At 49.5% G+C, this 121,896-nt stretch overlaps 2 protein-coding genes across 6 annotated transcripts; both read left to right on the forward strand.

Moving 5' to 3' along the window:
* The first annotated feature begins 18,127 nt into the window (after window positions 1-18,127).
* On the forward strand, window positions 18,128-111,299 carry WHRN (whirlin). 5 transcript variants are annotated; one of them, XM_082627269.1, is made up of 13 exons: window positions 18,128-19,556; window positions 44,463-44,681; window positions 54,298-54,423; window positions 88,261-88,463; window positions 89,562-89,598; window positions 90,719-90,931; window positions 91,745-91,954; window positions 94,804-94,863; window positions 105,356-105,427; window positions 106,885-107,422; window positions 109,326-109,507; window positions 110,005-110,127; window positions 110,416-111,299. In XM_082627269.1, the coding sequence occupies exons 1-13, from the start codon at window positions 18,936-18,938 to the stop codon at window positions 110,596-110,598; spliced, it is 2,787 nt and encodes a 928-aa protein (XP_082483395.1). In that variant the 5' UTR covers window positions 18,128-18,935; the 3' UTR covers window positions 110,599-111,299. The 5 variants fall into 5 exon arrangements, with proteins under 5 accessions (XP_082483395.1, XP_082483391.1, XP_082483392.1 ...); XM_082627265.1 differs by lacking the exon at window positions 94,804-94,863; XM_082627266.1 differs by lacking the exon at window positions 94,804-94,863 and having other exon boundaries at window positions 109,329-109,507.
* On the forward strand, window positions 62,669-63,876 carry LOC309801554 (protein BEX3-like). The gene has a single exon (XM_082616484.1). It carries the CDS (start codon window positions 62,886-62,888, stop codon window positions 63,450-63,452), a length of 567 nt encoding a protein of 188 aa, XP_082472610.1. The 5' UTR covers window positions 62,669-62,885; the 3' UTR covers window positions 63,453-63,876.
* Window positions 111,300-121,896: the final 10,597 nt, after the last annotated feature.

The raw sequence follows: 121,896 nt of genomic DNA on the forward strand, positions 1-121,896 counted from the left end.
GTAAGTCAGAAAGAGAAAGACAAATACTGTATGCTAACACATATATATGGAATTTAAGAAAAAAAAAATGTCATGAAGAACATAGGGGTAAGACAGGAATAAAGACACAGACCTACTAGAGAATGGACTTGAGGATATGGGGAGGGGGAAGGGTAAGCTGTGACAAAGTGAAAGAGCGGCATGGACATATATACACTACCAAACGTAAGGTAGATAGCTAGTGGGAAGCAGCCGCATAGCACAGGGAGATCAGCTCGGTGCTTTGTGACCACCTGGAGGGGTGGGATAGGGAGGGTGGGAGGGAGACGCAAAAGGGAGGGGATATGGAAACATATGTATATGTATAACTGATTAAATTTGTTATAAAGCAAAAAATTAAAAAAAAAAGGTACCTCCACAGGAATTATTTTCAGATTCTGCTAATAAATAAATAGATTTGTTTTTGAAAAAAAAAAAGTAATTAATGGACTTGTGGCTTGTCCAATATTATATCCAGTGGTTCTCAGTCTTCTTGTGTGAGAAGATGCCTTTGAATACTGGAGTTTGGGGCAGGCCACTTGGTGAGGTTAAAAGACCTACTAAGATGAAGGGAGCAGAAATTACGGTACAATGGCTGCCAGAGTCAGAGAATGTTTTAGAGCATAAGGGAGGCAGTTAACATACTGTTTTCTGGAAGGAACCATCCATGCAACTATGCCCCTCACCAAGTAAACTTCTTTAGTGCTCTGACCCCTCCCCCTATATATTCTAGCCTAATACAGTAGTCAGTAGCCACATGTGGCTACTGAGAACTTGGGGCCATTCTGAATTGAGATGTGCTATCACTAAAATACACACATGATTTTGAAAATTTAGTATGAAAGAGAGAATGTAAAATATCTCAAAAATCATTTTTTCTATTGACTACATGTTAAGATAACATGTAACCTGGATGTATTGGGTTAAATAAAATATATTATTAAAATTTATCTCACCTGTTTTTGTTTTTTTATAAATTTATTTATTTTATTTATTGACTTTTGGCCACGTTGGGTCTTCTTTGCTGTGCATGAGCTTACTCTAGTTGTGGCGAGCGTGGGCTACTCTTTGCTGTGGTGCACAGGATTCTCATTGCAGTGGCTTCTCTTTTTGCGGAGCTCGGGCTCTAGGCGCGTGGGCTTCAGTAGTTGTGGCTCATGGGCTCAGTAGTTGTGGCACACGGGCTTAGTTGCTCCGTGGCATGTGAGATCTTCCCGGATCAGGGCTCGAACCCGTGTCCCCTGTATTGGCGGTCAGATTCTTAACCACTGTGCCACCAGGGAAGTCCTTACCTGTTTCTTTTAACTTCTTTTAATACGGCTACTAGAAAAGTTCTCAATAAAATTATGTATGTAGTTCACATAATATTTCCATCGCATCAACCTGCTCCAGAGACCAAGTTCCCTCATGTTCCAGAAAATATACAGCACTTCATCGGAGCTGGCTTGATGTTGCTTCTTACCTTTTAACAGGACAATGCAAGGGACATGATTCCTGAAGATAGTACGTGAATCAAGACAGATCCTGACCAAGGGAAATGGTCAGGATCTGTACCTGCTAGAATCAAGAATCAATAGCCATGAATCAACAGCATAAACCCAGAATACAAATCGTCCCAGCCTCTTTCCAGTTTGGAGATCATTCTTTACATGATGCACTTTTTTTTTCCAATTTAGGGGAATTTTATTTCAAATTTTGCCCACAGAAAGAAAGCTTAATTAATATGTTTTATATCATCCAACATTTGTAGTTCACAAAATTTAGAGGTACATGAAATGTGTCCTTGGAGTTCAGGGAGAGGCATGCCCTGCTATGCCCTGCATCTCGTAACCACTCAACATGCCATCCAGCAGGCAATATGCAATGGCATCTTTTCTTAGTTACTACAAAAATTTTTTTACATAATGATTAAAACTTTGCATTACACAGAGAGAGACAGTCCAGTGGTTGAGAAATGCTGAGTTAGTCAGATCAGGGGACAGAGCAGGCCATAGGCAGACATTCCTCTTCACCCCTAACCTCATATATAAATAGCACTCATGTTCTAAGGTTGACTGTAGTACCGTTGTTGTTCAGAGACCACCAGATTGGGAAGGGACTTCAGCAGTTGTCAGGGCTGGTCCCTGCTCTGTACAGGGGTCTCCTTAGTGTACTTCTTAATAGCAGCCATCTGTTGGAACCCCCCAATTGGAATAGAAACCTCTCTTCCACTCCAGGAACCAGGTGGTTGGAGGTTCTTTTGTTTGTTTGTTTTTAACAGCTCTGACTGTATAAACTTCATGCATATATTGAAAAAAGTGGTCAGATGTTCACTGTGCCATGACCTTAATAAGATCTAGAATTCAGAGTAAATTTCCTCCCCAAACAAGGATGAATTTCGATGCAAGCTTAGCTACTTATGTTTTTCCATGCCTCATAACCAATTTCACCATCAGTTGCCTCACCTAAAAAAAAGGAGGAGGGTGGTGAGAAAACAGAGCTTACTGAGTTGTAAAGACACGAGAGAGGAGAAAGGATTCTCTAATGCTAAGTGCTGCATGCATGCTGGTCTGTTTGTCTCAGTTCAGAGTGCTTCTTTCTTTTTTTTTTTTTTTCTTTTTTTTTTTTTTTTTTTTGTGGTATGCGGGCCTCTCACTGTTGTGGCCTCCCCCGTTGCGGAGCACAGGCTCCGGATGCGCAGGCCCAGCGGCCATGGCTCACGGGCCCAGCCGCTCCGCGGCATATGGGATCCTCCCAGACCGGGGCACGAACCCGTATCCCCTGCATCGGCAGGCGGACTCTCAACCACTGCGCCACCAGGGAGGCCCTGGAGTGCTTATTTCTTTAAAACAGGCAGGGGCTTCCTTCCAAGTGCCCAGCAAGCTCTTGCTTTCACAAAGATGCATTGGCAATTACTCGGAGCCTGTTCTCTTCTAGGCATTTACAAATTGATTTGTTCCCGTGTTTCCAGGTAGAGAAGGTAAACAGCTGAGTAATGATCCATGGGTGAAGACTGGGAGTCCAGGGGGGGGGGCTTTGTATCTGGAGGAAGAGGTGTGGAGTGAGGAGGAGATGACCCAGAGTCCCCGGGGAGAGCAGAGGCTGTGTGCATGGTGTCTACAGACTTCAAATAAACACCAAAAATGGAGAGAATGGGACAGAAAGAGCACTTGATTTGGAGTAAAACGGAGATGGGTCTACATTCTAGCTCTGTCACTTACCAGCTGCCTGACCTTGGAGAATTCACATCATCTCTTTGAGTCTCTTTCATCTATAAAATGGGAATAATAATATCTACCTTGTGGTATAAAGTAGTGCTTAAGTGTTTAGCATCTGGAGCCAGACTGCAATTTATTAGCTGTATGGCCTTTGGAAACCTGTTTTGTAAAACAGATTTATGGAGGTATGACTGTCATAAAATAAACTACATACGTTCAAAGCATACAATTTTATAAGTTTCAACATATGTAAACACATGTGAAACCATCACCACCACCAAGGAAATGAACACATCCATCACCTCCAAAAGTTTCCTCCTGCCCCTCCCACCCCTCCCAGTAACCCTCATTCCCAGAAAACCACTGATCTGCTTTCTGTCATAATAGATTGATTTGCATTTTCTTTGTTTAGTTTTGGATACTTTCTATCACTATGTCATCAAGTTCACTAAAGTTCTCTGATGTATAATATGCCATACATTTCCTCTGATGTATTTTTATCTCTGATGTTGTAGTTTTCATCTCTTAGAACTTCAGTTTGGGTATTTTGATCTTTTAAGTATCTTCCTTGTATCTACTTAACATGTCTATTCTTTCCTCTAGCTTCTAGAACATATGGAATAAAGTTATAACGATGGTTTCAATGTCCGTATCTACTAATTCTATCATCTATGTCATTACTGGGTCAGGTTTAATTGATTTTTCTCCTTGTTTTACTGCTTTTGCATACCTAGTCATTTTTTATTGGACGCCAGACATTATAAATTTTACCATGTTGTGTACTGGACATTGTTGTATTAAACAAACAAACAAATCTGAATAGAGATCATTTTAATTTAGGACACTTATAACCAGAAAAGATAAAATGTATAGCTTTTAAACTTTATACGCATTTAGCCCATCCACTTACCATTTTATCTGGCCAGGTCGCCTTATATATTTCTAAAATATATTTTTGAGCTGTTTTTATGGGATATGGTTCAGTTACTTGACAGCAGTTTCATCCCTTCAGGGCTTTATTTTATGTTTTATTTAGCATGACCAGAGCAATATTTAGTCAGTGTTAATTTTTCTCTGCTAATGAGGCAATACCGTTTTTAGTCCTTTCATTAATGCCCCATGTATTATGAGAGTTTTCCACTCTGGCTGTTTCCAGTCTTGTGTGAACTCTCAGCCATGTTCCTCTAGTTCTTTCAGGTGGTTCTTTCCTCAGTCTTGGCAATTTCCACACATACGTGCACTTGTCAGTAAACGGAAGACTTGTGAGTGACCCTCTGACAAGCACCAGAGTTCTCTCCCTGTTAAGCTCCCTTCTCTCTGGTACTCTACCTTACAAACACTAGCCACCTTGACTTTCTTGAACTCCCGGCTCTGTATCCTCAACTCAAGGAGCCTGAGTTGGGGATATCAGGCTCTACCCCATATCCCCATCAGCATTGTAGACTAGAAACTTTCTCCAGGCAGAAAGCTGGTGCGTGCATAAGACATCTCCTTTGTTTCCCATCTCTCAGAGATTACTGTCCTTCGTTGACTGATAGCCAATATCCTGAGAGCTGTTGTTTGGTTTTTCAGTTAATCAAGAAGGAAAGTAAATCTGATCCCTGTTTCTCTAGTTTGGCTAGAAGTAGAAACCAGGAAAGTTACTTAAACTCTCTAAGACTCAATTTCCTTACCTATAAAATGCAAATAAAAATAGCGCCCATGTCATAGAGCTGTTGCAAGGATTAAATGCTTTAATACGTGAGTCTAATACATGGTAATTGCTCAATAGGTAGAAGCTATCATTTTTGTTGTATTAATAATTGTTATTGGACTTCCCTGGTGGCGCAGTTGTTAAGAATCCGCCTGCCGATGCAGGGGACACGGGTTCGTGCCCCGGTCCGGGAAGATCCCACATGCCGCGGAGCGGCTGGGCCCATGAGCCATGGCCACTGAGCCTGCGCGTCCGGAGCCTGTGCTCCGCAACGGGAGAGGCTGCAATAGTGAGAGGCCCGCGTATCGCAAAAAAAAAAAAAAGAATAAAACCTCTAAGCCTACCTTTCCCTAAACCAGGTTATCAGTTCATCCAGCAGGCACGTGTGATGACAGCTCTCCATTTACTAAGGACGCCCCTGTACCAGGCAAGGGTGTTAATCATGCATGGAGCCTGAGGACAAGAGACATGTGGCCCAGCCACACCTTTCACCCCAGCCAACAGCCAGTGAACCCACAGGTATGTGAGTGAAGCCATCCTAGTTCTTCCAGCTGCCAGTCCTACATGATAGAGCCCAGCAGAGACCAGTCAAGCTGGGCCAGACCAGAAGAACTGCCCAGGTGACCCACAGAAGTATGAGCTGAATAAACGATTATTGTCTAAGGGTGGTTTGTTCTGCAGCAGAAACTAACGGACACACTTTTGGTACAAAAGTTCCAGAGTTCCTCCGGGGAACATGCTGTATCAAGCTGTAGAGCTGCTGGGTTATAGACTGGGCATGTCTTCAAGTCTACTAGAGATTGCCAAATAGTTTTCCACAGTAGTCGTGCCAATTTACACTCCCACCAGCCCTGTAGGCGGTACCTCTTGCACCATACTCTTGCCAATACTTGGTAATGTCAGATATTTTGATTTTTGCCAATCTGATGGTGTGAAATAATGTCTTGTTTTCATTTTAATCAGCAATTCCCTGCTCTCAAACGAGGTGAAACCTCTTTTCTGACGTTTGTTGGTTGAACGGGGTTTCTGCAAAAGAAATGACACCCTCGGTCAGGTTTGCATTTCTCCACCTTCACAATAGGCAGACCCCCACTCATTCCTTAAGCTGAATGAAGAAGCTTGGCTTCGACTCCACAGCACCTTCTCCAACCAACTCTCTTCACCTGCCTTCTCCTTTAAGATTCAGTTCAAAAAAAAAAAAAAAAAGATTCAGCTCAGGCACTGTCTCCTCTAGCAAGTCTTTCCTGGCTTCCAGCCCCCATGTTGGGCTAGGTGCCCGTTCTGTGCCACGGTCACCGCCTTCTCCCTGAGCACCCACCTCATTGTAGTGTAATTGTCTAAGTCCCTTCTTGAGCAGAGGTCAGGGGAACAGGAAACCACCGCCAAGCCTCCCTTACTAGGACTCGCCCTCTCAGCTCAGTGCTGGGCCCTGGGTGGCCTCCATCCTAAACAGCTTTCTGAGGAGAGCGGTCAAAAGGGCAAATTTGAATTCACATACCTTGAGACCATTTATCTTCACCTTTGTTTGCTGTCTTGAAGGTTTATAGAGGGCTTCCAAGTTCATCATCTCATTTTGATTTAACGATAATAACAATAACATTAACTGAATTAATTATTATTATGTTTGTGTGGCATTTACTGAGGACTAACCATGTGGAAGTCACTGTGCTTATCACATTACATGCATTATCTGACTGAATCCTCAAGAAGACCACACAAGGAAGGCAGGTAAGATGTGTATGTCCATTTTAGAGACACAGAAACTGAAGCTTTCAGAAGCAGGTGAGTCAGGGTTTAATCCAAGGTCAGTCTGACTCCATGGCCTGTGTTTTGCTCCTAATTGTGGAGCCATACTGCATCTATGAATCTGAGACCAAGACCCAGAGAAAGGGAAATTGTCCCTGAAAACCTTCCATGAACTTCCACTGCTCACCCCTCATCCTCCCCTCACCTCGTTTAATCTGAGGTGGGTGGGAATGATCATCCTCAGTTTACTCCCACTGTGAAAAGTGAAGCAATTCAGCCACTTGCTCCTGGTCCATGGTGAGGCAATAGTGGAGCCAGGACTCAGGATGGAATCCTGAATCTGGATCTTCAGTGCCCAGTGCCCGTCCCCCACTACACCTTTGCTGCTCAGGTGAGGGTCCAGGCACCATGGCATTGGAATCACCCGGGAGCCCGTGAGAAGCACAGAACCCCGGGTCCCATCTCATCTCATCTCATCAACTGAGTTCTGCACTGTAACAGGTGCCTGGGAGATTCCTGTGCATATCGAAGTGTGAGAAGTCCTGCCCATACCAGGCTGCTTGAATTTGAGTCTCTCCACCACCTGTCTTAGGGAAGGACCCTGAGCAAGTCATCATACCCTTTCAACTTCAGTTTCCCATCTCTAAAATGGGGAGAGTCAAATACTATAACACTTGAAGCACAGCAACTTTAAATAATTGTTATTAACCATGTGTATTAGTTTCCTATGCCTGCTGTGACAGATGACCACAAAGTGAGTGGCTGAAAAGGACAGAATGGGGGCTTCCCTGGTGGCGCAGTGGTTCAGAGTCCACCTGCCAATGTAGGGGACACGGGTTCGTGCCCCGGTCCGGGAAGATCCCACATGCCGCGGAGCGGCTGGGCCCGTGAGCCATGGCCGCTGAGCCAGTGCGTCCAGAGCCTGTGCTCCGCAACAGGAGAGGCCACAACAATGAGAGGCCCGCGTAACGCAAAAAAAAAAAAAAAAGGACAGAAATGTATTCTCTCCCAGTTTGGAGGCTAGAAACCCAATATCAAGGCCGGGAGGGTTCCTTCTGGATGCTCTGAGGGAGGACCCATTCCCTGCCTTTCTCCTAGATTCTGGTGGCTGCTGGCAACCGTGGTATTCTTGGCTGCTGTCAGCTTAACTCCAACCTCTGCTTTAGTCTTCTCCTGGCCTTCTTTCATGTCTCTGGGTGCCAAGTCTCCCTCTTTTCTCTCTCATAAGGACACTAGTTATTGGATTCAGAGCTCACCTTCAGGATGATCCCATCTCAGGGTCTTTAACTTAATTACATCTGCAAAGACCTTTGTTCCAAATAAGGTCACATTCTGAAGTTCTGGATGCGCAGGAATTTGGTGGGGTGGGAGGGACACTATCCCACCCACTACAGCCTGTTTTGTGTAGATTAATTGCAAGAATAGTCCCAGTTGTTCCCTTCCCTGTATCCATGCCCCTTGCAATGTGACTTTGCAGGTCTTCTCATTGGGAGGCAGGGTCTAAACCCCTTCCCCCCACCCCCACCCCCACCCCGCACCTTGAATCTGGACAGGCCTTGTGATTTGCTTTGCCAACAGAACGTGGTGGCAATGTGGTTCTGCACTCTCTCTCTCTCTTGCGTTGCTGAGAGAGAGCCAGGTCAAGTCAGCCAACTGGAGGATGAGCCACCACCTGGAGCAGAGAAGAGGCATCCCAGCCGAGGTCAGCACAGCCAGCCAGACTCCAGGTGATCTGCCAGCTGACTGACAGACACATATGTGACCCTAGCCAAAAGCTGCCAAGCAGACTCAGATCAGCAGAACCCCTCTGCCTAACCCCAAGTAAGAATTGATTATTGTATGCCACTGAAATTTTGTGGTTGGTTATTATGCAGCATTCTTGTGGCAATTGATAACTGTTACATTCTCTCATACAGATATAAGTAAAATAGTATAACAGCATGTTTCAATCTAGTAGTAGTCATCTCAGTAGATTGTTCAGATCTCCCTAGCATGTAAATTCCAGGAGAACAAAGACTTCTTCTGTTTTGTTTTCCACTGCATCCCTGCTTCTTAGAATAATGCATGGCACTTAGTGTGTATTCAATAAGTGTTTGTTGCATGGATGGGCCAAATCCACACTCTGCCTCTTGAAGGCTTAGACTCCCAGCCTCAGTTTTCTTGTCCATTAAACAGGGATGATACAGAAAGATGGGAGAGTTGACATGAGTGTTAAATGAAGAAAGCAACATAATGTACCGGATACAGAGTAAGCGCTCAGTAAATAGAAGTAAATATTATTTGGAATAGAGAGGTCTTAATCTTTTGGGCTCATAGACCAGAGAATTTAGAGAAACGAAACATCAATACACACACACAGAAGAAATATGTGCATAATTCCAGGGACTTCACAGATGCGCTGAAGCACAAGCCCCAAGTTAAGAACCCATAATTTAGAGGCATTTATAAATTATCAGTTATTTTTATTATTATGTCCACCGTCAGTAGCACCTCAGAAATCTTCAATAAGAAGGTGCTGCTGAATGAGTTAATATTAAAAATGGATCAGCCTTCCCTGAAATTCCTCAGCCAATGACCATCTCAGCCCACGGGCAGGCCTTCAGGCCCATCACCTGTAAGGAAAGAGCAATGACCTTGGCTTATTCTGACAAGCAAAAACAGAGGCACAGAGCCTTCTCCACGTGACCAGCAGAGGCTCCCACAGTCTCCCTGGGCCACATTCTGGGGCTTCAGTTTCCCATCCTCCTCACAGTTCAGTAAAAAAAACTCCTTTCCTCCAGCTCCCAAGTCAGAACAATGTGATTCTGAGATGTAACTGCAGTCTCCTTTTTGCTACACTGCCTTTTAATTAGGCATCAAAAAGCCCTGGAGATCATACTGCTCCCTGGTAATGGTGTGTTCCAGAAAATTACTTCCATCGGATTAAATTAAGGAAAGGTTATTCAATTGATTCAGGCATATCTCAGGGGTGTTGGGTTAGCATCACGGACTATCTCGCTGTTATTGTTATTTACAGAGCGAGGTGTCAACACACGTCCTTCTGGAAGGTTATTGATGAGACAAACTGGTTCTCGTGGAATAGTTAAGAGAGGCTGAGAAATCATAGCTGAAATTGGAACATAAGGACTTTCACCAATCAGGCGCAGAGGAAGAAGCATCTAACATTAGTTGAGAGTATACTACTGTGAACTGAATTGTGCTCCCCCACCCAAATTCACATGTTGAAGTCCTAAGCCCAGTACCTCAGAACATAACTATATTGGAGACAAGGTCGTTGAAGAAGTAAATGCGTTAAAATGAGATCTTTAGGGTAAGCCTTAATCCAGTATGATTTGTGTCCTCATAAGAAGAGGAACTTTGGACCCAGACATGCCCACACAGAGGGAAGGCCATGTGAAGACACACAGAGCAGACAACCATCTACAAGCCAAGTAGAGAGGCCACAAAAGAAACAACTCTGCCGACACCTTGATCTCAGACTTTCAGCCTCTAGAACTGTGAGAAAATAAAGTTCAATTGTTTAAGCCGCTCAGTCTATGGCACTCTGTTATGGTAGCCCTAACAAACAAATATACATCCTGTATGCCAGATGAGTGCCTGGCATATACAATTACATTGGATCCTCATTGCATTCTTTACTATCTGAACTTTATGGATGAGGAAACAGACCAGAGAGGTTATTCACTTGCTCAAGGTCTTACCAGCAGGTGAGGGGCAGAACCAGGATTTGAACCTCGCTCAGTCTGACTCTGCTGCCTGCCACACGTTGCTGCATCAGATTGACATGAGGAGAAAAGGCAGTCACTGGCCTGCATGAATTTTGAAAGTCCCTTCCAATATAAACAGTCTATGGTTTGGTACGCCGTGGAGGTGCAGACGTATTTTTAGCAAGCTCTAGTGTCTATCATACCCTTGAAAGAGTGCCACCCTCACTGAGGATTCTTTATGAAAAAGTGTATAAATCTTTGAGAGATGTTAGAGAAGGTGCCAGATGCTCCTCTAGGAAGAACTGGAATCCACACTGGCAAATTGATGTCTCTCTGTTGCTTTGAGGATGCTGTCAAAATTGCCAAGCTCAGCATTCCATGTCCATCATGATTTGCCTCTCTCCACCCCCTTCTCCAGCCAAATCTCTGGCCACATGCTTGCTGAATCCAACTATGCAGAACTTCCTTGCAGTTCCCTGAACAATTTGCGCTCTTTCCTGCCTCGGTGTCTTTGTTCATGCTGTTGCTTCTTCCTAGAGTGTCCTTCCCAGCATGTCTACCTGGTGACCCCTTACTCACCCTCCCAGTGTTACCCTTCAAATGTCCCCTCTTTCAGGAGGCCTTCTTGACTTCACCTGGAAGAATCAGGGCTTCCTCCTCTGGGCACTTGTTACACTTCGTCCATTTTCTATGTGACGGCCACACCCTAAGGTGACCCCCACAATGAGTTACACCCTTTTATAATCCCCTCCCGGTCAGTGTGGGCAGAGCCAGTGACTTGCTTCTAACCAATAGTATATGAAAAGTGATAGGGTGTCACTCCCTTGATTAGGTTACCTTTTATGACAAACATGATGGGATGGCACTCCTAAGATTACCTTACATCATAGAAGACTCCATCTTAGTAGGCTGGAGAGAGAGAGACTCCCTTGCTAGCTTTGAAGATGTCAGCTGCCATGTGTGGGCCATATGGTGAAAAACTGTGAATGGCCTCTAGAGTCAGAGAGCAGCCCCTAGCCAACAGTCAGCAAAACGGTGGGGCCTTCCATGACACTGTCATAAAAGATAAACTCTGCCATCAACTGAATGAGTTTGAAAGTGGATCCTTCCCTAATCAAGGCTTCGAATGAGAACACAGCCCTGCCGACACCTTGATTGCAGTCTTTTGAGATACTGAGCTGAGGAACCAGATAGACGATCCCCAGACTCCTGACCCGTGGAAACTATGAGATAATAAATGTGCATTGTTTAAGCTCCCAAGTTTGTTATAATTTGTTACACAGCAATAGATAACTAATACATTCTATTACAACACATAGCCAGTATTATTCTTTATATATTATTCCCAAGTAGATGGGAGCCATGAAAACAAGGACTAGAGTTCAGCTCTTTCAGCCCCACATGGTGCCTGGCACATAGTAGGCACCTGATACACGTTGGTTGAATGAATGAATGAGTATGATTTAAGGCTCCACTTGATTTTTTTAAAAATCACTATAATTCTAGGATATTAGAACTCCATTGTTTGTTACCTTCATAGAAGTTCAATAAGCATATCAAATTTCCAAGGAATAAAGAAGAATGCAGAGAGCGAGGATTCTTCTGTAACAGTTATAGATTCTTTGACACAATTTGCCAAGCAATTGCGCACATTGGGCCGTGTAAATGTAATAACAATGTCTGCTGAGTGTCTTTGAGGATGGTCAAAGTCAAAGGCAAAAATCACAAAACCTGCTGAAAGGCAGCTAGGACCATTAGCTGCTATTTGAAACCCGGAGGCAAAGAGCCATTAGGAGCCTCAAAGCAGTCAGAGGAAGAGTCATCATTCAGCCGTGGGGCCAGAGACAGAATTCTAAACCTAAATCTGCTCAGAACCCCCAGAAAACTCTTCATGCCTCCCCATCATCCTTGTCTTCCCCTCCCCTTCTCCTCTTCTGCCCTAGAAACAAACACTTAATTCTTAGAGCTAGAAAAGTCTGCCGATCCCTGCCTCCCAAGCCCCTCATTGTACAGATGGCAAGACTGAGGCACGGAGAGAAAGGACTTGGCCAACAATATACAGAGGATCGCAAGGACAGCATTCTTTTTCAGAATCCCGGAAGACTGACGTTAAAAATAAAAACACACAAAACCAAAAGTCTGCTTGAGGAGCCGTGAGGAAATGAGGCAATTAATCAGAAATTTAAAGCACCTGGCTATTAAAAACCAAAAAGTTTTACAGGATCAATACAAGCAAGGCAAGCTAAGGAGTTATTTTCGCAAAGCAATTCTTAGAGCAGACCGGACCTCCCCTGGTCCCAGGCACTGTGCTACCTGCTTTACATGCATTATCTTCACTAGCCTTCCAACTATTCCTTTTTTTTAATAGCCCTTTCTATAGCTCTTTTTTTTTTAATAAATGAAGGAACTGAGGCTCGGAGAGGTGACGCGATTCCTCTAGGGTTATATAAGCTGGAATTATTTAACCGAGTCTGTCTGCAGTACTGATCCTTTGCTGTGATGCTGAAAGAAGGCTCAGAGAAGGGGATGCCAGCTGGGGAGCCTTGTCTGGGACCCTCACACCAGGGCTCATCACGCTCCCCTCCAGCCACCCATTAGTACGTTTGATGCACACAACACGACAGCCCCCGACTGTCTGCTCCAGGAGGGCAGGAACCATGGTGGTCTTGTCCTTACTGGATCCCCAGAACAGTTGCCTGGCAGAACAGAGGAGGAGCTAAGGAAAATTTGAATGATGAGTGAATGGACAGAGTGAAGGCATGAATGGATGCCCCAGTTAACCACGTGGGTGTGTGCATGGTAAGGATGCTTTTGCTGGGGGCTTCTCTAATCTGAACCAAGCTGATGTGTGGAGTGAGTGTCCCTGTGTAACTAATATATAATCCTGTGATTAAAGAAGCCCTTCCAGACTTCGTAGCAATCGGATTACACAAGCACTCCTGATAAAGTCACTTCCACTGTTCTGCCTCTTTCCAGCCCACAGATCAGCTCCCTGCCATTTATTATTGCCATCAGAGTTTGCTGTTTCCCCAAGGCTGTGTGAGAGAAGTCAGCCGCAATCTCATCTGTCTTAAGACAAGGTACAGTGAGAACATGTAGTGGGCAAGCATGGTGGGTGGTTAACAGCACAGACTTTGGGGAAACCACTTCATAGCCTAGACACTCAGTTTCCTCATCTGTTAAGTGGGGATAATAATAATATCCATTTCACAGGATCTGTTGTGAGGATTAAAAAGAAATAACACCTGTAAAGGGCTCTTTGGAAGCATTCAGTAAATTTTCCTTTTAGCTACAAATCAGAAAGCCTGGGACAGACACCTCTAGCTGCCACTGGGACTGGGGACCAGACAATGACCTTCTCCAGCCTTGACGGTCCTATCCGTAACCAAGGGTGAGGAAGAGAACTAAGGATGCATTCAACAGTAATTACTGAGCACTTACTATGTGCTTGTCCTGGAGCTGAGCACCCGACACAGAGGTAAAGGAGCTACGGTCCTGTTCTTGAGAGCCTCCCGTGCAGTAGGAGCTTTGACCGAGACAGATGCCAAGCCTTGTGGAAGTGCTTTGTACATGCCAGGCAGGTGCCATAAGCACTTTGCATACCTGAGTTCAATCAATATTCATTATAACACTAATGGCAGTGCCACTGTCCCCGTTTTACAGGTAAGGGCACTCAGGTGCAAAAGCCCTCCGTGACTTGCCCAAGGTCACACAGGTAACAAACATCAGAGATGGGATCTGAACCTGGAGATCAGCTCTGTGCTCTAACGTCTTTCTAGCACAAACACCACATGATTCTCCATTACCATGAGACAGACTCTTTGGAGAATATACCCAGGCTAAGATAAATACCTGTATCTCCCTTCCTCTCCTGATGTTTTTGTGCTTTCTCTTTTTCTGCCCTCTCTCTTATCTCCCTGCACTTCCACCAATATTGTCTGCATGATCTCCTAGTCATAGAGGCGAACGCGTTCCTTTTCTCTGCTGATACCATCCCCACTGATACTGCAGGGAAGAGATAGGCTGCGGTACTGGAGCAGAAGTGATAACTCCAGTGGCTAACCTTCTTTCTTTAGGGATCCCAGAGCTGGGAGAGGCTCCCTAGGACACCCTACACCAGATGGCTTTGAGTGTCCTCCTCCTTTGTCCAGACTGAGAGCCCTGGGGGTCCCCCAATCCTCTTCATCTCTGTCTCTCTCAATGATATTTTTTATTAAACCCTTGCTCATTCTCTCCACCACAGAATGTCCGCTTACCAGCCAGGAGCCATTAGTGTGTGACTTGTTTTTAAACTCTGACATGCCCAGCCCAAATTGCAAGAAATGTGGTCTTCATGCCGCTCGCATAGGGTACCTTTTAGCGTCTTCAAACCAAACACTTGAGAGGCTGCACAGCACAGTGACTGAGTAAGAACTCTGGAGCCAGATGGCCTGGGTTCAAATCCCAACTCTTCCATCAGCTACCGCTGTAACCTTGGGGATAGTAATGTCCCTACATCTCGGTTTTCTGTCTGTTTTACCAGAATGATGATAATGGTTGTGGTAGTGGTGGCGGTAGTATCTCTCTTTACAGAATAAGTGGGAGACTGAGTGAGTTAAAATTTTTACAAATGTTTAAAACAGTGTCTGGCACTCAATAAACATTAGCTATATTTTTCTATATGTCCCATGGGAAATGCATCTCAAATGAAATTAATCTCTATTGTCTTCTAAGGATACGTTCCAGTAGATAAGAGGGAAGGGGAGAAGCTCCAAATGACTATGAAAGAGAAAAAGGATTTCAAAAAGTTCCATAGAAAAGAGGAGAAACTAACAACGTTAGGCGGACCTATGCGCTGCGTCGTGCTTTCACTTACTGCACAGGACATGGTATTTACAGCTGTGCTCTGGAGAGACAGGGAAGGTTTAGAAGCTTCATTTTACAGATGAGCAGGGAAGCCGTTTGCCATGGGTCTCTCAACTAGTAAAGGGACGTTCTGAGGTTGGAAAAATGGTTTTCTGCCCAATATCCAGAGTGCAATTCGATGTGTTGTCTCTTGGTTAAAGCAAGCACTTGAGAAATAAACAACCAAAAATCCAGTTCAACACAAAGCACTTCTGAGTTGAATACAATTCACTCTTCTTCCCTCTGTCTTTTCAACTGCTCCAGTCCAAGTTTCCAGGAATATCCACAGGAGAAGGGCATTGATTTGCCAGAGTTGGGTAACAATAATGGACTATATTAAAAGTGGCTTTGGTGAAGACAGCCACAGGAAGCCTGCAGCGGACACGGGAGAATTCTATTTTCCTTCTGAAGAGGGCAGCATGCAACCAAGGCCAGGTCTGCTCACGTACTCAGGGTTTTCTTCCAGGTCTTGAAGGCTGGAGGCAGTGCAGCCCTCAGAAGCGCAGGCATCTTGGGTTTCCAAGAGCTTATTTCTGAACGACAAACACATCTTCAGACATGAAATAGGATTCTTGAGGTTTGAGCACAGTTACACACTGCCTCGCATCCAAGGGTACATAGTGCAAACTGATACGAAGGAGGTCATGCAAGATGGCTGGAAGAAACCCCAATGAGTTCTTTTTCCATGTTCTTGCACTTGTCTGCCCCCCAAATTGGCCTCTATGACATTAAACCATAGCACAGTATCCCAGATGGTCTCTGATGTTTGCAGAAGAAAGTGTTTCTTTTTCTACTAAGACCTGTGTTCAGCAGTAGTTTCTGCTGCCCAAAGCAAAATACCTTCTTGCAAATATCCTCTGCACAGAAATAAAATGTTGGGAATGGGGATCTTAGCTCCTGGGATGCATTTATCAAGCCAATAATTATAATTAGAACACAAAGTAAGTGAAAGCTTAGCATGAAATACCTTTGCAGAAAACCTGAACTGCATACAATGAAGCCCTGCCTGGTGGCATTTTGAGGTTTGCCATTAGTATATTTTGGGGGTGAGGCAGATTGATTTTTTTCTTAAATACCTTTGGCTAGTTACATCAGGGCTTCAATGGCAGTTAAGAACGAGAAAGAAAGATACACATCATTAACTGCTGTAACAGAGCTGTCAGATGGATGTCCAAGACACTGGCTGTTTAAAACACCCTCTCAAATATGTTCACTGGGCATTAATTTAATCAAGCTCTGTTTTAGGGAAATGAAGAAGAGAATTGACAATCTGGGGAGAATAATATAACTTCAATTCCTAGCCTCAGTTCTGGGAATGCACTAAGCTAACAGGGTACAAAATCCCTCCGTGTTTCCCCATTGTCCAAAAAAGAAAGTCCATTCCCTTCATTCAGGTGTCACCTCTTTGATTGATAAAGTCCTTACCATTTTCTCCTCCCATAAACCTGGGCTCTCTCAGCCGTTACAACACTTATCATACTGGTTTTTACCTTAATTTATGTGGTCTTTCTCCCCTGCTAGACTAACTTCCTTGAGGTAAGAGATTTCATTTTTTTAATTGGGGTCTCCAACACTCAGCACAAGATCCAGGACAGAATAGGTGATTGGAAAATGGTGAATGCAGAGTGATCAAATAAGTAAATGAATGAATGAATGCTCCATCCTTCTGGGTCCAGCTCAAACCTACTCCTTCAGGTGACACCCCATCTCTCCCTCTCCCAGATAGAAGTCAGGTGGTTCTAGAATGGCAATTCCAGAATATTTGTAGGGAAAATATGTCTTTCTATGGAAGATAGATTAGGAGAGACAATTCAGGTTGGAGGGGATGTGTGCAAGGTAGGGGTGTGTGTGTGTGTGTGTGTGTGTGTGTGTGTGTGTGTTGGGGTCACTACTGGGCTCCTTAGAAAGTCACCTCTGAATAAAAACACAGGTTTCCCTTAGATTGTATTGGGGGGTGATGGGGATGAGAGTCTCTAAACCAGCCTTGGAGTATCTTCCCATTTGTCTTGGTATGGGAAGGCATAGAATACTTTTTTCCCAACCCACTTCATACACATTTTAAAAAAATGTTTATTTTGAGATAATTGTAGATTCACATGCAGTTGTAAGGAATAATACAGACATCCCATATACCCTTCACCCGGTTTCCCCCAGTGTTGACAAGATCACAACCCTGATCCTGACATTGATACAATCCACCCACCTTATTCCGATATCTCCAGTTTTCTATTTTATCTGCATGTGTGTGTGTTGTGTCCACCTTTTTTCCCACCTACTGGAGATCGGGCAGGGGTCCAGTCTGATCTATCCCTGCACTGGAGTTGGCTCCTGCAGACACCAGTATATGCTTGAAGAGATAGGTTTCTTGCACACAGTAGGTGTCCAACAATCGTCTACATAAACACAGGAACTTGAATGTTAGTGTGTGCAAAAAGGGACCGCGAGCTTTCAAGGTGAAAATTGAGCCTGAAGCATTTAGTATTTTAGGGTCAAAAAGTTGGTTATTCCCCGCCCCCCCCCCCCCCGAGTTGTGAATTAGCTAGCTGGCTAGTTGCACCAAAGCGATCCTGACGAACAGGCTTCGATCGCGGAAAAGCAGTTTTTGAGGTACAGCCCCCCGGCCCGCAGCTGGAGAAGTCGGGGGACTCGCATTATCCTCCCACCCCTACCCCCACTTTCACCCCTTTCTTCTCTGGGGTTGGACTGTTTCACCCCGTCTCCAGGCAACCGCCAGGCGCGAAGCCGGACGTCATTTCCTGAAGAGCCCGCGGGGGGGAGGGGGAGGGAGAGGGGGAGGGGCAAGGGGGCGTGGCCAAAGACTGGGCTGGCTAGAGCGACGGCGTCGGAACTCGCTGGAAGATCGGCCCCGGGCTGCTCAACAGTTCTCAAAGTCCCGGCTCGCGGCCGCGCGCGGCTCCGTCTGCGCGCGGGTGGTTCGGGGGGCGCAGGGGTTCCCGGGCTGCTGCCTCCCAGGGCTGCCCCGGACATGCCCCGCACCCCCTGCCGGACGCCCGTGCGGCTCCATCAGCTGCGATTCGGGGGGCTCTGGGACTAGAGCGCCCCCCACCCCAACTTATGACTTTGGGGTCCCCCAGCCCGAGAGGAACGGGCGGCCCGGCTGGGGGAGCCCCGGGCATGGTGTGACGGGGCGGTCAGCTTTGCTGGGCACCCCCCCACCCCACTGCAGCCACCCGTCGTCTCTGTGCCCTCCAGAATGTAGCTGCTCTCTCCGCGTCCCCCCGGACTCCAGCCGCAGTAGCCGCGACCTCCGGGCTCCAGCCGCCAACTCCTCGTCCCTTCGGACCCCGCCGCCGTCTCCGCCTTGCCCGGACTCCAGCCGCTGTCTCCGCGTCCTCTGGACTCCAGCCTCCGTCTCTGCGCCCCGAGGACTCCAGTTTCGCGACCCCCTCCGTCTTCGCGCGCCCGGGACTCTAGCACGGGTCTCCGCGATACCCCCAGGATTCTGGCACTGTTTCCGTGCCCACAGCCCGCCCCGCCCAAGCCCAGACTCCGGCAGCCGTCTCTGCGTCTCCCCGGATCCAGCCCCTGTCTCGGCGTCCCCCCAGCTCCCAAAGCCAGACTCCGGCTGCGATCTCCGCGCTCCCGGGGATCCAGCTGTCGCGCCAGTGCCAGCGAGTGCAGCGGCTGCCCCACCGCGCGCCCCGAGTCCGCCCGGCCCTCGGCGGGGAGATGAACGCGCAGCTGGACGGCCTGTCGGTGAGCTCGTCCTCCACCGGCTCGCTGGGCTCCGCGGCCGGGGCGGGCGGCGGCGGCGGGGGCGCGGGGCTGCGACTGCTGTCTGCCAACGTGCGCCAGCTGCACCAGGCGCTGACGGCGCTGCTGAGCGAGGCGGAGCGGGAGCAGTTCACGCACTGTCTGAACGCCTACCACGCGCGCCGCAACGTCTTCGACCTGGTGCGCACCCTGCGCGTGCTGCTGGACAGCCCGGTCAAGCGGCGTCTGCTGCCCATGCTGCGGCTGGTCATCCCGCGCTCCGACCAGCTGCTCTTCGACCAATACACTGCCGAGGGTCTCTACCTGCCCGCCACCTCCTCCTACAGGCAACCCACCTGGGGCGGCCCCGACGGCGCGGGGCCCGGGGAGGTGCGCCTAGTGAGCCTGCGGCGCGCCAAGGCCCACGAGGGCTTGGGCTTCAGCATCCGCGGGGGCTCGGAGCATGGCGTGGGCATCTATGTGTCGCTGGTGGAGCCAGGCTCTCTGGCCGAGAAGGAAGGGCTGCGAGTCGGGGACCAGATTCTGCGTGTCAACGACAAATCCCTGGCCCGGGTGACCCACTCTGAGGCCGTCAAGGTAGGGCTCTGGTTTGGGGGTGAGTACGGGGCAGAGTGGCGAAGCTCCTCATATTGGCATTAAGTCCATGCTGTGTGTCCTTAGGCAAATCGCTTGACCTTTCTGGGTCCCGTTTTTCTTAAAAGTATTTCTTTAAAACAGGAACGTATAGTTTTTTGAGCAAATAGATGCCAGGCACTTGGGATATAGTGATGGGCAAAACGGACACGGACCCTGCCTTCATGGGGCATAAAGGCTAACGCTGGGAGACAAGCATTATCAAATACTTTGGCAAATGTGTGATTACAAAGTGCGAAAGGGGCTGTGGGTTCTTATGAGCATTAAGAGAGATAAGGTCTCTGCTTGGCATATAGTTAGTTATCAGTGGGTGACCTCCCCTTCTGCTGTTGTTATTCTCATTATTCTCTAGGCTTTTGCCCCTGAAAGAAAGTTGTGTTAGCGTCAGAGTGGTCCAGGGAGGCTGGTCTGGTGACCCACAGAGTTCTGGCCTGACCCTGCTGTTTATTGAACCAGGCCATGTATCTCGGGACACGTCACTTGCCCCCTCATAACCTCTGGTTCTCACTTGGACTGTAAGCGTCTCTAACCTTGTTGGGAAGGAGGCGTCTGCCTGAATGTCAAGAATAAATCCCCCCCCCTTGAGAGTAGTTGTGCTTTTTGTGTCTGTTAATTGAGAAAAATAACCTCCTGACAGCTAGCTCTTAGGGATTTAATCATGCTGTTTAAAGGAATGTACATGTTTGCTGATCTCGTGCCCAGGGCTATTGCAGATCAACTGGAGTATGAGGTGGAGAGTGTTTGGTTTATGTGTGGATTCAGGGATCCCTTGCAGGGGTACACACACACACACCACCACCACCACCTTTGTGTGCAAGAAGTGAAGGGTTCTGGGGAAAAGGAACAGTGACACAATCTGCTTCTGCAGGGAAAATGCTTCCCAGGGGATTGGGGCTGCCTGTGACCCAGCTTCTCACCACCCCACCACTCAGTCCCTGCCTCGGGTCCCCTCTATGCAGGTGTTTTGGACTCCAGCGGAGGGCCTGCAGGCTGCTGGGGAACGCTTAGGCAGCAGAGGTCCCCAGGCTACTTCCTGTGTCTGTTAGTGACCTGTGGCCAGGTGCATCTTGAACCCACTTCCTGACTGTTCACCTGGGGCATGACCATCCCCTGACCTTGGCTTCCCTCATTTGCTTCCTGATCTGTCTGCCCCTCAGGGAGGCCCCTGAGGATTTTAGAAACTTCTACACTGCTTCTGAAAAAAGACGGATGAGTTTATATTGTTCAGGGGTGCAGCGGACAAAGCTCCTTGTGGGTTTCCGGGCATCGTCCTCTCTGTCTCCTCTCCCAAGCCAATCTCTTCCTGTTATCTGACATTCCACCTATTTATAAAGAAATAGTCCATTAGCCTTTGACTAAAAGGTCTGGAGTTCTCAGATGATCCATTTATACTTGAAAGATACTTGATCCAAATGGTCATTTATAACCATGGATTCAATTTTAGTGGCCCTTTAAAAGGACTCAGGTAGCTTAATCATCACAAGGTGATAAACTTGGGAAAGGCCTCAGGTAACGTGGACTTTCAAAACACTGAGCCTCCCTTCAGTTCCCACCCCAGACTCTGCGGCACCTCTAAGGCTGGAGCTGCTCAGTTGTGAGTTTCCGTTTGGCCCTCCCCCATCTCGTTGATGGCGCTCAGAGGCATCTTCTCCCTGAATGTCCCCCGACTACACCAAGGTGCTGCTACCCGGTGACTCAGAATAGCACCAGGCCTTCGCTCCTGTGTTTACTCCTGTTGCTTCCAGAGTCAGACCTGAACTCTCTTGGAATAGCTTTTGAAGCTCCCGAACTGCCCTTGCTGGGGGGGCGCGGGGCAGGGTGGTGTTGATAGGAGAGAACTGCCCTTGGATGGGTGAGAGCCAGTGCGATCCGGGCAGTCCTCACCCCTGTCACTTTTCCTGAGCAGGCTGAGGGAACACTTGCCTCTCAGGTGACCCTCTTCCTTCCGGCCAATGCCAGACACATAACCAGCCTGGAACACACCCCTTTGGACCCTCCAGAAGCAACAGGCAAACGAGTGCTGCTGTGTGTCACCTTAACTCCGGGGAGAAAGGGGGACGGACTTTCCATGGATGGAATTTAAAACGGAGGAGGCGGAACCTCATCTCTGAGGCCTCAGGAGGGCCTGGGCTTGCAGGATGGGCGGGAGTTTCAGGGACAGTTTAGAACACTTGCAGCTGTTGACACATTTCCACAAAGTTAAAGGTGTTAAGTCCCTTAACTGAAAGCCCAAAGAGGCCCCAGCTTCTCTATGAGGTACAAACTGCCCTTAACTGGGATTTCTGCACTTCCAGCCCCTCTTTATAAGCTACGGTGCAGGGATTTTAACTTCAGATTTTATTCAAACGGCACCAGTGTTTCTGTTTCTGTCCTTCTGTTCCAGAATATCACGTTGCATTTAGTAGGAGACGTGTTTTCTGTTTTCTTCTTCTTCAATTTTGTTTGTTTATTTCATTTGTTTATCTTTTGCTTCCTCCCACAGTTTTATTGAAGTATAGCTGGCAAGTAAAAATTGTATGTATTTAAGGTATACAATGGGATATTTGATACACCTTTATATCGCAAAATGATTACCACAGTTAAGCTAATTCAGATATCCATCACTTCACAGTTACTTTATTTTCATGATAAGAACACTTAAGATGTACTCGCTTAGCAAATTTTAAGAATACAGTTCAGAATTATTAACTGTAGTCACCGTGCTGTGCATTAGATCCTTAGAACCTACTCATCTTATAACTGGAATTTTTACCAATATCTCCCCTTTCCCCCACCCCCAAACCCTGGCAACCACTGTGCTACTCTCTACTTTCATGAGATGAACGTTTTTAGATTCCACTTATAAGTGAGATCATACAGTATTTGTCCTTCTGTGTCTGGCTTATTTTACTTAGTATAATGGCCTCCAGGTTCATCTGTGTTGTCACCAATGGCAAGATTTCCTTTTTTATTTTATTTTAATTTTTTTATTATCATTATTTTTTTGCAGTACACGGGCCTCTCACTGTTGTGGCCTCTCCCGTTGCGGAGCACAGGCTCCGGCCGCGGACGCTCAGCGGCCATGGCTCACGGGCCCAGCCGCTCCGCAGCATGTGGGATCTTCCCGGAGTGGGGCACGAACCGGTGTCCCTTACGTCGGCAGGCAGACTCTCAACCACTGCGCCACCGGGGAAGCCCAAGATTTCCTTTTTTAAATGGCTGAATAATATTCCATTGTATATAAATATATGCCACCTTTGCTTTCTCCCTTCATCTGTCAGTAGACACTTAGGTTGTTTCCATGTTTTGGGTATTGAGGAGATATGTTTTCAATCTTGAAATCTTTATTTTTCCTCTGCAGGTAGAAAGTGGGGAAAGATCCTCTGAGCTTCTCAAAGGAGAGATTAATTGTGTGTGTGTGTGTGTGTGTGTGTGTGTGTATAAAGAAAATTAAATTTTAGGAATCAAATTCCTTAAGAGTTGATGAATCAGAGAGGGTCACCTCCTCTCAGTGAACAGAGGAGATTGAGTATACAAGGGTTCTTCCAATTCTCTTCTGACAAATCAAGTATCCATTGTTAGGGCAAGTTCAGTGAGGATTTTATCCTCTGTCTGGTGGGGCTCCCATCCCTCTCTTGAAGCCTATTTGCTAAATCAGCGGGGACAGGTGTGGATAAGGCAAGCCATTTACTATTTGCAATTATGCTGAAACGTTTGATTTTTTTGAAAAGTCTATCTTGAACGAACAGGAGCCAAGCTAATAATAATAAAAAAGTAGATCTTTCAAAGATTTTCAGCCAAAAATGCTTGATAAATTGGCCAAGAAGTCCACAGGCCAGGGGTGTTGGACTCTGCTGCACATTTGTTGTGTGACCTTGGGCCAGTCACTGACTCTCCACGGGTCCTAGGGTGGATGAGCCAGGGCTGCCCAAGGTCCCTTCCAGTTCAGACAGTCTGTGATTTGCTCAGTATGTACTACACAGAGGCGTTTAGAATGTCTAATCCGGTGTTTTCTTGTTCTTTTGGAATTGATTTCGTTTATCACAGAGTAAAGAAAGTTGGCTAACGATTGGGGGATAAGAATCTTGGCACTCTTGGGTAGCCTCCTACCAGATCAAGAAATTGGTGGCTTACACACTGTGCTGACGAGAACTTGACTGCTGTCCCTCAACCCAAGAACACTAACCCTTGTGCCATTCCAGAGTAAATGAGAAAACGACAACAGGACTGTAGCATGCCCAGCACCACCCTGGGAGCATTCAAAATCAAATTCACTCACCCACTTGCTTTCTGAGTCCCTGATTGTTCCGGTAGCAGAATGCGGGGTATCCACGTGCCGCCGGGATGTGTGTGTATGCATGCGTGTGTTTCATCTCGATAAAAATTAAACGGCTTCATTACAGTCTCTGAATCCCCCCAGGTACATCCAAGGAGCATATTAGAATTTGAAGCGTTCCAGAAGTTTAAAACAGTGGCTGGCCCTTTCATTTAATTAGAGTTATCACACCCTCCCTTCCTTTGCATAAGAACTCGGGAAGGATCTGTCTGTATTAATATAAGTTATTGTATTTGGTCTGGCACATTCTAAATGACACATTTTTCATCTTCCCATTGTACATGGTTGGCTGAAGCCATTACAAATTATTAGCACTTCCAACTTGGTGTCTGAAACGCAGCTCCTCCTCCCCTCATTCCTGTCTTCCAATTTGGAAACCATGGGTAATGTGTTCGTGGGGACACACAGGCTTTCCTCTGGCTCTGCACAAATTCTTGGGTCCTCTGAGCCCTGCCAGTAATGACATGTTGAAAGCTCACTATTAATAAAACCATTATTGAATAGATGTTTGGTTGCTGGGCCCAGAGCATGATGCGGTACCTTGAGAGGGTGCATTTCTTTAATTTAGTCTTGTGTATTTATTTGGCTCAAGCAGATCCTCAAGGTTTTAGAAAATGATGGTGCCTTTCAACTGGTTATTTACGGTTCAAATCAAAGAAACATTTCTGGAAGAGAATGCCTTTATTTGTTTTTTTCAGGATTGATATTTTTATAGTAGAAGATTCCTGCCTCCTGACTTTAAGCTGGATGGGAAAGAGATGTAGAATCACTCCAGCGCTAGCTTCTTGTTTTTCCCCTTCCCCCTCCCGACAAACCCAGTTGTTTATTACCTGCTGTAGATTCATCATTTAGATGGAGCTACAAAGATAAGTATGATCCTTTAACCCCCGACCAATTGGATTTTGTGTGCGGTGCTGCTTCCCACCTCCGCCTGCTTTCAGCCACGAGACACCCAGTCTGTACGCACCTGTCAAGTGCACGCAGCCCCTTGCCTGCCTGTCGGCTCGTGCTTGCTGCACATGTGCATCTCCTCCCAAGTCATAATCCGCCCCCCTTCAAAGGGCTTTGCACTAAAGCAGGCGTTCCTGGGGATTAGGCTCCAACTGGCGTTCCAGCAAGGTTCTTTGATGACCTGGAAGGGCAGTGTTTGGTCTCCACGGCTTAGGGACCCCGGCCTAGTGCCCAGCAAGGACCAGAGAATCTGATTAGAAGGAATGACATTTCATGGCTAGAGGTAGCTGCAGGCTGCAGTACAAATCTTTCAAAACCGATTCTATTTCTTCCTTTTTTCTTTTTCTTTAAAAACCCCCAAGCCAGAATCTGATGTTAATGTTGAGCTCACACAGACTTCTAATTGCACCCCAGGGCGGGGGCCGCCTTTTCAAGATTCCTGTGCTGCAGACATTTCCATTTTACTTTTACAGCAGGGCAGGTGGAAAGGGTGCAAAGAGCAAGAATCAGCCTCTGCATTTGCTTCCCATGCACTCGGGCATCAGCTGCAGGAGGCAGCACCTGATCAGCACCATGGGGTCGGTGCACTTGTGTCTTAACCTTGCTTTCCGGAGCACCACCGGGAAGAGAGGAGGCTGACTTAGTGTGTGTCTGCTGTACGCTGGGTGCCTTCTCCCCCCAGGGAAAGCAGGGAGGTCAGGAGGGTTGTGCCCAAGGAGGTGAAATTGACTAGCCCAGGGTCACCATTGGGATTAGGAGTTAAGTAGACCTTTTGCCTTGCCTCCCCGCCTGGAACCCAGCCCTAGGGTTATGTACCTGGCCTTCTGGAAGGCAGTGCCAGCCCCCTGCTGGAAGGCAGGCAGACGGCACATTTTGTGCCTGACATTCAGGGGGTCTTTTAAAAACTATCCAAAGGGGCTTCCCTGGTGGCGCAGTGGTTGAGAGTCCGCCTGCCGATGCAGGGGACTTGGGTTCGTGCCCCGGTCCGTGAAGATCCCACATGCCGCGGAGCGGCTGGGCCCATGAGCCATGGCCGCTGAGCCTGCGCGTCCGGAGACTGTGCTCCGCAACGGGAGAGGCCACAACAGTGAGAGGCCCGCGTACCGCAAAAACAAAAACAAAACTATCCAAAGGCTTCATTTTACTAAGTGGGGAGTCTGATGCTTACATGTCGAGAGAAGGTGGCATGTTTTAGTCCAGCCTGTCATCAGGCAGAGCCGTTTGTCCGCTGGTGCTCTAAGCAGCACTTACCACACCAGGCCTGTGGCTTGTACTTGGAAATTAGAGATGACCAGTATACAGCCCATGCCCTCAGGGAGTCATGAGGGGGACTTGGATCCATCTATGGCCACAGGTCACCAAGTGTTGTTGTTTTTTGTTTTTTATATTATTTATTTATTTATTTATTTATGGCTGCATTGGGTCTTTGTTGCTGTGCATGGGCTTTTTCTAGTTGCAGCGAGCGGGGGCTACTCTTCGTTGCGGTGCTCGGGCTTCTCATTGCAGTGGCTTCTCGTGTTGCATAGCACCGGCTCTAGGCGCACGAGCTTCAGTAGTTGTGGTGCACGGGCTCAGTAGCTGTGGCTCGCAGGCTTAGTTGCTCCGCGGCATATGGGATCTTCCTGGACCAGGGATTGAACCCGTGTCCCCTGCGTTGCCAGGCGAATTCCCAACCACTGTGCCGCCAGGGAGGTCCCACCAAGTGTTTTAAGTGCCGTGACATCTGCATGCATCTGCATCCCTGCCACCCTCTCCAAAGCAGCATCGCCCCCACCCCCCAACTCCTCCATCCTTGTACCCTGCTTTAATTTCCTTCAGCACACTTGTCACTACCAGAGGGACATTTTACTGTTTATCATCTGCCTTCCCCACTTTAAGTAAGCTCCATGAGAACTGAAATTCGACCTGCATTACTCACTGACACACCCCCAGCACCTCCTCAGTGCCTGGCACACAGTAGGTGTTTCAATAAATAAATATTTGCTGAATGAATGGAATGATCTTACTCCCAATACAATGATGGTGACTTCAGGATTCCTTGGTTCTTGAGTGTGATTGCTTAAGAAAGTCTGTGGGTTGCAGTGTACTGGGTGCTGGATAGGAAAATCAAGGAAAGCCATAGGCTCTACTGTGTGCTGTACCAGGAAGCTAGTTGTGTGGCTGTGGGCAGATCACGTGACATCTCTGAACCTCAGCTTCAGAACTGTGAAATGGGCAGAGCTACCTCCCACTTGCCTCCTTCCCAGGATGGCTGTAGGGATCAAATGAGTTAATAGGTATGAAAACCTACTGAATAGGAAACCCTCTAATACCATTTAAGTGAAAGACCTTAAAAAAAAAGTGTGGTCTGTGACAGTGGGCAATAGCTTCTTTTTTTTTTTTAAATAAATTTATTTACTTTTTATTTTTGGCTGCGCTGGGTCTTCGTTGCTGCACGTGGGCTTTCTCTAGTTGTGGTGAGTGGGGGCTGCTCTTCGTTATGGTGTGCAGGCTTCTGTTGTGGAGCACAGGCTCTAGGCACACGGGCTTCAGTAGTTGTGGCACGTGGGCTCAGTAGTTGTGGCTCGCAGGCTCTGGAGCACAGGCTCAGTACTTGTGGCGCACAGGCTTAGTTGCTCCGCAGCATGTGGGATCTTCCTGGACCAGGGCTCGAACTCGTGTCCCCTGTACTGGCAGGCGAATTCCTAACCACTGCGCCACCAGGGAAGCCCCGGGCAATAGCTTTTTCCAACGTCTGCAGCCCAAATTGACCCTAAGAGACCCCTTCAGTTATTTCATTTGTCACTTGGCTTTTAATTTAAAAATCACATTCCCAGAAGTGGGTTATTTCCACAGCCTGACTGTGTCTGAGATTCCAAAATAGAATCATTTATGCATTCTGAAGCAATCAATGAACCAATTTTGGGTGAGATATATCTTCTATATCTTCTGGCTTTTTATTATTAAAAAAAAAAAGAAACACTTCAGGTTTCAAGAAACCTCAGCATTTCAGGTGAAGGGCAAGTTCCTACTAACCACATGTATGTTTCAAAGCTGCTTTATCTGAGAATGCATAAATGTTTTTTTTTCTTCTTTTCCAGTCCCAGCCCCTGTGCCTCCTTCCCCCTTTGAGAATTTGTGTTCCTTCTGCTAAATTGGCTGTGGTACTGCTTCAGCTGGCAAACAGTTTCATAGTCACTTTTCCTTTCTACCTGAGTTTTCATAATATCAGCATCCTCTCAACTTTGAATGCAAAGCACATAGAGCAGCCTCCCATAAACAAGTCCCAAGCTGTCCTCTTTATAGTACTTTTAAGCTGCAGGCTACAGGGAAGAACATAGTAAAGTGACATCAAAAGTGTGTTTCCAGACACCCAGGTGTTGGGGCCTTAGAAGTGGTGATTCACAAATTAACAAGCCCCCCCCCCAGACAAGTCTTAACCACTCTGAGGTTTGGGAAGCACATCTTTCTTTTGGATTCCACCCCTTCCCCCCACCCCACCCCCATTTATATCCACATAAAGACTTGATCAGAAAGGTGGATCGAGCCTGTCCCCATCCTTAGCCGTTTTGGAGCACAATTCCAGATGTGCAAGGTCAGCTGATATATTGGAAAATCAAGGGAAGGGAGGTCTGTACCCAAGAGGTAACTTTTGGAGATGGACCTGGGTTCAGCTGACAGTGTACTTGGCTGTGACCTTGAGCAACTCCCTTTGCCTCTCTGTGACTCAGACTCCCGCACTGGTGAGCCTGGTTCCCTGTCCTTACAAACAGGTCACTGAGGCCGTTGTACATCAAAAGTTTGAGAAATAAGGATGTAGAGGTCGCACTGAAAGGATTGAAATGAAAACTGCTATCGACTGAATTTGCTTGGCTTTGAAAGTTTTCCGTTGTGCCTGTTGAAAAACAAAGAAAAAATGTATTTGGAAGAAAACTCTGGAACTTGGGGCTTTCGTGATCCATTGTAGATGTTTGAATTGCACAGTCATTTACTAAATGTAATCAATATTCCCACATAGACAGAATTTCTTTAAAAATGTAATTGCTGGGCCTCCCTGGTGGCGCAGTGGTTGAGAGTCCGCCTGCCGATGCAGGGGATACGGGTTCGTGCCCCGGTCTGGGAGGATCCCATATGCCGCGGAGCGGCTGGGCCCGTGAGCCATGGCCGCTGGGCCTGCGCGTCCGGAGCCTGTGCTCCGCAACGGGGGAGGCCACAACAGTGAGAGGCCCGCATACCACAAAAAAAAAAAAAAAAAAAAAAAAATGTAATTGCTCCTATCTGGATGTTGGCATCTGCATTTTCATTTTACAGCAGTAATTAAGCCCAGGGATTGAGTGGAATTGTATGCCCCGACCTCCCTTAGAAATGTCAGGAGGCAAGATAGATGCATGGCCCAGAGGCCAGCTTGTGACAGCCTTGTCCCCCGATCAGCTGCATGCCCAAATTTGTTCCCCAGCATCCTTCCCTGTTGGGTGCCCCAGGGGCCCTGATGAGGAGGCAGAAGAGTTAGCTGTTTCCAGAACCCATTTAAGCAATTAATGCAGGTGAAAGTGGTGATTTGACAACATGGGCATCCGCACTTTAAAAAAAAAAAACTGTAATTTTCTTGAACCACTTCTGCAGTGGTGGTCTAGGCTTCATTAGAGGTTTCTGATTAAGAAAAGAATAGAAAAGTGGTGCAGCTATCAGAAGTTAACCTCCCATGTAGGCAGGGAAGCTGCGCTCAGAAGTCCTCGGGGAGGGGTTTTCCTTCTGCCATTTCCATCCTCCTGGCCCCAGATGGAGGGTGTGGTGTCCTTTGGTGTGTCTGGACCCAGCATGACCTTTATGCTTTTCTTCGTCTCTCTTCCGCCTCCCCCTTCTTTCTTCTTGGGTTCCCCAAACCTCTCCCAGATTTTCCCCAACTCTCCTGAACCCTCTCCCCGCTTCCAAGAGTCCTTCCAAATCCTGAGATTTTTAAGTCTGCTGGGCAGGTCAGGCTGTTCAGAATCGCCCACCGATTCCTTCCTTTCTTCCCCCAAATGTCTGTCTCTTCACCCATCTCCTAGCAGTGTGGTCTCTGAACAGGATCTGTCCTCCCTTTATTTAAAAAAATTTTTTTTTATTTTTTATTTTTTTTGCGGTACGTGGGCCCCTCACTGTTGTGGCCTCTCCCATTGCGGAGCACAGGCTCCGGACGCTCAGGCTCAGCGGCCATGGTCCACGGGCCCAGCTGCTGCGCGGCATGTGGGATCTTCCCGGACCGGGGCACGAACCCGCGTCCCCTGCATCGGCAGGCGGACCCTCAACCACTGCGCCACCAGGGAAGCTCCTGTCCTCCCTTTAGTTTATTTATTTATTTGTATTTATAGTTTCAGCTCTTCTCTAGTATTAACGACAGCTTTATTTGCCCTGGAAGCCCTGGCTCATCTCTGACCCTCTGATGGCACCTCTCCACTCACGTGCAAATCGCGGACATTTCCCAAGTTAGTAACTTGACCTGTTCCTCTTCTCCATGGTCCCCGTTGGGGATTGCACCAGCGCTGGCAGGGTTAGACTCTCTGGGACCGACCTCTCCCCAGCGGGTCGCAGTGAGGTCTCACTCCGCCCCCGCCATCACCACTCCCAAACCTCAGAGGCCTCCTCGCTGTCTCCCATCTTGCTCACCTGCTGCCCAGTCCATTCTGCACCCTGGAAGCAGGGTGAACTTTCTAAACTTGGGTCTGATCCAGCCATGCCGTGCCTAGTGCCCCGCACCGGAGCTGGGAGCCCACAGGGCAGAGGCCGAGCCCCTCATCCTGATGTTCGGGCTGCCCGTGATCCGATCCCTTTTTACCCACAGACAGTCCTTTTCTCCGGCTGTTCCCAAGTGCAGTTCACAGTTGGCCAGACAAGCAGCACGCCCTCCTCTGAAACAAGGCTTTGTTTCTCTCTACCCGTTGACATCCACGGCCCCAGTGCATCCTCCCAGCCGTCCTGCCGCCCACATGCAGCTGCCCCATCCGCGAGAAACCTTCCCTTCTCCCCTCCCCTTCCTCCGGGTAGTGGCCTCCTTCACTCTGTTGTGACACAGGGTATATACTTCCTAGTGTTTTCTTGTGTTGCTCTGTGGACAGTAATAACCTTTGTATACATAAATTCACTTAAACATCACAACAGCCCTGTCAGGTAGGCACCACGTTTATTTGCTTCATTTTGCAAAACTACAAAGAATTTGTCCCTTGCCTGTTGTCACAAAGATGGAAAGTGGCAGAGTCAGGATTTAAACCCAGATTTTGTTGACTTGAGGGAATGTATCCATCACCCCAGCACCGGAAAGAGGCAACATCCTTCTGTGCTTGAACCTGGGCTCTAGAGCCAGACGCTCTGGGTTTGAAGCCCAGCTTTGCCACTTTGTACTGTAGGGCCTTGAACAAGCTTCTTAACCTCTCTGATTCTTAGATTCCTCTTCAATAAAATTGTGATGGGAATAATAGTCAAATGGCAAGCAAGTTACTTAACTTCTCTGTTCCATTTCCTCATCTCTAAAATAGGGATATTGATGGCATGCCACAGGTAATGTATTGAAGCACTGGGCACATCTATTAATTTGAACATTGAATGATTACCCACTATGTTCACTCCACTGTGTTGGGTCTGTTTTCCTACCAGGTGATGTTCTACTTTGTATAAAGTACGTAACACACAAGATGCTTATAAGCCTACAATACTGAGCACACTCATAAATATGGCCACATGGAGGGTCTTCTGTGTGCCACCAGGAACTCTGCTTGGGCTTCACACACCGACTCTTCACACAGCCCCTGGGGAGAGGAAACTGAGCATCTGGGAGAGGAAGTGACCAGTCACCTGCACACAGATGGGAGGTCACAGGACCCGATTTGAACCCAGGTCTTTCTGCCTCCAAAGCATTGCTCTTGGCCACTGCTCTCGACAGCTTCTGAGAAGCGGGGTGTAAGCCACGGTGCTGGCCAGACCTGGGGTTTAATTAAATGTACACTTCTTCCCCAATTTTTTCCATTTGGCAGGAAAAGCCATGAGGACCCAAACAACCCAGGCCACGGCCGCCCTGCCCCTTCCTGGGAAAGCTCTATGCATGTCATTGACTAAACCTTAGGTACAGAGGTGGCAGTGGGCACTCCTTGCCTCCTTTCCTTGTCCCCCTCTCTTATCTCTCTCACCATGCCCTGACCTTTGTCAGGATTTTATTTTGTGCAGTCTGTGGAAATCCCCTAACTAGATAACTGTGACCTCAACTCAACCCCCACTAGGATAAACCTGTAGCTTACGAAATTATCTCACTGGATGGTGGAGGCTTGAATCTGTCTTGCTGTCTGCCATCTGGGCAGGATGAGGACAGAGTCTCCTCGGCCTTGTGTAAAAGACTGGTGGCTGGGGCTTCCCTGGTAGCGCAGTGGTTAAGAATCTGCCTGCGAATGCAGGGGATGCAGGTTCGAGCCCCGGTCTGGGAAGATCCCACATGCTGCAGAGCGGCTGGGCCCGTGAGCCATGGCCGCTGAGCCTGCGCGTCCGGAGCCTGTGCTCCGCGACGGGAGAGGCCACAACAGTGAGAGGCCCATGTACCGCAGAAAAAAAAAAAAAAAGACTGGTGGTCATTGCAGACTGGGTAAATCGAAGACCGTTTTGTTCGGTTCATAGGAAACATGACAGTCTGTTTGGGCTTGGGCTTTTAAAAATAAATGTGTGTGTGTGTGTGTGTGTGTGTGTGTGTGTGTGTTCAATTTAGAAAACTTAGAAACCCCAGAAAACCATAAAGGAAAAAAAAAACCAGATCTTGATAATCCCCGCCACCCAGAAACAGTCACTGTGGACAATTTGATTCCTGTCTGTTCAGTTCCCTGTGTGCCTAAGTGTGTAGGTTTGCACTGGGAACCCTCTATAAAACTGCCACTCTGAACATAGTTATGGATCCTGCCTCTTTCACCAGACAATGTATCAGGACTGTTTTCCCACTTTGATAAATGTTTCTCGAAAATGATTTTTAATGATTGCATAATATAGCAAAGGGGTTCATGGTTTATTTAACTAATTTCTTCTTGTTGGACTGTTTTTTTAAAACATTATCCATATTTCTGCTTTAAACATCCTTGCACATTAATCTTTTTTTTTTTTTCTTTTTTTCTGTACGCGGGCCTCTCACCGTTGTGGCCTCTCCTGTTGCAGAGCACAGGCTCCGGATGCGCAGGCTCAGCGGCCATGGCTCACGGGCCCAGCCGCTCCACAGCATGTGGGATCTTCCCGGACCGGAGCACGAACCCGTGTCCCCTGCATTGGCAGGCGGACTCTCAACCACTGCGCCACCAGGGAAGCCCTTTGCACATTAATCTTTAAGCACATCTCTAATAATTCTTTAGACTGTCTCTCTAGAGGTGGCATTGGCTCAGGGGATAGGCAGATTTTTAAGGCTTGGGTAGATGTTGCCAAAGTGCTCTTGGGAAAGAGTTTGTTTTTATTACAGTCCCACCGCCCAACATTAGCAGTGTATGAGACGCCTCATTTTTCCCCAGCCTTGCCAACACTGGATATCGTATTTCTTTTCCATTTTTGCCAATCTGATGGACAAAATATATCCTACTCTGATTTGCATAATTTAAACAGTGAAGTTGAACTGCTTTGCATGTTTATTGTTTGTATAGCTGTATATACATATACATGGTGTATAGAATATATCATATAGTATATACATATATAGATATATAATACATATATTATATAAAACATTTATTTGGTGTATAACTTTTTGATGTTCTTTGCCCATTGAATCACAAGAATTTGACATCTCCATGTCATCAAATCTATCAGCCTTTTTCTTTATCATATCTCCTGGGTAGATTGTTAGGAGGTGGTTGATTCATCCACCTTGAATTCAGATTCTTCAGTCTAAGGGTGAATTAAATTGGAAGCCCATCCCCGTGTTAGCTGAGAATGCACAGAAAGTGATGACGGATAGGAATGTAGAGAGTCAGCAAGGAGAATACTCCCCATCCATGTATCCACTCGTGCACTGAGAAAATGATACTGATATAAACTGATTTTCCTGATGGATGGATGTGCTATGGACATTGATCCTAGACAGCAAAGCAGTCCATTGCAAACCCATCGAGGCGCATCTGGTGATTATATTTATGACTCCTAGAATCTTGTTAGTTCCTCCTTAAAGGAAAAAAGAAAAGAAAAAAGAGACAAAATTTAAAAGAACATTTGTAAAGTAATTTACTTAAATTATAAGAGACTAAAAGCCAGGCTTAGTGGATAATTGAAGAATTGCATTAAAAAGGAATCAATATCTTTCTGGAATGCTCTGTCCTCATCTTGTGAATTGTTTTGCAAAGGGAGGGTCACTCTGTCACTATCTCGTAAATTTCTCATAGCATTATCGCCAAGGACAACATTTTTTTCCCTCTCTTAGATCCTTCATGTTTTTCCTTTTTTTTTTTTATTAGTTTCTGCTTTATAACAAAGTGAATCAGTCATACATATACATCTGTTTCCACATCCCTTCCCTCATGCATCTCCCTCCCTCCCACCCTCCCCATCCCACCCCTCCAGGCGGTCACAAAGCACCGAGCTGATCTCCCTGTGCTCTGCGGCTGCTTCCCACTATCTATCTACCTTACGTTTGGTAGTGTATATATGTCCATGCCTCTCTTTCGTTTTGTCACAGCTTACCCTTCCCCTCCCCCATATCCTCAAGTCCATTCTCAGGTAGGTCTGTGTCTTTATTCCCGTTTTACCCCTAGGTTCTTCATGACATTTTTTAAAAAATTCCATATATATGTGTTAGCATACAGTATTTGTCTTTCTCTTTCTGACTTACTTCACTCTGTATGACAGACTCTAGGTCTATCCACCTCATTACAAATAGCTCAGTTTCGTTTTTTTTATGGCTGAGTAATATTCCATTGTATATATGTGCCACATCTTCTTTATCCATTCATCCGATGATGGACACTTAGGTTGTTTCCAGCTCCGGGCTATTGTGAATAGAGCTGCAATGAACATTTTGGTACATGTCTCTTTTTGAATTATGGTTTTCTCAGGGTATATGCCTAGTAGTGGGATTGCTGGATCATATGGTAGTTCTATTTTTAGTTTTTTAAGGAACCTCCATACTGTTCTCCATAGTGGCTGTACCAATTCACATTCCCACCAGCAGTGCAGGAGTGTTCCCTTTTCTCCACACCCTCTCCAGCATTTATTGTTTCTAGATTTCTTGATGATGGCCATTCTGACTGGTGTGAGATCATGTTTTTCCTTTTTGCACAACCTTAGCTCACTAAGACATTTAGGGGCAAAGATACTGGAGAGCAGGGATTTTGAAATTTCAGGTCCCTGTTCCAGCCTCTGGGATCCTGGCATTCCCACCACTGGAGCAAAGGTTTCCTTCTGCATCTTCACACTGAGCCTTTGGAGAAGGTCAAACTCATAAAGAAAAGAGAATGAGGGGAATGCACAGTTGGTTTTTGAAAATCTACTTAGTAAGTTCCCAATTAAAGGCAAGTTTAAACATCATTAAGAAAACTGAAAAGGAGAAAAGAAGATGCAGATATTCACACCCTCCTTAACTAGTCATCACTTCTCTGCCATCTCCCCTGGCCTTTATCTCTATGTATTCACATTTCCTCAGTGGTTTAATTACCTTTCTCCTTTCACTTTTGCTTCATACGTCTGTGAAAAATATCTCTGCTTCCAACTGTGTACAGAAGATGTCTAATCCTTGAGATGTCCTTTAGCATTCATTCATCCTCCTGACAGTTGTTTTCCTGAGCACCTTCTATGTGACTGGTGTGATTTAACATCCTCTTTAAACTCTACATATCCCATGTACTTATTTGTTAATATATTTGTAATTAATATTACTTCCTACTTCAAAAATAACTGAGTGACTTAACCTAAAAAGCATATCGTGAAAGAGGCACGTGAAAGAGGGATCAGAAACCATACTGAAAAGTGTATTGTGTGTGTGTGTGTGTGTGTGTGTGTGCGCGCGCGCACGCATGCGCACATGTGTTCACGCACACAGGCGTGTGTGAGGTGGTGCCTTTAAAGGAATGATATTTCATATTCAAATGGAATTTTGAGCTTCCTAGCAACCAAGGCAAAAAGAGCAATTAATACATTATTTTTATTTTTTTATTTTTATTTTTTTTGCAGTACGCGGGCCTCTCACTGTTGTGGCCTCTCCCGCTGCGGAGCACAGGCTCCGGACACGCAGGCCCAGCAGCCATGGCTCGCGGGCCCAGCTGCTCCGTGGCATGTGGGATCTTCCCGGACCAGGCCACGAACCCATGTCCCCTGCATCGGCAGGCGGACTCTCAACCACTGCGCCACCAGGGAAGCCCAATACATTATTTTTAGATTCTATAGAGAACTCATTGGTACTTCAGGAGAGGTAAAATTCCTCATTGGCAGTCAGTTTCAAGAGGAAGGAGGTCAATTTCAGGAGGAAGGCAATTTCAATTGCATTTTTCATTGTCTCTCATTTTATGTGGAATCACCCACAATCTCCTGTCTTTCATATTTGTTGATACATCTGTGACCAAACCAGAAGAATTTCCTGTGTTCTCTGTCTATTGAGAAAGATGTGGATAAAATAATCACTTATATAAGTGAGTATGCTGAGACATGTACCTTCAGGGACAGGGAGCAGCACGTGCAAATAGCTTGGAGCACTTGATACTATAAGGAAGGCTAGGTGGCAGTGCAGGAGATGAGGCTGGCCGGGCAGCAGGGCCAGCTGTGCAGGCCTGAGAGGCACTGGGAGAGCTTGGGGCAGGGCCGGGAATGGTCCACTTGCATTTTAAAAGGGTGTCCGGACACCCTGCAGAGACTAATTTTGAAGGCTGAGAGAGGAGGCTGGAAAGCTGTTGCAGTTAGTGGTCCCTGTAAGAGGTAATAATTAACACAGACAAAAATGTGGTGCAGAGGAAGGAGCTCTGAAGACAGAGTGTTAATGAGGGCTTTACTGTCTCATGACGTTAAAATATGCCACAGGGGCCGAGAGTGCACACACCAATCTCTCTCCTCCCTCCAAGTGGGGCTAATGGGGAGGGTCTTCCCAGTGCCCATGGCTGCACCTGGGACCAGCTCAGGGTTCAAGAGTACAAGGCCTCTCAGTTATTTACAGCCTGTGAGTCCACGCTCCCTTTTCAGATCCGCTCCTTGTCCATCTTGCGAGGCCAAGATGTAGGATTGCCCTTGTGTTATTTGAACCTTCTTGAACTACTGGTAAGAGATGCATGAGTTTGGAGAATCCAAGATTCAAGTCCAAGCCCAGCCTCTTATCCTCTCTATGACCTTACGTAAGACACTTCAGCACCCAGATGTTCTTTCTTCATATGTGTGCCATGGGAAGAATAAAACGCGTGGTCATTGCAGTCATTTTGCTGTTATCAATATTAACCACCATTTGCTGGGCACCTGCTGTATGCCATGCCCAGTGCAAGATGCTTTGTGTACATTATCTTGTCGGTCCTCATTTTTTCCACACAGCTCCATAAGGGTAGGCATTAGTAGCCCCATTTAACAGGTGAGAAAGCTCAGGCTTGGAGGGCTTAAGGAACTTGCCTGAACTCTCATAGCTAGGAAGACGTGGAACTATGTCTGGGAACGGTTTTCTAGTGAGTATACCTTTTACTGAAAAACTCTTGAGGGGTCCTCCCCCTCAGCCACCTTTTTATTTTGATGCTTTATAATACTTTGGTCCCCAGAAGGGATTGGAAGATAGAGCCAAGATTTGCCTAAACGGGGAGACTTCTGGAGCCTGTGGAAGAAGGCATGAAAGAGGATGGATCCCTGCGCCACATTGAGCTCTGCTTCGGGAAAAGATAGCTGCACAGCCCTCTTCCATCCACAGCGCCCATAGATGGGGGGCATTCAGGCCTCCTATAGGTCCAGGTTTCACAGCGCTGCTCCCTGCAGGTAGTTATAGGAACTACACAGAGAGGGACAGGGTTGCATATGAAAAAAAGACAGCCCACTGCCTCTGGGATTCCACTTTTCTCTGGTGTAGAGAATTAGATGCACGTGTGCTCCAAGATGCACGTAAAAGTATGTTATCGCAGATTGCTCGTGCTGGCAAAAGTGAGAAGCAACATAAATGTCCAGCAATAGGGGAGTGGGAATTCAGTGGTTGTGCATCTCTGCAAGGGAATGCCATGTAGTGTTGGAAGAGGGGATCTTTTGAGGAAGAAGCTTCAAAATATATTTTTTAGCTTAAAAAAAAGATATCAATGAAATCTTAAGTGTGAGTCAACCTGTATAAACCTCAGACAACAATAGTTTTGTGTGTGAACATCCACGTGTTTGTAAAATGCACACAAGAAGTCGGGAAGGACAGACACCAGAATGTAGCTGTGTGTGGTTACCATGGATGGTGAATTGAGACTTCTACTCTGGGTTCTCTGTAATAATAACACCTAACCCTTCTGTACCTCTTACCTATCTTCCAGGCACTAAACACTTTATGTATATTAACTAATTTAATCCTCACCACTGCCCTGTGAGACAATACTACTATTATCCCATCTTATGCCTGGGAAGCTAGGGTACAGACTGGCTAAGTAACTTGCCTGGGGTTGCCATCGGCGGGTAGCAGAGCCGGGATGGTAATCCTTGCAGCCCTGCTTCAGAGCTGCGGCTCTTAACCATTCCCTCTTCTGCTTCTCTCTCCGAATTCCACGTGTGTCTGAGGTGTGTATGCTCACGTGAGTGTGCAGAAGCATGGAATGGTGACCCAGGGCTGCCTGAGCCCCAGGCTAGTGTACTGCTCTTTCTGTGGCCTCATTTGAACAAATTCCTGGCGGCTGCCTGGCATCTCAAAAGCCCAGTGGATATCTTGAATGAATGAGCAAATGAATGAAATGAATGAATGGGTAAGTAAGTGAAGTAGAAGGAACAGGGGGAGGGTTTAAAGAAAACAGAACACGCATTGTGCCTTAAGGAACTTGTCTTGTAGTCTTAGAGACAGAATGTATGAAGGTAATGCAGAGGCTATAGTATAGATGGCAACAAAAACATGCAAGCGTGCTGGGTGCTCTCCGAGAAGGGGAGTCACTCACTATCTAGGAAGGCTTCCTGGAGGTGGTGGGAAAGGGGCTGAGTATCAAAGGCGGGGCTGATATGAGGAAGTGTGGATTAAAGGAAAGAAGGAAGTTGCTGAAGAGGAGGAAAGTTGGGAGGGAGGGGCTAAAGTTGCTCATGTATTTGTATTCATGTAGATGGGAGGTTTAGAAAATTTCTAGGGCTTTTGTTTGGGAGAAGAAGCTGGTAGACTTAGGAAGGGAATTCATGTGCATTTAGTTAGTACCTACTCTGTGCTATGTACTATAGAGGCAGTTTACATTATCTTAATAATCCTTACAACAGTTGCATTTTAAATGCAGAAACAGGCACAGAGAGGTTAGGTTATTTGCTCTGTGCCACACAGCAGGTCAACCTCAGAGCCAGGATTGGTGCCCAGTGAGTCTGAACCCAAAGCCCAACCAGGCAAGGTGGGGTCAGGAAGAGCAGGGTAGCACATCCTTCCCTCTCTTCCCCATCACTAACCTGGGTCTTAGACCAGCTCCCCTCTGTTCCCCAGAAGAGAAAACCTTGCCCTGAAATAAGCTGGATGACTTACCATTATATGTCCTTACTCGAGACTTTTCTGAAACACTTCTTTTGTACCTGCCCCTCCAGACAGTAGTCTAATGGTCTTGTGACCTTGTGCTTGCACTTTGGTGCATGTTTTTGAACACAGGAGCACGTGTGCATCTGCCGTGCTAACACCCCGCCCCCCAGTCCCTTCACTCTGTAGCCATCTCCAGTCTATCTCTCAGTCCTCTGCCGAGCAGAGAATTCTATCGCCTGGACTGTGATGTTGGGGTGTCAGAGTCAGCTCTGAAGAGCTGAGTGAGGCAGATTTGCCTCTGGAGAGCATTAATCCAAGTAGCAAGTTATTAAGTTTGAAGACATCCACATACAGTTTACAGTTCTACAATCATAGCACGCAGTCTGAGTAGTCATCTGGTGATGGGTCGTATCTTAGCCATGCCATCTGCCGGGTCAGGTCGAGATTTCCGTGATCTGACCTGGTGGAATGCTGGTAAGCCCCTCGGTCAAGTTTCATCAGTAAATGTGATAACACGCAGGGGAGCGGAGGCCTCTGGTGGCGGCTCTTGCTTGCAGTGGACTTTCTCTAGATCTCATGGGATTTGTTTAGCCTTAGCTCATTGGACTCTTTAATTATCAGGCACTGTGCTAATAGGGTTCCTCTACCTATAGAGAGAGTAGAAAAGAGACCTTCATTTTACAGGAGGGAAACAGATGAACAGAGAGGTTTGGTAACTTGTGTGAGGTGGCACAGCTTATAAGCAATTGATTCCGGAGACTGGCTGATTCTGCAGGTTGCTGCAGCAGGAGAGGGGTGTGGTTGACAGTCACCCACAGTCACAGGCAGAGCATGCAGGCTGCTTTAAGGTAGCTTAAGGTACCACACATAAGCAGCTGTCTACAAAGAGCAGGGAAACACAGTTGTAGTCCCATTGGAGTGTGTCCCCCCAGCCCTCAGGTCCCTTTGAAGGTCCCTCTGCTGCCCATGATAGAGCCGAGTTGGGGTGTGCATCCTGCAACACCTGAGATGCTCCGTCTGCCTTTCTGGTGTTTTCTTAAACCCTTTTGGTCCCTCCCAACTGATATGGAACCTCAGAGCCTCCAGGTTCAAGATCTGGTTCAGGGACCTGATAGCAACTTCTTTTCTTCTAAATACAGCAATGAACCAGAGGACATTGAAGTTTAATTTGGGGCAGGAGCTTAGCAATCAGGGATTCTAACCCATTCATTGCCAGTTGGCAAAACCGAGGCCCAGCAAGAGGAGGACGTAGCCCCCGACCACCCAGCAGGACAGTGGCACAACAGGGACATGCCTGGGTCTCGGTTTCACAGCCAGAGTTCTTTCTACTTTGCCCTACTGCATAGGGCTGCTTGCTACTGAGGCTCGCCAGTGAGATAAGCCACCAGTTCTGTGAAATGAATGGCCTGGGCACCTAACCACACTATCCTCCAGATGGCCTGAGCCTCGGGGATCAAGGTAGCAATGGTGAGTAAGTGTGGAAGGCAGGTGGAAGGGTTGTCAGGGCAAGAAAGCACCGGCCAGATCTTTTTAGGAATTAACCCCTCCGTTCAGTGACACCTTTTAAAATAAGCAAGCGGTTGTTTGTAAAAAAAAGGAGACAAGAAGGCAGTGAGAAAGTAGAAACTGAATTCCTAGACCATCCCCTCCTCCTCGCCTTCCCTGTGTGACACACAAGGTTTAGTCAAAGCACCATGGATGGAGGCCTTCCCTCTGGGTTCTAATGGCCACGGCACCAAGACCATATTCCCAGAGCCTGCTTGGATGTGGAAAGTGCTGTCTCAGGAATCTCGTTTTTTCTTCAGTTTTGCCAGGAAAATAAAGATGGATGATGATGCAGTGGATGATGATATTCGTGCTCTCCAAGACCCAAGGAAAGCCTATATTTACGCCCCCAACAAAGAGCCAATATCAGAGGTTCCAGAATGGTCTAGGCTTGAGTGGCCGTCAGATTTTCTGGTCCCACAGTCTTGTGATGGGGAAACTGAGGTGCAGAGGCGAAGAGGCTTGTCCAGGGCTGGCCTCCTGTGTCTGGGCTGTACCCTCTCAGTCCCTTCCCATCTCGGGTTGCCAGCGTCCCCTTCTGGACCACACTGGGGACGGGCAGCACTTAGGAGGCTCAGTGACCTCCCAGGCCCTCTCCGGCGCCAGCTCTCCGTGCTGGTGTTCTCATCAAAGTCATTAACATTCTCTCCGTTCTCAAGGTTGCTGCTTGCCTATTTATAGAACTGACCAAGAGAATGCCACGACTGCCAGCAATACAGAATACAAATCATGCACTGTGCATTGGTTTTCATTCTCTCAGACACCTCTTTTTTTTTTTTTTTTTTTTAACTCCTTGGACAATGCTTATGTACACCTGGTTTCCCTTCTCAATGTGATCACTCCTGGGAGGAGAGGCGAGTGGGCTCTGCTACCTGCTGACCCCCCACTGTGTGCAGAGGCCCGGCCCTCAAGCACACTGTTTCATTTAACCCACGCAATCCTGAGAGGTGGGCATTGTCTTGCATCCCATGTGGGCTACTTTCAGAGAGGAAGCAGCCGGCCCCAGGGCTCCTGACCTACAAGTGACAGAAGCGACTTAAATCCAGTGCTGCCCAAATCCACAACGTCCATTCTTTCCACTTGCCTTCCCCGTCCCTAGTTCCAGCGCAGCCTTCCGGATCAGATGAGGAAGGTGGCTGCAGGATGATGCCTGTGCATGCTATGATTTCTTTGGAGGCCATATATGTGCTTCCTCATCCAGTCAGGACAACCAGGTTTTTCTGAGGACCTACTGTGTGCCTGACAGAGCCTTGTCTCTCTCCAGGCTGTAGGTGCCATGAGGATATGCCCACTTTGCTCTCTCCAGGCCCAGCACACAGTAGGCTCGGTCAGCCCTTGTTGATGAGTGATGGGGCTCAGACTCACCGTCTGTCCAGGGAAGGGAGCAAAGAAGAGGCAGGCCAGTTGGAGCAGCATCAGAGCTGCAGCAGTACCTTCACGGAGGAGGAGGGAGCAGGGGGCAGGGCAGAAGGGTCGGGAAGACCGCTCAGAGGCTGCAGGGGCTTCTGCGGAGGGTGCTCATGCCCTGAGTTCTGGCAGAAGCCCACTTGGTCTACGGCTTCCTCCATCCTGCATCTCAAACTTCACAGAGGTTTTATTTTCCCAACTGTCCTGTCAGGGAAGTCCCAGGGAATGGGAAAAGAACACTGTACAATCCTTCTCTGCTCATCTTCTCAGAAATCTAGTTCACAAGCAGGATTTTGGAGAGCTGCCATCCTCTCGTTATCCCTCCACCCGGGACTGGCATTAAGCTGTGGAATTGAGGGTCACTCCAGCTTGCCCGTCCTCCTCTGGAAGAGGTTCAGATGTCAGAGTGTCCAGTCCTGTGGCCCAGTGTCCCTGTCTGGCAGCCCCGCCCAGCCAGGGCTCCCCACTCACTGTCTTTGAAAGCCCCACCCTTGACCCCTTTTGTCTGCCAAGAGAACTGGGGGGTCAGTAGAACCCGGTGCTCCACAGATTCAGAGAGCTAAGTGCCTCCCTACCCTTTTATGTATATTGCTGTTGTCCGGCATTGAACGCATTCCGGAACATTTGGAAAATATTGAGAAACAGGAAGGACAAAATAATAATCACCCATAATTCTGCCACCCCGAGAGAAGCGCTTCTTGGCATGTTACTCCTCAGTTTCCTTTCTTCTTTCCTGTGTAATTTTTCTCTTAACATAACTGAGGTCACACTGTAAGACAGGATTTATATCCTTTTGACCGCACTTAACATTAAAATGTATCACACATCCATGGCATTACAAATACTTTGTAATGATTGTAAAATGCAATTTTAACGGCAGCGTGAATTTTCCCACGGGCAGGTGCTATCTCTCATTGGCTCAGAAGTCCCAGGTTTAGGGGTATGTTTGCTGTTAATCCCACTGCTAAGTGACCGTCTTCCTGAATAAAGGGCTTTGTGTTAGTACAGGTGCATCATGGGAAAGCAACATGGCCGCTCCCAGGGCTCAGAGTTTGGGTTCACCTCTCCCTGTGGCTGTTCCATCCCCACACTAGAAAGTGTGTCGAGTCAAGGTGGTATGCACACTCAAAATTAGTTGCTGTACAAAAGGAACCCCGTACTGGCTGTGCGGGCAGGTCATTTCGCTCGTTTGCTTCCGCTAAATCATTGGATTGGATTGGATTCCATGAGGATTTCAGGGGCTAAAGCACATCAGGTACAGAGCCAAGTGTTTCTTACATACAGACCCTTGATCATTGTTAAGCCACCATTAGTATCAGTATTTTTATCTCTTGACTCTCTTGTCTAGTAATTTATCGGGGTCACCAAGGCCACCCCCAGTTTCCATAAGGGCTCACGGGTTCAGCATATGATTGGGCTTGTGGCTAAGATTTGTTACAGCAAAAGGATACACAGCACAGTGAACACAGGAGCAGCACGCGAGGCAAAGTCTGCAGGAAACCAGGCAGGAGCGTCTGAGTCCTCTCTCTGTACAGCCACACAGGATGGGCTTGATTCCTGCAGCACTGAGTTGTAACAACACGTGCGGAATGTTGTCTACCAGGGATGCTCATTAGAGACTCAGCACCAGAGGTAGGCACCTCCGTCTGTACCCACATCCCAGGCCCCCACATGGTTTGCACAAATAATCCAGGCACGGCAAGCTGCCCTTATTGTTAGGGAATGGTGGGAACGCTCAGAATCCAAGTTCCCTGAGGCCCGCCCAGCAGGCCCTCATAAGGATGCAGTTGTAGGCCTGCTCTGTCCTGCACAGGTACGCTGAGAGGTCCTATTCCACGTGTTTGGACTACTTCAAGACGGGGGCCAGAGTGGGGTGAGACAGGTGTCCTCATTTCCGTAGGACAAAATTGAGGGCTAGTAAAGGGAAGACATTTACGAGCTGGTCCCTGCTCCATGGGCGGGGTCCTGAGAGGAAGCAAGTTCTGGATAATCCCTCACCGTCCCCTTTCCTGCTAACTCGTGTCTCTCTCTCTCTCTCTAGGCTCTCAAGGGCTCCAAGAAGCTGGTGCTGTCGGTGTACTCAGCGGGGCGCATCCCCGGCGGCTACGTCACCAACCATATCTACACCTGGGTAGACCCCCAAGGCCGCAGCATCTCTCCGCCCTCGGGCCTGCCCCCACCCCATGGCAGCACCCTGCGGCAGCACGAGGGTGACCGGAGGAGCACCCTACACCTCCTGCAAGGCGGGGATGAGAAAAAGGTGAGCCTCTGGGCCTTGGCCTCGCCGGGCCTCCTGGAGGTGGAGGGCTGGGAATGGCGGGCTGGCCATCAAGGCCACATTCTCCTTGCCAGATCCAGAATAGGGAAGTTTCTTAGAGGCTGGAAGAAGGGGGTTGGCCTGTAGGGGCTCTGGCCTTCGTCTCTCCCTCAAGTCCCAACTGAAGGGTTTTCTTTTCGTTTTAACCTTTGCACCACATGTCGTAATTCACACCAAGCTGCTGCCGCAAGAGCCCCAATACCATGATTTAAATAACCTAGATCATCTTCCCCTCACATAGCAGGGTAAAGGGGACCATCTAGGCTGATGGGGCAGCTCTGCTCTCCCTCTGCCATCCTCTGGGATACCGCCCCCTTCTGGTTGAAGCCTAGTCCCCCTGTAGCCCCTAGAGTGGAAAGAGGAAGAGAGAAAGCTCGGATGATTTACACTAGAGATGATTTAACGTCTCAGTGGTTCAGACCCAGGCCATGGCCACACGCAGCTGCCATGACTCCAAGCTCCACAGGGCACCTTTTGCAGTGTGGGTCTCAGGTTGTAAGGAAGAGAAACCAGGAACTGGTCCTGGTCACCTTCCACAAAGTCAGAATTTACTGGAAGGGTGTGGGCAGCCCCAGAACTGAAGCTGAGGGGCTCAGGGTGCAGTCTCCAGGAAGAAAGGGATCCCCATGGTTTCTGTTCTCTGCATCCTTCCCCTCAAGATTCATATTCCAGGGAGGGAGCACCTGATTGGCTGGCGGGGAGGTGCCCTTTGATGGACAGAAACACCAAGACTGTGGCCGGTGGAGGAGGGGTTGTAGCCCAAAGCACCATGGGGTGTTGTAACCTGAAGAAGACGGCCAGGGGCATCAGTAGATGCCCCCTACAGAGCCTTCCTCCCCAAGACCATGACTGTTTCTTTAGAAAGGAGTGAGAGATGGTCCCCCTGATATTTAAGGTTCACTCCGGGTGCTGTTTGCATTGTGCCCTATGGTTGCTTCTGGGACCAAGAAAGTTATTCCTGTAAGCATGAGTTTGGTGTGAACATGACCATGGTCAAAGCATGACCATGACTTTGGTCTCTGGTGTTTTAAGACCTTGACACAGCTTGGGGCTCTGAGCCAACCGCCTTCCCTCTGGAGACTCTTTCTCAGCTCTCTTTTCCTGTCCATAAGAGCATAACATTTATTTAATGTGTTTTGTGTTCTTTGCTCAAATGTCGATATGCAAGAAGCGGCAGAGATGGCGGGGGCTTCTGTGCCAGGCAGGATGTAGTGGGGTAGCCAGTTCGTGTGCACCGTCAGAGCCTGCCTGGGCTTCTTCAAGGTGGCCAGGGTTGCAGAGGTGGGCTCATATCCCCCTCCCCGCCAGGCGATGTTGCTCTCTGGCCATCTTGAGAAAGCAGCACAGCCTGTGGCATTGAGTCATTTTCAAGGCCAGCCTTCCAGGGTGGGTAGAGAACTTGCTTTATCTTTTTCTCAAGCTCTTCCCTGTATAGGGCATGAACTTAAAATAGAAAGAGCTCACCATGTGCTGGCTCTGTGCTTGCAGCATCTCACTGAATCCTCGTGGCTTCCCCAGGGGGTAGGTGTCCTTATGCACGTTTTACAGATGCAAAATCCGACATTCAGGGGGCACTGCGGCAACTAGGACCCATTGAGCGAGTCAGTCCACACTTAGCGAGCACCTATGCCCGACGCTGTTATGGGAGGTGGGAATGGAGAAATGGACAAGAGACATGAAGCCTTGCTCTGGGGAAGCTTCCAGTGAGTTCGGAAGTCGTAGGAGGCGTGAGACAAAAATCCAGAAATGAGCATAAATGAGCAAGGTAATTAAGGTGGTGAAGATTGATGGAAGGAAATAAAATCAGGAAGAGGGTTAGAGGGTGATGGGGAGGGAGGCTCTGTTTCAGATGAGGTGGGCAGGGAAAACCTCTCTGAGGAGATGACTTCTGAGCTGAGACTGAGAGAGGAAGATGGAGCTGCCACGTACCGTTCTGAGCATTGAAAATGCCAGGCAGCAAGGACAGCATGTGCAAAGGCCCTGAGGTGGGAATGAGCATGGCATCTTCAAGTCTTAGAGAGAAGGACCCTGCCACTGGAATTGAGTGGGTGGGAGGATTGGGAGGATGTAGGGTGCCCTCTGGGAGTCTTAGAGTAACGTATATAGGAATGTAGAAGGCAAAGGCTGAGGGAATCATGCTCCAGGGAGGACCCAGATACCTCAGGAGGCAGGAAATACCCTGAACCACACCAGAGAAGCCTTCACAGATTTTATAGCTCCAGGCTGAAGCTTCTACACGCCCCCACCCCATTCCTCCTTTTGCTGATACAACATGGAGCCCCCCTTTTCCTGTTAAGGGCATGGGGGAAATGTCTCTGGAGCCCTCACTTCTGGCCCCCTGGCCTCCAGCAGACTGGTCTCAGCTAATATTCCAGATAGCCACCACCAGCCTCCCAGACTTCCCATGCCAAACTTCAAAAATCCTAACCTCAACCCCAGTGGGAACACACCTTCTAGGGAAATGAGTTCTCAGGGCAATAGTGATGTAAAAATCACATGTAGCAAAATTACCCTTGAAAACCTCCTAAGCCATCCACTGAAGCTGGTTCTGGTTTGGCAGCCCTTGCTAGGAATGCCCTTCTCCATACTGAAGTGTGAGAACCATCCCATGAGGCTGAAGGAAGGAACAGAAGGGAAGGACACAGGTAGCACCTCTGGGAATCAGGCCTGTCTGCTCTCAAGTCACCATCACATCGTCAGAGGCGAACAGGGTGCAGAGTTGTTCAGTGTTCCAGCTTCCCATTCTGGGCTAACCCCCAGCCTCTATAGTACAGATGTAGCCTCTGTATGAAAAAACTGGAACAGGTCTGTTGTGGGAGTTAGATAGTATGGTGTCAGCGAGGCAGGGAGAGTAAGACACTGGAACCAGGCTGCCTGGGTTCAAGTCCTGGCTCCACCACTTGCCAGCTGTGTGACCTTGGATAAGTTACATAACCTCTCTGAGCCTGAATCTCCTCTTCTATAACATGGAGACGGTGGTAGGGCCTCCTCTCCCCATCACTGTGTAAGGCTCTTGGTTCTGGGCCCTGGTACGCCCAAAGTGCCTGGATCAGTGCCTGGCACAGTGGAGGTGCTCAGTAAGTATTTATTACATGAATGACTGAATTAAAATGCAGGGCTCAAAGTCCCCTACTGCCCCCTGCCAGGGTCACTGGCCCATGAGCAAGTGAGCAAGTCTCAGTGGTTGCTCGGTCCCAAGGCCCCGCTCCGGGCTGAGCAGGCAGACCCTCTGCAGCAGCGGCTGCTCCCCCAAGCTCATGCCTTCAGCAGCCGCAGAGATAAGGAGGGGCCTGCCCCTTAGCTCAGGCTGGGGCCCAGCTGGGAATGGAAGGCAAGGAGCCTTTGGGACCGGCTCTGAAGAAAAACCTACAGTTCTCCTCCTGTGTTTCTCCTTTACCATCACACTCACAGCGCTTCTGACACCAGATGTGGGTGGGTGGGGGGTTCCCACCAAGCAATTCTCTGCGACACCAGCTGGATGTCTTACAATTTAACTCAATTCTGACACTGTCTACCTGGAGAGAGTGTCCAGTCCCACAGGCTAAGGACTCAGTCCCATGAAACAACCCCCTACCTGTCCCCACTTCACATACCAGTTGCAAGTCCAGGTTATCAGCTGTGCTTCCGACTGATCGGCTGTAACTCAGAGGTTCCCCTGACCCCGTCTCAGCTTTGATTAATTTGCTAAAGTGACTCACAGAACTCAGGAAAACAGTTTACTTACTGTGCACCAGTTTATTATAAAAGGATACGGTAAAGGATACAGATGAACATCCAGATGGAAGGGATGTGTAAGGCAGGTTATGTGGGAAGGGGTGCAGAGCTTCCATGCCCCCTCCAGGTGCACCACTCTCCCCGTACCTCCACCTGTTCACTGACCCAGAAGCTCTCTGAACCCCATACTATTGGGATTTTTGTGGAGCCTTCATCATGTAGGCATGATCAATTTTTAAAAATTTTTATTTATTTTTTTGGCTGCGTCGGGTCTTAGTTGCGGCATGCGGGATTTCGATGTGGTGCGCGGACTCTTCATTGTGGCACGTGGGCTTCTCTCTAGTTGTGGTGTGCGGGTTCTCTCTCTAGTTGAGGCGCACGAGCTCAGTAGTTGTGGCACGCAGGCTTAGTTGCTACCCGCGACATGTGGGATCTTAGTTGCTACCTGCGGCATGTGGGATCCCTGACCTGGGATCGAACCCGCGTCCCCTGCATTGCAAGGCGGATTCCTTACCACCGGACCACCAGGGAAGTCCCGTGCACAATCAGTTATTAACTCCACTTCCAGCCCCTCTTCCCTCTCTAGAGAAATTGGGGTGGGGCTGAAAATTCCAAGCTTCTAATCATGGCTTGCTCTTTCTGGGGACCAGCCACCCTCCAGAAGGCCAATCAGAGTCACCTCATTAGAACAACAGATGTGCTTAGTGCTCTTATCACCTAGGAATTTACAAAGGTTTCAGGAGCTCAGTGCCAGGAACGAAGACAAAGACAAAATACATATTTCTTAGTATAAATCACAGTATCGCACCTGGTATCAGAACTCCCTGACTGTGTGACCTTGGGTGAGACACTTGACCTTGGGTGAGTCACTTAAGCTTCCCTAGCCATGGTTTGGGGATGGTCATAGCAGCCATATGGGGCTGTTTCAAGAATCAATAAATCATGTGCACAGAGGATAGTGCCTGGGGCATAGTAATTCATTGCAGTAACAGCCATCATTTATCCAATGCTTCCTAGGTGCTAGGTACCTTTCATATCATTTTTGTCCCCAAATGTTTATTGATGTCATCTCCTGAGGCTGCTCACGCTGCTTCCTGGACAGGGTTGGGGTTCTAGAGGAAGGTGGGAAGGGGGATGGCAGTGCCTGCGCCGGGCAAGCTGTGCAACTCTCATTTCACTGATGGGGAAACTGAAGATCAGAAAAGCAACAGGCCCTGCCCCAGGGTTGCCCAGGAGTAAAGGGCAGAACCAGTATACGAACTCAGGCCTGTGGGAGGCAGTGCAGTGAGCTGATTAAATGCCTGGGCTCTGCCAGCTGTTTGACCTTGGCCATGTCACTTCACCTCTCTGGCCTCACTTTCCTTACCTGGAAAATGGGGATAATAAGAGAAACCATAGAGGAGGAGAGAGGACTCAACAAAGTAAGGCATGTAAAGTGCTGAGCACAATGCCTGGGATCTAGGAAAGACTCAATACGTTTAGTAACCAATTGATTTAGTGAGTTATCATTATATTCTTATTATTGGTGGGAATGATATTCTTTTCACTGTGCCAGGCTGCCTCTCATAGCTTAGTGCCCTTTCCCATAGGTGAGTTTTGTTTCCTGCCAAGTGCTGGTGGAGTTTCCAGCAGGTGATTGAAGCAGATACCCTGCTGTTGATAGGTCTGTTATTACAGTCCTGGGATGAAGACTCCGTTTTATTCCCATGTGAAGGATTTATGGGGAAGTGACTGGCAGGCAGTGGGGTTTGTTTTCATCCTTACTATTCAAACGCGGGGACCACAGCCGTCTGTGTGCTCCTGGGTTCCTGTCTGCTCTCTCCCCCCAGAATCTTCATGTCCCGGAGCTGGAGAGACCAGGTGGGGGTGGGAATGGGGGAGGGACTGACCCACGACACCAAGTGAACTGGGCTGGAGCCTTGGTGTGAGGCCCCCAGGCCAGGCCTGCCTTGTTCCATGCCGCAGCAGCACAGCCTGCAGGAAGGGTCCATCCGGGTTTGAGGCGGTAACTGCCACTCTGTCCTCAGCCAGCCTCACTGACGTCCCCCAGGTGTGAAGCTCGCCTTCCCTCACCCCACCCACGTCGTAAGGCACACACCTTGTCTTAAAGGAGCTCCAGAAGTTGGCCTCGTCTGCTGCTAGCCCTCCCCAGGAGTCTTCCTAAAATCCGAATCTGAGCCTTTTCTCTCCTGCTTGAAGCCCAGGCTTGTTGACCTCGCTCACTGCCCCCCACCACAGGCGAGTGCCATACCTTCCTTCCCTGCCACTCTCCCACCAAACAGAACCCTGCAGTGATCCCAGGGGGCCTTTCTCTGTCCTGTTTCTGAGCTTTTGCACACATTCTTGCCCTCCCCTTGCCCTGGTTGACCCCCTCAGCCCTCAGGGCTTGGAAGTCATATTTCTGGGATGCTCTGCCTGTGCTCAGGCTCCCAGGAATGGACTCTGAGACCAAGATTTCCCTGAAAGAGGTTTATAGGAATGTGCCTGTGGTAGACAGAGTAATGATGCCCCAAAGACGTCTACCTCCTAATCTCTGGAGCCTGTGAACAGGTCACTTTACATGGCAAAGGGACTTTCCAGGTGTGATTCAGATGAGGATCTTGAAATAGAGACATTATCCTGGATTATGTGGATGGACCCAACGTGATCACAAGTGTCCTTAGAAGAAGGCAGGAGTGTCAGAGTCAGAAAAAGGTGGTGCGATGCCAGGAGCAGAGAGAGAGAGAGAGATCAGAAGATGCTACACTGCTGGCTTTGAAGATGAAGGATGGGGCCATGAGCCCAAGAATGCAGGTGGCCTCTAGAAGCTAGAAAAGGCAAGAAAGTGGGTTCTCCCCAAGAACCTCTAGAAGGAATGCAGTCCTGTTGACCCACTGTAGACTTTTGACCTCCAGAGCTTTGAGATAATAAATCTGTGTTGTTTTAAGCCCCTACATCCATGGTCATTTATTACAGCAGCAACGCAATGCCCTGGGAACTCCACCAGAAAAGGCATGAGGAATACAGGACTGGGCGGAGGGAGGAGTAGGCTGTGATACCATCTCTGCAGAGGCCTTGGCTGTTCCCAAGGGAGCTCTGGAGCTGGGGGTGACTTGCAAGGTTGTCCTGAATTGAGGCAGGGGTCAGGCTTTCGCTCGTCTGCATCAGCTAGTCATTGGATGGGAGCTGCTCCAGGGAGGCTGTGACCTTAGGTGAGGCAGATCCTGGCAGGCACTCAGCTGCGAGCCATCAACAGCCAATACTCCAGCTCAGGGGTTCCTCTGAGGACAGGGACCCAGTTAGATTCTCCCCTGAATCTGTGCCCAGTGCAGAGTGGGGGTTTGGTTTGCACTGGATGGAATACCAGCCCCGGCTCACGTGCGCACGGCCTGTCCCTGTCTGAGAAGCAGCCCATGTTCATTCTCTCGCGTGAAGAAGGCTTCCTCATGCTTTCCAGATCGTACCTGCCCAAGCTCAGCGCCATGGCTTGCCCAAGAGGGACAGCTTGAAGATAATAACAGTAGCTGACGCTGTGTGCGTGCTTCTGCTGTGTCATGATTCTAAGTGCTCCAAGTAGATACACCCATTCATCACTCACAACAACCCAATAAAGTTGCTGTGATTGTTTCCCCCATTTTATAGATGAGAAAACTGAGGCACAGAGAGGTGAAGTAACTTGCCCAGTGTTTCACACCTAGCGAGTGTCATCGCCGGGATTAAACTTCCACAGTCTGGCTTCAGAGTCTACACAGGCAGCCACCACACTGTCACCTTCCAAACACACAGACCTGGATGTGATGAGGGACCAGGGTGAACCAGGGTAGACCTAGGTCACCTCAAACCTCTCCCAGCCCTGGAGCTGCACTAGGAAGTTGTTCCCAAGTCCGACTTAAAGCGTCCCCAGAGCCTGCTGTTCCCAGAACTCTGACATTCTTCTGGGTGACTGCTCACAAGTCCCCCTGAGGCTTCTGTGGGCCTCACGGATGCTCTCCTTATAATGTGGTCATGGTGTCTGATGAGGAGATGGGGGGCTGGCTCTGGACTAAAGGGGCTGGGGCCACTCCACTGGGCAGCACGGCCTGGCACTCTCCCACAGGGATGGGCCTCCCTGACATGCTGCGGAGTCTACGGTCTTAGAACCAAACCACGTAGAGTCGTTCTGTGGGTAGGGCTGTCTCCCGACAGTGGCCTGCCAGCCAGTCGGTGTCAGCTGCGGCTGTGTGGCCTTGTCTGGTTTTGTCCCGTGCAAAGTAGCACCGACAGTGGCTAGCATCTACTGAGCGTTTACTGTGGGCCAGAGACCAGCCTCCATTTGTCTCTCAATTTGATCCTCTCCCTAGAAACCTTACAAGGCGGACACTATTTTCATCCTCATTTTCTAGGCGAGGAGGCTGAGGCACAGAGAGGTGAAGTAACTTGCCCAAGGTCACACAGCCGAGCCCCCACTGGGCAGTTTGGACTTGAGTCAGTCCTCTTCAGCACCACCCCGCTGACCGGCGGCGGGGGGGCGTCGAAGAAGGAAGATAATAAATGTAGAAAGCTTCTCCTGGTGGCTGGTGCAGAGCCCCTGCTAACTCTTAGATGAATGACTTTTCGGAAATAGAAAACTAGTTGGGTGGCTTCCCTAACACCATGACATTTGCCCTCCCCTGATTGCCCGCCGGGACCTCCATCCCTTCCTCTCCTGTGGGTGGTCACACTGTGCTCTCTTTAGGCCCCTTACGTCACTGGGTCTTAACTTGTTGCGGGATGTTTTCTGTCCTTTTGGGGTAGGTTCCAGCTGTTCTGGACACTTCTTTTTGTAAGTTCCCCTTTCAGACGCAAGGCACACTTAACCTGCAGGTTCCTGCAGGTTCTGGCATAGATTCTGAGGCTTCCTGAATCTGCCCCAGCCTCCCCTGCCCAGTCACCCACCTCCCCGGCCCCCATCCCACCCCCGGTGCTCCCTGCTCTGGCCACAGTGCCTCACTTCTCTGGTCCTGTGTGACGTGTGCTCTCCTACTGCTGTCCCGTGACCCTGAATGCCCCTCTTGCCCTTGCCCTACCCTTGCCTGGTTGACTCCTGCCCACCCTCCAGTCTCATCAGAGATGTCACTTTCTCCAGGAAGCCCCTCCCCACCCATCCCCCACCTCCAGGCGGGACCGTTGCTCCTCCTCTGCACCCACACAGCCCGCAAGTCACCCCATCTGGCTCTGATCACGCGGTGCCGTGAAGGTGTGTTTACTGGTCTCTCTGCCCCTCAGGACTCTGAGCCCTGGGGAGCAGGCCTGTGTCTGGGTCATCTCCACACCCCCTGGCCTGGCACTGGGTCTGCGCTTAGTGGGCGCTCCCTGTGTTTGTGGAATGAAGGACTGCTGAAGCGACACTGCCGTGGCCCCTGGGGAGGCGGGAGACCCCTGGGGTGGCAGATGGTGGGGCCCTGCACCTGGACTTAGCCTTGATCCTAAGGTGGGAGGATGGGAGGTGAGGGAGCTGGGTGGAGGGTCCGCAGCCTGACGGGCACTCCCTGACTGAAGGGCATATAGTCAAGGGCAGCCAGTGGAGGCCTGGAGAGTCTGTGGCCACCATGCTGTGAGGAACGCGTGAAAACCTGGAGTGTCTAGAGCGTTAGCACCAGAGGGGTCCCTGGAGGTCCTCTCCTCAGCGCCTTCCTTCTACCACACTTGTACCTGTGACCCACAGAGGGGAGAGGGGCTTCCCCAAGTCACTCAGCAAACCAGGGGCGGAGCTGGGGCAGAAACCGGAATGTTCCAGGAGATCTTGCAGGCCTGAATAGGTGTGCCCGTCAGAGTATGGGAGGGGGTGCCCCCCAACGTTCCCGGTGCCCTCCAGGCCCTCGAATACTCTCTTCCCTCCCTCCTGCAGGTGAACCTGGTGCTGGGGGACGGCCGGTCCCTGGGCCTCACCATCCGTGGGGGAGCCGAGTACGGCCTGGGCATTTACATCACTGGCGTGGACCCGGGCTCTGAAGCGGAAAGCAGCGGGCTCAAGGTGAGAGACTCCTGACTCCCAGGGAGGGGATGGGGCGCCAGGCTGAACGTGCTGGGGCGAGGGAGGGAGAGACCTGTGTGCGGAGCCCTGTGTAGCTGATTTCAACGGGACGTCCTGTCCCGGCGGAGAGCCCTCCCCTGGCCGCACGGCTCTAGTTCAGGGCTCAGAGCGGGCAGCAGGAGCCGCCTCCACTCCCGAACCCCGAGTTCTCCTAGCCATCCGCAGAGCAGGGCAGCCTCCCACGAGCTGCTGGGCAGCAGGCCAGCTTGAGCTCTTCGTGGCTGCTGTTTTGGAAACACTGCTGATGGCCTGTGATGGCCCCGACTTCAGGGTTGATTGTGGTACTCGGAGAGGGAAGAGGAGAGGAAGCTGCAGGCTGGGGTGGGTTTGCACCAGGCAGCCTCGGGGCTGGCATTTGATCCAGAGCAACCAGCAATTAGCTCCCATTTTAAAGAGGGCTGTCTGTGTGCCCAGCATCCGTAATTGACATTACACATATCATCTCATTAAACCGTATCCCGTGGGGTAGTATGTTATTACCCGAATTTCCTGGTTGGGGAAACTGAGGCATGTAGAGGTTAAACAGACGTGTCCAAGGTCATGCAGCTGATCAGTTGCAGAGCAGGGTTTGAGCCCAATAGTCTTAATTCCAAAGCCCGTGGTCTTAACTGCTACACTGTATCCCCCGCTGGGGAGGGCCAGGAACTGGCTCAGAGCTTTGTGGGGGGGAGGTGACAGTGAGTGAGGCAGAGACCGTCCACAAGGGCACTGGACTAAGGACACCTAGTCACCTAGATAAATGGCAGCATGCTTTTGGGCTAAATCCTGGTGTCAGGGATGCCACAGCAGCAGTGACCCTGGGTACAGGTGGCGTTTGAGCCACGTCTTGTGGGACGAGAGAGGCTGCTGGGTAAACGGGCTGGGCTGTGGAGCTGTCTGGTTGAAGGAGCCATGTGGTTTGACCGTGTGTGACTGGATGGGCAACTAGCCACATGTGAGGCTGGGAAAGAAGGCACGAGATGAGGTCGTGCCTTCCTAACAAAGAGCCTTGAATGCCCCACTGACGGAGGGAAGCGGATTCTCTATGCGGACGAGACGAAGGGTCGTGTGGTAGTCAGGAGACCTCTTCCCCCACCAAGCCACAGAGGATGAGGCTGGAGTGGCAGAGAGACAGGAATGAGACTCCAGCCTCATCCTCCATGATGTGGCTCGGGGGGTTCTCTTAGGAAACATGGCATAATGGGAAGAGCTCTGGGTCTGGAGTCCAGATCCCAGCTTTGCTGCTTTTGCTTTAGTGGCTGTGTGACCTTGGAGAATCCCTCTACCTCTACCTCTCTGAGTTTCCCTTCCCTTTCCCAGATAATAACAATATATAGCATCTCTTTCTCAGAAAAAAATGAGGAATAAACTCACAGTGACATTACAAATAAAGGTTAAAATTATTGAGGGTCTGTGTTATGGGCTGAATATTTGTGTTCCTCCCAGATTCATACCTTGAAACCCTAACCCCCAAAGGGATGATACTAGGAGGTGTGGCCTTTGGGAGGTGATTGGGTCATGAAGGTAGAGCCTCATGAATGGAATTAGTGCCCTTAGAAAAGGGACCCCAATGAGATCCCTGGCTGTCTTTCCGCCTTGGGAGGATACAATGAGAAAGAAGTTGGCAGTCTGCAACTCAGAAGAGGGTCCTCACCAAAACCTGACCACACTGGCTCCCTGATCTCAGACATTCAGCCTCCAGAACTCCAAGAAATAAATGTCTGTTGTCTATAAGCTATCCAGCCTGTGGTACTTTGTTATATAGCCTAGACTGACTGAGACAGGCTGCTCTTTCCCAAGCACTTTATGTCATAAAATCACCTAAACCTCCCAACGCTCCTGGGAAAGCAGTTCTTCCGTTAGCCCATTTTATAGGCACAGTATCTGGGACTCAGACTGCTGCACAGCTGTAAGAGGCAAAGCCGGAATTCCCATCCAGGGATCAGAATTCTGGTTCTAGAACTGTGCTGGTTACCAGGCCAGCCTGGGCGGGGGTGGGGAGAGGAGTAGATGCAGGTAGGCTCTAGGTGATTCTGAAATGCCCTGGGTCTCCGGCTTGCTGTGCTCTCAGCAAGTAAAGATGATTCCTTGTTGGGACTCCAAAAGGAGACAATCTCGTGGTATTCTATATGCAGATTGTATTTAATAAATTTGTTATTTTGTATTAATTTTAGATTTACTGAAAAGTTGCGAAGAGATTACCCATTTGTTCTTTATCCAGTTTCCTCTAATGTTAACATCTTATATAACCATGATGCGTTTGTCAAGACTAAGAAACTAACATTGGTACAATACTGTTAAACAAACTACAGACTTTATTCAGAGTTCACCAGTTTTCCCACTAATGCCCCTTTTCTATTCTAGGATACAGTCCAGTTCAGCATAGCACGTTATGTTTAGCCTGTATGCATTTTTTTTTTTTTTTTTTTTTTTTTTTTTTTTTGTGGTACGCGGGCCTCTCACTGTTGTGGCCTCTCCCGTTGTGGAGCACAGGCTCTGGACGCGCAGGCTCAGCAGCCATGGCTCACGGGCCCAGCCGCTCCGCGGCATGTGGGATCTTCCCGGACCGGGGCACGAACCCGTGTCCCCTGCATCGGCAGGCGGACTCTCAACCACTGTGCCACCAGGGAAGCCCATAGCCTGTATGCATTTTTAATTCCATTTATTTCCCCCAAAATTTCAAAAAAGGTTCAAGTCAGTTTCTAGACACAGAGTAAAGATTGTTTTAAACGATTAAGTGAGGAAATTGGGAGGAAGAAAACTGGAGGCAGAGAGAAAGAGAGAAAGCCGAGGTGAGAGTCCTTCTGAGAACACTCGCCGTGTGGGGCTGCAGACCGCTACAGGCAGCACACAGATTTGACTCCAAGCTTCCTGGCAGCCAACACAAAGAGGGAAGCAGGTCAGGGACATTTGTAAGATGAAAACAGACCAACTGTGCTGGAGAAGCCTGGTTATTCCTCTTCCTGAGGCCCGAGGGCAGTTTTCCGCTGGTCCTTCTTAGGAAGGATGCTGTGTGATGATGTAAGCAGTGTCTTCAGTGACAGCAAATGCATGAGCAGGTTCCATACTTTGTTGATGGTGAATACACTCTTTTTTCCTTTTTTTTTTTTTTTTTGCGGTACGCGGGCCTCTCACTGTTGTGGCCTCTCCCGTTGCGGAGCACAGGCTCCGGACGTGCAGGCTCAGTGGCCATGGCTCACGGGCCCAGCCACTCTGCGGCACGTGGGATCTTCCCGGACCGGGGCACGAACCCGTGTCCCCTGCATTGGCAGGCGGACTCCCAACCACTGCGCCACCAGGGAAGCCCGGTGAAGACACTCTTACTGAATCCATGTTAAGAGAAAGTGGGAGCGGGGAGCGGCAGCATGCAAGAGAGATGACATGCTAGGTTCTGGCCAGAGAGGACCGAGCATCTCTCTCTCTCTGTCTCTCTCTGTCTCTCTCTCTCTCCCCCTCTGATGACTGACAGGTGGTAGCTTTGCTATCGCGTTAGCCACTTACTGAGCAGTTACTATGTTAGGACTGCGCTAAATGCTTCACATTATCTTACTAATTTTTGCAACAGTATATGAAAAAGGAATGTCCTTCTCCCTCTTTGACAGGTGGCAGACTCAGGAACAAGAGTAAGCAGCTTGCCCAAGGTCGCCCAGCTAGGAAGCGCTAGATTTGGACTCACACCTGCTCACTCCAAGTCCATACTCTTAACCTCCATGTTCCACTTCCTCCCAGTGATCATGTGGGTGTTACCATCTCCAGTTTTCTGTTGAAGAAACCAAGGCTCATGGAGATAAAGGCCAAATTCTCTCTCATGTCAGAACTGGGATTTGAACCCAGGCCTCACAGAGCCTAGGGTTGCCCTGTCTGGGGGGAAATGGGAGGCCTAGGACCTGCCCTGACCAGCTGTGTAAAGGTGGACTTGTCCCCTGCTCTCTGGGCCTCAGTCTCCCAGCTCAGACAGTCAGCAGTTGAACGGTTGGGCAGGCGGATCTCTGAGGCTTTCTCCTAGATCTGCACATTTTCCCGGCCTGAGAGCACCAGTGGGTGCCCAGGCACAGGAACGTGATCCGTTCTCCTTCACCTGCAGGTTCCCATACCCACCGAGAGATGCCAAAGTAGGTAACCTGCTGGCAGATCCCTCTTTTGTGTGGAAGGAAGGAAGGAAGTGGGTGTTACATGCAGGCAGTGGGTCTCCCTGGCTGCCCCTCCTTTCCTTCCTTGCATTTAATCAGCAGATATATCCTCAGGATTCCTGAGCGCCAGACACTGTACTTGCCCTGTGGCTTCTGAGCTGAGCCGGACAGACCCAGTCCCTGACCTCCTGGAGCTTACTTTCTAGTGGGAAGACAAGGGCGGAATAAGTTCCACAACTGTTTGTTTAATTACAATTGTGATAAATACCAAGATGGCGAAGGACATGGAACTCTGTCTGGTGGTAGATATCCAGGAAGGCTTCCCGGAGGAAGAAGCATTTCAGTTGAAATTTAAAAGGAGAAAATTAATTATGTGAAAGAGGAAAGGAGAATTTCAGGCAGAAAGGACAGAAAATGCTGAGTCCCTGAAGTGGAAAGAAGTGTTCCGGGTGCAAAGGAAGACCAGAGTTGGCTGAACACAGAAAGCCAGGCAGGGAGAAGGTGCCAGATGATGCTGAGGAGGCGAACAGCCAGATCACACAGGGTGTATAATGCACCCAAGACTGCAGCCATGAAAAGATGATGCTTGAGATCTGCAGTTATTAATATGGAAGGATGTCCATGGTATGTCATTAGGTGGGAAACAGACTGCCAGACCACATCTCTATCAGGATCGCATGCATATTGTATACATATACAAAAATATGCCCAGAGAAACGTCTACACGTGGCTGTCCCGAGGTGGGAAGATTATGGATGATTTTCATTTTATTCTTTACATCCTTATACAGTATCTGAATGGAGCAAATATTAGTTTTATAGTCATGGAAACAGCAACCATAAAGCAGTTTCCATTTTCAAACAAGGCAGAGGAAAAATATTCCATAGAAGGTCTTCAGTTACTTTAGTTTGCTTCTCAGTTGCAAGCAGTCAGAGGCTTTATTTGCTCATAAAATGCCCACCTTCAGTAAAGTCCCTTCCATCTTCAGTCCCCACCGCAGTAAAGCATTTTATATTCCCTGCCACTGTTTTACTTTCTTCTCCAGGGTCCCTCGCATATGCTAACACCTGCCTACACTCACTCAGGCGTCCAGGACTGATTGATTCTGTTTGTTGCCAACGCACCATGGAATTAGGCATATTGAAATGAAATAAAGGGGCTTGGCCGTGTGGGCGGTAGAGCCAAGAACAGGCTTTATTTGTGCATAGGGCTCCTTGCCACCGTGCAGAGCTTTCCTGGGGCAGTAGTTCCCCTTGTGCCTGGCTTCCAGCCGCTCCCTTAGCTCCTGAGGGGCCCTGTGAGCCCAGCCAACACTGCTGGGAGGAGAAGCTCCTCGGAGGAGGTCAGGCACTTCCCAGTGCCTTCACCCGGGGTGGGGGGGTCGGTGGTGGGGGGCCTGGGGGGCGGCCGCATGGAACTTGGAACTGTCCCACCCTCCCGGCAGGGGCTGACTGCCCCCTCGGCATTGATCTTTACGCCTCTCTTACTCCTTTGCACCTGCCCCCAGCAAACCCTACCAAAGAATGGACCATAAAACTTTGTTTTTGTTCCTTTAAGGACAGCCAGAATTGACTGGCATTTAAAACTAATAATAATGGTAGCAGTTGCTATTTATTAACCAGTTATTATGAATTGGGCACTGTGCTAAACGCTTTAGATACACTCTTTTTTTTTTTTTTTTTTGCGGTACTCGGGCCTCTCACTGCTGTGGCCTCTCCCATTGCGGAGCACAGGCTCCGGATGCGCAGGCCCAGCGGCCACGGCTCACGGGCCCAGCCGCTCCGCGGCATGTGGGATCTTCCCGGACCGGGGCATGAACCCGTGTCCCCTGCATCGGCAGGCGGACCCTCAACCACTGCGCCACCAGGGAAGCCCTAGATACACTCTTATTTAATCCTCCAATAACTCTACGGTGGGCATTAATAATGCCATTTAATAGATGAGCAACTGAGGCTCAGAGAGGTGTAGTGCCTTGCTCAGGATCACACAGGGATCCGGCCCCAGCCCTTCAAGCCCTCTAAAAGCCATGGGCTTCGCTCTGCCACCTCCCTAGTACCCTAAACTGGCTAAATGTCAAAAGAATGCGGAGAAAAGAAACACAGGCCACTTAGTCTTCTTAGAAATCACCAAGCTTCTGAAGCCCAGAGTGGTTGTCCCTGACCCTGCCCAGCTCCACGGCCTTCACCCTTGAGGTCATTCCAGGGTGGGAGGCCCATTTTGTTTTTGCCAGTGGGAGCCACGCTTCCATCCTGGCTGGGGTTCACTGGGGCAGGATCTCTGTTCTCATGAATGCCCCACCCTTGGGGTCACCCCTGTGCTACTTGGGGTCTTGGGGCCGGCCGTGGAGCATCTGCTTCACATTCGGTGTCTCAGTGGCCATGGGGATGAACTGCTACTTTGCAGATCTGTCGTGTGTGCTGTGTGTCAGCTAAATTGGAGAAGCCAACTGGGCTGGGCTAACCCCTCTGCAGACTGGCTTTTGCCAGGGTCCTCTCTAGACTAAGCCTGGGATGGCATCCTTTGCAGAACAGTCCCCCAGGAGCAGGTGATCTCCACGTGTCAGCTCTTACCCTCACCACAGCTCCGTGAGGTAGGAACTTGTAATCCCATCATAATTTGGGATTTTTTATTAATGACTGTCTCTTTTCTGAGATCCCAGCAGCATGGGGCAGAGACCGGGTGTTCTTTACACACTGTTATCTCCCTGCCTAGACAGTGCCTGGCACACAGTGGGTGTCTTGAATGAAGGAGTCAGTGGCTGCAGCTGAGGCAGGCCCCAAGCCAGGTCTTTTTTTTTTTTTTTTTTTTTTTAACATCTTTATTGGAGTATAATTGCTTTACAATGGTGTTTTAGTTTCTGCTTTATAACAAAGTGAATCAGTTATACATATACACATGTTCCCATATCTCTTCCCTCTTGCGTCTCCCTCCCTCCCACTCTCCCTATCCCACCCCTCTAGGTGGTCACAAAGCACCGAGCTGATCTCCCTGTGCTATGCGGCTGCTTCCCCCTAGCTATCTATTTTACGTTTGGTAGTGTATAGTCTTTTTGACTCCAAAGCTCCAGTCTTGACCACTGCTTCATTTGCATCCTGGCCTGAACACGGCACAGAGCTGGCAGTTTTGTTAAGGGATGAATCCTGATAAGAGGTGTTAGTGGTTTTTACAACTACCTGGGATGGGCCTGAGCGGTCAGACCCTTTCCCTTAGAGACTCCTGCCTTCATGTTGAAGAAGCTGAGTAGCAGCCATGGCCCGCAGTGAGGTTTGCTCATCAAAGGTGCCCATGGGCATTTGGTGCCACCTTCAGCTCTTCTCTGATGAAGGATAAGTGACAGGAATCCATCTATGTGCATAGATCCCAGCCTCCAACCCTCCCATTTTACACATGGGGAGACTGAGGACCAGAAGGAGGGGAAGGACTGGCTGAGGATCATGGAGAGGTGGGTCCAGACACCTCTGGACAGAGCCCCTCCGTCATCTGGCAGTTCGACTTTGCCTGCTGACTCTGTCTCTATGTGTCCCTGAAATAGGGAGAGAATGAGCCAGGAATACTCTCCAAGGCTGCTGTCTGTATTCTTGGTGGGAAAAGGGTGTGGCTACTACAGAATACTTGTTTAGTAAGGATCCTTTAAAAGTATTTTTATCTGTGATTATGGCTGATTTTACAGCAGTCCTAATGAAGATGGCAAAAATTACCTCTTAATATTTATATAATTTCTAACAGTAAAAAAAAAAAACCCTTAGATAATAAGGGCATGTTACAAGCAACTCTCTGCCTATGAATTCTCTTAGATGAATGAACCAATTTCTTGAAAGACACAAACCACTAATACTCAAGAAAGAAAACTAGATAACCTGAAAGTTCTATATGTGTGTCAAAGAAACTGAATTTATAATTAAAAACCATCCAAAAAAGAAAACTCAAGGCCAGATGCTTCCCCTAATGAACTCTTCCAAATAGTTAAGGAAGAAAATTATGCAGTTTCTCCCTGAAAATAAAAGATGAGGGAATGCTTCCCAACTCATTTTATGAAACCAGCATTATGTAATACCAAGAACAAACAAACACATTTCAGGAAAACTACACATCACTATTCTTCGTGAACATAGATGTGAAAATCCTCAACAAAATGTTAGAAAAACAAATCCAGCAATCTATAAAAAGGATAATATACCGTGACCAAGTGGGTTTTATCCAAGGAATGCAAGGCTGGTGCGACATTTGAAAATCAATGTTACTGAGAAAACCATGTGATTAGAAAAAGCATTTAACAATATTCTATGTCCATTTATGATAAAAAAAAAAAACTCTAATCAAATTAGGAATCCAAGGGGTTGGTGGGGGCGTGGGGCCGGGAAGGGGCCGAGCGCCTGGCTGCAGCAGCCCCCTGCTCCCACCCCACCCCTTTGCAGGTCTGCGGGACTAGGCATCGTGGCGGCGCACTCGTGGCGAGAATCAGGAGGAGCAGGAGACAGCGAGAATAGGCCCAGAAAAATAACCAGGGAAAAAAATCTCATCATGGCAAATATCCACCAGGAAAATGAAGAAATGGAGCAGCCCGTGCAGAATGGAGAGGAAGACCGCCCTTTGGGAGGGGGTGAAGGCCACCAGCCAGCAGGAAATAATAGACAGGGACAGGCTCGTCGACTTGCCCCTAATTTCCGATGGGCCATACCCAATAGGCAGGTCAACGATGGGTTGGGTGGAGATGGAGATGATATGGAAATGTTCATGGAGGAGATGAGAGAAATCAGGAGAAAACTTAGGGAGCTGCAATTGAGGAATTGTCTGCGTATCCTTATGGGGGAGCTCTCTAATCACCATGACCATCATGATGAATTTTGCCTTATGCCTTGACTCCTGCCATTTTCCATGAGATTAATACTGTGATTCCCACTGTTGTTCTCCTTTTCCTTGCGTTTTCCTGATACGCCTTTACTGATCCGTTTGCTGTGAACCTTATGTAATTTCCATGTGTCAGGTGGGTTCTTGTGTTACCAGCTTCTAGTTGGAGATTGCCTTGGCACGCAACCTAAGTTTCTGTCAACGGTAGAGTTTCACCCATTTGCATGGAAAAATGTAAAGTTAATAAAGCAATTAAAAATCAAAAAAAAAATTAGGAATCCAAGGGAAATTCCATTACCTGATGAAGAGCATCTTCACAAACCTGTAGATAACATATTTATTGGTGAAAAACTAAAAGGTTTCTTCTAAGATTGAAATAAGGCAAAAATGTCGTCCCTCACCACTCCTATTCAGTATCATACTAGAAATTGTAGTCAGTGCAATAAGTCCATAGAAAGAAAGAAAAAGCATACAGATCTGAAAAGAAGAAATAAAACTCTATTTACAGAGACTGATCATCTGCATAGAAAATTCCAAAGAATCTACAAAAAAACCTCCTAGAACTAATAAATGAGTTTAGCAAGGTGGAGGGATACAAAAGTCAATTGCATTTTTATATGCTAGCAATGCACAACTGGAATTCAATATTAATAAAAACAATACAGTTTAGAGTAGGTATAAATAACAAAATATGTGCAGTATTTGTATGATGAAAACTCCAAAAAAGACATAAATAAATGGAGATATACACTGTGTTCCTGGATAGGAAGTCTGAATATTATTAAGATGTCAGGTCTCCCTAATTCGATCTAGATTTAACACAATCCCAATTCCAATCCCAGCAGGACTTTTTGTAGATATTTACAAGCTGATTGTAAATTTTGTAATGCAAAGGCAAAGAAACTAGAGGAGCTAAAACAATTCTGAAACCAAAGAGCACTGTTAGAGGACTTAGTACCTGATTTCAAGACTTACTGTAAAACTATAGTAAACAAGATGATGTGGTATTAGTGAAAGGATAGACACATAGATCAGTGGAACAGAGTAGAGAGTTCAGAAATAAACCCACAAAAGCATACTTAACTGACTGTTGGCAAAGTGCAAAGGTAATTCAATGGAGAAAGGGTAGTCCTTTCAACAGATGGTGCTGGAACAATCGGAAGTCTGTATGCCAACAAATGAACCTCAACCTCAACCTCACACCTTCTATGAAAATTAACTCAAAATAAATCGTAGACCTAAAAGTAAAATATAACACTGCACTACTTCTACAGGAATACATAGGAGAGGGACTTCCTTGGTGGTCCAGTGGGTAAAACCCCACACTCCCGATGCAGGGGGCCCAGGTTCGATCCCTGGTCGGGAAACTAGATCCGGCATGCGTGCCACAACTGGGAGTCCACGTGCCACAACTAAGAAGTCCAAATGCCGCAGCTAAAGATCCCGCGTGCCACAACTAAGACCCGGTGCAACCAAAATAAATAAATAAATAAGTAAATAAAAATAAATTTTTTTTTCAAGGAATACATAGGAGAAAAATCTGTGTGATCATGCATTAGGCAAAGAGTTTTTAGATGTGACACCAAAAGCATGGCCCATAAAAGAAAAAATTGACAAAATGGACATTATGAAAATTAAAAACTTCCCTCTGCAAAAGACACACCTTTAAGAGAATTGAAAAGACACCCATAGACTTGGAGAAGTCAATATTTTCAAATCCCATTTCCGACAAAGGACTTATATTGAGAATGTATAAAGAACTGTCAAAATGGGCAAAAGACCTGGGAAATGGTTTTGTATGGAAAACTGGTTGCATGTAGTGATAGACACATGAGTCTGTGCACTTGTCAAAACCCACAGAACTGTACACAGAGTAATTTTGTTATATATAAATTAAAAAAAAATTAACCCAGTTGTTGCGGGGATAGATGGAGAGCAGACTGAGACAAATGAAGACAAAGGAATCTAACTATTACAGGTGATTCCCGTGACCACACTGAAAGGGAATGGAGAAGGAAGAAGCTGACCTAAGCAATTTTGAAAAACATTGTTTCTACCAGTACTGTAAGGCAAAGACAAGATGAACTGTACTCAGACACTGTACTCCAGTTGGCAGATTTCTTTTTCTCAAAGGGATATGGATTAGGAATTCTGAAACTACTTCATTTGTACAGGGTTCATTTGAAAAAATAAGTACATTTTAGATAGTGAGAGCCAGGTTTCTCACTCCCAGAGAAAGTTACAAGGAAGGAAAGGGAAAATAGAATAAACCCTGTGGTGCAGGAATCGTCAGAGGTATCAATATGGACTCATCTACAAAAAAAACCAAAATGCATACATTTACCCACAGATAAATAAATACAGAAATCAATATACATGTGTATATATGCGTGAGTTAGTACATACACATATAATTCCTCAGTCTATCCATTGAGAGGGATTGTACGCAATTAAAATAGGTACAACTAGCACTCAGATTTTAGTTTCTAAATACTATTCTCTAAATGAAAGGAACCAGGGCTCTTTGTAGGAGTCATTGATTCCAGGTCTAGGGCAGAGAAGCCTGGGGTATCTTTTGGGACCAGAAAACAAAGATGTGCTACCAAATCAATCAACCAACCAATCAGCCTATCAGATGTGTACAGAGCCAACCTGAAAGAGCACCTCGTGGCCAAAGGAGAAGACAGTAAATCTCCATGGATCCATACTAATGTAATTACACAAAGAACGGAATAAATACATCAATGGGGGAGAAGCGACCACTCTTCCTTAAGGAAAAATTCCCATGAAAAAATGTAGAAGGAATAAGGGAAGAGAAAATCACCATTAGAACATTACATTACAGTATTAATTGCCGTAGGCAAGATGCACCAATGGAAGCTAAATTGTGGGCAGAAGTTTAAGCAGAAACAGGATGTCTTGCATAGTTTCAAAGTATCTCTACCAATATATTTTGTAATTATGCAGGGAAAAAGAATAAGTTTACAGCAGAGAATCCTGGCAGGTACCAAGTTAGCCAAGTGTAATACATATTAAGAAAAAAGTCTGGCTTCCCTGGTGTTGCAGTGGTTGAGAGTCCGCCTGCCAATGCAGGGGATACAGGTTCGTACCCCGGTCTGGGAAGATCCCATATGCCATGGAGTGGCTAGGCCCGTGAGCCATGGCCACTGAGCCTGTGCGTCCGGAGCCTGTGCTCTGCAAAAGGAGAGGCCACAACAGTGAGAGGCCCGTGTACCGCAAAAAAAAAAAAAAAGAAGAAAAAAATCTTAACTTTTTTCTAATTGTAAACATAACACTTGATGGTTGTAGAAAAGTCAGATCACACACTGACTCCTGTTCGCAGTGACAGCCCTTCCTCCCCTGTCCCTGTCCAGCCCGAGACGTGACAACTGTCAGCCGTTGGCGTGTCCTTCCAGACCTTTTTCTCCCTGGCCTGTTGTGCACACAGTGATGTGGGGACCCTTGTTCATTCTGTTCCTTTTGTGACCCAACCATCCGCTTCTTAGAAAAATGCTTCCTTTCTCAGTTCAAAACCTGACATCTCTGATTTCTAAGATTTTGACTAAGTTGTTGCCACTTCAGAGCAAGGAGAAGGCCCTCCTCAAAAGTCAAAGCACAAAAATGTAGCACGAGTGTATCTTAGCCATCTTGTTATCATTTCTTACTACTGCGATTTAGTATCTGTAATGTTCTCTGCGGTCTGCTAGAGAGAAAACACAAGGAGAAACAAACAAATGTCTCCTGAGCGTGTCCATTTTCTCATCTTGAGCAGGATTTGGAGAGAGTCTTGCTGGCTAGGTGGCAGGGAGGGGGTGAGCAGCCATGTCCCTCCCCGGGCACCCCAAGCCCGTGGGTCTTTCTTGTGGTTAGAGGGCTGTGGGCATTCAGGTGGGCATCAGATGCTGGTGATCTGGGGACCAGAGTGAGGCATGCGCGACGCAGCACCTGGATTTGTGTCTCCTGCGTGCTCTGCACGGAAATCGTGTTGAATGGGGAGGGTGGGAGTGGGAGACAGAAGGCAGCGAAGACTCCTGGCGTCCCCAGGTGATGTGCTGGCTGAGCGTCAGTGAGAGGAATGGTGACAGTGAACATCCACTGAGTGATTTTTCCAGCCCAGCGCCCTGCTAAATGCTCTTTTATGTTCCACCTTAATGAATCCCTAAGCAATTCTTGACGTAGACACTGTACATCGACTTCATTAAAGATGATCAAACTGAAGCTCAGAGAGGTCACTTGCTCAAGATCACACGGCAAGGAAGTGGTGAAACTGGAGTAGGGATTGGCTCCAGGACCTCCCCTGTTAGCCACGAGACCCTATAACCCTGAACTTGTGTGATGGAAAAAAACAGACTGACGGCCCTTGGCAGCCAGGCCCTCAGCCCTCCCTGCTTCTGCTCAGGTCTCTGACATCAGCACAGTCGTGACAGCTGCTCAGTGTTTCTACACACTCTGCTTTTGGATTTGGAACCTGGAGGATTCTCCTGGCCCTTCAGAATATGTTTAAGTAAAAGTATGGTGGAAATGGCAGAAGGTACTGCAGTGTGAGGGTAGTAATAATAATAATATTGATAAGGGACAATAATAATAGAAGGAAGGAAGTTAGGGCAGAGGAGTCTTCCAGTATTTCTAACTGACAGTAATGATCATAGGAATCACCAGCATCTGGGGAGTGCTCCCTCTGTGCCAGCCAGGGCGCTTAGTGAGTGCTGTCCCTGCACTGAGTCATTTAATTCTCCCAGCAACCCCGTGAGGAGGCAGTAGAATCATCCTCATTTTAGAGATGGGCAATCAAGGCCCAGAGAGGTTAAGTAATACGCCCAAGGTCACACAGCTGGTAGGTGGAGGAGCTGGGATTGAAACTCAGGCAGGTCTGGAGCTTAGTCACAGAAATCCAGTTCCCACCTCTTCCTTCCCTCATACCCCCTCCTCTGGCCAACTGCAGTGGCTCTTACAGGACTTAGAGGGTCATCCCTTTGTAAAATGGTTCTCATGCAAACTGGGCAGCTTGAGCTTACTGCCCCCGGGAGGTGAGGGAGGAGTGAATAATCCTTGACTTTGGGTTGTTTCTCTGTGTATGTGGTGTGTGTGCTCCTGCCTCCACACACCCAGTGATATTCCTGAAATCTACAGAATAACAGCAGCACAAAAGCGCTCATAGTCACCGACCACTCCCAGCCCAGTCCCGCCCAGGAGGGATCACCTCGTCTGTCCTTATTGCAGCCCCACGCAGAGGTACTGATTGTACCCATTCTATGGATGAAGAGACTGAGGCTCAGTGAGATTAAGCAGCTCGCCCCAAAGCATGTTCTTAGCTGGCAGAGAATTGGCCATTCAAATGCAGAGCTCTCTGAGGCCACATGCTCACCTCCGTTGCCAGCTGGATGGCTGAACACAGAAGTCAGAATGTCTCTGACTGGTAACGTGGTTTTTTAAATTTTACATTGAGAAGGGCTTTGTCCGTGTTTCTGTGCTTCCAAACCCAGTGCTCTTGCCATTCGCAGGGACAGCAAATAATCTCTATCTTGTGTGCCAACGCCATTTAATTAGTGTGGCTGCAGAAGTGTTTGTACTTGTGCGTTTGCAACTGGGTTCTGCCAGAAGGAATACTTTGCTAAGCTAAGGCTCCTGCAGTAGTGTCTGCTGTGGACAGAAGGGGCCCCGGGGGCCCGGATGACTGGCTGTGTGCCGTCTCCATGGGAGAGCACGGGCCTGGCTCAACTCGTAAGATTATCTAAATAAGAATTTATGATTAAAGCTGTACTTCAGCAAGAAAGTATTATTTGGGGAAAACTAATAACAGTGGCAACCACTTCTCATACCCACTGTGTCAGGCGCTGTGAGTCATTACCAGGCAGTGTCACATGGTGGTTAAACGCACACACTTTGGAGTCATAATTACCAGTTGTATCACTTTATCTCCCTGGACTCAGTTTCCCCATCTGTAAAGCTGGGAAAATAATACCTTTAGGAACTTGCAGGGATGTAGCCAGAGAATCTCTATAAAAGCACTTAACACAGATAAAAGTATTCAAAATATGCTGGCTTTGCATAGCACAGGGAGATCAGCTCAGTGCTTTGTGACCACCTAGAGGGGTGGGATAAGGAGGGCGGGAGGGAGACGCAAGAGGGAGGGGATACGGGGATATATGTATGCGTATAGCGGGTTCACTTTGTTATACAGCAGAAACTAACACAACATTGTAAAGCAATTGTACTCCAATATTAATGATAGGACATTTTGCAGAAGACTGGGGCCAATGAAACATTTGCTTTGCTAACCTGCAATGTATATAGGAATGCTATAGGTGAATAGAACCAACAATACAATAAGTGATTATCAAAATATTAGTCATGTTGCACAGTTATGTCTCTACCTTAAGACTGAATCTGACACAATACTGTAAAACAACTATACCCCAATTTTAAAAAAAAATGCTGAAAACAAAAAGAAAGCAATTATACTCCAATAAGGATGTTAAAAAAAAAGAAAAAAAATATGCTGGCTTTAAAAAAATTAATTTCTGGTTTTCAGTATAAGCCTGTAAGTAAATAGAATTGGTTCTGTTTGTGGATGAGAAAAATGAGGCTCCAAAAGTGGGAGTGATTTGCCCAAGGTCACATGCCAGGAAGGGGCTGGCCAAGGTCACGGGGCTGGCCAAGGTCACAAGCCTGGCTCTCAGCTCTAATGCCCATCCATGTGGTTTCCGCTGTGGGTCCTGCCTTCCCGGTGAAGGGTCAGTCTGGTGTTGCCCCACCGGGATGGAATAAACCCAGGCTGTTCCTTCAGTTCCTCGTCGGCATGCCAGCCCGGGCCCTGCACGGAGCCTGCTTGCGAGGAATTGTAGCAGAGCAGCCCCTGATTGCCTGGAGCCTTGAAAGTCCCCTGGCTCTTTCAGCAAGAGGTGGGATAACAGCTGTCACATCATTGCCAAGCTCCACCTTAGAAGACTGGCTTTGCCTCCCTTCCCAAGCCCCTCGCCGGAGCAGGGCCTTCTCTGCCAGGCCTTTCCCTGGGGCTGCCTTTCCCTGGGGTGTGGTGGCCACCTCTTTCTCCTGGGTGGGAATCCATGAGCTGTGAACCTCCAGCTGGCATCTTGCTTCCCTTCCAAGGACTGTGGGGGAGGAGTTGTGCTTCCCATAGATTCCAGGTTGTCTAAAAATAGTAAAAATAATGATACCATCACCACCACCACCTGTGTCCTAAGTACCATATTGTCAAGACTCAATGAGCGAATGCAGGTAAAGCCCAGTGCCTGGCACAGGATAAGCTCCCCTCAAATGGTAGCTCTGGTTATGTGAGTGATCTTCAGTATCCACATGAGTGTGTGTGCTCGTGGGTGAGACTGGTTCTTTTATTTTTTTTTTTTTGCGGTACGTGGGCCTTTCACTGTTGTGGCCTCTCCTGTTGCGGAGCACAGGCTCCGGACGCGCAGGCTCAGCGGCCATGGCTCACGGGCCCAGCTGCTCCGCGGCATGTGGGATCCTCCCGGACCGGGGCACGAACCCGTGTCCCCTGCATCGGCAGGCGGACTCTCAACCACTGCACCACCAGGGAAGCCTATGAGACTGGTCCTTGATGGCATCTGAAACTCTCGGGTAGCTGATGCATCTTCCCAGATGATGAACACCTTTCCGAGGAGTCAGAAGGTGGCTTCTTTCCTGAGAATCCTGGCACGTGCTGGGCGACAGTTTTAGCCTCTTCCCCCCCACCCCACTGCCACCGGCTGTGCCACATTCTCAGTCCTTCCATAGCATTCTCTCCTAGCCGGGTTTGTAAACTAGCCTCTGAATGGGTGTTTAGTAAATTGCAAACGTTCGAGTTGCTTAGTCCTACCTCCTGACTTTTAAATGGGCCCCTGCTAGGGTAGTAATTGCTCCCAGGCAGGCTATTGCCGAAAAGAGTAACACTTCATTTCTACAGGGAGGCCACGTGAAGCAGGAGCCCAGCTGTGGCTTGCCCTGGTCACAGCAAAGGGGGAGAGTGTTCGTTCAGGTGCCCACGGCCCCCATGAACATGCTGTCCACAGGAGGAAGACTGGGCTTCCAGGAGCTGGCTCTGCTTCTCATCCCTGTCCCAAGTGGCCAAGGGAAGGGCCCGAGGAGCTGGGCAGGGACTGACCAGCACGGGAGGGTCGTCAGTTGCCCTCTGGCTCCACATGTGGCCATGCCAAGTTCGGTGCCTGTATATTGAGGATGTGCATGCTTCGCTGGATCTGAGGTCAGCCTGTTCCGCCGTTTCATAAGGGAAACAGTGATCAGCGAGCATTTCCTTAGCCCCTGCTGTGGGATAGGGCACACGTGACGGGCTTTGAGAGAGGTCAGTAACCATGCGGGGCGGTGCTTCAGGCACTTGACCATGCATACAAATTATCAGGGACCTTGTCAAGTGCAGATTATGATTCAGCAAGTGCTGCAGTTATTATGGCCTCATAACTATCCCAAAACCAAGAGGTGTGCAATAGCCACAGATTCTGCTCAGCCTTGCTGCGGATCAGGAAGTGGACAGGCCACAGCCGGGCGGCTTGTCTCGGCTCCGTGATCCTCAGGCTACAGCTGGAAGACTCAGTCTGGGCACCAGAGCCATTGGGAGGCTTTTTGTCCCATGTCTGGAGGTTGGCATTGGCTGCTGGCCGGGGGCCCCCAGCTCTTCCCTGCATGGGCCTCCCCATGCCATCTTCTCACAGAGCTAGTTTGGGCTTCTTCTAAGCATGGTGCCTTAGAAAGGGATTCTGAGGGCATGGGTCCTGGGAGAGAGACAAGTAGAGCTGTATTCTTTTTATGACCCAGCCTCAGAAGGCAGGTTCAAGGGAAAGGAAATAACTCTTACTTCCTGTATCAGTTTCCTAGGGCTATTGTAACAAATGATCGTCACAACCTTAGTGGCTTAAAACAACATAAATTTATTCTCCCACAAATCAAGGTGTCGACAGGGTCATACTCCTTCTGAAGGCTCTAGGGGAAGATCCTTCCTTGCCTTTTCCAGCTTCTGGTGTTCCTGCCACTCCCTGGCTTGTGGCAGTATCCCTGCAGTGTCTGCCTCTTCGTCACTTGGTCTTCCCCGCATGTCTCTGGGTCTCACACCTCCCTCTCCTTTCTCTTCTATGGATGCCAATCATTGGATTTAGGGCCCACCCTAAATCCAAGATGATCCCATCTCAAGATCCTTAATTACATCTGCAAAGATCTTATCTCCAAATAAGGTGACATTCAACAGGTACTGGGGGTTAGGACTTGGACATCACTTTTTTGGGGGGAGAGACACATTTCAACCCACTACAGCTTCTGATGGAGAGTGGCAAGGCTCTAGGAGAGCATATAAGACTTGGAAAATTTGGGATGGGGACTGCGATCCTGCATTTCTCATAAGTTCCTAGGTTGTTGATACTGCTGGACAAAGATACAGGCTACTGTTCTCAAATCTCAGTCTACTGAGGAGGAGGGAGGAGTAAATAGCAAACTAGGTACCATATTAATACCAAGACTACGTAATATTTGAATAACACACAGCATCTACTATGTACAGTCACTTGACATATATTAGCTCCTTTAAACCTTCACAGCCACCTTTTAAAAAGGTTTTTGTCCCTGTTCACGGATGTGAGGCTCAGAGAGGTTAAATGACTTAACCAAGGTCACACAGCCAGGAAGTGGTGGAGCCAGGACTCGAACCCAAGCAGAGCTGGTTCAAAATCCTTGCAGTTACTACTGCACTCCCCTGCCTGGGCTGGGACCTCGGGAGGGAGCCATCAGCCCAGGGGAGGAGAGCCAGTGTGGCTGCAGAGAGGAAGTAGCTCCCTAGCTGGGCCTTACAGGGTATTCACTCAGACACCTGAGATTTGCTAAACGTGTGTGTGTGTCTGACGCAAAAGCAGGAGCCAAAAGACATGTGCTCTCTGCCCTTGTGTAATCTGGTTGGGGTGTTGACTGTGGACAATTATACCAGGTAGAGAAGTGAAGGAACGGATCTTCAGGGAGGTACTAGCAAGAGCAAAGGCACAGACACATGGGCTGGAGCTCACAGGTGTGCTGAGGGGAACCTGGGGGCTGCCGAGAGGAGAGGCAGGGCGAGGGGGCGTGGGGCGGGGAAGGAGACCCTGGCTTTTCCCAGGCCTCACCGATGGCTGGACAAACCTGGAGAGACACATAGCACTTGGACTGATTGCATTAACTCCAGAATCAAGGAGCTGTTTGCTGTAAGGCAGACAGAAGGAGGCCAGAGCTTTCAGAGGTTGGGAAGGCCAGAGACCTGGGTGGGGCTGTGTACTAGAACTATTAACTCACACCCTTTGGGCGACTTTGTTGCTTTTTTGTTTATTTTTTCCAGCTATTAACGTAATAGATTCAATATGTAATACACACGCGAAAACATGCGACAGTAGAAGGACCCAGATGTCCTACCTTCCGAAGACAACCTTTGTTAACATCTTTTATTTTTTTACATATAATTCGCATACCATAAAAATCACCCTTTCAAAGTATGCAGATCAGTGAAGTACATTCATAAGATTGCACAACCATCACCTCCATCTAATTTTAAAACATGTTCATCATCTCCCCCACCCCCTGCAAAAAATTCCTGTACCCTTTTAGCAGTCACTCCCCATTTCTGTCTCTAAAGATTTGCCTATTTGGGGCATTTCATATCAGTGAATCATATAGAATATGTGGCCTTGGTGTCTGACTCCTTTCACTTAACATAGTGTTGTAGCATATATCAGTAAATTCCTTTTTATAGTGAAATAATATTCTGTTGTGTAGCTATAACATATTTTGTTTGTCCATTTGTGAGTTGATGGACATTTGGGTTGTTTCCACCTGTTAGCACCTTTTATTCCTTTCTCTGTACACTTTTACACAATGATATTATACAGTATACACTATTTTGCATCCCACATTTTCACTTGCGTTTTCCCATGTAATTAAAAACTTCTCATAAGTGCAATTTGTAACAGCTGCATGATAATACTCTATCTTCTGGCTGAATTATAATTTACCTAACCATTCCCTTGAAGTCAGGCGTTTAGTTGTTTCCAATTGAAGTAAGATTTTAAAAGGAGCAACAAATGAGAGAAACCTCAGGGGATCTTTCCAGAAGAGCTTAAATCGCCTCCCAGCCTATCTGTGCCAGCAAGCTGCTGAGCCCAGAGAGGGACGAGAATGACTTATCCCAAATTACTAAGAGACAAGGATTGGACTGGATGGTGTAAAAAAGATTCTTCTCCAGGGTGGCATAACAGATCTGCCAAGGGCCCAGGCCCACTCTTCCCCAGACACTCAAATGTCAAGGGAGATGTTAGCTTTATATCATGCCCCCTGGCAAATTTTTACATTTCTTTTTTGAATTTATTTTCTTTACCCTCAACAATATAGCCTCCATATGTAGTCTGGAAAGCAGAGAAAATGAATAAAAAGCTTGAAATTAAAATTGCCTGGAATTCACTTCTCAGAGGCAACTCCTGTGAACATTTTGGCATATTCCTTCCCAGTCTCTTTAACACATTTGAAGACCACGTTAGATGGGCAATTTTAAGATAACATTAAAAAACCTGAATTCACAAGTAAAGCATGACCACTGTAGAAGATGTAAAAAATCCTAAGGGAAAAACCCTTTTCCTAAGGGAAAACCTCATGCAACAGTCTAGATGTCTGTCCTTCCAGAGTGTTACGCTCACAGGGCCTAGGATATGGACAAAAGTAGTTCAGCAAAGTTGGGGTCAGACTGTTTGCTTTCCCCCATCCTCCATAACATCTTTCCATTTCAGAAAGACCTTTGCAAAATATTAAAGTACAGAGCGGTGTTATGTGATTCCATTTTTTTTTAAGAAGAGAAGTATATTTGTACATACTTACATATGTGAAGAGAGTTCCTGGGAGGATGCCCAAGAAACTGTTAATGGTGGTTACTTTTTTTTAAAAAGTTATACAGTTATACAATTTTTAGAGGTTACACTCCATTTACAGTTATTACAAAATGTTGGCTATGTTCCCCATGTTGTACGATACATCCTTGTAGCCTGTCTTATACCTAAAAGATTGTACCTTCCACCCCTCCACTCCTATATTGCCCCTCCCCCCTCTCCCCACTGGTAACCACTAGTTTGTTCTCTATGTCTGTGGGTCTGCTTCTTTTTTGTTATATTTACTAGTTTGTTGTATCTTTTAGGTTCCATATATAAGTGATGTCATAGGTTTGTCTTTCTCTGTCCAACTTATTTCACTTAGCATAAATCCCTCCAAGGCCATCCATGGTGCTACAAATGGCAAAATTTCGTTCTTTTTTATGGCTGAGTAGTACTCCATTATATATGTATAATGGTGGTTACTTCTTAGTCTCAGTCCTGGGGCCTGTGACTTCAGTAGTCTGGGGGCCTGAGACGTGTTTTTAAGGGAAGGGAACTTTGGGGAGGCAGGATTTTTACAATTTGTGTATATACCCATTTTTTACTGTTTGCCTATTTCTATTAGATGCAATTTTAAGTTTAATTGGAAAAAATAATTATATGTCATTAAATACTCTGCAACATTATTGTTTATGACTTTATAGCATCACTGTATGGATATACCATAGGGTATTTGAGTGATCGATTCATAGACACTTAAGAGGGGGGGTCCAAATTATTTTTGAAACTTTTTGTTTTGCATAGTCTTGATGATTTTCTTGGGGTTAATTCCTAGAAGGAGAGTTGCAAACGTTTTGTACCACTTTGTCAAATATTTCTTAGCAAGTTTGAACCAAAGTGTGCTCCAGCTGGCAAAGTGCCAGATGCCCTGTTAAACTTTCTCACCCAGATGGGGTGGTGAAAACCTTTTAGTGTTTGGTTCTTTTTGGCTAACCATGAGTGTCGCCGTGTTTTGAGTACCACTCATGTGGTAAGCAGAATAATGAGCCCCAAAGATGTCTACATCCTAATCCCCAGAACCTGTGAATATGTTAGGTTATATGACAAAGGAGAGTTAAGATTACAGATGAAATTAAGGTTGCTGATCAGCTAACTTTGACATAGAGAGATGATTCTGGATTACCCAGGTGGGCCCAGTGTAATCACAAGAGGCCTTAAAAGTGGAGGAGAGAATAATAAGAGAGAACAAGAAAGATGGCTGTATGAGAAGGATTCAGCCCGAAGATGCTGGCTTTGAGGATGGAGGAATGGGGCCACAGCCAAGGAATGTGGGTGGCCTCTAGAAGCTTGGAAAAGGCAAGGCAATGGATTGTGTCTTAGAGCCTCCAGAAAGGAACTCAGCCCTGCTGACATCTTAGTCTTAGTCCAGTGAGACCCATGCTGGATTTCTGACCTTGAGAACTGTAAGATAATAAATTTATGTCCTTTTAAGCCACTAACGTTGTGATAATTTGTCACAGCAGCTATAGGGAACTAATACAGTACAGTACATACTGTATCCCCAACACCTAGCATAGTGCTGGCCCTGAGGGAGGTTCTTGGTTCTTGTCTAGGTGGTTCATTATATTTATCATTTGCCCAGTCTTCCAAGACACAAAAGTAGTTTTGCAGTTGCCACATACATAGCACTGGAAAACGAACCCACTAAGTTGTGTTTCTGATTTGGTTGCAGTACATTTTGTCTGTAAACTGAGTGTTTATAGTCAAAGTACTGTGTTACTTGGGTTATTTCTTTTTTCCCCTTCACCTTAGTTCTGTTATTGATTTGAAATAGGTTCATTTGTTTCTGCTGGAATTCAGTAGGGTTTCCCCACATCTTTATTGATTTAATTTTACTCTTTGAATAACAAAAACATCAAAACTGTACAAAAAAAACGTACTCAGAGTATTACTTCTCCCCCACATCCCTTCTACCCACCCCCACCACTCCTCGCAAGACAACTAAATAAGCTAATTTCTGTTTCTTTTTGCAAGAATAAGCAGATACATGTATATGTTCTTTTGCCTTCCTTATATAAAAGGTAGTATGCGATAGATATTCTTTTTCAGTTAATTTTTAAAAATTTAGCATCCTGGAAATCACTGCATGTCATTGCACAGAAGTCTTTGTCATTCTTTTTTACAGCTGCATAGTACTCCACTGTGTGGCTTTGCTGTACTTTATTCAACTGCTGTCCTCTGTCTGGGCGCTTAGATTGTTTTCAGTATTTTACAGTTACAAACAATGATGCAGTGGGTAACTCCATGTATATGTTTTCTGTAACTTTGAGAAGTGTATCTTCAGGGTAAATTTCTAGAGTTGGGATTTCTGTGTCAAAGGGTAAATACATATATAGTTGGTCAATATTGCAACGTCCCACTCCATAAGAGTTGTTCCATCTTGAATTCCCACCAACCATGTCTGACATGCCCGACAGGTGCTGTCAAGTTTTTAATTGTTTCCTATCTGATAGGTGAGAAAGGGTATCTTGATGTAGCTTAATTTGTAATTTTCTTATGAGTGAAATTGAACATCTTTTAATATGTTTATGGACCATTTTTATGTCTTCTTGTAACTTGGTTGTGTCTTTTATTATCCTTCTGTTGTCAAGATTTTGGACTTTTCCCCTTAAAATTTAAGAATTCTTTATATATTAAGGCTTACCAGTCCTTTATCTGTGACATGTATTACAAATGTTTTCTCCTTGGTTGTCATTTTCTTTCAACTTTGCTTATAGAGTTTTTTTTTCCCAATGTGCAAGTTTTTAAAATTATCATTTAGTTTAATTACCAATTCTTTCTTCTGTTGAATTTGAGGTCTCTTTAGAAAACCTTTCTTAGATATAGAGCATTTTATCCATTTTTTTCTTTTAACACTTGTAAATACATTTTTCTTTTTAAAGCTCTGATTAGCACACTGGCCCTGAACTCCATGCAGATCTGATTTATTCTTGTGTGCAGTATAAGATATGGATCCAATTTTATCTGTTTCCAAATGGCTACATAGTTATCCTAGTGCTATGTATTAAAAGCCCATCTTCGCCACAATGATTTGTGATGCCACCTTTATCATGTACTACATTTCTGTGTGTCCTTGGTCCTATTTCTAGCCTGTTCCCCTGTCTGTCCATCTGCTCAGTCCCCCACCGTTTAATTGCAGAGGCTTTAGAGCAGGATTTAGTATCTGGTACCTCTTCCTGTAGCAATTCTGTATCAGGGTTTTCATAGCTATTCTCTTATTTTTATTTTTTTATTAAAAATTATTATTAAAAATTAACAGATTCATTTTTACAGTAATTTTAGGTTGATAAAAAAAATTAAGCAGAGAGTATAGAGTTTTCATATACCCCTTTCTCCATCCACCCTTTTCACACACAATTTAATTTCCCTTATTATTAACATCTTTCATTAGTGTGGTACGTTTATTACAGTGATGAGCCACATTGTGATACATTATTATTAACTAAAATCCATAGTTTACATTAGGGTTCACTCTTGGTATTGTACATTCTGTAGGTTTCAACAAATGTATACTGAAATGTATCCACCATTACAGTATCATAGGAATAGTTTCACTGCCCTAAAAATCCTCTGTGTTCTGCCTGTTCATCCCCCCACTCCTTCCCCAAACCCCTGGCAAACCACTGATCTTTTTACTGTCTCCATAGTTTTGCCTTTTCCAGAATGTCATGTGGTTGGAATCATACACTATGTAACCTTTTCAGATTGGCTTCCTCCACTTAGCCATATGCATTTAGGGTTCCTCCATGTGCAGTTTTATTTTTTCACATGAACTTTTTTTTTTTTTTTTGGCGGCACGCGGGCCTCTCACCGTTGTGGCCTCTCCCGTTGTGGAGCACAGGCTCCGGACGCGCAGGCTCAGTGGCCATGGCTCCCGGGCCCAGCCGCTCCGCGGCATGTGGGATCCTCCTGGACCGGGGCACGAACCAGCGTCCCCTTCATCGGCAGGCGGACCCTCAACCGCTGCGCCACCAGGGACGCCCCTCACGTGAGCTTTTTATGTCAGCTTATCTAACAAAAGCTTGTTTGTGTTTTTATGGGGATAATGTTAAATTTTCAAATGAGAGAGAATTGACATCTTAATGATGCTGAATCCTTTCCAACAACAGGCCATCTTTTTTTTTTCTTTTCCTGTTTGTTGAGTCCATTTTGAGTGTTATAAGTTTTCTTCACCTGTGTGTTGCACATTTCCTGTTTATTAAGTTTATTCCTGTTTTCTCTCTTCTGTCACCATTATAAATGTAGAGTATAGAGCATAGAGTATATACTGTACCTCTTCTGATTGGTCACTCTGTGTATATGAAGACTTGAACTTGAGAACTCACTGATTTTTACAGGTCTGTGGAGCAGCACAAAGCAGGTGAGAGGGCTAGTTCCAGGCCAGCTTTATCCCAACTTACCAGGAGGCCTCAGACCCATGACATATTTTCTCTAACCCTCACCCCAGTTTTCTCTCTTCCAAAATGAAGGGCTGGATAAATGTGCACCATTTCCCAGAGTGAAATTCCAGCCAAAGCTAAATTGTGGTTTGTGTTTTTACCTCTTTCCCTTACTTGTGATTGACAAATTGGATATTCGTTCCCTGCTTCAGTGCACAGAGCCAGGCTGCAAGTACCTGGCCTTGTCAAACTAGACCTTTACATAAATGGAAAATGTCTCTTGCCTGTCTACAGAAACCAGAAAGGGCAAGGGGACTAGCTTGCTTGTTCGTGTATTTGTTTATCCATTCATCTCATTGTTCATTCACAAGTTACTGATTCTGTCAGGCGTTGGTGGGGTGCCTCCCGTGTGCCATGCAAGGGGGGTGCAGTACTCTGGCCCTGAACTCAGTGCTTACAGCCCAGCATGGTCTCGAACTATGATGAGAGCTTTGGGGCTGGTACTGCAGAAAGTTCTTTCGGACAGTGCTGGTTTAGAGTGGCTTTGCATCCTCTGAGTTGAAATGTTGAGTAGGCAAATATAAGTCGGGGGCTCAGAATAGCCGTTGGGCTGGGTTCATATCTTGCTCTGCTGTTTGACTGGTGGGTGTCCTTGGGCAAGTGACTTCACCTCTCTGAACCTCACTGCCCTCATCTATAGAACAGGCTAGACCATTCCATGCCTCAGGTGGTGCTTATTAAGAGTAGAGCCAAATTGTACGAGGCCACCGGCCTGAGCGAGCTGCTCAAGGGGTTCCATAGCTGTTATTCCTCCTGGGTTTGACCGTTGTAATTGCTCTGATGTGTTCACTTGAAAGCCAAACTCTCCCGTGAGAAGAGCTCAGGAGTGGCTTCTCTGCCCTCGTTCCACCATTGACTCAGAGTATGACCTTGGGCAAGTCCTTTCCCCTCTCTGGGCCTCAGTTTTTCCACTGATGACCTGGGGGTTAGAGCAGGCCTTCTTTGAGGGCTGCCCATGTCCTGAATAGAGTAAGCAAGGACCGACAATGGATGTGTTCGTGTGAGAAGAAGGAACCAGAAGGAAGTCAGAATGCGCCACGTCCGCCAGTTCCATCCGTGGCATGTCTGAGTGGGTTCTGCCTTGTGGGAGCAAGGTTGACCAGAGAGGGTTGTGTGATGAGCTCACCCAGACCCAGCCCTCACCCACAGCTTGCTTGTTCTAGGAACCTTCTGAGCATTTACCTTGATCTTTTTTTAAAAAAATACAGACAAGGTTTACTGACTTCTGAACTGTTGGAAAAAACGAATGTCTCATTAAAACTGCATTGCTCACCCCCCCAAAAAAAAAAACAAGAAAGAAAACAAGCCCATTAAAGTTTTAAACCTGACATGGAAGACTATTAAAGATTCATAATTGCAATAAAACTCTTCAGTAGAATTTGAATTTTCGTTGTGGTAATGCTACAGTCAGCGGAGTCCTCATTTGAAGCCGCAAAATCCATTTCAGTAAAGTCTTGGGAAGGTGGTGAAGAAGGGCCTGAAGTCAGCCTCCTTAGGGCCCTGGCCCAGCGAGGCGCCCACTGGTGTGCGCATCCAGAGGGGGTGGATTCCTGCCCGCCAGCTCGGCACAGGGGTAGAGTGGTTGGCAGGTCTCTCCCCTGCCTCCCTCTGATGTGGGAGCTCAGCCCTGCTGCCATCCTTCCATGGGTTCTTTGGGCCTGTGTGTTCCTCTCACCAGGCAAGAACAGAGCACCTACTGTGTGCGTGGCAGAATGCCTGGGCCTGAGAGGTCATGTCAGAGGTGGAAGGGTAGGCTGGTTTTTCCTCGAGGAGGAGCCAATACTGGTTCGAGCAGAGGTTTGGCAGGCGGGCAGAACGAAGGCCAAATCCCAGCTCTTGTCACTTCACTTTCTGGCCTCAGCCTCCTCATCTGTAAGATGGGGATAACAGTATATGCCTCGTGGGTGTGGCCATCATGTGTGAGTGTTGACGCGGAAGGTGGAAAGGCGGAGGGTATGGCTTTGAGAGACTCAGAGGAGGCAGAATTGCAATAGCTGGTTGGTGAGTGACCAAGGGTCACTTTAAGGGTAAACATGGTTTTCAAAAACGCAGCTAGCATTTATTGAGGACTTACTGTATGCTGGATACTGTTTTACCTGCTTTGTATGTGTTCATTCAATAAATATTCATTGAGCACCTACCATGTGCCAGGTGCTGTTTTAGGTGCTGGGGATACAGTGGAGAATGTATTAACTCATTTAATCCTCAGACCTATGAGGTAGGCACTGATGCTTTCCCCATTTTCCAGAGAAGGTAACTGAGCCACAGAGAGGGCAGGGAAATGACCCGAGGTCACACAGCTGGGAAGTGGCAGAGCCTGGAATTAGATCCCGAGGGCAAGACTCCTGGGTCTGTGCTCAGTAACCACCCAGCAAATGGCTTCTTATTTAGTTGGTGTAACACTCTTCACGGATGCTGGTCTTATTCCCGTTTTGAGGGAAGAAAGGCCTAGAGCGATAACATTATTTTCCCCAAGTCTCTTAAGGAGTAAGAGGGAATCATTACCGAGGCCAGCTCACTCCTAAGCCTGCTGAGCTCTTTCTACTGCTCCAGGGACCTCAGACCCAGGGGAAGTGAATTCCTGCTTCCCGGTGGTTGGCTGGCGAAGTTCAGGGGAAAATCAGTGTCCTGTCCTTGTTGAAGTCCCTTTCCTCTCTCCTCGGAGCATCCTGAACCCGAGCCTGTCACTCAATGGCTGTGGATGATGGAGGAGTCTTTCCTCTGCCTTAAAATGAAGGGCCCTCCCGCGCTCCACCCTCCGCTGAATGATGAATAGGACGCCTGTGGTGACAAATAAAAGAAAGGCTCCTTTATTTGTTCATCCTTCTACGGCCTCCCCGTCGGCGCCTGTCTGAAAGCTGAGCGATATTAGACACTCAGTCACACTCTGCTCCTGTCTCTCCCTTCTCCAGGGGGTCGTGTCCTGACAGCTCTGGGCTGGTGGGTGTTTTCTTGGTGAATCAGCCTCAGGGTCTGGGCTTTGCTGTTGCCTCGCTCTGTGCTCCCTGACACGCCCCTGTGCTGCCTGTCTCCCCATATGTAGGGGACCTTGGGAGGCCTGACAGTAGCCACGTTTTCCTTTTTCCTTTTTTTTTTGCCTTAAATCTGCCCTCCCCTCCCCCGCCCAGGTTATCTAACTCAGAGCTGGCTACCGTGGGAAGGAGAGAGTAACATTTCAATGAATAAACACGGAGAGCTCTTAGGTATTTTTTCTGAGCGGTGGGGTGGGGAAGTGCTTTAGGGGAAGAGCCAGATGAAAACCTTTAAACACTCCACCTGGACTTCACATTGCACAAACCAAAGGAAAAAGGGAAGCGAGTGGAAGAGAGCCTGGGAGAGGAGAGAGGAGGGGTCTCTGCAATCCCTTCCTGTTTACTAAATGCTTCCCGCGTGCCAGACACTATGTGGGATAAAGGTGGCACAGGCTTGGGGGGGGAATCGGGGAGAGGCTGGGCTCAAATGCTGGCTCACTGTCCACGTGTGACCATGACCTTGAGCAAGTTGACATGTCAACCTGTCCCCGCCATTTGGAAGGGAAGTGAATGAAAATCTCGAAAGCCTCTCGAGTGTCAGGCTCTGCTGAGTGGTCCCACTTGCTTCTCAGAGACCTGGAAAAGGCGGGCAGTATCATGTGCCTTTTAGAGACGAGGAGTGTACTCGAGCTGTGCAGGACCACACGGCCACTGTGTCATGACTGCCTGGCTTCAGAACGACGGGCATCTTTCTGTTGGACCGTAGGGATGGGACTCCACAGCCTGCTGGCCTGGGGCTGCTGTGAGCAGCACGTGAGACGCTGGATTTATTTGAATGTGGCTTGTGAATTCTGAATGACAGTGAACATGCAGACGCCTGTTCTGACAGGGCTCCCGGACCTCGGGAAGCTTTCCAACAAGTAGAGAGAATGAGAGAGAGAGCTGGACACAGAAATGGGAGTCACTCAGACCAACTCACATGCTGCAGAGGGCTGCGTGGAGACAACCCCGTCTAGAGCTTCAATTTTATTTTGATTTTATTTTTATTAGTTTCTGCTTTATAACAAAGTGAATCAGTCATACATATACATCTGTTCCCACATCCCTTCCCTCCTGCATCTCCCTCCCTCCCACCCTCCCCATCCCACCCCTCCAGGCGGTCACAAAGCACTGAGCTGATCTCCCTGTGTAGAGCTTCAGTTTTAAAACGGGCTCTGAAGAAGATAGGAGAGGATGGAAAGAGATGGGGAAGACGGGCTCACGTACCCCCCCACTAGGTTGGGGTTTCCAGAGTGTGACTCCTACTTCACACCTGTTCCCCAAGTGGATTACCCCACAGTGACTCACAGATCGGGTAGGGATTCATTCAGCAGACATTAGGGGGAAATGCGATTAGCACAGCAGACCTTTGATTTCATGGATGTTAATGCTTATGAGAAGGCTGCAGTGAATGTGAGCCGGTGACTCACAGCACTGCATAGAGAACAGGTGCCCGGCTCAGGGAAGGGAGAGTAACTGAAGTTTGGAAACCAGAGCACTAAATCGGTACACCCCCCCCCCGCCAAGAACCATTGCCCCCAGAGGCTACTGACACCCCGACCTCAGCGTTGCCAGATTTAGCGAATAAAAATACAGGCCACTGTTTAAATCTGAGTTCCAGCTAAAGAGCGAATACTTTTTTTAGTGTACATACGTCCCATGCAATATTTGGGACGTTCCCTGCTTCTCCAGCCTCGCTGTGAAGGGCCAGGTAGGTGCTTGTAGAATTGAGTTGCTTCCCCCAGGCCTGGACCTGTAGGGAGAGGCTTGCTCACAAAAGGATGCCCTTACTTATCTGGTCTCTCAGATGTTACTTCCTTTAATTAAACTGCTGGGATGAAATAAAGTGTGTGGGAAAGGCTAAAATTGACTTCCTTAGCTTAACAAAAGCCAAAGCTATTGAGAGGGATACTTAAGGAAACAGCAGATGAAAAGTACAGCCTGGCTCCAGCTCGGATCTGTGGGGGGGACAACCAGGGGCAGAGGGGAGAGGTAGAGACGCTACTCAGGGAGACTGTGATGACGTGGGCCGAGGGGGCCGTCCTTGCCTTGAGAGCATCCCTCCGCTCTCAGTAAGGCCCGAATGCCTGCCTGCGAAGCTCTCCTTTGACACAGCTCTGCTTCTCAGCATCGGGGAACACCAGCCGGGAGAGGCACAGTGGGAAGTGGCGAAATCCATACCTCCGCGCATAAGCACTCATTGAGCACTTGCTGTGTGCCAAGCCCCAAATCAGGTGTTGGGTCTCACCTCTAGCTCTTTACAAGGAAACCAGCTGGGGTTGCCTAAGTTCTCAGGGACCCCAGTTTCTCAACTAGGGAGCTCAAAGATGCAGAAAGAGAGAAAAAAATTGTTGATATTGCTGGTGGCATTGGGAAACACATGCTGATGACTATAGAGATTGGGAGGGCAATCCTGGGCTAGGATTCCCCATTTTACACCAGAGGAAACTAAGGGACAAAAGCTCATTGGGGGATTTGCTTGAGCTCATGTGGCATGAAAGTAGCAGAGCCAGGATTTGGACCTGAATCTGATGGTCTTTGAAACCCTTAACCATAGCGTTATGCTGGCTCCTGGATTATAGGGGTTGTTGAGGTTTTTAAGCCGAGAAGGTTATCATGAAAGCAAAAAGTTGAAGAAACATTAATCGGGTGCTAGGTCTGAGGCCAGTTTAGAAGTTAATGCACGGAGGAGGATGCCAGCTCAGGAGCTCAGGTATGAGCAGGTGGGGACCCAGGTTAGGGGACCGATGGGAGACAAGGAAGGTGAGACTTCCTGGAGAGTCTAGTCAGGGAATAAAGGTAGAGTTTATGATGGGGGTGGGTTTTCAGAGCTGGATGCTGCAGGCAGGGCTAGGGAGGAATGGCAGGCTTTGGACATGCTGGATCTGAAGCCCGACAGCAGCCCAGTAGTAGAAAGCACTAGGGCCTTGGGACCTGACCTGGGTTTACACCCTAGCTGTCCTCCTCACTAGCTCTGTGACCACAGACTATTTACTTAACCTCTCTGAGCCTCTGTCTTCTCTCTGGTGAGATGCAGAGCAATGATACCTACTTGGCAGGATACTGAAGATATTAAATAAGGAAAACTATGTAAAGGGACAGACAAGGTTTTAACCAGCATCTGGTTAAAAGTGGTTTGAAATTTGGGGCCCCAGGCTGGTGTCATGTGTTGGTCCCCACTGAGCTGCAGCAGAGATGGTCCTGAAGCTAGGAATGGAGGGACTGGTGTCTGACTCTTCATTCATTTGATGAATTTTTATTGCATTCCCACTGGGTGCCGGGCCCTGGGGACATAGCGTGGAGAGGCTGGTGGGAAAACCCAATTATAGCACAAGACGGAGCCCACTGAGCAGCCTGAGAGCAGGATGTGATCTGTCTGGCTGTGCACGGTGTCCCAGCTCAGAGCCTGGCATGTAGTAGGTGTGCAGGAAATGTGGAATGGGGTTGTGGAGGCAAAGATGCAGTGGGCCCTCTCTGAGCACATCAACGCTGGTGCAGAGGAGGGTCGGAAAGTCTGAATTTTTTTTCTTTTTTTTGCGGTACGCGGGCCTCTCACTGCTGTGGCCTCTCCCGTTGCGGAGCACAGGCTCTGGATGCACAGGCTCAGTGGCCACGGCTCATGGGCCCAGCCGCTCCGCGGCACGTGGGATCCTCCCGGACCGGGGCATGAACCCGTGTCCCCTGCATCGGCAGGCGGACTCTCAACCACTGTGCCACCAGGGATGCCCGGAAAGTCTGAATTTGTAACCACTTTCTGTTCTGGAAACTCCCCAATAGCAGGTGAGGGGTTAAAGAAAAGATGAGAAACTGGGGACCAGGGTTTCAGTTCTCAGCCTCATCAACACATCTTATTCTCTTTTTCTTCCAAATTCCCAATTGGCTCACCTTTTCCAAATTCTGCTTTGAAAAATGCTGGAAAACGCCCCTGAGGGTGACCATGTACCATCAGCAGGCTGGGATGGGGGGAGAAGGAAAAGCGGCCAGGAATAATTGGCATTACAGGGACTTCCCTGGTGGTCCAGTGGTTAAGACTCCCTGCTCCCAATGCAGGGGGCCCGGGTTTGATCCCCGGTCAGGGAACTAGATCCCACATGCATGCTGCAACTAAGGAGCTGGTGAGCCGCAACTAAGGAGCCTGTGAGCCGCAACTAAGGAGCCTGCCTGCCACAACTAAAAGATCCCACACACGGCAATGAAGATCCAGTGTGCCGCAACTAAGACCCGGCGCAGCCAAATAAATAAATAAATAAACAAATAAAAAAAATAAAAAATAATTGGCATCATGGGGCTGCCCTTCAAGGCCACGGTGGGCTTTGACCCTGGGCAGCCCCCTCTGGTCACCCATCGGTGAACAGAGGAAAAGCACCGAACCTCCGAGTTTAAACACGCTGCACGTCCTTCTGACGTGCCCCGGGTCACACTGCAGCAGCTTCCCAGCCAACTTCTTCTGGTTTTGTCACATACTTATGTTTATTGGAAGGCTAGTTTTTTCTCTCTATTTTTTACTCCTTTCATTAAAAAATATGTTCTTATATTACAAAATAAAACTGCCTTCTTTTTAAAAATTTATTTATTTTATTTCTTTTTGGCTGCATTGGGTCTTCGTTGCTGCGCACGGGCTCCTCATTGCAGTGGCTTCTCTTATTGGAGAGCATGGGCTCTAGGTGCGCAGGCTTCAGTAGTTGTGGCACGCGGGCTTAGTAGTCGTGGCACGTGGGATCAGTAGTTGTGGCTCGCAGGCTCTAGAGTGCAGGCTCAGTAGTTGTGGCGCACGGGCTTAGTTGCTCCACGGCACATGGGATCTTCCCAGACCAGGGGCTTGAACCTGTGTCCCCTGCATTGGCAGGCGGATTCTTAACCACTGCGCCACCAGGGAAGCCCCCAGACCGCCTTCTTGTGATAAGAATCCAAGCAATATATTATTCCTTTAACGGAAGGCTAGTTTTCTCATTTATTGCTTTTTTCTTGAGTAACTTAAAATGATGTTTACACTTTAAGGTAATATAAGAATGCATGCTTGTAAACATTTTAACAATGTAGAAGTGTAAAAGGAAAATAATGGAACTCTGCCTTCACACCTCATCCTACCCCTAATTCCACCCACCTCCAGGCCTCTGAAATGGCTTTTGTTTTCTAGATCAGGGGACCCTTGGGAATCTCATAGACACATCCCTCAAAGCCATTGCTAAGTTGAGGGGAGGTGGCCCTTTCTAGTGACAGGAACATGAGTTGAAGATCAGGACTGGACAGTTGGTTCTGCCATTGATTTGCTGTGTGACCCTCAGGAATTCACATAACCTCTTCGAGCCTCCTGCCGTATGACCTCAAGCACCCACACAGACTCTCTGAGGCTCGGTGACCTCCTTGGTAGGCTACCCAGGAGGAGAATTGGGATCAGGGCTCTGAAGCCCTGATGTGTCGGCGTCCTGCAAACAGCCCAGGTGACTGTGTTGTGTTGTGGTCTTGGCAGGTTGGGGACCAGATTCTGGAGGTGAACGGGCAGAGCTTTCTCAACATCCTGCATGACGAAGCAGTCAGGTTGCTCACGTCATCCCAGCACCTCATCCTGACAGTGAAGGATGTCGGGAGGCTGCCCCGCGCCCGAACCACCGTGGACGAGACCAAGTGGATCGCCAGTTCCCGGATCGGGGACGCCGCCACGAACTCAACAGGGTGTGGCTGCCCTGCTCTCTCGCTCTGAGCCCCAGGACCCCAGGGACATTTCTGAAAGCCAGTAACAGCCCTTCCCACCTCTTCGCCATGCACCGTGCCCTGACCTGTGAAGACTGCACTGATTCCCAGAGCCTGTGGTCCCAGCCCCGGGGTCCCTTCCATTTGCCGGGCAGGACCTCGGGCACATCCCTTGTCCCCTCCTGGCCTTGGTTTCCCTTGGAAAGCTGAGCCACAGGATCTGGCTCTCCCGTTCTTTATTTGCCCCCCAGCAAATCACATAACTTACATTTTGGCCCTCAGTTGCTTTGTCTGAGGAGTGGGAATCATAACCCCAGCCCCCATCCCAGGTGTGTGGATGAGGATCCCATGCATTAATTGGGGGAAAGGGCCTTGGGAGTCATAAAGTGAGACACAGTTGCCAGGTGGCTGTGCAGCTGCTGATAATGTAAAGTATCACCTTTGGACTTCCATCAGAAGTCTCAGACTGGCTGGTGGCCCCCAAGCCAAACACACCCAGAGCATCTCTTTCTCCCTTTCTTCATTCCCTCTTTCCTCTCTTCCTTTCACCTGCACAGTATTATAATTTTTAAAAATTAGTTACCAACATTTAAAAGGTCATCTGGTTTCCCATGGAAAAAACTGGATTTCTGGCTGCTTCTTGAAAATCAGGGATCCTGGCAGCTTGAGCCCACGTTTCTATGTGAAAATAGACTGGAACCAAGCTACACCTGCGCATTGCACTTCAGCATCTCCAGTTGACCCCATCCCCACCCTCCCTAATGTTGGCCTGACTCCGAGGCCACGAGGCAGTTGCCGTTTAGTCTCTCCTCTCCTTGTTACCTCCCTGGCCCCTGTAGGGTTGGAAACAACTCAGGAGACCACCTTGCATGGTTTTAGAAATGCCATCCACATGGTTGGTCAGGAGGACAGAAGCTGCCCGTCTGTCCAGGGGCTGATATTCCCTTGAGTGGCCCCGGCGAGTGCAGGCCATAGTTCTCCCAAAGCTTTGCTCATCCGACAGCAAAGCAGCCGTTCCCTTCCCCGCTCCTGTTTGAACTGCTCAGACATGAGGTTGAACATGCTTGTCTTTCTTCATAGCTTTCCTGGGGATCTCACAGCAGAGGGGACCAACAAGGTAGGTTGCTCTCTGTCTGGGTGTCTTCGGCTTCTTCACTCCCTGCTCCCCATGCAGGGAGCTCTGGGCCTGGCAGGGTGGACTGAGAGACTCACGGACACGATCTCGTTTCATTTGGGCAGCCCGCTGACTGTCCATCTTCCATCCTACACACGTCTGTGAGTGCCACCGGGTTCTGGGTACTGCCCTGGACACCTGGGTTAACGGCACGAACAGAACAGATCGGGTCCCCACCCTGGTGGAGGTTATCCCCAGTGAAGGAGACACACATAAAAACAAAAAACCGCACATGTATCTAATCACAAAAGACTTTCAGTGCCGTCCAGGAAAGGTGCTGCGTCTGATGAGAGAATGACAGAGACACCCAGTTTAGGTTGGGGGAGAGGCCAGAGGGAGAGGGCAAAGGCTGAGGTAGTGACACGGTGTCTGGGCCATAAACTGAATGTGAAGTGGAGGTTAGTGAGATCAGATGTTGTAGGCAGGGGGCACAGCATGTGCCAGAGCCCTGAGGCAGGTGCCACACTTGGCTTGTTGGTGGGAGAGCCAGATCACACAGGACTCAGTGGGTCGTGTAAGAGGTTTGCCTGCTAACCTAAAATGATAGGTTGCCGTTGAAGAGCTTAAACGGGATCAAGGTGAGGAGATCTGTGTTTTTACGAGGTCCTCTCAGCAGCTCCGTGTAGGTGACAGAGGCAGAAAAGACAAGGAGGGAGACCGGATGGCGGCTGATGGTGGCAGAGGCAGGAAGGGTGGAGTGTGTGGGTGCAGACCTGAGCTATGTTTTGGAAATAAAATTACTATTATCCCCATACCAAGAAGGATACTTCAACCTAGAGAGTAAAATGGGCACCATAGTAATAATACTGCTTGACTCTGAATGGTCAAGAGGCTGTGATGCGATCACATATGTAAAAGTGCTACATGAGCCGTGAAAGCACTTTGCAACTGCACGAGGCCGCGTGCTCGGGGAACATACCGGTAACATCTGCAGCTTTCCCATGTGGGCCGAGACCTCAGAGGGACCCACCCCATCCCTCGGCAGGGGGGTCGCTGGCTGGGCCTGGCCATTTGCCTCCAGAGCAGCTCCGTATTCCCAGGCCTCTGTCTTGCTGTCTTTCAGCTGGGGTTTTACAAGGGGCCGGCCGGCTCCCAGGTGACCCTGAGCAGCCTGGGGAACCAGACGCGGGTGCTGCTGGAGGCGCAGGCGCGGCACCTACTGAGCGTGCAGGAGCGTGCCACCATGGCCTACTACCTGGAGGAGTACCGCGGCGGCAGCGTGTCCGTGGACGCCCTCGTCATGGCCCTGTTCGAGCTGCTCAACACCCATGCCAAGGTGACCCGCGCCTATTCGGGCGAGGCGGGGCTGGGGGCGCCTGGCTTCAGCTCTCAGGGTCTCCGCATCCTTCCCTGCCGCCCTCTGTCCCCAACTCCTCTCCTGAGAGCCCACAAAGAGGCCCAAACTGAACCCCAGGTGGAGGCTGGTGACCGAGACAGACCCTGCCCCGGGGGAGCCCGCAGACTCCTGGGGAAACTCAGTTAAGGTCCCCTGTGATTGGGGCCCTAACACAGCGGCTTTCCATGCTGAGTGTACATTTAGACTCGTCTGGATTGCTCTTAAAAAGCGATGCTCAAGCCCCACCCCAGGCTGGCTGAAGTCGCACACCTCTGTGGATGGGAGCCGGCCACCAGTAATGTTTACAAGCCCCCCAAGTGACTGTGCCGTGCTGCCCTCTCTGAGAACCCTGCTCTAGTGGAAGTCTGTTGGAGGTTCAAAAGCTGCACCGAGGAAGAAGTGATTAAATCCCCTGGGAGGGGTTACATTTGGGAAGACTTAACAGAGGAAGCGCAGTTTGGAGAGGAGGGGGAAGGGACAGCCAGGGGCTTCCTGTTCAGGGACTTGCAGCCTTATGTGCAGGCTGAGATGCCAGGGAGGAAGAGGTGAGATGGAAGCAGGGGTCAGATGATGCCGGGCCCGGCCTCCAGGCGAAGGTGCTTGGACTTTTCTCCTAGGACAGTGGGGAGCCACGAGGGTGAAGGAGGGGAGGCCAGTGGCCAGGTTTGCATGCAGGTCATTTGGGGTGGCAGGGGGCCGTCCCACCTGCTGGTGGAGCTCCCTGCTGAGTGCCCGGCTTGTCCCTGTCTCCAGTTCTTGCTCTTCTCTGAGGTGAGAGGTACCATCTCCCCCCAAGACCTGGACCGCTTCGACCACCTGGTGCTGAGGCGGGAGATCGAGTCGATGAAGGCACGGCAGCCCCCCAGCCCTGTGGCCGGGGACACCTACTCCATGGTCTCCTGCAGCGACACAGGCTCGTCCACGGGCAGCCACGGCACCTCCACCACTGTCAGCTCAGCCAGGGTGAGCTGCCCCTGCCCCGTCCCTGGCTTGATGGCCAGCAGGGGAGTTAAGATAACGGCTTTGGAGTGAGACCCATCCAGGTTCGAATCCCAGCATTGGGCGTCTGTGCTGGGATTCGACCCCTTGCCAGCTCTGTGCCTTGCCTTTCCGAGCCTCAGTTTTTTCACCTGTGAAAGCCTCCTAATTGTTGGGTGCCTGCCGCATGCCAGGCATGGGCTCTAAGACACAACCGGTGAACAAGGCAGCTGTGGCCTTCCTCAGGCGCTCAGAGTCTGGGGGATAGGGTGCAGGCTGGGGGAGAAAGGTGAAAAACACAGGTCATGAGACAAATAGAAAAAATAATGCCAATCCATGCAAGGATCCCACGAGAGACCACACGGGGCATTCGTGGTCGTGGTCCTGGTGACTGGGATCTTCCCTGAGACACACCCTCCTGATTCTCTGGAGCCCCAAAGCCCAGCCTGACTTTCTCCCAGACTTGCCAGCCCCTAGAAAAGCATCTGGTCCATCTCATGGTGTGACTCTGCCCCCAGCATGCTCAGAGGCAGATTAACCCCGGGAGGCCTTTGCAAGGAAAGGGCAGAGGAAATGCCTTATTATCCATCATGCGGAACAGCCAGTTATTAAGGTCGGTGCCTTGGGGAGAGCCGGAGCTGGAGGTCAGGAGAGTCGGCTTGGCCCCATCCTCTCCTTCCCTGTCTGTCGGAAAGGGAGTGGGGAAGTCGAGTTCCTTAAACACTGTTACTCCCAGACACTGAACTGGGAGCTCTTATGGGTGGAATCTCTGTTAGACTGTGTTCGTTGTCCTGTTGGGGGAGCAGGAGGTCTGAGAGTGCCGTGATGTCCGCCTGCAGACACAGGTGGTAAGTGGGCACAGATGAGCTTGCAGCCACCAGGAGACAGCCCTGGAGCATGTGTGCCTTTCCCTTGGGGACTCCAGCTCCCAATATAGCTTTTTTTTTTTTTTTTTTTAGCTCTGGGGATCTGAGTTTCTGGGGAAACTTCTCCTCCTCTACCTCCTATCCCTACCATCCCAAGTCACCTTCATCCCCCAAGAGTCCTCGTCCTTCCTGGGGCGACCAGGAAGCTGCCACATATTCCTCCTGGCTCTGGACGCAGCTGCAGTGGAGGCGATGTCATGCTTCAGGATAAGCAGTTCACTTCTGGGGCAGGGAGGAGGCTGCCTCCCGCCTGGGGCTGCATGTTTGGCTCTGATGTAGCACACAGGTGATGAGCTGGTTTCAGGCTGCGGGGCCCTGGCCCGAGGGTTTATTTCTCTCTGGGTCCAGCTGCACAGAGACTGGCTTGATGATGTCCATGTGTGGCTTCACATCAGTCACTGCTCTAAAACTTGGAGGGTTGCCGAATATAATTCTGGGACGGTCCCTTTAGAATCAGGGATGAGAAATCCAGTGGGTGGGATGGGGTGTGTTCTAACCTGGGAGGCGAGAGGTTTAGGTTTAAGCCCACCCTCTCTGGGCCTTGATTTCCCTGTGGGTAAAATCACCTGAGGCCCTGGGTGGCCCTGGCCACGGCAGCCCTGATGCCCTGATGGCAGGCCAGGCTGCAGCACTAAGACGCCTCAGGGTAACTATTATACCCAGGAAGGGCTCTGGGCAGGGGTCCCAGCCCCAGCTCAGCACTGGCCTCCCATGACCCTGTCCCAGCCCGGGGGTCTCTCCTGCACCTGGGGAGCGCTGACCCTGGCCATCTGAGCCCCAGCTGTGGCAGTTGACCCTGCCCTGCCAGAGAGACCCTCTCTGTGGATTGGAGCACCCTGGGAAAGGCAGACTTCAGAAAGGCCACGGGATGATTTTAGGCAGGGAGTTTGTGGGACAGATGGAAGGGGTCTCCCAGCTTCTGAAATGGGAATAACCATGAGTCTGAGACCCACTGGATAGCTCGGGCATGTCAGATCAGGACTCACAAAGACCAGGGCGAGCCCTCGGAGGTGGGTGCTAAGAGAACATCGTACAGGCAGGAGAGGCAATGTGGAAAGGCTGCCTCGATCCGCAGTGCCTCTGTTTCCCTCCTCGTGTTGGGGCAGCCGTGCTGCTTTCCCCAGCTTGCTGGGAGGAGTAAAGGATGAGTAACATCCCAGACGCGCTGCCCACAGCTCGAGGGCAGAGGAAACCTCTGTTCTTCCTGACCTGTCCCAGCCTGGCCGGAAAAACCACCCTGTATCCGGGGCCTTGCAGGCACTTGGTGGCTTCTGGAAAGCACTGGGCTGAGGACCTGCCACTCCCCCTCCAAACTTCATCCCCCCTGGGTGCTCTCCACACGCACAGCCCAGGACTCCAGTTTGCAGATGCTGAGCTTCTCTGCCACCACGGGGCCTGGGCCTCCCTGAAATCTGGGTCTTCTCTGATCGAGGCTTCTGAACAGGGTCCTCCTTCAGGCTCTGCCTTTCAGTTGCAGGTGTGACCTTGGACAAGTCACTTCCCTTTGCTTAGCCTCAGTTTTCCCATCTGCCAAGTGGGAATAATGACCCTAGCCTCAACTGCTAGAGTCCCAGGATTGCCCCCAGGGGCATGACCATCTCCTGAAGGCCCTTTTTAAGGACACGTGTCATTTCTGCAGAGCAGTGAGGAACCCCTGGTTTCCTTCAAGGAGGCAGTTAGAACGAGGCCATGCTGATTGTAGCAGTGGGGTTTCCTCACCCCTTCTTTATTCTTGCCCACAGCATCCCAAGTAAAGAAAAAAGGGACTTGGAGAATCCTTTTGTTTATTTTGCCTTTGTGTGTGTGTGTGTGTGGGTGTTTGGGAAGGGGGTTTGCTGTGCCCATTCCATCCCTAATATTTATTTGATGTATTTTTCTTTTTGCCTTTTGCCCACGCTTCCTCCCCAGGAGCGGCTGCTGTGGCTCATAGACCTGATGGAGGTACCGTCCTTCCTGCCAAGGGGGGCTGTGGGAGTGCCTCAGCTGGGGCAGAGGCAGGGGGCTGTGGTCCTGCCCCCCACCTCCTTACACCCACACCCAGCCCTGGTGGGGAGCTGGGGTTCTTCCTGGTGCTCCCTGTCTCTCCTGTTTGCCAGTTCATCAGGTGTTTCAGGCTCTGGAGTGAGAATGCCCTCTGTTCAAATCCCAGCTCTGCCGCTTCCTTGCTGTGTGACCTCAAGAAGTAGTTTCATCTCTCTGAGCTCAGTTTTATACAATGAGGATGATAATTTCTGTGCTGTGGAGCTGTTGAGAGACCTCTCGGCCTTTGCATATGCCACACGATCTGTCTGTCTGGAGTGTTCTCCTTCCCACTTCACATGGCCTGGCTAGCTCCTGTGTGTGCTTCAGCCCTTAACTCACATGCCACCTCTTCCAAGCAGACTTCCCTGATCCTCTCAAGGAGGGTGACTTTGAGCCTCTGGCTCCTTCAGCCCCTTGGGCTTCTTGCTGTTATGGCTCCTGTGTCATTATATTCCAATCATTTGTACAAGACTGGCTGGTTACCCGCCTTGACTGTGGACTGCTTGAGGGCAACAACTGTGTCTGGAGTTACCATCGAATCCCTAGTGCTCAGCATAGAGCCTGGTCCATATTAATAACTTGGGCCTTTATTCATAATAATAGTAGCTGGCATTTGTCAAGCATCTCCATGACATTATGATAATGCTTTCCAACTGTATCTTCTTTGACCTGCCCAGTAACTAGGTGTGGCAAGTACTGCTATGGTCCTCATTTTACGGAGAAGAAAACTGAGGCTTAGAGAGAAGTGACTTGCTCAAGATTGCTCAGCTAGTGAACAGTGGCATGTGGATTCAAACCCAGGCCTGCTTACCTCTGAGCTGGTGCTGTTAACACTGCAGTCTGGTTGTGATTCTTCCCTGAAGCAGCTCACCAGATGCTTGCTAGGCATTACCTATCTATCTATCTATCTATCTATCTACCTACCTATCTACCTATTTATCTACCTACCTACCTATCTATCTATCTATCTACCTACCTATCTATCTACCTATTTATCTACCTACCTATCTATCTATCTATCTATCTACCTACCTATCTACCTATTTATCTACCTACCTATCTATCTATCTATCTATCTATCTCCTCTCTCCCTCTTTCTCTTCCTTCTGTTCTGTTACCAAATATCAATTGAGTGATTGCTATGTGCTATATCCAGTTCTAGGTGCTGGGAATACAGTGGTGAAAGCAATACAAAGAAATTCTTTCCATTATGGAATTTAGGGTAGAGCAGGAATGACAGACCAAACCACATAAATAACTGAAATGTACGGTATGTTAAGTGGTAAAAAGTGCTAAGGAGAAAAATGAAACAGGAAAGGGGACTTGGGGAGGGGGAGGCATGGTCAGGAAGTGACACCTGCATAAGATCTGGAAAAGGTGAGGAAGATGGTCCTGCCCACAGCTGGGGAAGAGTGTTTCCAGCAGAGGGAACAGCGAATGTAAAGGCCCTAAGGTGGGAGCAGGCCTGGAGTGTCTGAGCAAAGTCCGGAAGCCATGAGGCTGGAGCAGTAAGCAAGGGGAAGGGCAGTGGCGGGTTATGTGCCGGGGACTTTGACTTCGCGTCTGAGTGAGATGGGAGCCGTTGGCAGGTTAGAGCAGGGGCTGACGTGATCTGACTTAGTTCACCAGGATGTCACTGAGTGTTGAGAACAGACGGGGATGGGTTTGAACCAAGAACAGGTTCATTCCCAGGAAGGGCCTGGGGAGGTCGTGCAGCCTGAGCTGCTAAGAGACGTGATGACAGGCTCTGCAGGTGCCAGCTCTTCCTGCTGCCTGGTCAGCCCTGGCCTCAGGGTCTCCTGGGAACACCCTCCCTCCACACCCACAGCAGGTCTTAGACTGGACACCCCATACTGCCTGCTTGTGGAGCCAAGGACAGAAACCTCCTCCTGGAAGCCCCTCTATGCAGGAATGCAGGGCACCAGGCCCATCCAGGGAGTCAGGAGCCCACACCCTTCCTCCTGTCTGCCCCCACCACGCAGTGCACCCTCAGGAAAGCCCCTCACTCACCGTCAGCCTCAATCTCCCCATCTGTACGATGCAGGCAGACCCCCAAGTCTCCTCCAACTCTGAGAGTCCTCTTGTCAGGAGATTCAGGAAAATATTCCAGGGGAGGCACGGCAAGGAATGGCAGCCCTGTGTTCCCACCACTTACCTGTGTATTTGAACAAGGGCTGCATCATTCCTCCTGAGAGAGAGCTTAAAATAATATTAATTCATTTGCCACTAAGTGCCAGGCACTGGTCTACAACACCACCATGTAGTAGTGACCTTTTGCTGCAGGGATGCTGAGTAACAAACGTGCCCCACAATCTGGATGGACAGCAACCAAAACCATTTCTTGCTCATGGCCAAAATCCCTTCCCTCATGGAGCACGTGTGCTTTTCATATCTCCATTAAAATGCCCGCCATGTTGCTTTAACCTCTGCCTGAGTGTCTTCCCCAGTACACAGGGAAAGCTGGTGGGGTCAGGCAGGAACCTCATCTTTCTCCTGTCTGTGTTCCCACTGCCAGCCCAGGGCTTGGCACAGAGCGGAGTTCAAGGAAATGTGAAGCAGAAACCGAAATGAAACCTCATTCCCTGGCCACCCAGGATCATCTTCTAACGTTCCAGCCTCCTGAACAGTTACCTCCCACATCATAGGAAAATGTCCTCTGCTCTGGCGTTCAGACGGGCAAGGGGGCAGGCGGCTGGCTCTTGTGACCCACATGCCGCAGACGGATGCCGCAGACGGATGCCCCAGCTGGAGCCGGTTTCCATTTAACCCAAATTCCCTGGATCGTGCTGCACGGTTATCAATCCCAGGTTAAACGTGGCTCATTCTGCAGCCATTTTCCCTCAAACCAGACATAATCGATCAAAGGAAATCAGATGCAGCCTTCCCCCTTCAACAAATTGTGTTTATTTTCCATTTGTCTAATAGAGAGTCAGCGCTGGGAATTTTGGGCTGCCTCCAAACGGTATCATTCCCCTCCCATAAAGATGTCGGCCAGGAGAGCTGCGTGAAAGAAGAAAGGCCTGCCCGACATTTCTTGAATTCCTCATGTAGTGTGAGCAGGCCTGTGGCAGAGGGGCTTAAGTGCACAAGCTCTGGAATCCCACACACCAGGGTTGGCTCTCCCAACCAGTAGCTGTGTCACCTTGGGCAGGCAACTTAAGCTTTTGGAGCCTCAGTTTCTGCATCTGTACAGTGGGCTGATAAGGCCAGCCATCTCCAGGTTGTTGTGAAGATTGAGTGAGAGTAGGGGTGGACTTACAGGTGTGGACTCTATAGGAGCCGATTCTGTTGATACTCTAAAGGCTGGCAAAGGGCACTGCAGAGGAAAAGGAGCTGAAAGGCCAAAGCCAGCCTTGTACCCATGGAGCAGATGCTATTGAGGTCGGGGTGGCAGTGGAACTTGCCCTGGCCTTACCCACAGCCCTCTTCCTCCTGGATTTGAGAGGTTTTGCCCTCTAGGCCTCTCATGTACCTGGAAAGGGGCCCCTGCCTCTAAAGGCCATTGCCCGTCTCCCCTGCAGTAAGGTGAGAAGGGGGTGCAGGGCGTGGCTGTCAGCACTTGGCAGTGTCAGCCTCCTCCCCATGGCCTCCTAGCTTTCCTCCTCCTCTGGGGCCAAAGGAGGGCGGAGGCGCTCAGGCCTGTCTCAGACGCCTCCAGCTGCAGAGACCCCTGACTGTCAATGCAGCTCTTTCCAGAAACAGGGAGCAAATGATGAGAGGTACACATCCCACCTGCTGCATCTGCCTCTGGTCCAACCCGGGTGAGTTTAGGAGTCCTCTTCTGGGCAAGTTCTTCCCTAGCGGGGGAGCAGGAAGGAGGCCATCTATCTACTCAGTCATTCTGCCGCTGCTTATTTATGTGGCAAGCATTCATTGAGCACCTCCTGCATGCAGGCTCTGAGCGGGGCACTGGTAGCCGGCAACAAGAGACAACATGCCCACCCTCGCGAAGCTTAGCAAGGGCAGTGAGGACGGCAGCCTCGAATCAAGTCATCTCCATAATTCACACTTTGATAAGTGGGTCGGAGGGTGGTACAAGAGCATAGAACCATAGTGTCACCAGAGGCATTAGTGACCCTCAGGGTGGCTGCAGCTTTGCCTTAGCCGGTGTCTGAAATAAGGACCATTCCTCCCAGTGCTTTGAGGAGCATTCTCCTCCCTGTGTGGGGACTGCGAGTGCTGGAAGCTGTTTCCACCAAATAGAACCAAGTCCATGGAGGTCAGAGCCTGCTGGAACATGACCAGCCCCTGCTCCCCTCAGAGCCCAGGTTTGCCCGGCTATAACCTAGGAGAGCGGGACTAAACACTGATGTAGGACTGTAGGGTGGGGGGCTTCACCTTTTCTGTGCCGTGGACCCTTCTGGCAAGCTGGCAAAGCCCTGGGACCCGTTCTCAGGATAACTGTTTAAAACTAAAACACACAGGATGACAAAGGAAACAAATCAGATGATGAAATGCCTTTTTCAAATATGGAAACAAATGGTAAAATGTGTGCTTTATCATGACGCCCAGTAACGAGGTCTGACAGCAGGTCAGTAACAGCTGTAATTGTCAGGCCGTGATGAGCATAAATGGGACTTTGTAGCCTCTGCCATGTGCTACGAAAGATCTGTGACAGTGTCACAGGCGCTGCTGGGCTGTGTTGCCTCCATTCATAAAGGAAGGAGATGCTACATTTCAGTTAGAGGTTCATGAAAATAAAAGATGCAGGGTTTTCCCCCAGCCAGGTTCACCGGCTTCTGACTCCTTCCTGGAGCCCCGCTTTCCAATGCCTGTCCTACGGGCTCTTCTGTCCCGGACCTGGAGATTCTGGGTCACCCTCTCTGTCCACTGAATGACTTCCTTTTCCTAAGACCATTGGGAGGGAGATGCATGGAGGCAGAAGGAAGCACGGGCTGTGCTGGGACAAGGCAGTAACACCCGCCTCTCGGGAGGGCTTTGTGCACCATCTTCCCGGGGGCTTTTCTGCTTCTGTGGTTTGGTGGCCAAACATGGTAGCAGGAGTGGACAAGCTGCTAAAAGGCCCAGTGCCCGTTCCCATGGCCTCAGCCTCGCCAGCGAGTGCAGGTTCCAGCCCTCTGTGTTGAGGATTGTTTCTCTCGCTGTCCTCTCCTCGGCCACCCCCCCCCCTCCAGCTTCCAGACTTCCACCCAAGCCCCGGCCCGGACAGGCTGGGACGGCATGATCTGTCTCCACCAGCACGGCTATCACCCCAGGGTCTGGCCACTCGATCGTTTTGGACCCCCACACCTGTCCCCTTCACTCTGGGCAGCCCCGTCCCCTTCACTCTGGGCAGCCCCCTGCCCCCCAGGAACACCAGGACTGTCTGGCTCTACCGGCTGCGACAAGCCCCTCTTCCCCAGCTCTGGTGAGGCTACCACCTCCTGCTGTTCTCTCACGTTCCCTTCCTCTTTCTCCCCTTGCTCTCCACTTCTTGGTCTTTTCTCCCCAGTCTTCTCCCTTCTCTTTTTCCCTCTTATTCTCACTCCTCCCTCTCTAGTTTCTCTCTCTCCCGCTGTCCCCTTCCTCTCAGCAGCCTCCACTGCCGACCTTCCAGAAGCCTTTGTGACTCTGTGCCTCAGTGTGCCCATTGACAGAAAGGGGAGGGCACTCCCAGCCTCAGGCCTCTGGTGCATTTTGGGGTGGAGGTTGGGGGGGGAGCCTGTAGTCCAGACATCAGAGTAAAGAAGCAAGAAGAATGAAGAGCTGAAAATAGCACCTTTATGTAAGAGTCCTCCCATTGTAATGAGAGGGTGGGAGCAGAGAGCCCCGGAACTGGGCTGTAGAGAGGGGAGGGGAGAGAGGGGAGAGAAAGAGGGCAGGGGAGGGGAGGGCCTCCCTCACAGGATGCGTAAGGCCTCACGCACGGCCTTACGGGCCTCCCTTTCCAGGATCACGAGTCCATCTGGCAGAGGCAGGCACAGGTGATTGCCCCCTTATGATTTCCTTTCATTTTCTCCCCACAGTTCCCTCAAACCAGACCCTGGGGTATCTGAGCCCTGACTGGGCAAACTCAGATGAAAAGGAGCTCTCTTTGGAAGGCAGGGGATTTTCTGAACCGCCACAGATTTGAGGAGGAAGGAGATGGGGGAGCAACGGCAGCAGGTCTTGAGGGCATCCTGGCTCTCATGGGAAGTGGTCTGGATAACAGACTCAGACCTTGAATAGGGTTTAGCTTCCTGCTCCGTCCTTGCTGTGTGACCTTGGGCAGGTGGCCTCCCCTCTCTGAGCCTCCGTCACCTCAGCTGTGGAACTGATGAAGGGTCCCACCTGGCAGGATTCGTTGAGCCGCCAGGTTTCAGCCCTTAGCTAGTCTCTGGCCTCAGTGGGTGCAGGAGGAGGGCAGCCCAAGCAGCTGGGGCTGAGGGGAGTGGGGAGGAGGCCAGGACGCACAGGCTCCTTCGTGAGCTCTGACCTTGATCCTCCTCTCGAAGCCTGTTCCAGAAGCGTTTCTGCTGACGCATCCCCCGGGTTCTTAGCCTGCTGTCTGCAGCTATTTCAGATGCACAAGGAACATGGCTCGGGGACTCGGGGCTCCTGAGAGTCTGGATTCAGCAGATGGAGTCTGGCAGGGCTGGACTCCAACCCGTCTGCCGTTTGCTCCACTTCAGGCCTTCCTCCCCGGGCCGGATGTCTGTCCCTGATCCACCCTCACCCTCCCACCTCTCCATCCCTGCCTTCCATCTTGGCTCCAGGATGCCACTAACAGCAGGGAATGACTGAGGCCAGGGGCCAGCGATGGCTGTGTTCTCTCTTGTTTCAGAGAGGGTCCTCCTGGGGCCCTTTGGTTCCTATAGTATCAGGACCCTATTCAATTCTGGGGTCAGGGTAACGTTGCACGGGCTTTGGGGTCACCCTGACATGGGTTAGAAAACTGATCTGATGTAGAATGGCCCTGTGGCCTTGGACAAGTCACTGCCTTCTCTGAGCTTAAGTGTAAAAGATGTGAGCGGGGACAGTCAGAGTGCCTGCCTTACAGGGTCGTTGGGAGAATCAATGAGATCATGTAAGGAAAACATCCAGCAGGGATCTGGCATGCAGTAGGCCCTCCACAGTTTGGAGTTCTCTGATGTCCTTCTCTCTTAGAGAAAGTCACGCCCTCCCTGTAGCACTCGGCAAAACATGCTTGTGTTGCCAGGATCAGGACCCTTCCTTGCCCCCTCCTGTGGGCCTTATTACAATGCCAGCCCCATCAGTGATCCCGAACAACAGTTTGTGGGCAGCTCCTTCATGCCTGGCCCTCTGCTGGGTGTTGGGGAGTGGCCTGCTCACCTTTACCCCCATGAGCTTTCCTCATAAGTCAAGGCTGCCTGATAAATGCTTGTTGATCAACTAAATGAATATTCAAAGCTCCTGATGTGCCAGAACAGGACAGAATCCCATGTCTTCTGTCCAACCGTGGACTGTCATCTAAGCCCCCAGGGTGCCTACAAGGTGAATTTTGGGGGCAGGTGGCAGTGGCTAGCTACATTTGAGGTGATGGAGGCCCCTCTTGTCTTTGGTGTAGGCACCTTCTGCTATGATCCCCTTGGGGCCTCCTGCTGAGGCCAGGGCAGTAACGGCCGAGTCTTGGGAAGTCACTGCACGTAACCTGCCTCGCCATCCACCTTCATCCTAGATGGTCTGTGTTGCCCAGCTGGACTGTTTCCTGGGAGCACTGGACTCATTACGGTTTTGGAGGAGGGGGTATATGAAAGGATTACTGTTTCTTTCTATCGAAGTGCTCACATGGGCCAGGGCACGTTGTGTAGCCATTTGGTTCCTAGGGGAGATTTGCAAGATCCCAGGCTTCTGGTAACCTCCCCTCTTATATTGTGCCAGGCTCTGTTCTGAGCAGCTTTCAGGTGTTCATGCATCAACTCCGTGAGGGAGGAACTGCTGTTTACCCATATTAAAGATGAGGAAACTGAGGCACAGAGCAGTTCCGTGGTTTGCCCAGTGTCACTCACCTGTGAGTAGCAGAGCTGGGTGCGATCTCAGAAAAGCCAGAACCACTAATCAGTGTGTGAAAGAGCAGGCCTCCCCTCCTCAAGGATCTCCCCATCCTTGCATCACCGAAGCTGTTGGGGCGTCTTCCCGTGAGGTGGTGTGCAGGAGACAGTGTTGGAGAGAGCGGGAGAGGTCAGGAAGCTGAGGTTTGCACATAAGCCTCAGCTTTGTTGATAAAACAAGGCAGTTGTCCTGGCCTGATGTTGTCCCAGCCTGACGTTGTCCCAGAGGCATCACAGGACCAGATGAGGAGCCCTGGGTGAGAAAGGCTCAGGGCCGGGAGGGCGGGGCATCTTGTAGGTTGGTGGATTCCTGTGGCTGACCACGTTCCCTGTGCCCACCCAGAACGCTCAAGGCTTCAGGAGGCTCATTTGAGATGGGGGTCAGTGTGGAGTGACTTGGTAGCCTCTGCCCTAGGGGTATGGAGTCAGGGGGCTCCTCCCATCTACCTGCTGCCTTCACCCTCATTCAAGCCACCATTACTGCTCTCTGTGACCTACCGTAGCCACCTTGCTCAATTCTTTGCCTGCTCGGGCCTCCTCCCTGTGACAGCCAGGGTCACTGCTTAATTCATTCACCCATTGATTCATTCGCGGATTAATTAATTTGCTTAGTAAATATTTACCAAGCAGCCACTATCCGGAACACTGAGGATAGAGTAGGGACTAGGTAGTCACAAGTCCTGCCTTTGAGGATTTATCCTAGTGGGGGGACAAACAACAAGCAAATCAACAGTATCCGATCAGGTGGTGATAAATCTTATACAGAAAAACGAAGCAGGGTCAAGGGTTAGACAGGGGTGGTATGGGGGGGTTGGAGAGGGGCGCTGTTTGAAAACAGGGCTGGTCAGGGAAGGCCTCACTAAGGTCAGAACTAACTAAAGTGAGAGAGTGAGCCAGGAGTGTAGTGCAGTCAGAGCAGTGAGAGCAAAGGCCCTGAGGCAGGAACCATCCCATCCTGTTGGAAGAGTAGCAAGGAAGGGCCCAGTCACCAGGCACAGCGAAGGCAGAGTTTGGAATTTCCTCTGCGTAAAATGGAAAGACCCTGGAGGGATTATGAGCTGGGGAGAGACACTGTCTGATTTACCTTTCAAGATTACATCGTGGCTGCTGGGTGAAGAATAGTGATCAGTGCAAAGGAGGAAAATAAAGCAGGGCAGGGGTGGGGGTTGTGATTTGAGGTGGGGTTGTCAGCGTGGACCTTTCTGAGGAGGTGATATTTGAGTAAGGTCTTGAAGGAGGTGAGCAAACAGATCATGCCTTGTGGATAGTCCCGGGGAAGCATGTTCCCGACAGAAGGAACAGCCAGTGTGAAATGTAAAGGCCCTGACATGCCTGCATGGCTCTAGCGTGGCTGGAGAGGAAGTGAGCAAAGGGGATCTTCTTAGGAGGCAAACCTGACCACATCTCCATGGTGACCCACTGCCCTCAGGCTTAGGTCTAAGCAGCTCTTGACTCATGTGGAACCCCCCGAAGATTCTCAAGCATCCTCTATCCTTCCTGCTTAATGCACACCCCTCCCTCTGAAACACCCATCCTCCCTTCCTTTGCCCAGCTTTAAGCCGTGCTCGCTCCTTTAGGAAGCCTTCCCAGATGACCCCTCCTCACCCTGTGCAATCTCCTCCTTGCTTATTTGTGTCCACCCTACTCTCTCTAAGCTATTGAAGGCAGGGGCGGTGTCTCACCTCCTCTGTGTCCCCAGGCCCTCGGTCTGGAGCACTGAGGCTGCTCAGTATGGGTCGCTGAACTTGAGAGTTGAGCCGGGTGATGGTCGTGGAGGCTCCTTGCCATCCTGGGCCCGGCGAGGTGGAGAGAAGTAGCTCTGCTGAGCCCTCAGGAGCCCAGCTTAGAGAGGAGCACTGCTGGGCGTCCCGGGGTGGCTGGAGGTGGCAGCTCAGTGTCACCTGAGGGAGCGTTAGGCTTCCAGTGAGGTAGGAAAGGAAGAAATGAGCATCTTTGCAAAATAAGCTCCATTGAAACCGTAACCCTCTCCCCCGTCCCCCACAGCACAAAACCATTAAAATTAAAAGAGAGAGAGACTTTCCCCATCCGCCTCTCATCTGCATCTTGCCACTTTCACACCTCCCTGGGATCCTGACGGGAGCAGTGGAGAGAGAACCCTTGGGTTTTGGAGGCTTTGAGAGTGTTGAGCACGGGCTGAGCTACGGGAAATCCCAGTCAAGGCCAGAGCCACGCCACAGCATCCGCACATAGTTCAGGAGAGGCCTGGAAAGTCTCCAAGAAATTGACATCCTTGAAATTGATTTCCAAATGAAAATCGACATTAATTTTAATGTGTAAAGTAAATTCCCACGGAGTGGGGCAGGTCGGGAGAAACTTAAACCACAGCACAAAGGTGTCTCAGGGCATGTAGATTTGGTGTCCTAAGAGCAACGTGGTTTTTCCCTCTCAGTTTGTATTTGCTCACGTGGCTTTCTCCTCTGTTCTAGAACACTCTGGACCTGGAGGAGACGGGGGAGGCCGTCCAGGGCAATATGAACACCCTCTCAGACGTTTCCCTGGTAAGACCGTCTCTGGCCCTTTCATTGTGTTTTGCCCTCCTGGGTCTGCCTGAGACCCTGGGGGCCGGCTCCCTGGTGAGAGCCACAGATAGGGGACAGAGGCCCTCGGCTGTGAGCGCTCAGCTAGTTCTGGGGATCCGAGGCAGGGCTGTTAGGCTGTTGGACTATTTGCCGAGTTGGTGTCACTTTTGATGTGTTATCTGAACGTTGTCATAGCAAGTACTGAAGCATGAAGTGTGTGGCGAGAGCTCCTCCAGGAGGCCCTGTGATTGCACTGGAAAAGGGAGTTAAACGTGACCTCGTGCCCACACGCGCGCATCAGCAGTCTGGGTAGCGTTGCCTTGTGATCTGACCCACATAACTCTTTTTTTTTTTTTTTTTTTTTGGTACACGGGCCTCTCACTGTTGTGGCCTCTCCCGTTGCGGAGCACAGGCTCCGGACGCGCAGGCTCAGCGGCCATGGCTCACGGGCCCAGCCGCTCCGCGGCATGTGGGATCCTCCCAGACCGGGGCACGAACCCGTGTCCCCTGCATCGGCAGGCAGACTCTCAACCACTGCGCCACCAGGGAAGCCCCCACATAACTCTTGAATGGCCTGGGCTTTGGAGCCAGACTGCCTGGGTTCAAATCCCACCCTCTGCCACTGACTGTGTGACTTTGGGCAAGTTTCTTAACTTCTCTGTGCCTCAGTTTTCCCATCTGTAAAAATGGGGGTAATAATAGTGTACTACCCCATAAGTCTGTGGCAAGGAGTCAATTCATTAAACTAAGTAAAGAATTTGGAACAGTGCCCGCAAGGCCATCAGAGCTGTGCCAGTGTTGGATGCTGGCATAGGGAGGGGGGCATAGTGATGACAGGCTCTGCCACTCACCAAGCACCTGCCGGGTCACAGGCCCCTTGCTAATGCATTACACACGCTGCTTCTCACCACCCCCCCACGACTCTGCTGGGTGGGTGCAGTTTTCCCCGTTGCCCAGAGGTGCACTCAGAGAGGTGCTGTGTCTTGCCCAGGGCCACACAGCACCCCAGCCCATGTCTGTCCACCATCTATCCACTCTCTCCCATCAGTCCTGTCACGCCTCCTGTCTCCAGAAGCTATGATAATCCCTTAAAAAGAAAAGCCAAAGAAAGGCCTTCTTTGTTTTCCATCTCTGCATCCTGAGTCTAATTAAGTCCCGTGCCCTGTGACAAGCCCTGGCTAATGCCAAGAACTTCAGTTCCCAAAGGTAACGACGCCATCCCCAGAGACTCCCGCCAAGATCCTGATGCTTATCAGCTGCTGAGATGCAGGGAGAAGTTTTCCACTCGGGTGTTGCATTATTCAGAGCAGCGTGGCCAAGAGCTGATAGAGCAGGGACGGAATTGCAGCCAGGGCCTGGTGCACTGGGGCACTCAGGTCTCCCCTCTAACAGGCACGATGGGCTCTGACTCCTACTCTTGTTGGGTCTTTTGGCAGGATGATGTCAAGTCCACCTCCAAGGGACTGCCTAGCTACAAGCCACCGCCTCCCCCATCACCTTTGCCCCAAGGCCACGACCACCTGACCACCCAGACGAGGAAGCCGGGCAGAGAGGACCTCCAGCCGCCTTCTTCCGCATCTTCCCACGCGGGCATCGTCTTCTCTGCTCCGCGGAACCGCAGCCCGCCGGCGGGCACCTCCCCTGCCCCAGAGGCCTCCTCAGCACAGGACTCGCCCTCCTCCCCCATCTACGCCTCCATCTCCCCGGCCAACCCCAGCTCCAAGAGGCCGCTGGACGCCCATCTGGCCCTGGTCAACCAGCACCCCATTGGCCCCTTCCCGCGGGTCCAGTCACCCCCGCACCTGAAAAGCCCCCCTGCAGAGGCCACGCTGGCGGGGGGCAGCCTTCCGCCACCCTCCTCCTCCGGCCACCCAGACCAGACGGGCACGAACCAGCACTTTGTCATGGTGGAGGTGCACCGCCCAGACAGCGAGCCCGACGTGAACGAAGTGAGGGCACTGCCCCAGACGCGCAGTGAGTACCACAGACCCTGGCGGGCTGGGCTCAGGGTGCTGCTGTGTCATCTTAGGGGCTCCCTGCCCCCCCTACGTTGATCTGCCCATCAACACAGTCAAGGTGGGACCAGATGCTCACCCAGTGAGGGGCCTTCGAGCCCAGGCCTGCCCCCCTCAGGGTCAGGGGGTCCAGGGAACAGGGTCCCGAGCCCAAGCCCGCACTGAGGGGCTTTGGAGGCAGAGGCGGGAATGTGAGTCCCCGCTCTGCTATTACTGGCTGTGTGACTATGGACAGGCTGCCATGCTTTCCCACTGGGGACTGGAGATAACAGTGACAGTCCTGCCAGGTGGCTGTGAGGGTCGGGCTCCTCCTCCATGGGCCCCAGACCTGGTCATCCTGCACTCAGCTACAAGTCTCCCCAAGAAGACTGAGCTTGTTCAGGGCAGGGGTGGCTTCTGTGATCTCTGTCCCCCAGTGCCAGGCACAGAGCAGGTGCTGGGGGACAGGTGGGCATTGAAATTACAGTCTCTGGACCCATGGAGGTCTCCTGACCTGGGGCTGCAGGGTCAGAGTGCGGGCTCGACCTTCCAGACACCTGGGAGGCCAGCCCGAGGCCGCATGCCCTGAGCTTCCAGAGGTTGTCCAGCTGGGGAGGTGGCAGGCATGGCAGAGCTGGCTTTCCACTCGGTAAGGCGGAGCCCTTCGCAGGCCCTGGACCCCCTCCCTCCTATTAGTGAGTTGGGTATGTTTTGTTGGATTCTGCTGCCATCTTGTGGCGAAGGTGATGCGTGGGGCAGCCTTGGCCAGGGAAGGTGGCCAGCCAGGTCAGGGGACATTTACTTAGCACCTGCTGTATGCAAGCAGCGGGCAGACTAGGATGCAGAATGCGGAGTCCCTGCATTCAGTAGCTCACTGAGGGAAGGCAACTAAGGGAAGAGCAGGCAGGATGTGGTGAGAGAAACCTGAGCTATCATAGATGGATCACTCTCGACCTGGCACTGAGCCGGACACACATGATAATAAAGCTAACAGGTATACAGCACTTTCTGTGTGCCAGGAACACTGTTCTAGGGACCCTGCCGATATTAGTAACTTATCTAATCCTCCGAACAGCTCTGTGAGGCTGGACTGTTATTATCCCCATTTTACAGATGAAAAAACTGAGACACAGAATGTAATTGTGGAGCCAGGCAATCTAGCATAAGTCTGTTCTCTTGGCTGCTTCACCCAACACATCGTGTCTATTAGTCTTTATGATAACCCCATGGGATAGGCCTCATTGCTCCTGGGTTAGAACGAGAACATGGAGGCTCAGAGAGGCTGTGTAACTCGCCCAGGATTGCACAGCTGGTCAGAGAGGATTCAAACCCCACCTGCCAGACTCGAGAGTGTCTCAATCTCAGGGGCCAAGCCGTTACGCACATAGTGAAGTGGCTTCGGTTTGACTGTTAAACCAGAGGGCGTGTGCCCATCATTCAGCTCAGGCCAGGTGGGGTCAGCAGGGGCACAGACCAAGCATGGCAAACCTTCCTTTCCCCCCCGCCCCGAGAAGCTTGGAATTTAATTTTTGTGTGAAATCTCCTAATTCGGATGTGTTGGCCCTTCGTTAAAAATTGACAACACTGTGAGAGTTAAAAGAAACAAAACAAGATAAAGCAAAACAAAGCCCATATCTGTGAGCTGGGTTTGCTTCCTAAGCTCTGTTTTAATCATTATGCCAAGGGCAGTCAAAGCGGACGTCCTGGAAGTGGTGGCCTTGGGGCCAGGCCCAGATGGAAGGGCAGGTCTCAGTAGGTGGGAGGGTGGCAGGGAGTCTCTGCCCAGAGAATCCCCAGCCTTCCAGCCTGCCGCCCAGCTCCTCCAGGAAGCCCTCACCAGCCCCAGCTGTAAACCATGCCTCTCCTCCTGTCCCCACTCCCAGCAGCCTCCACACTCTCCCAGCTCTCAGACAGCGGGCAGACCCTGAGCGAGGACAGTGGCGTGGACGCCGGCGAGGCAGAAGCCAGCGCCCCAGGCCGAGGCAGACAGGTGGTGTCCGCCAAGGGCAGGAGTAGCAAGGAGACACCTCGGAACGAGAGGACCACCGAGGGGGCCGCCAAACCGGTGAGCGAGGAGCAGGGGGTGCAGAGGGGGAGGGGGAGGCCGGCGCCAGGTGAAGAACAGGAGGTCCTGAGCAGGATTCAACTTGACAAGTAACCACAGAGGAGGTAGTGAGCCCCCCGTCACTGGAGGGATGTGGGTGTCAGCAAAGACCTCTGTATTCAGAGTCTGAAGACCCTCCCTTGGCCACTGACACAGACAAGCCAAGGGCTCAAGGTGGGTCTCAAGGATCTTTAAGCTCAGTTCTGATGTGATGTGGTGGCGAGGCAGTCAGGCTGCATTCAAGTCCTGGTGTCACCCCCAGGCGGCCTTGAGCCAGCCTCTTAACCTCCCGAGCCTCAGAATTAGAGAGCTGAGAACACCAAGTACCGCGCTTAGTGCTAGCACACTGCAGGCTCCCGACACGGGGCTGGAGTCTGCACCCTGCTGACCCAGAGGCCTGTCATGGCACCCTGTCCACCCAGGAGGCCTGTCACTGGTTTCCTTTCTCACACCTGCAGCCCGGACTCCTGGAGCCCACCTCCACCCTGGTCCGCGTGAAGAAAAGTGCAGCCACCCTGGGCATCGCCATCGAGGGCGGCGCCAACACCCGCCAGCCCCTGCCTAGGATCGTCACGATTCAGGTACGTCCCCAGGGACCTGCCTGACCGCGTCTCCCTACCCCTGAAGGTCCCCCTCTCAGCATCCCCAGGGGTTTGCCACGCCCAGAGATGACCCAGCACCCAAGGGCAGACCCAGGCTCATACCGCCTTTGGTCTCGCTGAGCCACAGTTTTCCTAATCAGGGCAGTGGGCACCAGGTTGTGGCTGCCTGGCTGGCAGTGGCAGGCCTACCCTGGTGGGTGGTCAAGGCCAGGCTGGCCTAGCCCTCAGGCACCCCATGTGCTCACGCCCTGTGTCTCACTCCTGCAGCGAGGCGGCTCAGCCCACAACTGTGGGCAGCTCAAGGTGGGCCACGTGATCCTGGAAGTGAACGGGGTGACGCTTCGGGGCAAGGAGCATCGCGAGGCTGCGCGCATCATCGCAGAGGCCTTCAAGAGCAAGGAGCGTGACTACGTCGACTTTCTGGTCACCGAGTTCAATGTGATGCTCTAGCGGCCAAGGCCCGAGGGCCTCCCGCTGCTGACCAGCCCCCGGCCTTGGTCCTTCCTCCCTCCTGGCACTATTGAGCTCCTTCAGGGGCCGGGGCTGCATGGCCAGGGTGTCAGGAAGACATCCCTCCACTCCTTCCTGGCCCACTGGACCAGAACCGGGAAAAAAGAGCTGGGCAAGGCAAACAGAAGGTCAGGTCGGGGTCTGGTGCAATGCCCAGTACACAGTAAGCACTCAGTACAAGCATGAAACCTCAGGAAGGGAAGAAACGAAGGGGAAGGGTAGAGCGCCCATGTCTTCACCTGAGGCCTCCCAGGGCCTGGAACTCTGGGTTGCGTGGAGGCCCTGCTGCTCCCCGGCCACCTAGGACCTGGCCCATCCCCAGATGCCCGAGCTTTTGTCTGGAGTGCAGTGACATGAGAATCCGTAGACACAGCCCCCAGCCGGGGCGGCATCTTGCAGGACCTTCAGTGCCACAAATAAGCATCGAGCACCCCCCATTCACACCCCCGTTCCTCCTAGTTCCTCATCCTCCATGGTATTTATTATTTATTTCCATCCCACACCCCTGGGTACCCGAGGACCCCAGCTTCCCACCACACCCCTAGCCTAATCCCAGAGGCCTTGCAGGTGACCAGCGTCGTCAGTGTATTTATATACAGAGCTTATGACTTTAATTTTTCAATAAAGAGATCTGAACAAGATTAGGACCCAGCGTGCTATGTGGCCTGCCTGTGTGGCTGGCGTTTTGATTGCTTGATGTGGAGAGGGGATGGTAGGACAGATGGAGGCACCCAGAATATCACATTTTCCCTGCCCCCCCTTGGCTCAATCTGGGTCACACAGCAGGTACGCAGGGGCACTGGAGCCACAGCCACATCTTTGGAACACCTTCCTTGAAGGTGATTTACAGATATTTTTAGCTCAAAATGCACAGGTATATATAGTTGTTAAACTGTAACGCTGTACCCCTGAAACTTACACAGTAATATTTTAAGCGCACATTTACGTTATGAGGCAGAATGCACAATGTGCATGAATGTTTTAAAACACAGAGAGGTGGCCTATCTTAGGGCGGGTCCCAGAAACTGACTCTGAGATGAGGATATTTGTGCAGGTGATTCATTAAGGAAGTGTGGTGGAGAGTCCAGTATAGCAATGGGAGAATCAGGAGGGAAGGTGAGGAAGCCAAGCAGGATGTGATTACAGGCAAAGTCCTGGGAGGACAGTGGCAGCCTGATCCCATGGGGGACACTGGAGTGTAAGCTTGGCCTAGAGTTGTCCCCACTCAGGGTAAGGGGACAGGGCTTTCAAGTTGTCAGTCTTTGGAGAAGGTCTGGGGGAGAGGGGAGAGGCAGTGAATTCCCAATCACTTCCCACCCTCTATCTGTGCAGACCAAGCTGGTCCAGGAGCCAAGGGCAGTGGGTGTTAGAAGCAAAAACCCATGGAAGGGGGCTTCCCTGGTGGCGCAGTGGTTGAAAGTCCGCCTGCCGATGCAGGGGACACGGGTTCGTGCCCCGGTCCGGGAAGATCCCACATGCCACGGAGCGGCTGGGCCCGTGAGCCGTGGCCGCTGGGCCTGTGCGTCCGGAGCCTGTGCTCTGCAGTGGGAGAGGCCACAACAGTGAGAGGCCAGTGTACCGAAAAAAAAAAAAAAAAAAAAACCCCGGAGGGAGCGGGGAGGGGCGGGGGCCAAAAAAATGGTCTGCTACACAGCCCCTCTGCCAGCCCTAGTGCCCATTGCCTTCATCCCCAGTCTTTCTGTGGCGCAAGAAGACTTTGAGAAGTCCTGCTTTGTCCAGCCCTGTGTCCAGGGGTCTGCCAGAAGTGGGTTGGGGGCAGTTGATTCCCCAGACTTGTACCAGATCTGGCTCTTAGCTGCTCCTGTCCCCTCCCCAGCTTAAGAAGACCACCTGAGTCCAGAGCCCTGGATTCCACTGGACCTCTAAAGCAGCCAGTATCCCCCAAAGCCCCAGCCCCTCCCATGGGACTCTGTATGCTCCTCTCCAGCCCTAGTACTCCTGCAGGGAATAACCCGCATCTGGCTGCAAGAGGGCTTTGTCAGGCCCCAGATCTCCTGGCATCAGATGCCAACTCCTGTGCGGTCACGGGCAGGTGATTTCACCTTTCTGAACCCTAGTTCCCAATGTAGAAAATGGGTGTGGTTGGCTGAGTAATGGCTCCCAAAGATATCCAGATTCCTGTTGCGTGTGAGTGTTACCTATATGGCAAAGGGAGATGTGATTAAGGCATTTAGATGGGGAGGTTATCCTGGATTATCTGGGTGGGCCCGATGTAATCACAAGGGTCCTTACAAGAGGAAGGCAGAGGGAGATTTGGCACAGCAGAGGAAAAGGTGTTGTGATGATGGAAGCAGAGGTTGGAGGGATGCAGTTCAAAGATGGAGGAAGGGACCACGAGCCCAGGAATACAGGTGGCCATTTAGAAGCTGAAAAAGGCAAGGAAATGGATTCTCCCTGAGCCTGCAGATGGAACCTGCCCTGCCAACACCTTGACTTTAGCAAGGTGAAACTGATTTTGGGCTTCGACCTCCCTTTGTAAGAACAAATTAGTGTTGTTTTAAACCATGAACTGGTGGCAAGCTGTTACAGTAGCCACAGGAAATAAATACAATGGGGATACTGCTACTTGCTTCTGGTCGAGGCTGGGATGCTGTGTGTGGGCTCAGACTCCAGGCTGGGAGTCAGCCCCAGGGAGACGATTGCAGTTGGGATGCTGGTGAACAAAGGAGCCGTCTGACCTTATAAACACCACATCTTTTCCAGGCCCAAGTCCTTGTGCATCTGTTCTGAATCAAGAGGTTTTCATCTATTACTGACTTGCTGTGTGAATTTCAGGCCAGTTCCTGGCCTGCCCTATGAACTTGTGACTTCCGGTGTCTTATACCAGCCGTCTCCCCACTCCATCCAACCCCAGGGGTCGGGGAGCTCCCGGCAGCTGCTGCCCACCATTCCAAGTTTGTCCTCTGGAAAAAGGACAAGAGTGAGTTTCTGGAACTGTTGGTTCTGAAATTCCTGGGTCTGACTCCGGGGTTGTAGGCCATTGGGTATGAGGGTTCCCCTCCCAGTAGAACTTTAAGCTTAAAAAAATTCCTTTGCAAGTGGGCTTAGAAAGGCCAAGTTACTTGCCCCAAGTTGCATACCTTATGAGTGATAGTGGACAAATTGGGACCCACAGCTACCTGAGGTTCACAACGTGAAGCCCCAGGATAAACATGTGTCCTGTCCTGTTGCCTTTGAAGGGACCTAAAACAATGGGCTAAGGCAGCTTGGATATTGGGAGAGGGAGGGGCCAGAGGTCCACCTGGCCACAACATCTTTACTCATAATGCCAGAGCTGGGGGCAGGCGGAAGGTATGACTAGACAGTTTCAGGGTCTGCTGCTAGATGAAGGAGAAGACGGAAGAGGGCGAGTTTTTGGTTTGCAATAGGGCCTGCCCAAGCAAGTGCTGAGTTGGCCTTCAAACCACTTGGCACCCTCTCTGCTTGGAAGAAAGCAGGGTGAGGGATGGAGTAGACCACTGTGAGGATCGCAAGGACAGAGAACAAGGCACACCTCAAAGAGTCCATACCTCAGAGTCTGACATTTGGACTCAAATTCTACATCCACCACTTCCTGGCTGTGTGATCTTGGGCAGCTCACTTAACTTCTCTGAGCCTCAGATTTCTCATCTTTTTTTTTTATCACCATATTTATTTATCTATTTTTATTATTTTTTAAATTGAAGTATAGTTGATTTACAATGTTGTGTTAGTTTCAGGTGTACAGCAAAGTGCTTCATTTATGTAAACATATATATATATATATATACTCTTTTTCAAATTCTTTTTTATTACAAGATTGAATATAGTTCCCTGTGCTATACAGTAGGTCCTTGTTGTTTATTTTATAGATAGTGATGTGTAACTGTTACTCCCAAACTCCTAATTTATCCCTCCCCCCCTCTCCTCTTTGGTAACCATAAGTTTGTTTTCAATGTCTATGAGTCTATTTCTGTTTTGTAAATAAGTTCATTTGTATCATTTTTTGTAATTGGAGTAAAATTGCTTTACAATGTTGTGTTAGTTTCTGCTGTACAATGAAGTGAATCAGCTATATGTATACATATATCCCCTCCCTCTTGGACCTCCCTTGCCCCGCCCCATCCCACCCATCTAGGTCATCACAGAGCCCCAAGCTGAGCTCCCTGTGCTATACAGCAGGTTCCCACTAGCTATCTATTTTACACACGGTAGTGTATTTATGTCAAACCTAATCTCCCAATTCGTCCCACCCTTCCCTTCCCCCCGACGTGTCCACATGTCCGTTCTCTACGTCTATGTCTCTATTCCTGCCCTACAAATAGGTTCATCTGTACCATTTTTCTAGATTCCACATATATGTGTTAATATACGATATTTATTTTTCTCTTTCTGGTTTACTTCACTCTGTATGACAGACTCTAGGTCCATCCACATCTCTACAAATGACCCAATTTTGTTCCTTTTTGCAAATGAAGCAACGGACAAAGGATTAATCTCCAAAATATACAAACAGCTCATGGAGCTCAATATCAAGAAAACAAACAGCTCATTAAAAAAATTGGGGGGGCGGCTTCCCTGGTGGTGCAGTGGTTGAGAGTCCGCCTGCCAATGCAGGGGACACAGGTTCGTGCCCTGGTCCGGAAAGATCCCACATGCCGCGGAGCGGCTGAGCCCGTGAGCCATGGCCACCGAGCCTGAACGTCCGGAGCCTGTGCTCCGCAACGGGAGAGGCCACAGCAGTGAGAGGCCCGCATACCGGAAAAAAAAAAAAAAAAAATGGGGGAAGACCTAAATAGACATTTCACCAAAGAGGCCATACAGATGGCCAAGAGGCACATGAAAAGATGCCCAGCATCACTAATTATTAGAGAAATGCAAAACAAAACTACAATGAGGTATCACCTCACACTGATCAGAATGGCCTTCATCAAAAATCTACAGACAGGGCTTCCCTGGTGGCACAGTGGTTAAGAACCTGCCTACCAATGCAAGGGACACAGGTTCAAGCCCTGGCCAGGGAAGATCCCACATGCCGCGGAGCTACTGAGCCCATGTGCCACAACTACTGAAGCCCGCGCGCCTAGAGCCCGTGCTCTGCAACAAGCAGAGAAGCCACGACCATGAGAAGCCTGTGCACCGCAAGGAAGAGTAGCCCCCGCTCACTGCAACTAGAGAAAGCCTGCGCACAGCAACGAAGACCCAACACAGCCAAAAATAAAAACAAATAAATAAATAAATTTATTTTTAAAAATCTACAAACAATAAACGCTGGAGAGTGTGTGGGTGTGTAGGGACCCAGTGGCAACCTGGGGAACTGGGAAGAGCTTTCTGCCATGAGGAAAGAGAACTGGGCTGCAACACAGCTGGATGCCAGACCTTGGGCAAGTCACTTCCTGTCTTTGGGCCTATTCTACCCCCTCCCCTCTGTGAAATAGGATTGGTCCAGGAGCCCTTTAAATTAGTGTCATTGAGTTATTTCTTATAGGCCTGGTGCTATGCATATTTATTTACTCCCCTCGGCAATCCTGTGAGGTCAGAGTTGAGAATCCCATTTACCTGAAGTTCAGTGGCCGCCACTGGCAGAGCTAGGGCGAGAGCCTAGGCCAGTTTGACGCCTTACACTGCCACCCTTCACGGTGCGCTTTCACTGAACAAAGGATTATTTCTGTGCTGTTCTCACTGCAGGACCTAGGGCAAGTTCTCATCTCTCTCCAGGCCTGCGTTTGCCCACTTGTCTAATGATGGTTTTGAGTAGAATACACTTGGCGGGTAGTGATAACACCCACTTAACCTTTTACGAGAGGATCGAGCATAGTAAGAGTTTACAACAGTGCCTGACATGTAAGTGCTCCAGAAAAGTTTATTACTACTATTATGAAGCAGTAGTTTCGGCTATCAAAGTTTATGGTTTCTCCCTCACTGTGGCTCTGTGCGACCCTGCACAAATGTCTTAACTCCAGGCCTCCCGTCTGCCACTGGGCGCGTTCCAGAAGGACACGCAATCTCCCAGATTTGAGATTTTCAGTCCTGGAGTCTGGATCTACGTCGGAACCCCTGGGGGCGGGACGTGGGCTGTCTCCTTTCTGCGATTGGTGGAACTTCCAGAGGCCCCGCCTCCAAAGGCCTCGCCCTGGTCGTCACAGGCCGGCCTCCGGGATTATGCAAAATATCGCCGCCCCGCCCCGCGCCCGGATTGGAGGCCTTTGTTTGCCGCTCAACTCCGGGAAACCACCCGCGCGCCGTGGCGGCCAGCAGGTGAGACGCGGGGAGGGGTTCGCGGTGGTTCTGGGGCGGGTCCTGGCCCCTCGCAGGGTCTCAGTTTCTCCGTCGGCGGAATGGGGAGGGAGAGTGGACAGCATGGGTGGGCTCCGATCCACAGGGACTGCGCAGCTTTCGGCCTCTCCCACGTGGAAACCCCTGAGCACGGGAAGGAGACGGATTGCCGCCCCGGGAATAGGAGGGAGCCCTGGACGGGCTATCAGGGTCCGAGTCCAAACGCCGCCGGCCTACGGGTTGCGCAGTCTCTACTCTCTGGCCTCAGTTTCCACCTCCGCGCAATGGGGGAGTTGGCTTTCTCTCTCTCCCTCTCTCTCTCTCTCTCTCTCTCTCTCTCTCTCTCTCGCTGGGGCTGGTCACTGGGAGGGGAGGGGTACCGAGGGAATCCGGAGGTGGTCCTTGGCTGGGCCTCGGGCTGTGTTTGGGTTGGAGGTGTGGCCCGGGTAGCTGTGGTTACCGGGGAGGTGGGACTTCTCTGTCGTGGGATTTGTGTGATATTCGCTCACCCGGCAACAACCTGCGCAGCCTGACAACTCGGAGCCGTGCGCCCTCCCCGGACGCGTAACGCAAGTTTCTTTTCCTCTTTTTGGCAGGGGTACGGAGGTAGAGCAAGGGCCAGCATGAGGGTGGGCAGCTCCGACAGTGGTAGGAACTGGAACGAACTGCAGGAATAAGGCCAGCCTTTCTTGGTACGAAGATGGGGAGACTAAGGCCCAAAGAGGGTCTGAGACTTGCCCAGGGGCGCGCAGCGGGGCGGCCACCGAGCTGGCCTCTCCCCTGTGTGATGGGTCTGGCACAGGCAGAGCCAGAGCCTTCTTGCTGCGCGACTTTGGACAAGACTCTTCCCTGTTCCTTTCCCCGGCTTTTGTTGAAAGAAGTGACAGGTTGGAGCGGATCATTACCTACGTTTGGAAAGCTTCTGCTTCTCAGTAAGAAAGTTGGAAAGGAAAATCGCTGATAACAAACCTGGGCTGTTTTGGAGCTGAGAAGAGAAGCTGAGATTGGCTGCAGTGAAAAGAGACATTGTTTCTGCCCTCTAGAACAGAAGGAAAGGAAATGACTGAAACTGAAGCGTGAAGGACTGAGGTTAGATACGTATAGGGACTTCCAAAGAGAAATTTCGAGGCACCTCCTTTGGAGTTGGTGGGTTTTATTTTTTGGCTATTGGTTTTGTTTTGTCAAGAAACAGAATTTCTACCTATCCATTTGATGGGGCCTAAGTCTGGCTTACTTACCACTAGGGGATGGACCCCGTGGTCTTTGGAGGATTATTTGGGTTTATTCCCAAGGGCGGTCTCAGTTCTTCAGAAAGAGGGAGAAGGTGCCCATGTGAGGACTTTAGGCAAAGACCCAAAGTCCAGTGGTTTGCATTTGAAACATGTGATTTGGGTTGTTTCTTGCAAGGGGGTTTCATCAGCTCTCATCAGCCTGCAGAGTCCGCCAGAAGTGCCAGGGTTTCCAGAGAGACTGGGAATGGTCCCGGCACTGTGGCTGTCATGCTGAGAGGGTGTTTTGGAAACTGGTGCACACGAAGGACATTTCAATTTACCCCCATGAAATGGAGAAGAAAGACTATTTTTTAAGCATCCAGCTGAGTCACCAGCTGAATTTCAGGTCCTTTTTATGTTTCCTCAGTCCAGGAGGTGGGACAGATCTGGAGACTGAGAGTTAGAAGAACTTGGATTGAATCCTCAGCCTGGCTTCAATTCTGAGTGCCTCAGTTTTCCCCTCTGTAAAATGGGAATGGTAATGCCACTTTAAGGCTCAAGTGAGGTGGCATCATAGAAAGTTTTTAGGCTACATTTTAAGTTTGGAGATGAGGAAACTGAGGCCCACAGAAAGGAAGGCATAACAACAATAATACCGTTGATAATAATAGCTAATGGTTATGGAATGCTGTATTCCAGCCACTATGCCAGGGGTTTTACTGCATCGAGTGAGGTCTGGGAGGGCAGGAGCTCTTGTCCATCTTGTCCCGTCACCCTCCCCATGCCTAGTACAGAGCCCTACACATAGTAAGTAGGTACTCAGTACATTGTTGTTGATCACCTAGTATTCACATCATTGCCATAAGATGGGTGCCATTGTTGTTTTCATTTTACAAATGAGAAGCTTGAGATTCAGAGAGGTTAAGTCACTCGTCTGAGGTCACACAGCTCTTTACTGGGATTAGTCGGTTATTACTTTGGGATTTGCAGGGGTGTGTCATCTGGTGAGAGCTGATTGTGTGCATCTCTTCCCAAGGCTGCGTTCAGTGATATTGTGTTGGTAGCTTGAAACTGACCATAATAAGGGTATTTACATTATAGAAATTAGTAAATGCCACATTCAGAGCTTTTCCTTTTTCTTCCTTTCTCCCTTCCTACCTTCCTTCCTTCCTTTCTTTCTCTCCCTCTCTCTCTCTTTCTTTCTCTCTTTCTTTTTTCTAATAAGAGAGCTGCATGTGAAGGGTGTTGGGTGATGGAAGACGAGCCTTGCTCTGCATGGCAGCCAGAAGTTGGAGGATTCCTGTTGGTACAGGAAGACCAAGGGGAGCCAGGCCAAAAGGCCTGCACCCCACTACAGCTCCCCTGAAGTGTGGGATTTTGGAAGGAAACTTATGAGATGAGGCTCCTAGTAGTCTGTGGTGTGAGTTGTGTAATGCAGCAGCCCCCTGACTTGGGAACCGGTTGTTGGATTCCAGGCCAACGTGTCTAGCCTTTAACCTGACAGTGACAACAGCCCAATTTGATGGTCTCTAAGCAGGGAAAGGCTTGGTCAGAACGATGCTCTAAGATTTATCCAGCAGCATGTCCGGAAGGGATTGGAGGATGACTGGGGGCATGGTGGCCGGGAAGAGGCCCCGGTTGATCAGGGGAGCCAGGAGGAGGCTAACAGCACCCCTGGTTTTCTGAGCACCTCCTGTGTGCTAAGACTGGCAAACACTATCCCATTACTTTACAAGCATGTCCCTGAGGACAGTGTTACCCTCAGGCTGTAGATGAGGATATAGAACATATGTTAGGAAACATATCTAAGGTCAGAACCACCAGAGTTGGACCCAGGCCTCTCTGCCCCCAAACCCTCACATTTTTGCTTTCTCAGTCCCTCCTCCATTCCAGCCTACAGTCCCATATTGGCTCTGATCTTCCTTGCCAAGTGTCAGCCAAACTCCAGCTCGGCTGCAGAGAGAGACCCCCTGCTCTCAGTGGTGGTCTTGTACCAGCCCCCTGGATCCTTGCCAGCATTCCTCCCACCCACCCCACCCACTCCAAGCTGAGCCTATTGTGGGGGAGGGGCCAGTGAGCAAAGCCAGAGTTGGATGCCCAGCTGTGAGTCTTCTTAGTCTTGGACCACAGCCGAGGACCAAGGACCGGGAGGGACCTCAAGGTTCAGGAGGCTGCACTCAGCCCCCCACCCCCCAATCAGGGATTCATTCGGAGGGTAATTCTTTACTTGTGGGTGCAGATCCAACTCTGCCCCTAATGTGCTGTGTGACTTTGGGCAAGTGGTGTAACCTCTCTGAGCCTTTTCTCATCTGTTAAATGCCCAATTATGAGGTTCCAATCAGATAACACATGCCATGTCCCAAGATTTTAGGAGTGGCTAAGGCAGGGATTGCTTGCTTCCTTTCCTTTTTTGTGATCTTCACATAATCCTACATGTTGTAGAATGGCTATATGTGCCATGTGAAAAAGCACATGGTGTCAGAGTCTAGAAAGAGGAAGAGAAAAGTTGTGGGGTGGGGATACAGAATGTCACAGAATGTCAGAGCTGCCCAGGCCCTCAAAGAGCCCAACCACTCTTCCCAACTTTCACAGGCGGGAAACCGAGGAGGGCCAGGCCCAAGGTCTCATCAGGATGAAGCCCTGCACAGACGTGCAGCAGTGGCTTTTGTTTGTTTTGCTTTGTTCTTTTAAGAATAGTAAGTGTTCATTTTACTCTTACTTTTAAAACAACTGTTATTTTTAGAAAACACACATAAGGAAAAAGAGTAAACTTGCCTTAGTTTTCTACCTAATAATAATTATTGTAAACATTTTGGAGGAACTCTCTCTCTTTTTTCCTTCCTCTTTCCCTTCTCTTCCTCCACATTTTACTGTGTTTTTCTTTAACGGACTCACACTAGATACACATCATTTTATAACTGGCTTGTTCACTTAACATATCACAATTTTTTTTTTTTTTTTTTTTTTGCGGTACGTGGGCCTCTCACTGTTGTGGCCTCTCCCGTTGCGGAGCACAGGCTCCGGACGCGCAGGCTCAGCGACCATGGCTCATGGGCCCAGCCGCTCCTCGGCATGTGGGATCCTCCCGGACCAGGGCACGAACCCGTGTCCCCTGCATCGGCAGGCGGACTCTCAACCACTGCGCCACCAGGGAAGCCCCATATCACAATTTTTTACATCATTTTATTGCCTTCTACAGTATGACTGTTAATCACTGCATAATATTCCTTGGAGTGGAAATATCATCATTTATTTTAATGATCCTCTGTTATTGGACATTGAGGTTGTTTCCAAATTTTCCACCTACTGTAAGATTCATTCTCAAAGTGATTAAGATTGTAGTGTCTGGTTTCAGACAGCTTGATTCAAACCCAGCTTACTCTCCTGTGAAATGGGCATAATAATTCCTACCTCCTTGGATTGGTATGAGGATTAAATAATGAGCTTCTAATACATGGAAGGGCCTTTACATAATAGGCGCGCAATACAGTTTTGCTGTTAGCAATGTGTTCCTGTCACACGCACGTTTTTTTTGTTTGATTCTTTCCATGGAACATAAATTTGAGAGTGTGGGTGTGTATGTGTGCGAGTGTGTGAGCATGAGTGTGTTTTCCTCAATATGACCACCCCTCCTCATAACCCATGTTTCAGTTGGCTGAGGAAGGCCTGTTTCCTCCCCTCCTTAATGATTCAAGGTGGAGACACAGTTTCTAGCTGGGTCAGTGACCCCCAGACCTGGTTTGGGGGACACAGGGAGAAGAATCACTGGGAT

Source organism: Mesoplodon mirus, assembly GCF_964341445.2.
Source record: "Mesoplodon mirus genome assembly, chromosome: 1".
Classification (NCBI taxonomy): Eukaryota; Metazoa; Chordata; class Mammalia; order Artiodactyla; family Ziphiidae; genus Mesoplodon; species Mesoplodon mirus.

Bases quoted from the DNA above. Each gene is read 5' to 3' on its own strand.
- WHRN (XM_082627269.1), top strand. From the start codon at position 18,936: ATGAACGCGCAGCTGGACGGCCTGTCGGTGAGCTCGTCCTCCACCGGC. The intron at 105,428-106,884 runs GTAAGACCGTCT...GTCTTTTGGCAG, and splicing joins CCCTCTCAGACGTTTCCCTG to GATGATGTCAAGTCCACCTC. The intron at 110,128-110,415 runs GTACGTCCCCAG...TCACTCCTGCAG, and splicing joins CTAGGATCGTCACGATTCAG to CGAGGCGGCTCAGCCCACAA.
- LOC309801554 (XM_082616484.1), top strand. From the start codon at position 62,886: ATGATAAAAAAAAAAAACTCTAATCAAATTAGGAATCCAAGGGGTTGG.